The sequence below is a fragment of the Hemibagrus wyckioides genome, linkage group LG17 (assembly GCF_019097595.1).
Source record: "Hemibagrus wyckioides isolate EC202008001 linkage group LG17, SWU_Hwy_1.0, whole genome shotgun sequence".
Lineage (NCBI taxonomy): Eukaryota > Metazoa > Chordata > Actinopteri > Siluriformes > Bagridae > Hemibagrus > Hemibagrus wyckioides.
The window spans coordinates 14,095,988-14,208,787 of record NC_080726.1 but is presented as its reverse complement, the minus strand read 5'-3'; the positions used below and the strand labels follow the sequence as shown (position 1 = coordinate 14,208,787).

Here is a 112,800-nt window from a genome sequence, read left to right as displayed (position 1 = left end):
CAGCGAGAAGAATCAAGACTGTAGCATCCATACAGGACATTCCTTTAATATCCAGCAGAGACCCTAAAGTACGGACCAGCAGTAAATGTATTGTATCGTTTTGTGCTGCTTTTACCTGGACTGAGGTTGATAAAGCTAACTTGATTTAATTGGAGAGGTGCTTAAAGACTAGACATTAAGATAAAAGAGCATAGATAAGTAGGAAATGTATGCTATTGATTTCTGCTGTGGGTGACATCAAGTGGGCATCACCGCCTCTCCAGGGTCCTGGGTTTGATCGTGAGTTTGGGGTACTGTCTGTGCAGAGTTTCACATGTTCTCCGCGTAGGTCTCAGAAAACATGCAGGTAGGCATTTTGGCTTGCTATGTTAGATTGCCCCTTGGTATGAAAGAGTGTGAGTGTATGTCTTCCCATCTAGAGTACTATTCTGCTGCCTTGTGCCTAGTCATCATCAGATCCATCATAACCCTGCTCAGAATAAACGGGTTTACTGAAGTTGAACGATCATTGAATGTTTTCTGCTGCTTTTGCCTGGATTCAAGGTGATAATCTGAGTTTGGGAGTATTTGGAGAAGCATCTATAGCCTACACACTGCTGTGCCATGCCCTCATGCTTTACATAACTTCAGTACACCAAATATCACACTGGCTTGTGTGCTGGTACAGACAACAGCATGGCGGCTTGTATGCCGGTGCTGTAATGGAACAGTGCCTGCGGTCTGCCAAAATCCTCCTGCTGGGATCTTTTTTGCACTTGCCTAACATCAGAGGTGATTTCTGGAGACTCCAGATACCGAATAAAATAGTTAGAAATTTTGGTAGCTGAACAAGATAAAGTTGTATTTGCTTATAAAGCTGTAATAGGAAGATGGCAGGGCTAAAATTCATTACAGAGTCAAGTTATACAATTATAGCATTTTGTAAGCTATTAATGTTCCATTTAACATCTAACAGTTAGCGTTCCTTATCAATTATAAAGGTGAAACCAAGTGTCCAGTGGCAAAGAGCTGGCTCAGGGTCAAAAGCAAATATTTTATTGCAGCATTTCAGTGATAACTCAAGTGCATATAAATGCCAAGTAGTTAATATTTCAAATATACACTCAGTGGACATTTATTCAGGTAAACCTACAACCTACAAACTTACATTTTTTTAAACATACATTTTGTAAGTATTGCACAACAGTTTGTAGGACACATTTATCCTCTACCCCTTTTAGCAGGGAAAAGGAATCAACTGAGCACGTTGTAGAGAGTATTGTAGTGTGTGTGTTTGTGTTTCAAAAATAATCGGTGTATTTGTCCTGCAGCTAAAAGAGCGAAAGAGGAAAATCTAGACACAGTCAAGACTATTTTCTAATTACCTCTCACACAGAGTGTACAGGAGGAGTGGGCAAACTCTCCTCTAGGATTGCTTTGAGCTGATCTGTGGGATTGTTTGTACAAATTGGGAATGTTTTGGGTGTTTAAATTTAATCAAACTCAGTTACTCTCAGTAGACTGCCATACAACTAACACTGCAAATTACCACTAAGAAATACTTACAAAAGCATTAAAACACACATACTGGCATGCCTTAGCAAAGCCTATCACAGGTGACCTAAATGCCATTGACAGAATAGAGCCTAGAGCCGAAAATAACTTTCTCCCTTCTTCTATTTCTTGCTTTCTTTCCCAAACAAGCTCCTGCCATCATTACTGGGCATCTGACTCTACAATGCCACAGAGGATTTAAGAATTGACAGGCATACAGCAGGAGTATAGATCAATCTCTTGCTAGCAGAATGAACATGAATTACAAAGGGGTCTGGTTACTGACCCTCAAGCCACATGATATGACACACTGGGGCACTTTCTGATTTTCACCAACCTGATAGGTTGTAACAGGATTGTATAGTGAGGGTATATTGGAAAAAGACTCACGTGAAAGAACTGGGAGAGTTCTGTTCTTTTTGAGAGTCATGGCCAGGAGCAAAAATATAGCCTACTTTCACTGAGAGCACAGTATGTGAGAGACTACAGGGAGTCCAACTCCCAAGAAGTCACAAGAACAATATTCTAGAAGAAAGATAGACAAAAAGACAGTCTTAACATCAAAAACAAAGACAGAGAAGAACATCTTACTGAGAATAGCTACTGAGTCACTGTCCTCCTTTATGCACTAAAGTGAATATGTCTGAAAAAGCAGACAAAGCAGAGGATACAGTTATTATATCTTCTGATTTTAGAAAGTGGAAAAGGGAATCTGGGGTATGTCTTATGAGTTAGGGATGCATGAGTCTAAATATAAAAATTTGGGTGCAATTCTCTTTTTAGTGACATGATTGGCATGTCTCAAGAGATGATGACTTGGAGAGAATAGCAAAAGCTAAGCTGCACCACAGGCAATTACTTTAAAACTGTACCGGAATCTTGGCTTCCTCTAAAATATAATCAAAATGTGGCAATGATAAAGACTCTACATTATTCATCAGCATTGGTGTAATTATTTTTTAGTGAATTCATTCATTTAACTTAAACTGTTTTCAGCAGCCTATTTTTTCTGAAGCCTTCACACAGTGCTAATAGACCCTGAGTGAACCCTGTTAATCTCTGAGTGTCTATCACAGATTGAAGTACACAGTTTTCAATGGGACAAAAGATTAATGCAGGCTTTTAACACATCACTTTCCAGTACACCATCCAGTCCACTGGATGCATTTTGTACAGAAAAACACAACATTTTCTGAACCATGCCTTCTCTGTTTATTTCAACTGGAAGCCTGATTCCTCCTTATGATGTGTGGAAGAACCTCATAAGGGATGGAACCAACTGCCAGTTACTAAAATGGTAATAAGTGAGACTGAGATCTCAAACATATCGATACCAGTCTGTGTCGCTCAGATCCTGCAGTAGTAGTGTAATTTGTAAATATTTTAAATAAACTGCAATTATAATAAAATTCTGATTGATTATTTAGATAAATTTTCTGAAATTTGTTGTTTATAAGTCTTCCTTCTTCAGCTTGCACTGCTTTTTGTCATGAAATGGTAAACCTTGCTAATGTTGATCTGATTTTAGTCAAGCATTTTGATGTTCATACTTAAAAAATAAATTACAGCTAAAAACAACCAATGCCTAAGGTTTCAATGAAAAAGTCAGGATCATTACTTATTATAAGTCTTGGATTGTTTAAAGCATCAGCTCCAATCCAATGAAGGGTGCTCTGCTGACCTTGTCTTTACCAGCTCACTGCTTTGATACAGGACATGTGTAAGTGAATCTGTAATTCAGAAAAGTGCATTTGATGTAGAGATCTATTAGATCAATGATAAAGAAAAAGGCATGCGTACTGCCTGAACACTGGGGGTATATTCAGAGTAGACTGATTGTACATTCTCTGTGATGCAATGTGCATATCTTATCAAAGCTTAGGCATTTGCAATTCGATACTCCTGGCAGAAAAAAAAAATTATATTGCAAATAGATTGCAAATATTCTTTTAATATGTATCACAAATAAAACATTTGAAAGCATTTGGTTACATCTAAATAGCCTTGAACCATGAACTGACCTTTCCAAGATTTATGCTTCCAAATCAAGTGGATTTCCAAGGAATGGTGAGACCATTGCTTCTGGGAAAGCTGGATTTAGTCAAAAATGAGTGCCACTTTTGTAACAGTCGATTAGTTCAAGAGCTATGAAATGATCCTGCCCCAGAGCAGGTTGGCTTGCAGCATGTTACCATGGTGATGTACCCAAGTAAATATAATCCACAAATAAATCCCAGGTTAGATCAAAGAAGATATATTTGGATTTGAATTAATAATATGTAAAGTAAATACTAAATATGGGACCATCATTGAGAGATTGTACACCTCTGTGTAATTTACAGATGTAAATCCCACCTTCTTTACTAAGGTGACCACTGACATGAAGAATGTGACCGCATACAATGAGAATTATTAATAAATGACCAGTATTTTAGTTACAGAAACCTGACCACATAAACCACAGTGATTTATGGGAGGTTATTGTTAAAATGACAGCACTACGTGGATTAAATTGCTAAGTCATTAACCTAAAGTGCCTGTTGAGCTCAATTGACGAGATCTGTCTTTAATGAGGGAGCTAAACATTTTCCGATTTTCAAGGGATTTGCATATTAATTAAGCTGCTCTATAACACATTCTCACCAGTGCTGATGGTAGCACACTCTGTGATATTATTAAAGATCAATCAGTGCAAACAGAGATGCACCTACACACAGATATACAGTTGTAATTCTGTCCTTGTTGGGTATTTTTACTGACTTTTGATACTGTTTTTTTGTTTTAATCCAAATGCCTTACTGTATCAAGAGGAGTGCTGAGAGTGGTGAAATAATCCTGCCTTTTTTATTTTGCTTAAAAGGAAGCTAAAAATAGCTGAATGTCAGTGTATGCTGAAAGACAACACTTTTATATTAAAAGGACTGCATTGTCAGGTTTCAGTAACATTGGGATGGTTGAATTCTGTGAGTGAAGGTCAGGCAGCCTTAGGTTTATTTTGTTGAGTAGCAAGAATAAAAAGCACAGAAAGCTAATATTTGAGGAGCATAAAGCCTTGGTATCACTGAGGGTATTTTTAGCCCATCTTCCAACATGTCAGGGCTGTACTGCTGCCTGAGCTGTCACTTGACTGATGTGTGTGTGTAGACGGTTTAACACTGGGCTGCTCTTTCTTGCCTCAAACTGAGAACTAAATGAGATCATTACTCGGCAGATCTGCCACAAAGTGTTACAGATAATTACACTAGGAGTTTATCATGCACATTATTATTAGAAGGGAAGGCATATCATCTCAACACAGAACCCACACTGGGGTGAGGAATTGAAATGTAATTACACTAGAAGGATTATGTTGGTGCTACTGTGTCTGATGATGCTTTCCTCTCGGAGAACGGATAAGTGAGGGGAGAAGAGGAGAAAAGTTTTAGGTTTAGAATGTGTGTGTGTGTGTGTGTGTTACAGTACACCATCAGCTTGTCATTATTAGGATATTCATCCTAATAGCCAGCTTTCTCCAGGGCTTGAAAGGAAAAAGATAGGAGCTTGAGCTGTCTGCCTCCTGAGCCTTCACACAGTCACTACGCATCACCTGTCAGTCACACAAACACACATGGGCATCCTACATTCACACTTTCCCAACAGTACATGATTTTAGTTTCATAGTATATGATGTTATATGAAGAAAAATAACAAGTAGCACATTCCCTATAGACTAAAGCAGAAACAGCTTAATATCATATTGCAAAACATATAATGAGTCCACCATTTGTTTGTCTCTGAATATCTGAGAAAAATAAATTAGAGGGGTTTTCAGTTATTCAAAATGATGTGTTTGTTTTTTAGTCATCCAACAAAATCACTAGGCTCAAAAACACATTCACTCCATAAAGAGGCAAGATGCATGTCTGTGGTTTACCTTCTCATACAGCATGTAAGTGTTTATTAATGATATAAATGCTTAATAAGAATCCATCCTGCTTACCAGCTCTGGCACGGCTTGTTGTATTTACAGTTTGACAGGATACTAAATGTTTATGGCATTAAAGTTGACACATGCATTTGCAGATACATCATGGTGTTAAGACCCACTGTGCTACCTTTATTTTTATTTTATTTTATTTTATTACATTGTTAAACTATTGCGGTATTTTTTATTCCCTTGTAAAGCACTCTGTAATTGAATCTAGAAAAGTGCTATATATATAAAGATTTGCTTGCTTGCTTACTTACGGTACTTACCATAATACCCAGAGAACAGATCTTGTGTGTTATCTGTCTGAGCAGAAATGCCACATGCTAGTTGATTCCCAGCAGGAGGCATGAAACAGATAAAGGAGAATACAGGCGGGGGATCCAGTCAATTCACTAGGACAATACAGAGCATAGTCCAGATAACAGTGACTGGAACACACACACATGCACACATCTTATTAATCCCATAATGACTATCTATATCATAGTTTCCCCCTTATAGTGCAGAGTCTTGTGAAATTAAAGGATTCATTCAAATAACCTGCTTTTGTATGTAGCTAATTATTCAGCTTCTTACTCATCTGTATGTGTTGAAGGGATGTTGTGTTACTGAACCCTTTAATCAGTGACTGAGTCAGAAAGAGAACACATTCACTCTCTGGCTCAAGATGCAGTGGTTTAAGGCTTTATTACCACTTTGGATATTGTTAGACCAAGATTACCTTCTACTTATTTCCAATGCAATTGTGGTATCTTGCTGTGTCTGTGGCTGAAAGCTTCCAAATATAAGTCAAGCACTCTGCCCTCCTAAATCATTCCAGGTGCCTTAGCAAAACATAACATACTATTAGGCAAGGCTACATAACAGGTTGAGGCACAGCTTGCGTGTTTGTGTGTGCACTGACCCATTCAACTACCAATATGAGTGGCTTCATATGCCCAGAGTACACCTTTCTTCTGTTCTATTCACTGTTGTTATCTCTGAACAGTGGGAGGGAGTGTGAGTAGGCTTGCTCTACTTTAATCTGTCGAGCCATTCTATGGCTTAAATCTGCAAAACATTTTCCTCACTGTAGATTTTGCTGGGAAAATCTCGCTGCTGTCTGAGCCTGGCCTATTATTCTGCCCTGTGTAATTTCTCATGTTAGTACAGATACTGAAGTCAGCAGCAGAATACAAATGCACTGGAGCATCCTTCAGGTGTGTGCTGATGTATACCCAAGGTCTAATATCCTACACCACCAAATGTGAAAGGAAAAATACAGTGGGGGGAAAAAAACAAAAAAAAAATTTTTTATATGCCTGTCTTTAAACACTGTCTGTGACACATGGTAATGTATGAACAGACAATGAAAGAAGAAGAGAGGCAAGACTGTGGCAGAGAATAGCCAGCTGTAAGGAAGATGACCAGATGTCCTCTATTTTAACTAAGGAGAGAGAAGTGAGAGAAGAGAAAAACAGCTTGTTTGTCTTCATGAAATAACCCAACCTCACTAAACGCACCTCAGAGCTTATTAGAAAAAGCAACACATCAGATACAATATGACATAAAGACACTGTTTACTCATGCATGGTCTGCTTAGAGAAGTATCAGATGTTGAGAAGTTCTGTTTACAGACATAAAGGTACAGATTTCCCACAACACCGTTGAATGCAGTCTGCTTTTACTGTCATGCAAAATTTTCCATTTGAGGGTTAATGAATGCATACACTGGGCTTGACCTCGTACCTTTTACAATTCTTGGTAGCATTGTACAAATCTTGTAAAATGTAGCTGTTTTAATGTGTTTTATTTTGTCTGAACTACAGATTATTGTTACAGATTGTAATCTATGTGAAGCAGAACAAAACAGCTAAAACTGTTATAACAAGAATCATAAATCTGAAAACATCCAGAACACAAGCGAAACTGAGTCACACATGACAACACAACAACAAAAGCTTGACAATGAGATGCTAATAAATTGGATCATATTTAGTGGTTCTAATCAGTGTGACACAAGCAACAGAGATTGAGATATGTGACATTCTGGGACTGATAATGTGTCAAACCGTATCCACAAAGGGCCGGTGTGGGTGCAGGTTTTCATTCCAACTGAGCAGAAGCCACACCTGCTTCTGCTCAGTTGGAATGAAAACCTGCACCCACACCGGCCCTTTGTGGATACGGTTTGACACCCCTGATGTAATGTAATGTAGTTTTGTGCCCTTTGGCTGCTACCATGCCAGTTTAAATGTAGCTACATTTTAATACCATAACCAGTTGAACAGGTCCATAGAAACTTTTACACAGAATTTTGTAATACACTATATGGCCAAAAGTATGTGAACAGCTAACCATCACACTCATATATGGACCTTCTCCAGACTGTTGTCACAAAGATGAAAACACTGTGAACACCTTTGTGATGAACTGGTATACCAACTGAGAAACCAAATCTTCTCACCTGACATCAGTGCCTGAGCTCACTAACATTTATAAGGCAGACATATTGGAAAGCCTTCCCAAAGGAATTGAGACTGTTTCTGAGGTAATCTTGGATCTTGGAATGGGATGTAACAAACACATAAGGGTATGATGGTCAGTTGTCCACATTTGACCATATGGTGTTTCTCAAGAACAAACATTTTGACTTTCATCTATGATAAGAAAGAATTTTATTTCCTTTGATTCTGCCAGTCTTCATTTTTCTGTTTAGATTAATGCTGCTGTAAAAAATGTTGTGAAAAGCATAGTTATCAGAATGGCCATTATAGGCTTTATGTTTGGTTTCAACTTTAAGTAGGTAAAGAGGTTATGATCTATTGTTTTCTGATATCTTTACGTATTTTATTTACACCTTCAACCTTTTGGCTATATACAAAATATTCATTAGAGGAAACCCCCAAAATACATGGTTTTTGTCTATTAAATTGTGCTATAGTTTGCTGACTCAGAGGCAGTTTTCGAATAGCTCAGCCTACGGGTTGTTAACCAATCAATTCCTTCAAAACTATATTGATTGGCAATTTTGCACATGAGCTGCAGGTGCTCCGGGGATCCTGAGGAAGAACAGAGGAGACAGGAAGACAAAAGATGTGAACCGTAATTACATTCAAAATGCAGGTTTTAGAGGAATAGCTACTTTCTCTGTGGCTGCTCAAGTGGAAACAGCATGGAATATGTACAGCAGTCACAGTGTGTGTCTGGCAAAATGAGACTGGCATGCTGGGTTTGGCATCCCCTAACCAAAGAGAGCCTTAATGCATGTTTTTGGAGAACTAGGCCTGTTTGTGAGTGCAGTAAATAAAGAGTAATGAATGTATTAATATAGTTAATGTACAATTCCACACATAATAGTGCATTATAATAAAACACAAAAGAACATTTTTATATGACAATGATCATATATGTAGGTATTATACAATGATCAGTTGATATGCCACATATCCAAGATCCCAGATCACTTGAGGAAAGAGCTCTCCCTGTATTAATGCAAATCCTTGCAACCTCTCACCCTTTTTATTTTATCTCCAAGCCAGAAGCAACTTTAAACTCCATAAAAAGTACCATAGGTAAAGGCTGCTTACTAAAAATGTGGATAAAAAGGAAAGAAAGGAAGTTTATCCAAAGGCATCTTTTAAAAACAGAATAATGCTTAAAAGACACAATTTTTAGTAATTTCTCTTGACACTTCACTGAACAGAGGGATTGGGGGCACAGAGGTTGTAATGAACCCTGCCACTCAAATACACTGCTTCAGAGAATGCTGCAAGGAACTCTCTAAATCTAATCAACCGGGCAACCTGGGTGTTCACAGATGTATGCTGGGAATAGAGAAAGTGGGGACAGCTCAAAAAAGATGTGTTCTACAGATTGTGTTCTACAACTGCCTAGGTCTGTTTCTGGATTTCAAAACTGGAAAACTCCTTCAAATATGAATCAGTATGCTTGAGTATGCTAGTAGGAAGTACTAAAAAGAAGATATTTGTAGATTCTAACTCTTATTTGAAGCAAGGCCATGAACACCAATGAGCGCTACCTTCTCAGTATCAGAAACAAGGGTGATTTCTTTGGAGTGTTCCACTTTAAAGCCAGACTGGTTTGGAACTTGGAGGACTTCTGTGTAGAGCCCAGGCAAGATTTTTTGGAAGACCAAGAGATACTGGCTACTGGATGGCGATACTTGAAGTATCTAGTGTGGACTGTTTCAGGATGCATATAACCATTTCTGTCTTGTGGGCACTTGTTACATGACCAGATGTTGTTTAAGATGGAAGTGATGAAGAAGAAAGAGGTAATGAAAGCAAGACATGCAAAGCAGATTATTTTGTACAAATGTATTTATTTCAATAGATGTATTCCTAAACCTATTCCTAGATGGTAATCCACACGAATACAAATTATTATTTAGATTTTCTAGATGTATAATTAGTGTGTAACACTTCATTTGGGTAGTCTGTTTTAGATCATCTATAGTCTGCCATAAACCATCAACACCTTCAACTCTTAAAAAGATGTATAACTTAGTTGGCTGTTAACATACAGTATACACTATATTTTTATATGCTTAGAATGAGTGCAGTCTTAAATTAAAAATATGCTTATTCATTTATTAATTCATCTTTAGTATTATATACATAAATATGCTTATTTGTAGACTTTGTTTCATAGAGTTACACAAAAGTGCATTGTCATGCAGTTGAGTACACCCAAATGTTCATTAAGCTTGTCTGCATTGCTCATTTATCAGAGCTATTAAGTTTTATTTGTGCTGGCCAGCAAATTCCAGTCATTCACTTATCAATAATGCTAAACAGCCTTAATGATCAATCTTGGCAAACAGATCTGTTAAAATGAGATCTCTGATCTTTTCATCTCAGAATGTCTATTTATATATTTAAAAACTCTGTCAAGAGAATCCACTATATTTCATTATTCAACCACATTTACTTTACTTTTATAAAAGACCAAAAATCTGGCTGATCAAATTTAATAAAAAGTAATTTCTCAGAGAGAATTGTTACATTCATCACTGCAGTGCAGCCTTACACACATAGTATGGACCAATGAAGAAAATAGTTGGACCTTACCGATACAAAAATCCTGCATTTTCCTTAAAGAGGAGTAATTATTGTTCACATTTCTGTGTACCGAGTGAGCAAAAGGATAAACTAACTCTAACAACACACATGTCACTGCTCTTAGACTTATTGGTAACCTGCTTCTAGGATGTTATAACACTCTGGGGAGATTCACTGAACCAAGTGATCTCTATAGAAGTTTTGGTTACTGTGATGGGGAAAGGCTTTTCAATGAGCGAAAAAAAAAAAAGGTCTTGCCAGTTGTATATAAAGGGGGGAAAGCATGCAGTAGGAAGATGTTTGTATTGTGGTGCAGTGGGTCACTTCAAAAAACAATGCTTCAATCTGTGAGTAAAAAAGATATTACTCACTGGAGCAGCATATGTCATTTGTGAGAGGACTAGCATTTTCTTTGCTTGTCTACAGCTGAAAGCAGTTCTGACCTAGTGAGTCAACAAATATGGCTTACAGAGAAAAGTGTATATAGCAGAAGCCCTCTGCTTCCTCTGCTCTGCTTCCTTGCTAGAAGCTGCATTGTTTGGTGAACAAACGCCACTAAAGTGTGTGCGGTCGTAAGAACTTTTTCCCCTCATTCACTTCTCATATTTTTTGGTGTATTTGCTCACTGTGTTCTCTATATTTTTTAAATTTAGATAGCGATTTGGCAGCAAGGTGGCATTGCAAGTTGTGTTGACTCAAAGCTACAGGGTGCCAGATTCATTCCTGATCTCAGGTTATTGTGCAGAGTTTTGCATCTTCCTCCATTCCATTGTCTGCATGATTCATCCAGGTCTATGGTTTCCTTTTAACTCTTATAAGTGGTTGTAGCTGTGACTGGGTGTGTGAATAGTGGCTGGTGATTGGATGGTATGGACTTTAATAAAGTGTTCTTGTGCCATTTAAATAAGCATTATCTTTTATTCTGCCTGCTGCAGTTATCCTCAGAAACACATGAGCCTAAAAATCTGGAACCCAAAAGGTTATGGACACTTGACCATTATGCCCACATGTGGGTCTTCACCAAACTCTTGCCACACAGTTGGAAGCACACAATTATATAAGATCATTTCCCCTCTGTGGAACTAGTCAAGGGGACTGACTATGTTTCAGTATGACAAGTTAAGTCCATGAAGACATGGTTTGCCAAGGTTGGAGTGGCCCTGACCTCAACCCCCTGAATATCTGGGATGAATTGAAAGGCCTTCTTGCCCAACATCAGCACCTGACCTCATTAATGCTCTTGTGGCTGAATGAGCAAATCCCCAGAGCCAAGCTCCATAATCTAGTGGAAAGCCTTTCCAGAAGAGTGGAGGTTATTATAACAGCAAAGAGAGACTAAATCTGTAATAGGATATTCAGAAAACACACTGTAAAAATTGCTGTACATTCACATTGCATTGGTTTATGATAAGAAAATGCCAGAAAAGATAGTGTAATATTTATATGCTTTTGCCAGGGGTGAGTATGGTAAAAAAAAAAAAAATGTGTTGACGTTGGGTTTAACTGTGCATGAAACTAAAAGCATGCACTAGCTAATTATGCGATTTGTAGTGACTCGTGGTCATGATTTTGAATTACAGAGCATGAGGTTGTGTGCTCAAATCCCAGTGCTACCATGGTTGGGTCTTTGAGCAGACCCTTAACCTTGAACCGAGGTGAACCTTGCATCAATCACCTGAGGAAATTTACATTTACTTTTGCATTTAGCAGAGACTTTTATCCAGAGAAACTTACAGAAGTGCTTTGAAGTTTCTATCTATCAATGTACACATCGATAGTGGTTCACTAGGTCACAGATTGCAAATACCATCAGTCTAAAACCCTGCTGGAAGGTAATGTGAAAACAAATGCAAAGACCTGTTGCAAAAGATGCAAAAAAAATAAAGGAAATCTACAGAATTATGTTTTATTTTAATTATAGTTATAAGCATTCATAAACAGTAATATACTGTTAAAATAACAGGTACATATCTGTAAAGATATTATTATGCTTTTTTTGTAAATATTGTTTACAGTTATTTACTGTCAATTTAAAGCACTTTACTGGCAACTATGCCATATGGCTGTAATGGACATATTTTGGGGCATATAGTTTCAAAACAACAGTTCTTCTTCTTCTGCATACACATACTGGCACAGACTATATATAGAAAGCTGCAAGAGGAAAAGCAGGTAGCATTGCCTTTTATAAAATATTGATTAAGGCTACAAGAAAGAAAACTGACACAATCGTTCAGTGTTGCTGGCGCTGGGTCAAAAATGGTTTCCCTCAGAAGCACAAGGTTATGCTACCTAGGATATTAACCCAAGACATGACTTGGTCAGACAAATTACCATTACAAATAACTGAAAAAAATATATATCACAGTCATTTTCTCTAGTGAGAGATATCTGGTGAGTGCTTAAACTGATAGAGTCTGAAATATAAGGGTAGGCTACTTGCCAGGACTGAAAGCAGGGTTTCTAATCTACTGTTATGGATCTTAAGGTACCTGAAAGTGAAAAATAACAAATATGGAATCAAAAGATAGATAAGAAGGGAGCAAGATGATTCTGGAGAGGGCCTAGGAAATAGGTTTGGAAGCAATCCAAGTCACTAAGATCCAGGACTGAGGCTCAAGCTACAATTTGTTTTAGTGATGAATCAATACTTCTATGTACTGTTGTGTTTGTTCCTTTGTCAAAACAGCCTCCTGAAATAGTCAGTGCTGCCAGTCAAAACTCAGTAGTGGGATGTCTGGAAGTCGTGGCTCAATATACTGCTCAATATGCATTTCGTTAAGTTTCTAAATTACAGCCGAAAATGGTTATGCTACAATTTCTTAACTGTTTGTATGAATTTTTGTTTGTATGAAGTCTTGTTTTCACATTTTCCCTCTGTTTGCTACAAATATTAGTATGAGACAAACACATTGGATGAGCAGTCCTAAATATATCAGCATCCTCACTATAAGATGGTTAATATGTTACTCATGCAGCCATGTGCTGGTCCACTAAGGGGTATAAACAAAGACCATTTACTTTGTTTTTCTTGTGCATTAAAATTGAAAAAGAGTGCATTCAATCAGTTACTGGTAAGATGCCTATTAATGCTGTGATACAAACTGAATGTCGTTCTAAGAGCCTAGGATTTCGAAATAAATGGTCATGCTAATCTCATCAGCAGTGTAGGACACCTGTGACAAACATTTTCATTACTTTACAGTTGTCCACAGTTGAGTGAGCAGGTACCAGGGCAATCAGGTCACTGAAGCAGTATCCATCAGATAACTGCAGGAGGCTGTGGAAGACCTAATTGGCTTGGGAAATGACAATCACTGCTGTATCCTGCTAGTACAAAGTAATAGCAAGCAAGGTGAAGTGTTGCTAGTGGAAAGTGGTCCACTCCGTTTGATTCACAGCTCTCATCATAACTGCACTCCTTGTCACACACACATAGACACAAAATCAACAGACAGCCTATAAATCAGAAACTCTGTGTATTGCGAGGAGGTCATTTAAAAATCTTTATAGCTGAGTTATATTAAAATGTAAATGTTCTGAATCTAAATTTAAATGATTTCGATTTAGAACATCTGCATGTTGTGATTGTGCGATAGCACTGAATTTAGACCTTGTACCATCTGTCACAGGGAACAATCCCCATAACTGGCTATTACCTCTTACTAGAGGGATTTGTCAATGATTGTCATTTCCCAAGCCAATCAGGTCTTCCACATCTTCTTGAAGCTATTAAAGCTAGTGTCCTGATGGACAATGATTCACTGACCTGGTTGCTCTAGTACCTGCCCACAACTGTGGACAACTGATTGTTATGTAAAAGAATATTTACTCTTGGATACAGAGGTTAAGATTTGAGTTAGGGTTAATGTGTCACTATTGCATTGTTACACAAGTTGCGTTAATAATTTTGTCAGTAGTAGAGAACAGGAATTGTAAGACAAATGTTTGTGTGTGTGTGTGTGTGTGTGTGAGCAAGTTCATGAGTGCATCAGATGGCAAGAGAGATTTGAATGGTTACCTTGCCTAAATGATGTCTCCTTGAACAGCTGTGCCTGCTTCAAAACCGTCAGTCATGCACATGGAGTTAGCAGTAGTGTCAGGACCAGAGCACCAATACTGTAAATTGTGAACTCTCTAAACACCTTGATATATAGTTTTGTGTAAAAAAAATAAGGCCAGATGTAACCATCTGGTGTCTCTGCTCTAATTAGGTGATGTTGCATGCATGATAAGCCAGCCATGGAGATACAGCTATCCACATTTCTAACAGGAATACAAATGGAAAAATATAAACACTAATGCTAGTAGGGTGAAAGTGGTTCAGAAAATCTATTACATTTTTTCTAGGGCATCTGCGTGACAGTGCATGTCTGATGCCTCTCACTTTCTCTTATGCTTTTTGATTCTTTTACTGTCCTTTTTACTTCTTCTCCAAACACAGATGGTGCCCTGGGTTCCTGTCTAATGCTCCAGGGATTATGCAAACAGGTTGCATGTTGATGTTGCTCGTACCATGGCTCCCTTTGCACTGTTTTACTTTCCTGGAGGAGATGAAATGATAAGATTGGCAGGAGAAGTGGCAGAGGAACTCGCTTGAGATCGATTTCATTAAGATGAAGAGGGAGCTTGAATGACACCTATTCATCCTCTGAATGTGTGCTCTAGATTTCTGAGTTGCTTTCGTTTCAGCTTGAAACCTGCTGTCCTTCACTACTTTTGGAAAGAAACAACTGTAGATAACAGTGACAAGGCTTAACCATAGATAGAACACTGACTGATCTTGATAAATTTGAGTATATTTTGGTATGGCATATTGAGAACACAAGACTAGCTTATTATTGATGTTCTGAATCAAATACATCATGACATCAAAACAGGGATCTCAGTTTCCCCACAAAAGCTTGACAATTGAGAACACTGAGAATTGTGACAGAAATATATGAAGAGAAAATACTGTTAATTAAAATTTTCTCTCTCTCTCTCTCTCTCTCTCTCTGTCTCTGTCTCTCTCTTTCTCACACACACACACACAGAAGATCACTTCTCAATTCCTTTCTCTAATAAACACTTCATTACATGAATAATGCCAAGAGATTTATGTCTCTGTGTTTTCAAAGACAAAACAAAGCTTCAAAGTTTTACACATGCAGTACCCCAGGCTCCCTGCTTGTTTGCCCCATGGGCAATGGTTGCCAGGTCACAACATGGTCCAGTTGAGTCAAAAGGAAATTAAATCCATGACCCACTTTAATGGGCAAAAATCCACTGTTCAAAGGAAGCAGGAGCAAAATGAGCTAAGATTTGTGCAAATGGTCAAATTAAAGATCTAACAGTTAGAAGTTGTTCTTAATGAGGGTTGTTTAAAAAATAATCATTATCCTCGCCTCAGTGGTTGCTCATGGATTCTGATGTAGCATGAAACACTGCTTGATACTGTCTGTCTCAGCATTTAGCTTGGCAGTCATGTTGTGTGTTTGCCTTTAAGCCTAAGCATTAACATTTCTATGTTGCAGCTCCTTGTTTTGTGTTTGAATTTTACCAGCTTTGACCCACACCTGTTATTTTTGAGGTTTTATTCATGGAGTTGCTTGTACTCACTTGTCTGCCTGTGTTTTAAATCCTGTTTTTTCTGGATACTTCCCAATAGAGGCACAATGCACATATCAATAACACTTAACCTTGAAAACACTCAGTCATACAAAAGTATGCTCAGTTGTTCAGTGAGGAACCGTGTGGCAGCGTGAAGCAACAAATGTCACATTCCTGCTTAATTATGCTATTCTTGCCTTAATGACCTGCCTTATGGCACAGACTTTTTTCCTGTAAAAATTGGTTCATGAAAGTGTGGCTTCTTCTCAAACTAATGAATAATAATAGTAATAATAGTAAGACTAAATCTCACCCTGACCACGGGGCACATTCAAACAATTATTTTCTCAAATAATTTTCATTTACTTCCTCATGTGTAACCAGTGGTAATCAAATGTATATAGTACGCATTACTTTACCAAAATGTTCACTCTCCTGGTGAAAATAAATGACCTGATTAACTCAGCATCATCTCATTGAAAACTGTTAAAAACGATGTCCATATAGCAGTAAGATTTATTAACAAGCTACATAGCTTGTATTCCTGTTGACATGCATTTTATTTGAATCTGACTCATAGTGTAATGGATGTAGTGTTGCAGTTGTTGAGTCCAGATAAGCACAGATAAAGGAAAACAGTCATAAGATTGGATAACATTTCCCACTGAGGCAAATATAAATTCACTTTATAATGCTGAGTACACTGGGCTAATAATCAATCCATGCAACAAAGCTATCGCTAAACCCTAAACTTACTTTTAACAGCTTTAAGGACATACTGACCAAATGGTAAAAGCCTGTCTAATCGCTCTTGGGTGGAAGACTTTTAAGATATAAGCCAAGTGAATCAAGACAAAGGGAATGGATCTGTTCGATATGGCCTAGAAAGAGACGATGAATCTGTTAAAGATGGAAGATGATAGCAAGAGAAAAAAGGAGATAGGAAGAGAGACAAAGAGAGAAAAGAAACACAGCTTTAGATTTTATTTTTCCCTAAGAAGGAGGGGGGATGCAGCAGTTTGAGTGCAAGATAGAAAATTGAATAGGCTTAGGTGTTTGTGTGTGTGTGTGTGTGTGAGAGAGAGAGAGAGAGAGAGAGAGAGAGAGAAAATTTCATTGCCCCTACAAAGGGATCTGGGTAAATCCTTCTAAAATTAACGTACACAAACAGAAAGCAAAAATGAGAGATCGCAATTCTCTGTCTAGTGACCCTTATAAGACACTTCTAAACACTGTATATAAGAAATGCAATTATGAATTGAAGAACCTTCAGGTGATGATGAGAGACCCTTCTTTAATATGATACGGGCTATGAGGCTATAATCATAAGGCTGTTTTCCCTGGAGGAGAGGGAAAGTACTGATATTGAAATATGTAAATACAAAAATGTTCGAATTAGAATGATCACTCCTGAACACGCTTGGAATTAGTGTACAGGATCTCAGGGATATGTGTAACATATAAGTTTAACTCATTTTTCCAACACTGTTTTATAAATAAACTAAACACCAGTGACAGCTGATTCTGATGCAGATTAAATACAGGGTTGGATAAAAAAGAACGTTTCATACTGCAACTGTGATTCCTGTGTTCCCATAGTGTCTTTAGTGCATTTGCAGCAGATGATTCACCAGAATAACTTGTGCTTCAAAACCATGTCTGTCAACATGTGCCCATGGAGACAGCATTATATATAAAGGGTACATCTTGCTTTTCACACTGCACCTTTTTGATTCCTTACCTTACTTCTCTTTCACACCTTCCCTAAAGGAACAAAAGAAAGGATGCTAGGAAAAGAAATGAGGACAAGAGGAATTGAGGACAAACATACGTATTTACCAAATGGGATTTGCTCACTGATGCAACAGGTTACTGTGGCATGCTGTTTAGCTGTATTAACTATTTAACAGATCCCATCTGTACAGAACAGTAATTAGGCCTTTACCCTGAATTAACCTTAATGAAAACATAATTACATGTGTATGTTACACTTAAATGTTGCTGTTTTACCCAAACCAGGCTCTTCTCAATACTTCTCATATGGATCATAAATTAAGACATATTTTACCTGGCCTGTGCCAAGTTTTTTTGACAGGCATTTTGTATTTATTTAACATTATTATATTTTGTTCTATATTGCTGTATCATTGCATAGAAATAGATATTTGGAAGAGATAAGATACATTTACAGTATATCATAGGCTTATATCAAATACAACAATAAAAAAAATACTTCTGCATATGGGGCATTTGTGTATCTTTGATCTAAAAGTTTCCTCCTCACTGACTTCTTTCAGTGCATTTTATGAATTAGTGCATCCAAAATGCCATACTGATTTCTGAAGGACAAAAGCTCAAGGAATTAAAAATGAGTCATCCATTAGAGTTTTGGAATGCACCCCATTCCAGAACTACACACTTGAGAAAACTAAGAACAAAAACCACTTACAATGAGCAACCACCATTTATTCATACTTCTCTGTGGCATAAATACAGAGAAGCCCAGTGACTGAATACATAACGGTTCAGATGCCTTCTTAATCCCTGAGAACTGAGAATGATACACAGAATGTTGTACTGTTCTTCTGGTGAGGGGGAAAAAGGTGTCCAGTGGAGGATGCAGCCATGTGCATTGACCTGCATGTTACTTTCACATCACTGCACAGTGAGCAACAGAGATCAGTGCTAAAGCCAACTTGTGAAAATGCCCAGTGAACCACTGATCAGGTATATTTATTGAGTCTGGATTAAGGGTCAGAGCCTGTAGTGTAGACATATGTCTTCAGCTGGGCCATTGTAATGATTTTCTACAGTATGATATTTTATCTGGACTTTTTCTAAGGTAATAGTATCAATCATGAAGAAGTATATAAATGTCATGGAGGTTCATGAGCCCAAATAATTAATACCTACACACTATCTAGTTGGGCAGCATGGTGGCACAGCAAGTAGTGTTGCCACCTCACAGCTCCAGCTCACTGGTAGGAACCTGGTCTTGAGTGATTCTTTGTACAAAGATTCTGTGCTTGAGCTAATGGGTTCCCTCTGTGTTTTCCAGTTTATTCTCCAAGACGTATTCCTTCGAATACCCAGGCCCCCCTTCGTCTTATGTTTTTTCAGGTAACCAGAGTGTAAAGCACTACGCATGGAGTGCACCCCACAAAATGAATCCTAAACACATAACATTATTTAACAGATCAAATCATGGAAACTTACATGCAACAGTTAACATGTCTGTAATCATAAGCAAATCCTTGCTTGCACTTAGTAAAATGTGTGAGTAGTAGATTTCTCTGAAAACCTCAAGAGAAACTGTAGAGCTGTTTTTTACCTCTCATGGAGACTCATTAGAGGATTTCTTAATTACATCTCCATCAGACAAGTAGGCCATGTATTGCTTTTCCACGGGACTCCTGCCAAGCTCCAGGAGGGAATCAATGGTTAGAGTTCAGTGCTGCATGACTGGACAACAGATAATATACACATATCCATGCTATTATATATAATTTATATATATTCACATACAGTATATATGTGAGGACAGCAAATATTTTATGTGTGGCCTAGATTATTAAACATGATAGTGTTTTGATATTTTTTCCCCTCTAGAAGGGCTTAGTGGAGTTGGAAGTGACACTCAAGTGTGAGTCCAGTTTTTTCCCCCACTCTGAGAAATAGGTAATGAACTACACTTCTTATTTAAGGACTTGGGTGGCCTTGCTTGTTTGTAGCTTGGCCATGAGAACTCAAGTCCTGTGTCTCTTGGGTACTTTGTGTGAGCTCTTAGGGTGCTTTGTATTGATTATTGAATTTGCTCTGTTGCTGTGTTCTCCTCCCAGAGCAGGAAGAATAATTTAAGGTATGATGAACTAAAAACAGTTCAATGTCCTGCTTCTCTAAAAATCTTTTACACAGCTTTAAGAGGTTGCTCAGGGACAGTAAACATCAAACTTTAATAAGAGGTGTCTTTAAGCTTTTGATGACAATTCATGGAGACAAGCTGTACTATTTTTATAGTGAGTAGACTCACATATGGCATAAAACAACATGGGTTTTAACTGTATATAAATAACCCAGACATCTGGGTGATAAAATACCATCTGTCTATCCACCTGTTACTGTACCTTTTATCCTATAAAGGGTCACAGAAGCTGGAGTCTATCCCAGGGGACTTGGGGCACCAAGGATGGGGTACCAACCCATCACATATACTTACACACCCATTCAAACTTTATGGACAATATATCCAATTAGCTTACAGTGATAGTCTTGGGACTTGGGGAGGAAACTGGAGTACCCGGAGGAACCCCCCCAAAACAGGGGATAACATGCAAACTTCCCTATGACACTGACTATTTTTATTTTTTTAAAGTCTATCATTAAGACAATCTGTCAATAAGTCTAGAGACACCATCAAATCACACAATAGGATCATCTACAACTGCACACAGCAAGAAATGTTGTGTCACAAATATTAAACCCTTCAAACTATTATGTAGAAAACCTGGTAAGTTATTATTTGCAAATGTACAACAGTATTGGTATGCAGTTATGTGAGAAATGATAACTCCCCAATATAGCTGAATATATGCATATAGCATGAATATTGGATTTTTTAGGGTTTCTGCACATGTATGCTACAAAAACAGAGCAACTTATAGACAAATAGGGCATGGCCATTTTGGGCTTTTTTTGCTACAAATTAAAAAAAATAACCATGCTTATTGAAAGTATTGATGATTTATATATATAGGGTTAGGGTTATATATATATGTGTTTAAGATATGTACATAAGATATATGTATCTTTTAGTACACCGTGCATTTAGTTGTATTTATTTTAAATATTATTTGAAAATATTCTGTAGTTCAAGCAAATTATATAGCAACCATACTAATGACTGATTAAAAAAAATTTAAATAAATAAATAAATATAAAACCTATAATATTATTTGCATCACAGGTGACCCCAAGGTCTACAACCTCAGAGAATCTATTTTGGTGTGGTGTAACCTTGATTAAACATGGCATAGCAGTATAATACAATAAAAATGCAATAATAATAAAGATAATATAATAAAGAAATATAATAAATACAATTACGATATAATAAAGTACAGTGGCAAATGCTAAATCCAGTATGCCATATTAATACTGATATCTGCTGCTCCTGTTGAATTAGCCATCATATATGTAATGAAAAATAAATTATACAGTTAAAATCTGTATGATTAGAAAAAGTGCAGTTAAATATCATAGCAGCAAATGTTCCAGTGAATGTAATTACACTGAAACGGATATTGCCAAAAAGTGAACATTTGCAACTTATTAGAGATGATGAATATGAGAAGGGTCCTTGTTTAGGAGGAAGCAGTGCAGGTGTCAGCTGGTGCTTAATCTTGGTTTCTGCTGTGAAGGAAAACATTGGAATGGAGAATGATTGGGATGGGAGGTGCTGGCGATGATTTTACATGTCCTCTTCTTCACGCTGGATGGTTTAAGGCTGGGGTTTTGGCAGCCAGTGATTTTCTCTACACATAACACGATGTGCTTGAAGTGTGAAGTTGCAGAAGTGAACTAGACAGATATGGAAGATGTGGTGATTGATTCAGTGGTGGCCGTATAGAATAGGATCAACAGCTTCTGTGCTACAGATGCTGCAGGGTCTTCTCTGAGACTGGGTTAAAGTTCCTGCTACATTTGAGATCCTGCTGAATTTCGGTGAGCAGGAATTTTATTGAATATGGAACAATCATTAACATTTTATTACTATTTTATTTGTTTTTATTTCATTTTATTCACAAAAGTTTCAGAGCAAAATGAATTCACTGGAGTCTTATTGTATTGCTGTATAATTATTTATTATAAATTATATATAAATAAATTATAAATTATTTATTGATGCTCACACTGTGATCAAGCAGCATGTTATTCCTTATGGTGTAAAGGAACAGAACGGTCTGATGACCTTATTCTTGAACATTTTACACAGAGGATGAGCTCAATACATTTTGAGAACAGCCCAAATAAAATAAAAATGTGACAGTTTCAGTAGGAAACAATAATAAATTATTTCTAAGGATGTGCGCTTGCCCATGTGTCTAGTCTCACAGATTCTTCTATGAGTAACTGCTACTTCACCACACAGAAAATACGTAAGAGAAACAAGGGCTCTTATTCAATGACTTGGCTAAAAATGATGTTGGCTATCATTTAAACTTTTAAAAGTATTGATACTGCTCATTACCCATGTGTCTGGGAGGTGAAGAGAAATAAGGAGAGTGCTGATCACTGGAATCAAACTTATGCTTCATTCACCAAGATCACTTGTGTATACATGAAATTGAATTCGGTTATTTTCTCAGTGAGCTAGTACATTTTATCAGAATTTTTCAGAGCATGATGCTCACATGGTCCCTATCTTCATGCTCAGAGTACGAGTCAAATCAATTGCAAAGGTATGAAATGGGATGGATAATTGCAGTTTCTTGTCTATCCATCAATAAATAAATCCCTGCATACACGTACTGGATCATATAAGACATGTCTGTGTCTCTAGTTTATTCCAAACATTCAGGCTGGTGGATTACACTAAATTGCCCCTAGGTGTGAATGAGTGTGTAAATGCTCAGCTATATGCTCTAGACAAAAGCAGATTCATACTTTCATTCTAGGCTACCAGTGGGGTACCATGACATATATCACTGTAAATGAGACTCGTTATTACTAAAGGAGTGCAGACGCTATGAACATGTAATTGGTTTTGTCAGCAGGTAATTTCAGAATGTAGCATGCAGTCCTGGAAAATAATGAGTACAGAATGATTACTGCAGGCAGTGGTATGATAAAGAGATCAGGTTTTATTTTTTTAATCCTCTTTTAGTTGGTTGATAAATTTAAACTTCAACACATGTTTAAAAGACTATATTTTGTACATTGTATTATAAAACACAGAGATTCTAATGAAACAAAAAGAAAAAAAGTACACCACATTTAGAAGTGTAAAAGATATCCTTAAAATGTACTCAAGTATTTTTCTGTAAGAATAAAGTTTATTAATGTTTTTGGCATTAGTTTCGAAGATATCAAATGCATTTCAACAAGAAAATATGAAAATGGAGCTTCCAATATTTTCTTTTTCATTTGATTTTCATTGGCAGTTAAGTATTTTTAGATTAGGCACTTTGGTCAAGCAAGGCATATTGTATGTGATGACCCAAATAACATATAACAAATAAATCTACTGTTGATACAGTTTGTAGGAAGGCATCAGAAATAAGAAAAATATGGGAAAAACAATCTCACTCTGTCAAAAATAAATTTATTGCAGCTGTAGTACCCTTTTTAACATATTAACATCATCAAATGGTTAAAAAAAACAATAAGCATTATTATGAAGCAGTAAATCTTCAGTTATTGATGCCAAATTGAGGCTCAAAGGTTGAAATGCTAAACATTTTATAACCAATATTTGTACAAGCAAAAAGAAGCACACAGTAGACAAATCAGTAAATACTGAATCCATGAATGTACCTTCAGCCATTTCATTGCAATGACATGCAAATATCTGATTTTGTAGAAGAGCAGAGTATATAAATGCTATCAGGGGTGTGGACCTTTTTCAAATACCAGATATAGAAACACTTTTCATTAAAAATTCTTACAAACAACCATATATATATATGCGGTTTAGCACATCTCTTATTATTGCAAGCCCTTAACAATGAAGAACCATGAACCAGTTGTGTCTGTAAACTCATCAGTTGCTGAATTTCCTACATGTATTGATCGAGCTGGATTACAAATAGCCCTGGAGCCACAAGGATTGTGGTGTCAGGCAGGACATCCAGTGATTAAACACTTCTGACTGTAGTCTCTGCACTGAGATTCTTGTAAGATCTTCTAGAGCAAGGTAAGTCAGCAAGATAGATAACATTGATTACACCTGCCTGAGATTCATGTGTCTATGCTCAGTGACCCAGATAAAGTAATTACTGACGAATGAAAGAATAAATGAATGATTATTGAGTGGGAACTAATTTAATTAGTTTAACTCTTATTCTCCCTTTACATCAATTTTGGTATTGAAAGATGCTTAGACTGAAATGCTCAAGCTCAATCTCTCACTTTAAACATCAAAGTGAACATCACCAGGTCCTCGAGTTTAAAAATATTCACTAGAGTTATAAATAAGGTTTATTCTATGTGCAAATAAATATAATTAATTCGAACATTTATAGTTTTGTTCTTAAAGGCTAATTTAAAATACCAAAGCCGTCAGAAACAACACTAGTATGAAATCCTTGGTTTAAAAATGCAAAGAGTGAAGATACATGTGCAGACACACATGCACCCATTATGTATAGCAACAGATCAATAAATTGTACAAAACCACATGGCAAAGCAATTATACAGAAATACATATTATACATGATATATATAATATACATAATATTATTTTACTGGAACGAAAAATGACTGCTAATTGTAAAACATACCAACAATGAAGAGTTCTTATTGATCACAGTGCTGTGACACAGAAAAAGGAGATGATCAAAATGATGAAAGTGGCCTCTGCATGCTCCTGATGAGGACGGCGTAAAGACAGTCTCTGCAACTTTATCACAAACGTCCTGGGCACTCAACTGTAACACAGGCTTGGGCCTCCATCATCGGCTCAGCAGCTAGATGGAGATGGAATAAATCGAACAAAAATGATCCAAAATGTTCACCTGTTAGTTTGCCAAAGGTCACAGTGACTTAAATCAGTTCACTAGTTATTGATTGCAGTTAGTCCAAAAGCTGAAGGCTGATGTATTCCACATAGTGAACTGTTTGAAGAACCAAGGCTGCCTTTTCTTCCTATCTGTAAGAAAAAGCTGAAGCAATACTTAAACCCGCTCAGAAATCTCATTTTATTGCAATCTATGTATGCTATGCAAAGAATGAAAGCGGCAAAATGAAACAGACATGGAGTTCACACATTCTTTGTCAGTTCATTGCCTCCTTAATTATGATAATTTGTCATTTAACCAGGCACTAAGAATACTTCACATTTACAAGTTTACTCCACAAGTTTATCTTCTGACGGTAAAGAGTTCCTTGGATATACTGGGCAGTTTACAGTATGAGTCTTTCTGATGACATTTAGAAATGTTGTCTGTTTCAGTGTTGAACTGAGAATCATGTCTAAAGCAATCCTTCAACATCACATATTTCATATATGACTTCAGCCTCTCCTCAAGGAATGTTAAAGGGTCTTTTTTTCCTTACAACCTCAAGGACTCTCTACCAAGAAAAAGATTTGATAGAGAATGCATAGAGCATTACATGACTAGAGTCATTAATGCACACTGCAGTCATGATAAATACAGTAGTGTTAATATTTACATATAAAATATCACCAATGTTTGTAGTATTTTAGACCACCAGGACTAATGTAAAATACAGGTTGTAGGTAGTGCAGTCTGAGGTTGTGGGCAGGGCCCAAGGTGGTATTTTTGTTATAGGGCCCTGGCTGTGGGAATGTGGCTTGTGTGTGGTGTGTGTGCATTCAAAAAAAGGTTACAGAGATTGGAACATGAACTGCAGGAAATGAAGCATTTTTAAAGGGCAAAACTGGAAGAATTGAATTGCCGTGGCTGTCTACTAGGGATTGCAATGATCACACCATGAATGCATCGGTCATAAGATTTCCTGTCTGTAAGTGGTCTGCAGAATGAGGCAGTAAGTGTGCTCTATCTCTGTACTCATGTACACCTGTGCTGTGCCAGATAGATGGGGTTTACACACCATTCAAGAGCAATCTCAGCCAGTGGTACAATAAAAATACAATAAATGGTCGATAAAATTACAGTATTTACCTGGTTTGCACACTGTAATCTGTTTTAATAATAAAATAAAAATGTGAAAAGCTCAGAGCATGAGAGGGAATATACATGAAGTGAAAACCCTATACAGGATTTCTCCAACATTTAATATCACAAAGGATTGTGGACTCCTGTCCATCACAATAAAGAGAGGGTTTTCCCCAAACTATTACTCAGAATATTGGAAACACCCAACTGCCTTTGTATGCTGTAGCATTACAATTTCCCTCACTGGACCTAAGAGGCCCAAACATGTTCTACCATGGCAATGCCCCTATGCATAAAGCAAGGTCTATATTTGTCAAGGTTGGTTTCTAAGAACTCAAATGGCCTGCATGCTGACCTCAGCCCCAGTGAACATCTTGATGAATTGGAGCACTGGCTGTTCCCTAAGCCTCTTCACCTGATGTCAGTTCCTGACCTCACTAATGTTCTTATTATTGAATGGTCAAATCCCCAGAGACATCCTCCAAAATCTAGCCAAAAGTGCTTCCAAAAGAGTGGAGGTTATTATAACAGCAAAGGGGAACTAAATATGGAATGTATATATCCACAAACCTTTCTCCATATAATGTAGGGTTAAACCCCAAAAGGCCATACAATTAAATAAGGGAATACAAATTTTAAAAAAAACTTCACATACAGATAAGATTTCTTGCATGCAAACTAATGTTTTTGTTTATATTTGTTCCTTTCTGCCCCATTCAATATACACACTTCAATTCAATATACTCATTACAGCTTCTTTCTGCTTAACCTAAAGAGCATGCTAGAAAATCTGCTTTAAAAACATTGTTTAAATATTCCCTGGTGTTTTGCATTTTTCTTGGTGAGTGCAGCACCTCAAACTCCACATCATATACAATCTATTGCTATAAATTTAGCTGGTGCATAGTCCTCAAGATCATAGATCTGGACAACCGTCCCATTTGCCTACTCTCAGATATGGACCTGGGAGTGTCTGGGGATAATGTGTGATATGCAGTATAGTATTATGCAACACTGACCTTGGCCTCAAACACTGTGCTCTAACTCAAATTCAAACATGTTTCAAGCAAATAAAAATAATGATAAATTATCAAGTGACTGAGGAATTAAGTCTTAAGACTGTCAGATCTACTTGTCAGGGGTCTTACCTTTTAGTCCGGGACTTGAAGGTGCCGTACAGTCCAAGACCTGCTGCTGATCACTGCCTTGTGGGGAAACCAGATGCAGGTAATTGTGGTCCTTTTTGCATTTGAACATATTCCTAGAATCCCTCTTTTTTTGGTGCTCTGTGTCTGTGGATGGACAGCTTCAAGTGGCTCCTCTTCTGATATGCAGCATCCTGTCTTTTCTCCTGTCATTTTTCCTAACAGAAAATGTGGATATAATATACCGGTTTCTATAAATCTATCATTCCAGCAGGTTCCACATTTACACTGATGATTAAGAGGAAACCTTAGTAACCCTGAAAGAAACATTCCACAGGACAATTTATAGCCTGCACCAGGGCAACAGTGGCAGTTTCAGCACTAATCGCTACCTAAAGCCTTTCAAGCATGTGCTGGCACATTAACAAAAGGGTTCGCTTCAGCCAAGGGCTCTCTGCAAGTGAAGATTTCCTGCATTTTTTTGGCCATCTGATATTAAAGAGGTTTGTTTTTGTTTTTTTTAAACAAGCCAATCAGAACAATAGGCAAAACATATAAAGCAGTGGTTTTCAACCTGTGAACAACAGTGCTCCATGATCCATGGTGGATCTCTCGCAACATTTCATTTCACGGTTCATGAGAAAATACTGTGATTGGATATACTACGCAAACAATATGTTGAGGCAAAAAGAAACTTCTCACAGTCCAATTGAGGCAATTTCAGAAAGCTCAATCTGTTTTCAGTATTAAAAACAGCAGGAAGTATAATTTGTTCTCCCTCCTTGCTGTGCATAATCTTCTTAAGAAGCATCAAGAGATTTGGTAAACATAACTGTGCAAAAAGTACTCAAAATGTTGGCACAGCTGATCTGCAGAGACATTATAAATACATTCTGTTTTTCTTTTTACTTGAGTTTACATTCAATTCATCTGGAACACCCCAGAATCTTTCTCTATGTTTTTCGGCACTATGTGTCCTGTCTTGTGTTGTTTTTGTACTTCCTGTTTCTGTCTTTGCACTGTTTGCACCTGGTTGCACACGTTGCACTTTATGTAGCTAGGACAAACTTTCTGTCCCTAGCTCTGTGTTGTTGTTTCTGTTCTGTAATTATATGTTTTATGTTGTCTATGTTGTTGTAGCACCCGGGTTCTTGAGAAATGTTGTTTCATTTCACTATGTACTGCGTCAGCTACATGTGCTTGAAATGACAATAAAGGCTTCTTGACTTGACTTGAATGTAGATGACTTATTTCTGGAGTATTTTTATCTGCTGGTGGAACTGTTTCTCTTAGCGATACAAAAGAGGTTGAAATTGACATTTATGGGTAGCACATTGAAGGGTGACAGGTGTTGGAGCATCTAATTCACACAAATTGTAAGTAATCTGCCTATACATAATGGAACCACTTTCATACCACTGAAGTTCAATAATAATGTTGACCAGGAACCTGAGTCATCAAAGATAAGAGTGTCTTCACTTGTAAGAGTATGTCTCTTGAGAAGCTGTCAATACATCTTTGAGTACAGCTCATGCTTTAAAAAAACACAACACATGACCTGAGCTGGGAATTGTAGCTACAAAAAAAGTGAAACTGCATTTGACATACAGGCGATGTAATTTGTGAAAAAAGCTGATGATTCCTGAGTTTGACATCTTACTAGGCAGTAAAGCATCTTGATCATATAGCTGTTTCAATGCGATTATATCAGACACAACCAACCTCTATGGTATATGCTGAAGGTTCTACACCATATATCATATGCTAGGCTGGGAAAACAGACATTCCCAGGAACACTGAACAAGCATAAGAAAGATCTAGATTTGCTTAAAGAGCATTTATTGCACAATTGTTTGTTGTGTATTACACATAACGAAGGTTACATACATACTGGGCCTAGAAAATATTTTTACTTGATGCAAACACAGCACAGGAATTAGTAAAAATCCTGTGGAAACAGCTGATGTGCAGATGTATCGTTTTGTCAGAGTGAAAATGAAATGAAATGTCAATTATCAGATGTATTTGTTCACACTTACAATTATGATTTCATTTTAACCAGCACTATAACCCACACCGGCTGCATCAGTGGCACATCAAACCTGACACCCGACTGTAGTGTTGCTCTAAACTTGATTCACATCTCAGTGGTGCCGTTGCATAGCAGATAGCAGAAGTTCAAGCCAGAATAATTCAGAATTCAGTGACTAGTAAAGCCAAAACTCTCCAACATTTATGTTCATTAATATTTGAGTCCAATAACTGACAAGCTAAATAATAAAAATAGGTATCCAGCTTTCAGACTCTATTTCCAATAATTATTTCCTGCCAAATAATATCTATCTCAAAACTCAGAAATGTAAATTTGCCTACTCATACCTGATAACTAAATGCTCGAATTGCCAAAACAGACTGAAGCTGTATTGCTCATTCTCCTGCCAGTAGCACATACAGAAATGCAGCTGTCCAATGTGCACTGACTGAGATCTAACGAGACTGATGTGAAGCTAGACCCAATGCACCCAACGTGAATTCAGGAAGCTTAGGGATAAAGGAGAGGCTGCATGCAGCCACCTGCAATCTCTTGGAACTGTGGAATGACTGATATAACCCATTAAAACATGCTTGAAAATGGTTGATCATGACCCAGATGGGAGGAACCTTTGTCTGTCGTTGTCACGGCTCTGCCCACACTAGAATACACAGAGAGGAAGAGGATTCAGCCCTCATTAAACCTATGACAGGATGATGGATTCAACAAATAGCTACAAAATTTCTAAGGAGCCAGACTCAGCAGCAGTAGCTCAAAATGTTTTAGCAATCCTTTCATAAAATACCTTAAACTCCAACCACTAAAGGCATATTACAGCAATATATCTTGCTGTATTATGACTGACATGTGAAGCCTGCAGAGCAGACAGTGGGAGATCAGGTCATGAACGAGGTCAGTCCACAGGGAGGTCCTTGGAAAGGTAATTGGGTGGAATTGTTTCATATAATGGACAAATTTCACCCCTCCCTTTAGAACTGCAAACAGGAACACAAAGGTTGATGTGTATCAGATAAAATATACGACCAGTTCTTTCATAGTCTAATGGAAAATAATTACAAGAAAGCTTAATTGAGTAAGATGCAAGCCAACCTTTGCCTTTTAACCTTTAAGCAACCCCAACTGTCAATAGACAGACGGATAGATAGATAGATAGATAGATAGATAGATAGATAGATAGATAGATAGATAGATAGATAGATAGATAGATAGATAGATAGATAGATAGATAGATAGAGACAGCAGCTATAGCCATAAGTGCAGTTACACTGAAACAGTAGCTCTAATCTGTCATGCCACTGCTTGTTCTACAGCCTAGCAACAATATTGAGTCCTCACTCAGTGGGATAACAATTGAGAATCTATATTTGTGCCACAGCCACGAGTGTTCAACTGAGGAAATGTTTCTGAGCTTAGAGCTCATATTCTGAACTCTGATCTTATTCTGAATTCTGAGCTTATTTGAGAGGGTTGATGTATTCATTTAGATAAGTAAATATATTAGTTGCAATAAATATATTGGATTAGCTTTGTATTATATCTAAGATGGAGGCAGAGCAAGCTAAGGCAGGGTATTAGGGTGAAGAGAAGGTTATGGCCAGGCATGCATGAAGGGGTAATAGGTTTTAAAGCACAGCTATGGGCTCTATGGCTTGAATACGTATAACATCAGTTAACATTTCACATCAAGGTACAAAGCCATAGTATACAACAGATTAATTATTTCCTGTTAGCAAATTTCTCTCTAAGCAATGCACTGTAGCCAAGTTAAACACATTTCACTGGATTTTAATTATATAGTTCTATGCTATGGTATAAGCTAACAGTAATGAAATAATGCATAATATAAAGGTCAACACATACAGACTGAAACAAATAGCCTAATCAAAAACTAACCCTAACTGCTGCACAATTCTAGCTATAGTCTCTGCTAGATTGCATGCAGTCCTTGCACCCCCACCTTTCTCACATTCATGGTTATCATGCTGTAGAAGAGGAATAGGGCACTAAAGGGCATATCCACATAAAATCCCATCTCAGTCTAGATTTTAAGCACTAATTTATAATAAATAATAAGCAGAGACAATAAGAAAAGAACCTGAGATCCCTTACAGCTCATGAAGCAAAAATAATTTCTTTTAAGTAATTGCTAGATTTGTAGAATAAATGAGCAGTATGTTTGAAGATTACCAGACATCGTATTCAGCACTACTGGACATTTGCATTCAGATTTCTGTTTACAGAATAGGAAGCTCCGTGAGCTCTGACCACAAAATACCTGTTCCTAATAATAGCTCTCCCTGAGTTTCTTTGTGAATACCAATGAGGCTGGAAAGAAGCTCCGCTGTGCAGAGTAAAACAGGAAGGTGTCAGCTCTTTCCCTACAGGCTCTAATGAGCTATAGCTATGCTTGGACAAAAGCCTGTCATGTGTAATGCAGTACAGTCAGTGTAGGGATGAGCATTTTAAAATTACTATTCGATTTATTGAAGCTTCAAACTGCTGCCCACATTCAAACAAACGTGTGTGTGTGTATGTGTGTGTTTATATGCATACTAGGTGATGTCCAGTATAATGAGTTATACCTATTCATTATATCATGTTCCATATATTCTCACATATTTTTACAATACCCTTACACTGGGCTTGGAAAAATAAAAATAAATAAATAGTCTTATAGCTTTCAGGCTATCTAGCAGGTTTTGAGGATGTAGCATAAAGAGCATGCTGCATATGATGAATAAACATGCTCACAAATGTCACGCTTAATGACAACTAAGCTGCTGTATGTACGTTATACTTGCGATTACTAAGAAATCAGAAATACTTAATTTGCTCTTTGAATTTTAAGACTAACAAATAAATAAAAATATAAAGCCATTTCTAATTCAAACTGAGTATGTTTGTGATGTAAGCTAAATATTCAAGAGAAAGGGAAAGGGAACGGGAAGATAAAAAAGAACAATACTGATGACTCCCAAATGGTACATTAAGCACATTTCATGGATCAACCATTGTCTACATATTACCCAATGATTTCACTGGTGTAAAATGTTGCAATAAAAATGGCAACTACAGTGAATTTAACCTTTCCACAGTACATTAGGTTCCTTGTTTTGCAAAATAACCATGAGCTTTACAATTAAGATTCACAGGCATCTAATCATGCAAATTATAAGCAAGACCCATTTCAGGCCACAAGCTGACTGTTATTCTGACTATTCTGACTGTTAGACAGCAATATAACTCCCTATACACCAGAGAAAGGGCTCACCTGGGCATCGTTCTCTCTTCTTGTCCCTCCTTCTCCTTTTTTTCTCTCTGTGGTCAGGGAGTGGTGTTGCCAGGGTGCATGTCCCCCAGCACAAACATGCTATGGCCTATTCCTCCTCCAAACCTGTGGTCTTTATCAGACTCAGGCTGGCTTTGAGAGCGCTCTGTTTTAGGAATCAGTGTCCTGGGTAGTTCAGCCTGCTGCGCAGACATGGCACGTCTGAGGTGTGTGCGCTTAGGAAGAAAGTCTGGTTTTGCTGAAAGGCCAAAAGAGCTATTACGCAGAATCATGCGCATCGATGAGGTCTTCTGGGATCGACCGTGGTGGCCAAGCTGCAGTGAGGAAAGGTGCATGGCATAACCCTCACTGAGAAACTGGACAGGACAGTAGAAACAAAGGGTACAGTGAGGATGAGGAGGGAAAATGTAAATAGTGCAGGGTAATTCAACAAGAATGTATATTTTTGTACATTATAAATGCTATTAGTACTTCTATTATTTCAGACAATTACTACACTTGTTAAACTGAATGAGATCCAGGGGATGAACTTCTAATAATCCATGTTAAAATAATTTTTTACACACAAATAGTAATACTATATAGTATTCCAAATATCCTGATCCATGGAAATTATTGGTTAACATATTCATTCATTTATTAAATGAAATTAAGCTATGCATTTTAATAACAATCATGCCTGTAGTTGCTATGGCAACCTAACCATATTTTCAGGCCAATAAGATGTCATGACCTATTCATGAAATTGTGATATTGTGGTATTGATTTTTTTCCCCTTTAAGGGATACATTTATATCCTAGAAAATATGGTAAACATCTTCAATATGCAAAGCATAAAAGATCTTAGCTCACCTGGCATTGGTTCTGGTATTTCTTGGATGGTCTGCCCACTATATATATCTGGTTGGGGCTGAGACCCAGCATGCTGTAGACAGAGATGTCCTTCATGGAGCCATAGGCCAAACTGATATTAATGTGACACTAACAACAACAAAAAAAGGTAGCCTCAGGCACAGGAAGCATGTAAGTTCTGGTAGAAATGTGAGATGCACTTACTGGCCACTTTATTAGGAACCATACAGGTCAACAGTTTCAGTTAATGGTCACTTCACACACCAGAATGGGAATAAATGTTATCTCAGTGACTTGGTGCATTTGATCATGTTTAAGTATATGCCCATATTCAGTCAGCCTGTGCCCACTGTTCCCTCAGAGTCCAGTTATTCTGTCTTCTGCTACTGTAGCCCCATTGCCTCAAGGTTTGACGTGTTGTGCATTCTGAGATATTTGAGCTGACCTCTCCCATCACTGTTTCCACCCACAAAACTGCAGCACCGTAGTTTTCATTTTTCACATCATTCTGTGCAAACTCTAAAGACTACTGTGTATGAAAATACCAGGAGATCAGCAATTTCTGAAATAATCAAACCAGCCCATCTTATACCCACCTTACCTAATAATCACTTAATTTTTCTGGCTTGCTCAAGCTTGCTGTCTTGGCCGAGATCCTGGCTGATTGGATCTGGGATCACGGATGAAGCAAAAATGTATTTTACTTAACAGCCAAAAACCTGTCTTAAAAATGGCTGAACTCACTACTAATATTACTATATAAACCAGTGGCAAATTATTAACAACTAAGAAACAAAAAACCAACTGCCTTGAGCTATGCATTGAATGGAAACACTAACAGGAAATAATTAGTAATTAATTTCTAGTAATGGCCATTTTTTCAATAAAATCCCATCTCAAATTGGCATGAACAGCAAATCTGTAAACAAATATGGATAACTTTCTTGTACCATAGAAGTACTTTCATTTTTTAAATTGACACACGCTAATATGGCTATATTCATGGACTAAATGTTTGATGTAATTCAACTAATCTGTTAAGAGGTGCCTCTCGGCCAATTCAGTTACTAAGATCAAGAATGTACAGATCAACAAAGATATAAAATAAAGAACAGCAAAGCTTCTTTTGAACATTTGACTGATTTTTGTAGCACAGAAGATGCACTCTACCTCCTGGATAAGATTCCTAAGGAAGATGGTTTTCTGGCGCAGTGGGTCATGCACCAAACCCTCAGAGAAAAAGATCATTCCCTGTGGGAAGTTGTGCTGGGAAAGCCAGGACACCACTCTCTGTTTCTGCATGTCTGGACGCCCAGTGATGTAGATGATCAGATATCCGAGGTCCTGCCAGTGTCTAAATAAAGTACAACATTACTTTAATATTAAAATATACTCATCACATCAATACTGATTTAAAGTTTATTGTATAATCTGAATTTAGTCAGATCAGAAGCTCTACATGCTATCTATTAGCAATATTTGCTAATATATTTCTTCTACCTCATTCCCACATGAATTTTTCACCTGACCACATCCACAGCGCCTGCACGCATTTTAGGGTCACTGCCCATGATGGAGACGCTAGCAGCAAAAGACCCATCAATGCTAAATACTACACACTCCATTCCTTGAGGCAGCACAGACAGGAAAGCTTCTGCACTCGTCTGGTCTCCCCTGTAGGGCACGTTTAAGAGGTAAGAAAGATAAAGTGAGAGAACAAAATGCCATTGATATTTTAGTCTCTAAAAACTAATTTACCACCTATGAATAGTTATTTTGCAGCCACCCTGAAGAATTATTCAAACCACAAGCCTACACAGACAACCTTAAAGGAATGTTCCCAATTTGATGCAACAGTGAGCAAAAGAGCAAAGAACTAAATCATACAAACTGATGTCAAGAATCATATTCAGGGTACTTAGGAAAATAGATATATAATAGGCTTTGACATACCTAACAACCATTTTAATAGGATAAACTCCCACATGGAATTTTTTGCTGTCTGGGATCGTGTAGGACACTCTGCCACTGCTGCTGGTGATTTTGGTGTCAAAGTGCACCCAACGTCCTGAGTGTGGTTCAGTCATCAAATACACATCCACCTGAGGGAGAAAAAGTCGTTAGGGAGATATTAAACTGAAGACACTAAACTATACACAAACATCAAAAGTGATTTCAGGAGTTTGGGCTAATTAACATCGCTCACATACCTTCTCTCCTGTCAGAGTCACCATATCCAGAGGGCCGTACATAAAGCGACCAACCAGAGTCTGCGGTCCTACATCAGATGCAATGACATCATTCACTCTGTGGTTTGCAGTAATGTTCTGTTCAAATAAAAACAGTTTATATGTATTTAAAACTGCAAAATCTGCTACCATAGTGCAGAACAGAATAGATGTTTAAATATGCACCCCAAAAATTTTCACTGACCTAAACCACTGCAGGTCAACATTAATCCCAAATTCTTTGCTGAGGCAGGTAAACTGTTATATTAAAGGAACCACAACACAGACACATGCAGACTATTACCTACTTTGAAGTGTCTTATGTAGATATATACTGTATATCAGAATCAGAATAAGCTTTAGTACTGTGGGTTTCACACGTACAAGGAATTTGTCTTGGTGTATGGGTGCATAACATAAGAATATATAGCAAAATGTAGGAATTTTAAGTAAGGTTAACTGTGTAGAAAAAAAGATATAGATAAATATATACACTGTGTATATTTACAGTATATGGCATATATATATATATATGGTATCTGGCACCAAGATGTTAGCAGCAGATCCTTCAAGTCCTGTAAGTTGTGAGGTGGGGCCCACAGATGCTCGATTGGATTGAGATCTAGGGAATTTGGAGGCCAAGTCAACACCTCAAACTCCATGTTGTGCTCATCAAACCATTCCTGAACCATTTTGTTCTTTGTGGCATGGCGCATTATCCTGGTGAACAACGCTTAGGTAGGTGGTACATGTCAAAGTAACATCCACATGGATGGCAGGACCCAAGGTTTCCTAGCAGAACATTGCCCAAAGCATGACATTGCCTCTGCCGGCTTGCCTTCTTCCCATAGTGTTCCACCACTGTTCCTTCCTTGGACCACGTTTGATAGATACTGACCACTGCAGACCAAGAACACCCCACAAGAGCTGCAGTTTTGGAGATGCCATCACAATTTTGCTTTTGTTAAACCGGCAAATCCTTTTTTCTGCCTCAAAGCCTATTTTTCTTGCTTCTATCACATCAACTTTGAGGACACTTGCTGTGGCAAAGTTGGCAAAGTCGGATCAGGTACGGCGGTGGACCTAGTCTGCTATCTGGATCAGAATGCAGATATTTCTACTTAGGTAAGTTAGAAATAAGTGGAAGCCAAAAAAATAACTAAAAAATAACAAGTAACATGCTAGATGTAAGAAGTGATAGAGGAAAACATATATAGATGAGTAAAATGCCTTACAACTACCCTGACTTTTTCAGGGTATTAACTTAGTTGTGTAATTCGACTGCAAAATAATACTCAAAATATCAAATTTGTATAACATTATCAAGGGTAGATCACAAAACGTATTGTGACAGCGGCGTGACACACAGACTTGTACACTCTAGAATTCAAAATGAAGAGGAAAAAAGAATATTGTGTACCTATTCCAAAAAAGACAACCATGCAGAAAATCAGACAGAGCCAGATGAATCATGTGGGGAGAGAGCCGATGAGCCAGATGAGAGAGAGAGCAGGATTGAATTGTCAGGTGGAGAGTTTGGAGAGTGAGGGACACAGTAGAGCAGGAAAAGACTCTGAAAGTGAGGCTGAAAGTGATTTCGAAGCTGAATGTAAGACAGACATAAAAACTGTGTATGTCCACAAGCTCAGCATCATCAAGTTCGTTGACACAGAATGACGTCTGTGTAGTCCTTTTGCCTGGTGAAATGGTATAAAACTGCTATAATTTTAAAAATGTATTAGCAAGAAGCAGGAAGATTAGATTTGTTAAAGATATATCTTATGTCAGAAATAATTAGCTCAAAACTCAGAACGTTCATGACACTGATTTTATTCTGACCTACTAGATTAAATAATGTATAGATTTTCTTAGAATTAGCCTTTGAGAATTTAATGTAGGAACTCCACTGTACCTGCACTAACTGCATACATGCAAAATATAGCTTAAACAAAGATACCTGAACAAATTAAACCAGATTAATTAGATATTTTTTTAAAACGACAGCAATGAACGGATTCATGTTCTCATTGTTAGCTGCTCTATCAGTCATTAGCCCTCAGTATTCAAGGGGCCTGATTGAGTAGATTTGTTTCTAATGAGGCAGTTAAACATTTTCAGACTTTTGGGGAATTGCATTAATTAAGTCTCTCAATAACTAATGATCAGCAGAGACTGTAAAAACATGCCACATAAATGGTCTACAACGTGCATTTAGAACACACACACACACACAAACACAATACAGTAGTTATCTAGTGATCGTTTTAGCAATCTATTGTTAAGGCATAACAAGAGCATGTGCTATGTATGCAAATACTGTACCCTATGTGTTTACTGTGCATCACTCACCCTTAACTTAACATGTGTACGTCTTCGTAACCATTTCTCTCTGGGACTGGAAGGGGAAAAGCAGGTGGGGTCTAAGCTGTCTGCCTCCTGAGCCTTCACACAGTCACATTGCATCACCTGTCAATCACACCAACACACATTGGCAACCAGTGAGCACACTTCCATGAGTCTGGGAAGGCAAACTCACAGCATCTGCTCTACAGGAAGTTTTTTTTTTTTTTTAATGCAAAGAAATAGTGCCCTATTATTTAAATGTCTCAAACAATAACACAAAAATAACTGTTGTCTTTGTTAACACAACTGGCAAAATCACTCAGCTCAAAAACAAACTCTATCAGTCTGCTCAACAAATAGAGGCTATTCTGTTCATAATCAGGATAATACACTATGTAAAGCTTTGCCTGATTATATGATTTTTTGAGAAGGATCTACTCTGCTTCTCAATTGTGTTTTCACATCGATCTAACCTTTGCATGCTAGAAATTGAGACCTGATTGTGGAATTTGGATTTAATGAAACACAATGTGGTAGATCATAAGTACTTACAGACATAATGCTACACTGTGTGAAGGCTAGAGCTGCTACACAGCAGCAGTAAGAAGCTTTTAAAGTAAAGTACAGGGGTGAGGCAGCTGAAAACCTTAATACTGTAACATAATTGTGAGAAATAATATATTACTTTTGTAGTTGCAGAAAGAAAACTGTATTATTAGCCATTGGTCTTAATAGTCCACCGCTACCTTAAACCTACTTTTGTGACACCTATTTGCAATAAACATTAAAAAGCAACTCTCATTCAGTTGGCCTCTTTGAACCAAAGCAAGCTAATATATATTTTGTGTTTTATATTATATATTATATTTCCTATATAATATGCTAAGTAAAGCTCTTCTGTTTATGTTACCTGTCTGAGCAGAAAGGCCACCACATCAGTAGATTCCCAGTAAGAGCCATGGAACAGTTGTGGCAGAGCCACAGTGGGGAATGCAGTCAATATATCAGGACAATAAAGTGCATAGTCTAGCCGTTTAGTCCCCCACCAGCTACTGGAGACTGAAACACACACACAATAGGTCTACATTATGGTCTTGCCTTGCAGCGAACAATCATACTTAATACACAATTATGCCCAAGAAGCATCTGATTATATGACTAAATAGAAGCCATAAATGTCTCACTAAACCTGTTCTACATAAGGTGAATCAATGTCACATTAAACCTTTCAGCACAATACGCCATCTAAGTGCTGTATAATGGGCTTAAATACACAGATGAAATAATATGACTTAAGCCAGGCATACAGTGAATGCCTAATAAAATCATGTTCTTTGATGGCAGCTCACAATGCACATTTTAATTGCTCAGTCTGCAAAACCTATACACTCGCACTGTCGACATTACATGATGTAAAAACTGTATGAAACGCTGTATCACTCACACTGTATGAAAAACAAACCTTTTAGACAGTTCTGTATATTGACAATTTTGGTTTGGAAAAGACATTTTTATCTCTTAGCTTAGGTGGATCTGTCAGAGTGCGTATAGTAAGCACTGCTTATCCGTGAGAAGCTTTTACTCATGCTCAGTTCGAGGTTAGGAGAATGGCAGTGTGATCTCTCTGTACCTTTCTGCGACATTTGTTATTATTGTTGCCACATGCAGATGTACCAATTTCAGTTCATGACTTTTAACATTTACTTTGAGACACTGCTCATGCTGCAAGCAGCTGACCGAAACATTTAATTCATACTTTTATCTGCAGTAAATGCTTTATGAGTTTCAGGGTGGCAGTGGATTTGGAGCCTGTCCAATAGCACTCACTCACACCTAAGAGCTATTTTACATTTACCAGCATGTGTTTGGGAGATGATACGGACATAGAGAGTCAGCTCGGGATTGAACTCCAGACCCTGGAACAGTGAGAACCCAACACTACCTGCTGGTCAACCATGCTGGTGTAGCTAGCCATATGACAACTCTATCAGAGATAGAGCAGCTCCTGAGTGGTGCAAATGAAAAGCATTCACTTTATGGTTGGAAAATCACATGCTCAATTCGCACTGATGCCATGGCCATCCATGGCCAGTAGCCAAAAGACCAAAGTTGGCCATGATCTCTAGTGACAGTGGTCTATTTAGCAGTGTCTGTGAGATACAGTGGGTTGGCTTCACATTCTCTGATGAAGCATGTGTTAGCCATTACCCATAGGAGAGCTTGCTGAAGGGTGGGAATTGACAGATGGCCATATTGGGGAGAAATTGTGGAAAAATCCAACAATTTTCAACAAAACTTTTAACATGAAAAGATTGTTTGGGCAATTTATTGAGCCCACCCTCTCATATCAAGCAACAGCTGATACAGCTCAAACTCGGCCTGACTGTGAAGATTGATCGTTACTGACCAAATCTGCTTTAAATCTCACAGTGTATGTCTGGCATGATAAAACACAGCAGTTCAGAGTGGGTGTGGGGGAGTTTAGATTGATTAATAGAGTGAGCCTGCCTACACACTCACTGTTGGCGATAGTGAGGCTCAGCTTGTTCTCCCTGCAGCCGGAGGGCTTGCTGTCATCATCCACCTCCTGCTTCATTGCCTTCTCTGCTTCATCCTCACAGGAGGTGAATGCAGCACCGCCTGGAGCAAGGCCTTCATCCAGGAACACATCAGGGTGACTATGGATCTCATCAACTGAAAGGAAGCAAAAAAGTGCACTGTAAGTCAATCTGTAAATTCTTTCCAAGAAACAGTTGTATGGTAGAAAAATGACAGTACACTGAACTGTTAGTGTTAAGTATTGAGTAATGACAATTAGCAATAACTGAAACTGCATTCATAGACAAACTCATGCTCAACCACATTTGTTTTGTATTCGTTATAACTCGTTGTTCTGAGTAATTGTTCTTTACTCTGATTCAGTTAATTAGTTTACTAACACTGTAATAAGCTACAATAACTGTTGGGATTCAGCTACACTCACCAACAAGTAATAATGATTTTTCTGTTGACTTAGGCTTGTTCCACAGCACTATCCCCTTTTGTATAATCATCTACAGTGGCAGTTATTGTTATTGTCAAAACAAACAGGATTTTTTTTTACCAGTACTGTAATCTAGATGTTCACCCTGTATTACTGTCTGAACTCTCTCCACATGAGCTAATTTCTTACATGTAGGCAGGTAACAGATGACTGGGTTAGTTTGTCCTTTATGGTTGCATTTACAGAAGAACATATTCATTAGTTGACTAAACATAACAGTGCCAAGGTATTTTTTAGAGTATTGACAAATAGAGTATTTGTCATTTATCAATGTATACCTCTTCCAGATCAATGTGCTTTAGACCTTGTTGGTTTGGAAATGTCTTCAATCAAACAGGCCCACTTTGAGAATCCTGACAATAGAGGCTTGTTCTTTATGTATCCTTGTTTTTACAGCATTACCTAAACCAAACTGCAGATCAGGACTAAACTTGAGGCTGCACATTCACAATTTCATATTCATGAATATTAATTATATACAGCAGATTGAAGGCTAATTTTGGTATACTGTGACTATATGCTTGTGTGTGCAGTGTGATACACTGAACAATAAGTGATTTTTACTTCATTGTGCTATGCCTTTTTTTATACAGTTGAAACAGATATTTCCCACATTAACAATGACAAAGGGAAAACACGTCCAGTTTGTTATGAAGTTGAAACATTCTCTTGTTCGTTGCAAATTCGGCAAGCTTGGATGGAGACAAATGTTTCCTTAGCAGTGTAATGCCAATATGTAATGAATAAAACGTTTCAATGGATTTATAATTAACAGCCAAGGTTACATACAATGCAGCAAAACCTACAGGCTAAAATGGGCAGGACTATGGCAGGCAAAGCAACAACCAAACACAAGGTCAACAGCAGTATGATAACAAGCTACACAGACACCAATATTTAAGTAGGAACTAATGATGGAAAAACACAGATCAGGTGAGTGACCAGAGAGATATGTGACAGGGTCATTCCAAGAATAATGTAGTCAAGTGATAATTTCAGCATAACCATGACACCAGTATGACAGCCTTTTTCAGGAATTCTGCTTATTTATTTCTTTTTTCATATAAAGTTAATTACTATAATAGTTCACGTTTTCTTTTTAATATTTTGTTTCAGAACTGTAGATACAGTTTAAAGATCACATGTTTATTCACACCACAGTAGTACATTTTAACAATAAGATGGCAGTGGGGCTAACTGTAGAGTGACTTCAGCAGTGTGTTGTTTTTGTTTTTTTAGATTAGTTGTGTTTTGAATCAAGACAGGGATGGCTAAATTAAAAGAAAAATAGCTGCATCCTTTGAGGAAATGTTCACATAATCAGAAATAAAACAATAAAAATAAGATCCTCTTACGACTCACTGAGCCAAATATAACTGCATCATCTTGTTGGATCTGTAAAACTCATATTTTCTAATTCAAGTATTTTTGATCATAGCTATAACTTCTATCTCTATATGCATGTCTTCTCCATATGGTGAAATTGAGCCAAAACATATATGGTCTCATTATATTAAGGCCCTTGATGTAATATAGCAGTAGGCAATGCTCAGTTATTGTGTCAGTCACAGTGATGAAAAATGGCAGAGGTTCACCTTTCTGGTCCTATGCCCTTTCAACAATTGGCTATTTTGCCATTTCTCATTTACCAGCCCAGTGCATTTGTGGACAGCAAGAGCCTGGATGCTTATAAGAAGAGCTGTATGGAGCAGGTGACAAAGGAGAGGGATGGAGGAATTTCCATTATGACAAACCTGAGAGCAGCAGTGGGGAGGTGAGGTTCATATAGCATGAAAGATGGAGGAGATAGACAGCAGATGGCTGCAGGTGGGAATTTTAAACAGGACTAGCTTTATCAGAGCAGTTTGACAAAGGTACCCAGTTCCAGCTCTGTTCCTATCTGTGAACAGCAGCAAGAAGCAGGCAGCACTGGTGAGCCAAACACCATGGCTAAAATCCATGGCTGAATTAAATCAGCAACATAATATATGCAAATAGGAAAAAGACAAGTAGCCCACACACATTTATCAAAATACACACCGTAAGTGGTTTATCTCTGCTTTGCTTAAAACCCTGTCTCTGACACAAGGAAAGAAACAAAGGGAGAGAAAACAGCAAGAAAGGATAAAGATAGTGATAAACACAGAAAGACACAACCGATATTCTTTTCTTAGAACTGGACATAAAATTAAATGAATAAAAAAAAAAACTCCTTCTGTGCCTGAAATAACTCCCACTTGTGGGAAACAATTAGAAAAACAGATGTGTCTGTCTACATGAGACAGATTTTTATGTAGATATGTAGACTTAATAAGGCACAAACAATACAACTATAGGCAATTTTGGAAAATAAGGAAAAACGTAAGTCTTTGATAGTTCCTATGAATAAAGAGGCACAAATAACTTCACACAAATAACCCCAGCCTTGCTGCAATTTTCCTTTAAATCAGCTTACAAATGAAGTCAATAAAACGAAAACCCAGAAAATTATAAACAAGGAAACAGATATTCCTGGATATTAAAGACAATAATCACATTTTAAGACCTGCAGTGTGGGGCTGTGATGAGTATGATAGGACTACTTTCCCATGGGGGCAGCTTCAGAGCTGCTTCATGTGGCTGTAAAACTAAACACCAGAACATATACAAATATTTTTTAAAAGCATTCCTTGTGGTAAACTGAGTGCTGCTTCAATCTCTTCGCTCAGTTTCCATTCTATTTCTCTGAGTCTGTACGTCATTTATCTGTCTTTGGATCATTACTGCTGTGATGCAAGATTACAGTTTTAATTATGCTCAAGTTCCACATGCAGGAGCTATATTAATATTAATGTCAGCTTTCTGACTGTGAGACCTACTGTATCATATAGAAATATTATACTATTATAATGCTACAGTCTGCTTTAACGTTTGGTACGCAATAAACCGATGCATATCACATTATTTTATTTCATCCTCAAGGTCTACAACATTTGTGCTAGATTTCATTGTCAGGCAGCCTAGTTTAAAAAGGGGGCCAATGCCAAAGTAACAGAAACATTAGTTAATAAATGTGTCCCAAAAACTGGACTATAATGTTCTCTTTTCACGGTAGCTTATAGAGAAAATGCAGCTCTGGGGATTGTGGCTAGATTGACAAAAAGAGAGAAAGTGCTAGGAGTACAAGTGCTTGGGTGCTCCTGAGGGAGAACAGAGGAGACAGGAAGACAAAAGCAGTGAACTGCAATTACATTTAAAATGCAGGTCTTGCAGAGATGCAGCTACTTTTTCTATAGCTGTGTAGACAGACAGCGTTTGCACATGTTCACTGTCATTCAGGTGTCTGGAAAGTGTCTATGTTGCATACTGTGTTTTGGCAGTGTCTGTTTTTAGAAGTGTGTTACACAGAAGTGAGATACATTCTGTGCATATGTTTGTAGAATGTGCCTTGTTTCGGGGTGAGCAAAAATGTCAAGATTTTATCTAAATAATATATGCTGTACATAAGACGTATATCATGTTAAAATAAATTCGTGTTTTACACAAGTAAGAACAAACCAAACTTATTTAACTAATCTGGTTAAATGATAATCTCATCCTCACCAATGAGGGTTGAGCGGCCATCACCTAGCGGGTAGCGCTGGTATTGTGGAACAGGGAATGGAGGCAACTGATGAAAGCAAGAATGCAGGAGGGGCTCCAGTCTGGAGGCCGATGGGTCGGAGAGGTAAAACAGGTTGAAGATCTGCGAGCAGGCAGGCTGCAGCTGAGCCACTGCCACAAAGAGGTATATAAAAGTAATAAAAAAAAGTAATAAAGTGAGTCACAGTATAGACACATAGCATGTTCTTAATTAACTTTGTTCTAAAGGTGAGAGGTGGAAACTGATTGGTTAGCCAATGTAATTGAAGGCTTGCCACTGTAACATATTGACAGATCTGCACTCTGCTGGAAGTTAAAATAATTAGCTTGTCTGTCAAGTGTAAGCTAACATAGCATGTAGAGGACAATGTGCAAAGGACAAACAGCTGGGGATTTTCATGCTAAAGTTGTATTTGCTTGTGTGTTCATGCGGTACTTTAGCATGAGACTGACCTTTGACTGAAGGAAGAACGGTGCGTCTCATGGCTAAGACTAGTCCAAGGGGACAGCCGAGCAGGAAACATTCAGACACCTCAAAGTCAAAACGGCCTGGATTCCACCTTGGATTGATTTCTCTTGCTCTTTGGTCTGTTACATCCTGGACCTGTCTACACACACACACACACACACACAAACAAATTCATATATATAGGTTGTATAATATTCCCAGTACAACTCCAGTCAAATGAGCTCCTAAAATGGCTGTGTTAATACAAAATAATTTCCAAGTATTTTCCATACTAGTGTGTATTTATTAAGTACATAATATGTCCTGCATTTAACCACTTAAAATAAACAGCTTGAATGTTGTCACATAAACCATTCCAAGCAGCAGAATGAAGGCAATTCAAATCAATAGCAGTTTTATGTTTTCAGTGATATGTGGTGAAATCTGAATCAGACTGTTTAAAACTGAAACCTGTGATCAAGCAGTTACTGAGAAACTCGGACACAAGCAGCTCACGCTCCACTTTATCAGCAGCTTAATAATTATACAGATAAATGAGCAGTTCTGCATGTATCAGCATTTTTGCTCTTGAATAAGAGTCATGGTTTCATGCTGTAATACAGGTACAATATTTAGAATTTCTCCTTGAATATATAAGGATAGAAAGCTGAGACCAAAACCTTGAGTCAAATTGAATGATTATTTATTTGACAAATATATATATGCTCTAGAATTGTATAAAATTGTATATTAGTTTTAATGAGTTTTAATGACTCTGATACACTAAAACATAACCAATTAACAACCAGTAACAAAAAACATCTGTAAAAAATACCTTTTGTCCCATGGCCCCCACCCAAGGCTATTTCAGATCTGGAGGAAACACTATTCAAATATGTACTACAATACTTTCAACTATGTATTGTATTCTAGTATATAATGCATGTCCTGTTCTTTTCTGTGCGACTGGCAATAAAATGCTGAATCCGGTAACCAGTGTCACACGTCCTACAGCTGAACTGCTCTCAAGGTTTGTGAAAAGATTAGCAGTGTTACTAGACTCAAGAGACTGAGAAGCAAGAGGAACACAGCAGCACTTCTAACAGAAAGGTATTTCCTAGAGAACAAACATTATTGTTTCTGCTATCAGCTTTACACACAACCCTACACACCAAGACTTCACACTCAAGACACCATGCACACATGGGCGGTGGGCACTTTGCCAAGTCCAAGGTTTCAAAGAAGGATGGATAACATGTGCCTTCACTATGCAGCTAATTTTGTCTGCTTAAGCTTATTTCTTGAGTTTCAGGCTGCTGAACATTGGTAGATGGTGCTGCGCTAAGAAGCCTTTCTGCTGTCTGGTGTCAAGCTTCTCAATAACTGGTGGTTTAGTAATAAGGTTGATATGAGCGTGAGCCTCACTGCTAGTCTCTGGTCCAACTTTCTAACACTGGACCAGGAATCCTCCTTGTTCTCCACATTTTGGTGTTTTTCCTGCTCCCAATAGTCCTAAACTAATTTATATTGAGTTAAATTGGGTATGTTAGAAGAAAAACAGGGAACACGATTTGGGCATGTGTTATAGACATTGTGAACTTTATTCAAATTTACAATTTAGTGTATTTCTAGATACTATAGAACCCTGGGACTGAATGTACCAGTTCATTACACCAACACTGGTAGCCAAACTATGTTTTATTTTCACCACGGCTGGCCCAACCTATGACTGAACCCAATCCTCATGACACTTGTATTTATGAAGATTAGCATTATTTTTTATGTATAAAAAGCGCACAGTTATTTAATTCCTGCTGAAATACATGGTTTGTGGATTGGATGAAAAGAAATTGCTTATGCCCTGCAGCAGAGCGTATCCATTCTAACTGAATATAATTTAAATGCTAATATAGTATTGTATTATTGTATGTAATATAATGTCTACAGATGGGAGGTAGTGTTCAGTCACCTCTCTATTGGGTTAAGCAGAGAGAAATGCCACTGTGGTAAAAATGGGCTGAGATACATTTTAATAGGTGCATTGTCAAATCCTACTGCAAAGCTTTTATGTGTTAATAATAGATTTGAGCAGAGTATTTGACCCAGACTGCCCTCCACTGAGGAAGATCATTTTTATGATTTTTATCTATGATACGCCACGCTATATTAAGGATATTCCCCTGTGAGACCTTTGGGGGAATTTCAAAACAACAAAGGAGGAAATTTCCTCTTTTGGCCTCTTATGTGTATATACTGGCAGAGGCTATTTAGAAAAGGCAACAGGAGGCAGATCAGTTGCATTGTATTATAAATGGCTTGGTGAAAAAGCCATTTTCAGCTGATAACCTTAACAGCCTAAACTGAAGTGAAATGCTAGAATGACAATCAAAGATTTGAATACATAAGCAAACATTTGAATAAATGTGAATACATATTCATATATATTCTAGTAGCTCAGTTTTAACAAGGGTGTACCTTTAGAATAAAAAATGTAGCATTATGTAATGTGTGTGTTCCATATTTATACAAAAAATACCTGCTGCGAAATGGATGCTGACTGTCAGAGGAGTCAGTGGCAAAAGAAATGTCATTGTTGCTCTTGCTTAGGCGCTTCTTAGAGCTCAGGCCACTGTTGTCCACTCCCAGAAGTCCAGGGTTATCCTTTTTTAAGGATGGTTAAAAAAGAAAAAGTTTAAAAGAGTCACTATGACAAAAAATGCTAAAAATTTCTGTATTATGTATATAATATGAAGTATTAGAGAGAACTGAAGCACAGTGACTAATAAGCCTGAAGGTGTCAACCAATCTGCATCAATAGCTAGATGAGAGGAAAGTGAGGGGAGTGATTTTAGCTTCAAGTGCTGACCCTTAGGCTCTCCAAACTGTTGTGTCTCCCTCTATGACTTGGGCTGTCATGTTGCGGACTGCTGCTGAAACACAGTGCATCAAAACATAGCACGCCACCCACACAGTCACCCAACAGACACACCTGGAAAACAGTGTACACAAACACACAGAGTCAGAACCTACTAACGGCACATTCATTTCATCCAGGACTCATTGTTCAGTATGACTCTCAATAATGTTCAATAATGTTACAAAACAACTGTCTATGTATGTCACATATCTTCTTAAACCATGAGGAAAGTAATGTTTACAACAGCAGTGATGAGAATCAGGCATTTGTTAGAGTCGGGAGTGCTCTATCTGTGCTTGAACGCAAATAATATATTTAAAAACTCACTCACATCCCTTAATTTAGCTTATATCAACAGACATATATTTTAGAGCCAAAATGCCAGGGACTATCATTCCTTGCCCAAATAAATCAATAAGTTTAAGCCTTATCAGAGATGTGCATAGTTTTTCAAAGATTAGGGGGATTATGTGTATTAATCATGCTGCCTCTCAATGTCCTGGTCCACACACAAGCTGACTCACAAACTGACAAGAGTGTATTATTGGATTTATCATGCCACATTAGGAAGCAGGAGGAGTAGAGAGACACTTCTACTATTGTTTGGAATGACTCATAAGGAATGATTCATGCCCCAGGTATAATACCCTTTATTTCTCTGGTATAAGTTGCTCTTCAAAAGGAAATTCCACCCATTGTTTTGATTGACAGTGCACTTTTTTGAGGAACAGTCAGTCAGTCAACCTGACACATTTAGACATTGGAACCAGGTTTCTCTAAACTTTAGCAGAAAGTGAGATACCTGCATGAGAGGTACAGTCCATGTATACCTCATAAGTAACAACAGGATAACGCAAACCTCAAAAACATCATATGTAACACTTCAATTAAGTGATTTTTTATGTAAAAACCCAATAAATCATGTAATCAACAGCTGGATTAACCTTCAGTGGCAACTTTCCATTGATGAAGGAAACAAAGTCAAATGACTCTTTTTCTGCTCATTCATAATATATGGACTATTCATGGATTCAATAAAAATTATTCAGTGCCAGTGTATTTTGTTTACATTTCAGCAACCTTTTAAATTAATATAGAGTGTGCATTTTCTTCTCCTGTTTTTTTTTTTATGCATAATGCAGAAAACATTAATGCAGTAAATATTAAGGGAACCTTAAAGTAAAGTGTTACCTAAAACTAATGTTCTTAAAATTAGAAATGTAAACCAACAATGTATTTGTGACTTCTGTGGTAGTTTGGATAGCAAACTATACAAAGATAATGTAGAGAAAAAGAATGATAAAACTCACAACCTCTGGTTCCTATAACAATCAGACTAAAGAATCCAAAAGTATGTAACTTATTTTTCATTAAACCACTCTGCATTACTTTTCAAGCTATATACTCCGCTGAAATATCTGTGAAATTCTACTTCAAAGCTCTTCCAATACCAATCTCTTAAAACTGAAACCAAGTTTCTACAAGAAAAAGGGGAGAGCAATCTCAGATAAGAAATTGAAGACTTATTTTAAAGCATCCCAGTTGCTATGCTTTTTGCCCGAAGCTATGAGGTAATAAAAGAACAACCTGTCCAGTGAAGCCTTGTCCATCAGGAGACTTTAAGAAGTCGCGGTAGACCTCATTGGCTCTGGAGATGACCCTTGCCACAGAGTCCTGATAGTGTGGTGATGCAACAGCGAGAAGAGGGAGTGCTGCTAGTGGAAGGTGGTCTACACTGCTCGACACCCAGCTCTTATCGTAGCTATAGGGGTTCAGACTGCAACCGAGACAGAGAAAATAAAGCCATGTTAAAAAAGAAATACTACAAAGCCAATTGGTCCAAATGCAACCCTGAGAAAGTGCTTGAACAGGATCAGCCTAAAAATGTTTAATCTCTTCTCCAGACCTAATCAGGCAAGGAAGTAAACAAAGCACTTCATCAGCAGCAACATCATCTGCAGCCTCTCACTCATCTCTCCTGGACAGACAACTGAAAATACTTTTTCCCCTTAAATCCCTTTTTCCACTCTTCTGATAATACGTAGCCATATTACATATTCATATTTTCTAAGAGGGCATTATGCTTACACAAAATTCTTACCCATTATATAGAAATATATAATATACTGTATATGAAATTGGAATATGCATAGGTTATGACATGTATTGGTCCTGGTCAGTATATATTTCCCCTCCCATATATCCTATATTCTTAAATATACCCCAATTCACCATGGGCTTGAGGTCTGGACTTTGACTTGACTTTTCCAGCACCTTGATTTTTTTTTCTTACTCAATTTTCGATAAGAGACATACTTGTTCACTCTTTTTCTGATTGTGCTACCCTGAACATAAACATGAAAAAGTGCTTCATAGGCCTGTAGGACTGAATTTGCTGGGATATCTTGAAGTCTTTCAATTTGTAAACAATGTTCCTTCTCTCTGCAAAATGGTGAATTTCAAATTGTTTGGAAATTGTTCAGACCAATCACCCTGCAAATATGTGTCTACATGCAAGAAATGAATGTATAAATTAACTGCAAGAATATTACAGGATTGCCTTGCCCCTTGTACATATCAGTCAAGAGATTAGGGTCATGATAATACATTTCAACATGGCAAATGAAATTATGCTCTTATGAAAATTATGCGCTTATGCTCTTATCTACATAAAGGAAGAGATACAAAGAATATGTATAAATGTTGTAAGGTTATAAGGTAACAAAGGGAGTGCTTTTTATGTTTTCATGATTGGCAAAAATATATCCCTATAATATATATATATATATATATATATATATATATATATATCCCAAAAATATATCCCTATAATTCCTGAAAAAATAAAAATTTCACAACAGAAACACTATTGCAGTTAACTGAGCCTGCCATAATTTCACTGTAGGTTTTAAAACTCATGTCTTAGATTTGTCAAAACCACTTATGTTAATGAAATCACCCTTATCTGTATACTTTACAGCCACTGATTTTCGATTTATTCCTTCTCAGGATGAACGTTCAACCATTACTCCTTAAAAAAGTCAGCAAACTCTGTATATACACTTTTCTTCTATTCTGGCCTATCCAGCAATGTCTAGACATTTGTATTGTCTGCTTCAAAACTCATTGCAGCTTTGAAGAAATGTACTTCACCACCATTTTTCTTTTCATTCATCCTTTGAATCTTTGTACATTTGCTCCTGATTCATCTAATCTAAAAAAAAATCACATTTATTATTGAAGTTTTCACAAAATTCGATCAGATAAAAAATGCCTCATCTTTTAAGAGTAAAAACATTAAACTTGCTGGTTCTGTAAATCAATATTTTTTTCTCTTTTGATGTATTACTTGTATTACTGTGTATGTGAGAGGTGTCTTGTCTAATCACTCCCTCATTGTCTCTATCCTTCAGGTTTATTCCCTTCTCTTCTAAACACAGATGGTGCTTTGAGTCCCTGTCTATGCTCCCAGCATGCAGCTCACCCCACAGAGAGCATGACCTGAGCTGTGTGACTCTGTGTCCAAGCTTGCTCCTGTCATGTTCACATAAGGTGTCCTGGCACGACCATGGTCATTACCACAACAAGGCCAGGAAACAGATGAATTATACTACTAATTATTATGGTATTTTACACAATCTACACAAGCAGCACATTGCATAGCACCTCCAAGTAGCTTAGTCGCCGTAGGATTCAATTTATTTGCAGAATTGCAGTATCAGTAATTAATGTATTATGCAATCTTGGTGGTGCTGCTACTCTCGCACCTTGGCACTGTATTACTCAACTGAAATAGATGAGATGTTAACAGGCAGGGGGTTAACATGCAGGGGAATTAGCAATGGACCTCACTTCAGCTTAATTCCATTAATATGAAAATTAAAAAGACAGCTGGAATGGCATCTATTCTTAAAAGCTGTTACCCTTTCACATAGCAGCACATTATGAACTCTCTTCATAATGAATTATGAAGGTTTCCGTACGAAAGACAAAGTACACAAGGCAATACCAGATATCTGGTGTAATAAAGAATGTCCTTCTGTCATTGTTTTTTTTTTCTGAAGGACATCACTATCCAATGGCCATAGCTTTTCAATCTAGAAAAGGTAGCATAACTGGAAAGGAATATCAGAACCATGACAGTAAGTACATGCCTTAATGAGGTAGCCATGCTATCGGGCTTCATTTACTTTCTCTGTCCGTCTCTCTCACTCCCATATACAGATTCTTATGACTCATACCTGGAAAGGTGGATGCGATGCATCTTTTGCTTTTAAAGACAAAAGCTTCAAAGCCCGTCTACAGAAATAAAGTCTGCCAGGTCTCAAAATACTCAAGTGATGAGATGTTCTATCAGTTACACCTTTTCATGATCAAAAACCCACTGAAGTGAACCCACTGTGAAGAGAGAGATGCTAGATAAAGAACATGTAGATCGAGGCCAAGCAGAGCCGAGCCGAGTCGAGCAACATACAAACAGTATAGTGTGGGTTATTTTTTCTTTTAGTTGTGACGAGTGAAATGCTGAAAAGTGATCAGTTAAAAATAAATAATAATAACTGAAACATCCACTCCACCCTCCAAAGTCTGCCTCTTGCATTCTCGCTTCCCTTCATTGTGTTGTATTTATTTTTTGCTGTTTATTGTTAATAAGCCCTGATCCCACTGGAAGGGCTGCCTGTAAATTGATAACAGGTAAACCTGATAATCTTCAAATTATATCCTACTCAGCCTAACAGCCGAACAAATTGCAGCCTTGAAAAATTGTCAATATCTTAGAGCCTCTGAGTCAGAGTGAAATAATGAATGCCAAGATTCTAATCCAAACTGTTCACTTTACACTGTTATTCAAAGTATGATATCAAAACAACGAATAACTGTAGATGTGATCTGTATTGTAAGATGTACAGCAGTAAAAATTATTTCAAAATAAATTTGAGTAAGCAATATACATAGTGAAACTTCCAACTTTTTCCTACACATTGGTTTAGGTTAAGTTCAGGCTCAGAGCTCACAGATTTTAGCACAGCAGTGTGGTAAATTTTGTCAATAAACATGTGAAGAAAAGGTCTGTTTTCACTGAAGGATGGACTTTGATTAACATGAAGGATGATGCCATATCTTGCTCTAAAAAGCTTGTGTTTTTTCACAGCTGAAAATCTGCATACAGAAATGTCTTTGTTTTCAAGACCTTGAAGCTTGTGGCCAGAGAGATATCACATGCTCTGTATGCCATTGATGAAGCATCTGAGTAGAGAGCAGTAATTACTCAAAACAAACAAATAAAGAGAAGAGAAAAAAAAGAAAAACTTTGTAAAGCTTTATCCGTGCTAAATATCTGAGGTTATATGCCCTATGAGTATTTTCGAAGTGGCCTACAAAGACATCCTTTAACATTACCCACATCATAAATCCATTGCCCTCCCACTACACACAGTCCTTCCATTTCAACAGAAATCACAGTCGCCAAACACTACAGTAACCAGAATACATCTTATAATGAAAAAATATGAGAAGGATACTCTAAGGAGAACATTTACTGCTAAAATGGATTCAATGTAAGTCCAAGTGAACATATTTGGGCAGGGTCCCAAACTATTTAAAGTATCGTATTGAACAATATGTTACTACACCAATGGTTTTCATTAGAACTCACTCTTACTATTAATCATGCATTATACAGTTGGGACACAGCTTTAAATTGTTTCTAGATATTTATTGACTTGGCACTTGCAACTAATCCTACAAAAGGTTTAAGAATAGCAATTTTTCAGTAAGACATTACATTCAGATACCTTTAATTATTCTATTTATTCGTGCATTCTAATGCTGTCTATTCTCTTCCCACAAGCATTCTCCAGCAGGCTGATAGATTTCAGAAGAATATTAAATCAGTCTCTCAGAATCCATCTGTCCCCACTGGAGTTGTTTTGGCTTATAATGGCATGCAGATTGACTGTGAGCAAACAGATCCACCTATTCATGCCTTGATTAGTATACAGCACAATGAATTTCATTAAAGTGTGCATGGAGGTGTTGTATAAATGAAGGATTTGACAACTCATTTTAAGAATGAATGTTATTTTGTTATTTTGTGAATATTTGACGCCTGGATGCTGGATGCCAGGCACGCAGAAATCCCATGAGCCCATGAACCTCATATCATTGCATATTTATCCCCCCCCCTCTGTTTAAAGAGCAACTGATGCCAATAAACCAGAAGTCAACCACAAACCCAGTGAGAGAAGAAAACATTTGACACTAGCCTCTGTACCACACAGGCTTTTCACTATTAGCCACTTAAGGTAATAAAAATAAAAAGTGTGCAGAAGTCAACTGCTTAGTTCCTGCACTGACAAATACAATTTCAAGGCTTTGGGAGAATATATTACTGGTGCAATTTCTCTTAATGCATATTATTATTACTTGCCTGCTTTGAGCTGTTTCCTCCTCTGTTTACTTATTATAGACCTTAGAAAACAACAGCAGTCAAGACGGATTATTACAGTTTCTATAATGAGCTCACTAAGCATGTCACAGCACATTTTCCCAGTGTCTCTTTTTACCACACACACACACACAAAAAAAAACAGTGGGTAAAATATTACTCAGAAATTCTCCACCTATTGCAGAATTGTCTTTGCTGTGTTAAAATGAGCTAATAGAAAGAAAAAGACATCGCTGTTAATGTTTAAATTTACATTCTACCGGCGACACAGGATAAAAAGATTGCAGTGCTTTACTTTAACATACTCTTTATTATGCTATTATGCAATAATATACATATCTCTCCAGATAGAGTGCGCAGTAACATAGACTTAAAATAAGGATTTAAAGAGCCTAGAAAATTACCTTTCTTAATCCTGCTGCAAAGCTGCACATAAATCCCTTCTTGGTCCTCAAATGCAGTTCTCTCAAATCACTCAATAATCTTCATTTGCATGTAATAAACCTGCTCTTCTAGCAACAAATTTCTTAGGAAAGAATTGAATATATATGTAAGTTGAAGCAACTGAACTGGGGAAGTGGTGACTCAGTGGTTAGTGCTCCAGAGTGCTATTCAGAAGGTTGTGAGTTTGAATCATGGTAACACCAAGCTGCCACTGCTGGGGCTTTGAGCAAGGCCATTAAACTTCAACTGCACAGCTCCATTGCACAGTCACTTTGGATAAAAGTATCTGCCAAGTGAATAAATGTAAATTTATCTACATGGTTTTATGACACTAAATAATGAATCAGCAAATTGCAACTGAAACAGCACCAGGAGAAAAATGACTGATTTCAAAGACGTTTGCTTAGTTTATTATACTGAGTGCCTGCTTTATTAATGATTAGTGAGGAGTTATTTATATATATATATATATATATATATATATATATATATATATCTATATATGTCATTTAAAACTGTGTTTCACATACACTTTTTCAAATGCTTTAAGATTATAAGATAGAGCACCTTTTCAGTTAGAATAAGGGATTTTATAACAATAAACAGGTGACAGCAAAATGGCAGAATATAAAAGAAAGTTACATGCCATCATGTATCAAATGTTTGTATTTTTATTTATTGATATATAAAATATAATGGCAATTTGTGTCTAAGACTAAAGTGTCATAGCCAAAATCTCTATAAGGAGCCTAACTAAGACCTGTCCATATACAGTAAAGAGAGTTGTCAATGTACCTACTTATTTGAGCTTAACATATTATGCTATAATTCTCTAATGTGAAAGCTTACTTTATGACTCCACATCAATCTCAGTGACTCACTTGGAAACCAGGGAAAAGGCCTCTGTACATACAGCAGGACAGGGCACCAGCTTGATAAGTATCTGGTGTGTGGCAGCTTCAAAGTGCGCCTGTGCCACTTTCTCCAGCACTGAGGAAAGAGTGGCCACATCTGTAGCCTTTGCCTGCAGGTCACCACTGGCCGGGTCCAGAATGTTCCCCCCATGCACCACCAATATTAGCACCTGAGTCTGGAAGAAAAAACAGGCAAGCTTAAATTAAGGTGTTAAAGACCAAGCTTCAGAGGTGTAAACTGTCAGATTGAACTGAATGATCTTACCCTACTGTCCTCTCGGCCTGCTATGCCACTCTGTGGGATACACCAAGGCTTACCATTATGGTACAGGCTCTCTGAATGACAAGCCAAACAGAAAAACAGACAGAAAACAAGAGTCCACAACAAGAGAAATTAGAAAGGACTCTCCATACAGACTATACAGGCAATAAATAAATACATAAAAGCTACAGTTATTATCCACCCATTCACTACTTATCCCACTGGGTCACAGGGAACATGGAACCTATCCCAGGAGCCTCAGGCACAGGGCAGGTTAAACCCTGGACAGGAGTCCGGAGAAAACTCCAAAGGCTTATGGAGAGCATGCAAACTTTACACACATGGTGGGAATCAAACCCTGAGCACTAGAAGTGTGAAGCAATCATTATAACCATCAAGCCATATTATTAATATTAGTAGTAGTAGTAGTATGTAGCACCATTCTCAAAGACACTTTACAAAGTAAAGAAACAGTAAGCAATAATACATAACAGATAAATATTCATCACATACAAACATCTTAAGCAACAACAAAATGAAAATGAGAGCAGTCACATAAAGGTCCACAGCAAAGTCAGAAATCAGAAAGAGCTACTGGATAAAAGAAGAGAAACTTCATAGTTACTGATGAGAGACTTCTAACACTGAGAACAGAGCTGGGTTTTGAGAGAGGAGACTTCAAGGAGGCTTGAAGGAGGAAGTGAATTCCAGCTTCAGTCAACCATGAAAGTCTAAATCTGGGGATCACAGGTGCAGTGGAACTAGAGGATGTTAGAACCAGAATTTAGTATTGAATATGATAGGGGATGGGTAACCTAAAGAGTGTAACCTACAGAGACTAAGCAAGCATTTTGGATATATAAAAGTCTGGCATGCAGTATGGTAAGAATAGGATAGGTTGTAGTGTGGAGGTAAAAGAATGCAGTCTTGGTGAGAGAACTGATAGGGAATTCAAAGATAAGTAATGTATCAAATGGTTCCAAGCAGACAGTCTAACAATATCCTATCAATGTCAGTTAATACACAGATATAAATGTTACGATATTAAAGGTTTGGCACTAATTAGAAGAATTTAAGGTAATAGTTTGTTGAGATGTATGCAGGCTGATAAAACAGTGGTAATAAGAATGTGTTAGACGTAGTGATGTTACAGGCTGTGTGTCATCCTCATAACAGAGAAAACGAAGGTGACTGTGAATAATGTGGCCATAAAGTACAGAGCCCTGAGCGACACCTCAAGTAACAGAAACTGGTGAGGATTTATGTTTGTTGATGGTAATAAAATGGCAAAATGTGGTACACCAGAAGAGGGCTAAACCTTTGATGCCAGCAGCTGAGAGATGTGCTGGCATGTGTTAAATACAACATTCAAATCAGAAGGCAGAAGAATATTAAGGGTCATTGAATCCTCAGGCAGGAGAAGGTCAATAACAACTCCAATGAAGGCAGTGTCTGTGCTATCAGAATTCAGATTGGAATGGCTCATACAAATTGTGAGAGACTAGATGAGCTTGGTGTATTGTTTAGCATTTCAGGATTGGGGTGACAGGAGCTATTTTTAGATCTGCTGCCACAATAGCAGAGGCTAGGGTACTATTAATAAGGTGAGAAATAGGGGCAGTAATATTTCTCACCTTATTAATAGTACCCTAGCCTCTGCACCTTTTCTGAGGAGTGGTGTAAGGTGTAACTGATAAGATTTAATGTTTATTGCTTATTTTCTACTTAATTCTCATCATAAAATCCCCAACCAAGTGGTGCTGCACTGTTAAATAATTATATTGCATTATGCTATTTTGTTTTATTTTGTTTTATCATTTCAAAAAAGACAACACAAAGGACATATTATTATTATTACTGTCGTCTACCAAACTCTCAGTTCTCCCATCAGTAGTAAAATCTCAGCATTGCAGAAACCCAGTAAAAAAATGAGAGAGTGAGAGTACAAGCTGTTTTTTCCATTTATTCTGCTTTCAAGATGCTGCCAGTGAAAGACAGTACACATGACCCCCTCCTTCTGTGTCTGTAGTTTCACTCATTCTAACACTGCTTGATTCCTCACGTTCCCACTTTTTCAAGCGGATGTACATTTAAGGTGTTACTACAGCTCTGCCAACAAGTCTTCCTTCACTTCCTGACTGCTAGAGATATTCCTTTACAACACCAAACCTGGACACCATTCTCAAACCAAAAGGTACATACTGAAATGGAAGTGAGAGAGACGTGAAAAGAATGTTTAAGGTTGCTTAGCAAGATACGTCACAGCGAGCAGCCCATATGCAGAGTTTCAAATAAAAACTTAAAAAATAACCTTCATTCATGGCTGTGAAAGTCAGGCAAAAAGTGCTGTACAGACAAAACACAGAGCTGCTCCTGCAGACTAGCAATCAGAGCAGGCCGCTGTGTTGGAATGTTTAAAATTCTGCTACGTGCATATTCATGTGAATGAGCATTCATTATGAGTCATTCTGCAATTCATACACCTGCAGCACTGCTTCGAATTGTAATTACATACCATACCTTATTTAGAAACAGCACAAAATCTCTTGGGCAAACAAACAGAAAATAGACATTAATCCATCTCTGCCATCAGTTAAACAAAACAGTGCAACACTAGGCTGCAAGTGTTATACTGTGGATGTCATGACAACCCAAGGCTGACTGATAATATGAAAGCCAGACGGAGATTGTGGGTGCCCTTTAAATAGGACAAGCTTTTCTTTCCAAATCGACGGCTCTCTGAGGAGTGATTGTGCTGAATGAAAGCCTCAAGCTCAAATAAGCAGCCTTGCCTGCTGTGGAGGGTCTCGGTTGCAGGCGGCCCAGCTGCACTCTACCATTCATGACCCTAGGAGTGGAGCTGTTTAGTTCTTAGCACTCCATACAATAAGCAAATGTCAGTCAGCCCAATATAGAAGCACTTAAGACTGTCAAATGCCAGATGTCAAGCTGCTATTCCATTCTTAACATACTGCATCTGTATGTGTGTGTGTATACAACCTAAGTCTGGGTGATTTCAAATGATATCTAAATCCTGTGTTCTGATCACCTGCTGAATGCTTACTATCCATTGTACAAGTATTGGCATATCATCCCACAAGAACCACTAAAATATGACTTCTACATGTAACAAGCTACCAGACAGTGTCTCAAATCCTACTTTTCACTTCCAGCACCCACAAATGAGAGATCAAGAGAAATAAGGGAAAGAGGTACAGGTATACTTACAGTAAAGGGGCTTGCACTGAATAAGGCAATTAACATAGCTATGTGAAAATTCTCTAGGGTTCAAAGTGGACTCACGAAAATAAGGCTAATAATGGCACTCGTTCATAATTAGCAGTGAGGTGAGGAAAAGCTGTGATGTGTCTTGTGCCATGTGGATTTTACCAGCTATTTATTTCCTTCAGAACAGATACAGTATGTAAGATTCTCTCAGAGAGAACTGGAACTCATGTTTATGTCAATTAAACTGAATTAACAATGAAAAAATACAAACATTTATACGTCATTCAGAAGCATTAATTAGTTCAGGTCAATATCACCTCAAGTGTGAAAGATAAGCACCATCATCCAGCAAAAATGCCTAGCATGTCCATGCTGACTTCCTTATTACACTCAACTGAAAAATCTCCATACTATTACATCCTTTATTAATGTGAAATATGGAGTCAATAGTGCACTCGGGCCACAAGTACATACAGTAACACAGCTGCATGGTTTGGCTTGTTATGATGTCTCAGTAATTAACAATTTCACAAATAGTATATCTGTACAATCTGATGGCTATTGCACCAGTATGTCCTTTAAAATACACAATAAAATGCATCATTCATGCATTCTTTTTGTTTTGGTAAATTCCTTATAACAGTTACCTCAAAATGTGTTAGAGAACATCCTGAAAATGTGACAGAAAATGTTTTGAAATGAGTTTTACAAAGTCTGCATAAAGAAAGCATCATCATATACACCAACCAGGAATCACATTATGACCATCTGACAAATATTGTGTTGGTCCCCCTTTTGCTACTAAAACAGCCCTGACCCAGCACACACTGTGTATTCTGACAGCTTTCTATCAGAACCAGCATTAACTTCTGCAGTATTTTGAGCAACAGTAGGTCATCTGTTGGATCGGACCACATGGGCCAGCCTTCGCTACCTATGGGCATCAGGGAGCCTTGGCTGCCTATGACCCTGTCACCAGTTCACCACTGTTCCACTTTTGACAGATACTGACCACTGCAGACCGGGAACACCCCTGAAGTGCTGCAGTTTTGGAGATGCTCTGCTCTAGTCGTCAAGCCATCACAATTTGGCCCTTGTCAAACTCTCTCAAATCCTTACGCTTGCCCATTTTTCCTGCTTCTAACACATCAACTTTGTGGTTAAAATGTTGACTTGCTGCCTAATATATCCCACCCACCAACAGGTGCCATGATGAAGAGATAATCAGTGTTATTCACTTCACCTCTCAGTGCTTATAATGTTATGCCTGATCAATGTATATCGTGTCCAATATCAGTTAACCAATATTAATTCTCGTTTATAGAACAAGATAATGGCAATATTATTGTATAACAGCAAAATCACACTCACAATTGTGCGGTTATACTGAATATAAGCGCAGCTGTGATGTTTCCTACACTGAATCACGGCTGTGGTGATAATCAGTATAAACACACTGTTGCTCATGCATTAATTAAAAGCTTAATTTTTTAACCATGTGCTTGTACTTTATTTAAACATATTGTTTGTTCAAATGTAACACATCTATGCACTAAGGTGGAATTTTAGGAATATCTTTTCTTTTTCTGAAGCAACTCTAATACAACCATGTTGCACAACCACAGAAACACAGGATTAGAAAAACAAAAATGAAAAGAAGCAGCTACAGATACAGATACAGGTACAGGTACAGGTACAGGTACAGACAGATCCCCAAAAATGCCAGAGGCATGAGAAATATTTGTGTATACTACAGAGAGAAAGAGTGAGAGTGGGAAAGGTAGAGCCAGAGAGAAAAGAGGGGGATGAGTGATTGATGCAGATCTTTGGGTGTGTGTGCTATGAGCAGACATGCCTTAACAGTCTGGCTGCAGGGTTGATGACTTCAGGTCTGGGATCATCTGGTTGCCAGCACTGCGTCACCGACACAGCTTTTGTTTGTGTTAACAACACCTTCACACTCTCATTATCTATAAACGCGGCTGCTTACACTGTTCCACACAACAGAAAACTGTGCAAATACACTTGTTTCTACTTACTCTATCCACATCCCCAAACAAGGCTTATCATGTTTCCTTCATTCAAACACATAAAAGATTTTGTTTAGGTTCTGTTTATCTAAGTCCATTTGCTTTCCATTACATCACAATGCACTCAGGAGTGGAAAAATGTCCTAATACTGCTTAAAAGCTTCTTTCTGCACAAATATATAAATAACCAAATACAATAAGATACAGAGTTGTAAAAAAAAAAAAAAAAAAAAAAAAGCTTCTCCCACTTGTCTGTCTGAGTCGCTCTATTTTTGTCTCCTTTCCATTGGAGGCATTATGCATTAAAATGGTGAAAGAGGCAAAAGAAATTAGAAAAATGCAATTAAATGAGAATTAGTATGTCAAGGAGATCACGTCTGCTGCTTATGAAAAAAGAGACTTGATGGGAGATGGTGTCGGTGAGAATACAAATGAGCTGTGTGTGTGTGTATGTGTGTGTGTGTGTGTGTTAAACCAACAGGGCCAAAAGCCAGTCAGTTACAGCCCTCAGATTATGGCCAGAGCAGATAAAATCTGTGATAATGTCTGGAAACAGAGGGAGGGCCAACCGCATTCTAAAAAGCCTTCTAGACTAATTAGTTTTCTAATGTAGAGCATTACTTCCCAACCTGTGTCTAATCAAGCTCTGGATCGCTCTACATCTTTTTCTCTATGTGATACTAACTAGGCAGTTAACATTTGGAAAAGTTAAAAATGATGGTAATAAGAAAATGTCAGCTAAATTTAATCCAGGTTGCACACCATCTTAAACAGAAGAATGCACTAAAACAACAATTTGCATTTCTAAGCACAATTCTTCATTCCCTCTGGTCACAAAACTAAAAAAAATTATTGAAGGAAAACCTAAATAGCTTTAACACTTTAATAGGGATTACTGAGAAGCGAGAAAATGGCTGTGCCCTTGTTAGCGTTTTTTTACACCTCAGTTCTTTACACTGTCAAAGTACTAACAGAAATCAGCAAACACACATTCATGCGGAATGTGGGAATCTGATCAGTGCAGTTTCCAGTTTCCAGTTTAGCTTGAATGGAAGCTCTAATTTTGCTCCCATAAGCAATCCTGAAATTCACACATACATCATTGCTCATGCTAAACATAATCTACCTGTTCAATCTAAATGATTAGCTAACAGTATGAACTGAAAAACTGTCAGTAAAACAACCATGTAGTCATGTATTTCTATGTGTTTTAATGCACTTGATTCTCTTCTCTTTGTGTTATTTGTTTCAAGGAAAATATCCTTTAAATTTTACTCTTGGTGTAAACAGTATTTCAGACTTGCATCATCAACCAGTCTTTCCAGGCTTGTATTTACACGTTTCATGCCCTAACTAAATGAAATGGGACTTGAAGAAACTGATTTGTGTTAAGAATCTCTAGTGTCTAAGACTGAGCAGAATCTGAAGCAGTAGCTTAGTTATTGCTCTGTCACATGTGATTAAGCCTGATCACCAAAACCACACACCCAGCCCAACAGATTCTGCTGTGCATGGAATGCAGTGTCGTTATTTCACAATAACTCTTGTTTTCTGCTGAAATGAATTACAGTATTGAACCATGTAATTCAAAACTATTCCACTATTTATTATATAGAATTAAGTAAGTAAGATATAATAACAAGTATACCGTATGTATATAATTGGAGAATTGGATCAACAAGGGGATCTGGTGTAAAACCTAAACATTAATCAAATATGCAGATCAGATGATCTGCTGTGACGACCCCGAACAGGAAGCAGCTGAAGGACAACAACAACAACAACAACACCAAGCATAATATATGTGTACATATGCGTTTTCCTGCACATTTTCTATCACAGTCAGTGTTTATTGTGAAGAATTAATGGACATCTGGTCAATATTGCTGTTAAACCATTAACCAAAAATAAAACTAGCATTAATTTTATTTAAATCTAGCTAGTTTTTGAAATGTCGAACTAAATCAAATCTCTACTTTGCATCACATGACCCTCACTGATTATAACAGCATGACTCAATGTGTTTTATTCCTTGTAAATTGTATTACTGCTTGATTGGTTAGTGTACTCTCCATCAAACCCCCAATGTTTATTAAGACCTTTATTATTTTTACTACACTGAATATCATCTGACCTGAGAACTAACCTGTTTTGTATATGCAAAAACATCAAAGGTAATTACAAGTGGTTATAGGCATTTTGGAGTGGTAGCAGTAATATTTTCACATATTACACCATCACATAATTGAGTATTTCCACACAACATTTCGTTGTAGTTTCATTAGGTAAATAATGTTCACTAAATAATTTTTAGGTGATGTTTTCAAATAATAAAATGTCAGGGACTGTCACACACCCCAGGTCTGGAGCCATTTCGTCACTCTGTCTCATCCTCCATTTTGACCCCCTCTATGCTTTTGACAAGTAAACAGATGAGGATAAACAGAAGCACTAAAACTAGCACCCTTAAGAAGTTGCCATCCTTGTGTGCTAAAAGAAAAGAGCTTTTAAGAAGTAAACCGAATGCTGGAAAGTATTAAGCTGCCTGGCAAAGAATGGATCAATATAACATAGGGGAAGATTATAGGCCTGTGAAAAGATGATCAAAGAAGGGAGAGAGAGAGAGAGAGAGAGAGAGAGAGAGAGAGAGAGAGAGAGATATCTGTGGTGTGACATGTACCTAAAGGAAAGAAAAATGAGGGAAAAAGAATAAATAAACCCTATAAACCATTCAACAGAGGGAAGCCAGAGCTAGAGCTTTTTTATTATCACACAAAAGGATAAAAGCAAGGCTTTCTATAATAGGCAAAAAAAAGGAAGGGAGATGGGTTTTCTCTTTTTAATGTGCACTATGAGGCAGGATGCCAAAGCCTACTAATGCCCATGAACAGAATACAATGCAAAGGATATCATCAGCATGCAGTTAGCTAAAAGCCTCACTTGTGCAATTATAGATGACACTGTCTAGAAGCCATGATCAACCTCTTATACATCATGACAACATTCTTATAATAGTTAAGAATTTGTTTGCATTTCGAAGGGGCCGAATTCCACCAACAAAATTCTGAAAATAGATAAATACAGGACTGTCATCTCTGGAAGAGGAACACAGTAGCAGATATGTCAGAAATTGACTGTATATAAAAAAAAACTAAAAAAAAAAAAAACATGACTTATGATGCCAAACAATGATCCCATTTAGACTGGAAAATTACAATAATCTGCTAAATGTGACATTTTTCCCTATGCAGTGTTTCTGGCTGTAATTTTGGATTTTAATAAATGATACAATTGCAAACAGCCATGAATTTATGAATAACTAGTGCTTAAGAACAAGCAGCAACATTTCTAATGTAGAACTGTGAAATAAACAGACAAAAAAAACAATAAGATACATCAGGACAGACACAAAAAAACAACTTAAGGATTGCTTAAAGCTATAGCTACAACTTAAGGATTGCTTAAAGCTATAATATAGTATAATATAGTTTAGTGTTCGGGAGTAAGCAGGTAGTGACTAAATGCTTTTAAAAGTAAGATTATTTTCAGTGCAGTAAAATGATAAAAGTCTCAATAAACTTTGGGTAGTACACTGACCAAACAAGCGGTAATGTAACATGTAATGAATAAAACACAACAGAACATGCTGTTATAAAAACTAATCAACAACAGGTGGATCTGATGCAAAGCAGAGTTAGTCTCACCACCCAAAGGTGGATCCTTTTCTTACGAGAGTACACCCGAAGTGTTTTATTCCGCTTACACCATAATAATTTGCCAACACGCAAATACGTTTATCATTTTATTCATCTTTAGTTATGTGTAATGTTGTGGAACATCACAGTTCCTGTTATCATTTAAATTATAGCAGTTACAAGCAACCATACCTTCACCAGCTCTTGTTATTTTCTCTCCCTTGTTACTCATGTTACTCATCATGTAAGTCATGTTACTCGTCATGCCGTTACAGCTTTATCTCTGGTCATTACAATGCGCTGACACATGTCCTCACAGAAAGCTTCAACATATCAACACCACATCAAGACTGTGTCTCATATTCCGTGCTGACCAACCTGCTCCCCGGGCCCCGGGGTCACATTTGTGGAAAAAAAATGTTTTGATTTATCTTATTATTCTTATGATAAGCGTTCAAGCAAACACAATGTTGCTGTTCACACTCTGAACACATGCAGAGACTGTGATTAGACTGTCTGCTTCTTCATAGCATCTGCTATGTGCAAGGGGATGGACTGTCATCTGCCTAACACAACCTTACACTTGGTGATCCAAACCAACACCCACATAATGATGAACTGCCCTATTTCCCACACTAAAGCCAGGACACTGACATTAATGAACGGGGAAGACATTCAACGGTGCCCTTTAATCCTACAGAAATCACAAAATACCTTTCAGAGTAAATTTGATTATACTAATTTATGATGGTTTATAGTGGTATAAAAGACCTAATGTTCAGTCAGGCTCTGAGCCACAGTAGCTGCCACTTAATCAATAGGAAAAATCATGCTTATAAATTTGAATGCTGCTATATAGCATAATATCGTGTTAATGAATTAGTAATGACAGCAGAACAAATGCCTGCAGTAAGAGTGTAAATGGCGGAAGCAATCTGCCTGTAGGAGCAAGTCATAATGGATCTAAATCATGTGCCTGAGCTGATAATTAATTGCAAACAAGGTTAGGCAAACTCCATCAAAAGTTCTTTCATTACTCATGTAGGGTGTGCGTCGATAAAATAAATCGACCATAAACATTTGTCAAGATGTCAGTAAAGGCTTTGGAACAGTAATGTTTTTGTAATAAACAGGCAGAGAATCAGTATCAGTAGTGTAAGTTGCAATGCTCCAGGAATTTGTGTAACTCCTGTTCATATCTTTATTATTCCTGGAAAAAAAGACAGTGTGTAACTTCCTCACTAATTATTACTATATTAGCACATTGACCTCACATTTAACTCCATGCAGCATTACTGAGTCAATGGGTAACATGTAGTTATACACACACACACACACACACACATAACTGAATGGAATAGTGAGGGCAGTCAGAATTGGTTACACAACAGATAATATTTTAAGATAATTAAGATTATAATACAGTACCATGCATAAATGTTCACTCCTCTTGAATTTGTTCATTTTTTATAGTTTTGTCAAAGCATACTTGCTCAAGAAAATTTGTAAAAAATATCAGAATAGAGGTACGTCCAAGAAGACCTGCAGCTGTAATTGCAGTGTTTCTACCAAAGTATTGACCCAGACAGGTGAACACAAATATCTGCTTTTTTGTTCAACATTTGTGTCACAAAGTTAAAGATGTTATGTTATTATGTCTATTTCAATTAGAAATTGTAACAGCTTGAAATGTGAAAATGTTCGTAAATATTTTTTCTCTAATTCTTAAGATCGTTCCCTTGCATTAAGTGATCTGTGCAACTTGGAGATGTCCCTAGCAACCTCAATAAAGGCTGTAAGCACTTGCCACATGGCTATTGAAGAATCAATCTTTTTTTTGCAATAGACCACATGGAAGGCATTTGACACTTGCACTAAGCTATACAAATGTCATTACATATACACGGTATATTACATGATACCACAGTGGTGCAGCACCGCTACAAATCTACAAGGGCCCCAGTTCTGAGTATGTTTTACTACCTGTCTGAGTTTGCATGGCCTTCCAATATTCATGTGACTTTCCTCCCATCTCCTACAAACATGCCTGTGGGTGGACTGGTGACTTGATAGGTAAATTGCCTTTAGTTGTGAATGAGTATATGAATTTGTGTATACATTTTCCCCTTAGACTGGCATCCCTTTCAAGGTGTTCTCTGGACCAGAGACTTTGACCAGAAACAGCTACTGAAGATGAATGACTTGAATGTCTATTATAGCAACAAAAAAAAACAGCCACCTTTATTTCATAAATATTTCCTACCAATAGCTATCATATCCTCCAAACTGGAGATGTAATCAGGACAGGAATACACAATATTATGTATCTCCCAAAACATAATATTGTCAATCTCCCTGTTCTGTTAAGACATACATTCATCTCGGTTATCAATACAACCCTAAAACACAGACACTGACTCAGATTAGACAGCGGTGCAACACAACAAGAGCAAAGTGTAACCATCTTTCAAATAGTCCCATCATTGAAACAGAGCCAGCAAACTGACTATGTGTCAGAACAGAAAAGAATGCACACAGAGAAAGACAGGCTTAATTCTGGACACCAGTGGAATAAAAGTGACACTAACCTCGGGCATCAAAAAACTCATCATCTGAGCTGTCCATGGACTCTTGGGCGATATGGTCAGTCTGAAAGGTAGAAGCTATGTACTTAGTTGAAGTTTCTGCAGAGAGAGATGTCAAAGAAACAGTCAGTAAAATGAATAATTCCTCTGTGTTTACCAAATCAGATATGGCATAATAACAATAATGTAGATTAAAGTTGCTTTTAGATACATGCTATTTTTACTATATGGTCCTCAGGAACTCACACAGCTACAGTATTGTGGTTAAAAATAGCATCTCTCTGACTATTAGGCTATATACATACACCAAACATCCCTGATAATCTAGCAAACTAGCAATCTTTATAATTAAAAAAGTAAAATTCGCAATCCTGATAAATACAAATGTTAAACAAAAGCCAAAACACAATTTCCCATTTTCTGGCCATTTCATACACAATGTATATAGCTGTATTTCCAATTCCTGCAAAGACCACAAACATGTTTTGAGTGGTAGAAGCATAGTAAAAACTTGTGGACCTTGTATGATATAATTATAATTTAATTTGTGTATAAAGCAAATTTAACAGCTTCCCATACAAATTATATTATTCTCCAAATTAATAAGTCACAGATGTGTGTGTCCAATATGCTATACATGGATATAATTATTCATTTCATAAGTAACCTTATAAACCACAGTTTATAAGGAATTTATAAGAAAATCAGACAAATATTTCTCAAAGTATTCATAAGAGTTAGATTTTCAATCGATTATATACTGTAAAATGTCATGAAACATTTTTTAACACAACAGAAATTCTTGATTGAATAAAGAAACAATCACATTAAATTCCTACAAATTGATCTGTAAAAGTCTGTCTCCTGGGAGTTTTACAGCATTACAGTAAAATATAGAAAGATAGAATATAAGATAGAAATGTAACGAAAAAAGATTGTTTGTTTCGTTGTGCATCAAATGTATGCAGATTTAATTACACAGTGCCTCATTTGCATAAATACATGTAATTTTTGGTGAGTGGTGGAGGGAGGGGAGTTGTGTATCTTGCCTTAAGTGGTTCACAATCAGTTTAGTACTGGATGCCACGACGATTCTCTGGAACGCATTGGTGATTAGTGTTCTACACTGAAGATCTCTAATAATCTCCAGTCAAAGACAGATGCTTCAAACAAAAAGTACAGCTACAGTAGTTTTTAAAAATATGAGCCTTATGTTTTTTCCCAGCATTGTGTTTGAATGTTACACACAGCAGTAGGATCAGGAGCAGTTTTTAAAAATCTGAGCCTTATGTTTTTTCCCAGCCTTGTGTTTGAACGTTACACACAGCAGTAGGATCAGTGAGAACTCAGTGAACTGAGAGAACAGTCCACATAAAAATCATAGGTCAGTTTCAGTTAGAAAACATCTTTTCTGACCCATACTGATGTGCACTCACCCACATGTCCACATCCTTTTATGCAAGGCTGATACCTTACTGCATTTGTACAAAAGCATGACTGACAGAGAAGCAGCCCTGATTCAGAGATTCATAGAATCATATGATTAACCATGTAAATGAAAAGCAGGAACCTTGCCCCATCCTCCTTTATTCCTGTCTGCTACATTTTAAAAGATACCATGGTGCAATGTTAAATGCCACATTTGCTACACGTTTGTTATATTACCCGTGTACTACATTAGTTTGAGGAAAGGCACAAGAGGAAATAAGGAAAGCACTGATAACAAAATGGAATGGCTACTTGCGGTTTATACATTTATAGATAAAGCATTGTACAAATTCAGCATATCAGTTAAGAGTAACTATGTGCATTAGTAGCCACGACAGAACTCATGAGCTGTTCTTAAAAATCATTACATCACACTTAATACTAAATTCAATAACAGAAACACGTCCTATCAGTTTATTTTGCCTGTCAACTTTCATACCCTGTTAATTCAACACCTCAGTCATGCATGGTCATAGCTATAAATTGGCCTCCCTACACATTAATAGTAATAGTAGCAGCAGTAGTAGTAGTTAACAGTGTCATATTGTGTGATTTGATATGCTGGTTTGAATAACACAACTCCTACTACAACATCGAGAGGTAATTTTAATCTCTGGGAAATGTCCAACAGTGAGGACTGTCAGTGCTGTGCAGTAACAAGCAAATTTAGAGAAGCACAGAAGCAAACTATTCTCTGCTCCTGACCACAACGAACATGCAGGTGAGCAAACATTTCAAACAATATTCATTATTTGGAGGAATAATATTGGATTTCTTCAGTTTGTTTATAGCTAATGATACTGAATTGTACGTACTCAGACCATGCACAGACAAAGCTAGCCACATTATGTCATTTTATACAGCTGTCAATTAGTATTTTGAACCACAATAGATTGCCAACCCAATAATGTTTTTGGGTCTGCCATGGGCATCTCACTGTAAAAGGTCTGGCTTCACACCTTCAGTCATTAAATACGTGAAGTCACTATGAATAAAAATTTCTGTGGTGTTCTGTTTTGACTACAGTGTGCCAAGCATCCTTCATGGCAGTGTAATGCAACACATGCAATTCCCACTCTGAACAGCCAAACAGGAGCAGTTCCAAATTCAGAATATTGCCAGATGACATGGCAAGTGTGTATCTCGCCATCTATCCGGCCCGTGCGCGCATAAATGTGTAGCAGTGGACAGCTGGCATTTGTTGCTGCAGTTCTGGAAGATAACCGATCACAAGATAACCGGTACAAGTAAGATTTGCGCCGTCATAAATAGAAAGAGACGGTTAAACAAAAGAAGAATAGTGTATGGAAAAACACACAGCCCTGGAAAGCTTTGGCTGCATGACTTTAATTTGTGCTCTTAAACACCTCACCTAAGATTAAGATCTTTTCTTTTTTCTTTTTTCTTTTTTTTCAAAAGTTCATTTATTTGGCATGGGGTAAAAGTACTAACAGGTCCGTATATGCATGCTAGTCGTTGTGCGTTTTGTGCAAACTAATTAATACCTTAAGACAAAGGACTTAAATAAATAAATGTGAACATGTTTTTCTTTTGCCTTGACCGCGCGCGCATTCCGCCAGTAACACATTCACTCACAGTCGCTCTTTCTGTCAACCTTTAGAAATGACAACACTGAGCCTTTCTTCTAGAAAACAGACTGTCACTCACCTTTGCCTTTCGAGTGATTAGCCATTCCGCGAGGGTGTGTGTGTGTGTGTGTGTTTTCCCCTGTCAGTTAGTTTGGACGCGCGCACCTCTCAGTGCAGCGGGGACGCAGCTTCAAGATGTCCAGCGTGTTGCTGTCTGTAGGGAGCAAGAGTCATGAAGGGTTAACCCGTGGTTTCTGTTGAATCGCACACACACACACTGACACAAACAGGTTATAGCAGGCCTACGTGTTCAGACTTCACACAGACCCTCCCAGTGTGTGTACAGCGCCTGATGTTTGCTTCAGCAAGTGTTTCGTCCTGCTAATTTCCGTTCAGTGTAACGCCTCTATAATTAACACTGTGCCATATCAAAACGTAGTCCTCTCACTGTGACATCACTTTGATATAATTCACCCACATGGGTGAAATCTGGGGACTAGTGATGGAAAAGTTAAGTTCGACTTATTTCAGTGTATGAAACCCACATGATTCCAGCTGCAGAAATGTTTCAGATTTCACTATTCATGTAAAAACAAACAAAAACGTTCATACGAAATGAGGACATCAAATGTCCAAAATATTTTAGCTTACTTTTCAGTGTGAGCCCTTGAAAGCTTTACAAACCTGCGTTCACACGGTGTGATTAAACTGGTTACACTGGTAGGATTAAATAGGCTTAGATTCCTGTTTGCCACACTGCCAGATAGAAATTGCAATGAACTGTATTACTAACAGGTATGACTGACTGAAACCATTATAAACATACAATATGAAGTCTACTGGAACTTTCCCTGTGGGTGAAACATGAGTTAACATTAATTCTATAGGAATAGAGGGGTAGGGCATAGATAGAAATTCATCTAAGGAAGTCATAGCTTTAACTAATACAAAGCAGTCATTGGACCGGAGTGTGAGTTAGACATGTTCTAAGATGGTTCAGGTTTTCATGTGCAGACCAAGCTTAGGTTATTTAAAAAAGTTAAAAAGATTTTCACCTCAACATCCACTGACAGAAAAGCAGTCAGATTCACCTATCGTGACTTGTATGACAGACAGTCCATATAATCAAAACCTAATAATAAACAGATGAAAACTTGTTGATGTTTAAAGTTTATATAGAAGGAGTCACCAGTGTCAGCACTTTGTAACAGACACAAGTAAAACTGTTCCTTTAAGATTTCTGCCACAGGAAGGTCTTCAGGACAGAGGACTTCATGTTTTATAGTGGGCTCAGTGAAATAATAAGTTGCAGTGTAATTTGTTTTAATAGTAGTATGTTTTGTGCCAACGGCTTAAGGGCACCCAGATTCAATGTTTTTTGATAGGTGTTTTATTTTTTTCAGCTAATTGCTGCATTGCCATATTTAGTCTTGACTCTCTCTAGTCAAATGAATAAAAGTCATAATGGGTGCTTATAGTAGTTTCTTAAGACTGCAGGCTCTTTACTTATTTAGACTTATTCAAATCAGTCTAGTATGTTCATCATGAATAACTGCAATACTGAAAAGTTCTCAGCTGATTGTGGTCCAATCTATCAATGAAATATAGGCAGAGAACTATTATATTGGGTTCATTATGGACAATTATTAGGCCAAGCTGAACTGATTTGAATGCAATTGCATGTAATGTTTGCAGCAACATCTACCAAAAAATCGTATAATTCTACACTATCATTAAATCATATTACAACATGACAGCTCTCGAGCAATCAATGTATCAAATAACAAATCTAATTTAATGAAATATTTATACTGTGTATTAAATAAAACCATGAATATAAAATCAGTGCTGTTGTGCAGAAGTTACTTTCCCCATTAATTTCAATTTGTGGCTCCAGTGCTTATAATGAATATTACATAACCATTTTTTATAGACAGTCCCAGACAATACATAAGCAAATTTGCACTTATGACTGTCCATAAGACATCTAAAAAAAGTGATAATGCCCATGCCTAAAATTTGTTCAACATTGGGCAAAACAATTAGATACTTAATTGTATGACATTGTGATATATTTGTAATCATTCAGCAACATCATACATGCTTTATTATTTGAACACCAAAAAGAACCTGTGCTCATATACAAAGCCTCATGGTGCATCAGCAATCAGATTCATTCCGTACACAAGTACCTCTAAATGAATACTGCTAGAAGCAAAGATATGAGGGTCAGCTTTCCTCTTGCAATCTGAGTAAACAGGCCACACTACATTAGCACACTTCTTCAGAGACTGAGATGGTTAGGATCAAAAAAGAAAGTCCAAAAAAAAAAAAAACCCAATTCTTGATGCGATCACTGTAGTTTCTTATAAAATAGCTACCAAGAAAGATATCCTATTCGATTATACTGCCATGTTGCAGTGTAAGGATACTTTTTTATTTCTTTCTTTCTTGTTTTCATCTGATTGTTTGTTTAATTCATTTAAAAAGGAGTATGGTGTGTGGGACTTGAATTTGAAATGTTTAATCAATTGTCCTGCAATAAAAATAAACTTTATAATAGACAAGACTTCATAACACAAACAAAAGGCGATTCCATTTCACTCTGGTAAAAATGGTTTATTTCATTTATAAATGAGGCATTATTTTGTGTGTAAATAAATATAATGTATTTAAACCTTGAAAGAAGTCATTTGGAATAACTTTGTTGCCCGAATAGCACAAGCAAGGAAGACTCTGTATGAAACATTCTTTTATAAAGAACATTATATATTTACACACATATTCAATACAATAATGGCTAATTTTTTACATTACTTTTCACCCATGACAAGCCTGTTGCCCATCAGCCACCCTGTCTAAAACACATGTAATAATTTAACATACTACTATTATTTAATACGTAATTACAGTGTTAAGTAATAGTAAAATTAAATTAAATAAAATTACATGACAGTAAAACATCTAGGGTCAGTGGGAACAGGCACAGAGGACAAAAACAGGAATCTCTCAAGTATAGTGTATAAACATCTAAAAATCAGAAAATAATAATACATTTAAAAAAATATAATAAAAACACAGGCCCAGTGTCCTGGAGCCTGGCCACCAACCCATATGTATAATAAAATGCAAAGATCTCATCTAAGTTATATATGGAAGAGGCAATTTATGATAATGATTTAATAAAAAAAAAAATAAGAAATGGGGCAGGCTACTGGGAGGGGCAAACAAGATTCACATTTATTACCTCCATGCTAAAACCCTGTGTGTGTTCCTGAGATCAACTGCCTAAAGCACTAAAAAAAGCACCCATAAATAAAAGGTTTACTGGTTCTATTGGTCTCATTGCTGTGACACAGATGGAGAAGGAGTCTGAACTGGTTGGAGAAATTCAGAGGTGAAGATGGCTTCTGCATACTCTTCACAAACATCCTGGAACTCTTCTGCCACGTCAGCCAAGGCCTCCATCATCAGCTCCTCAGCCAAACTGAGAGAGAACAGACAGAACAAAATAAACACTACTGTAGGTCTCTCCTATGTTTACGTTAGACTTCAGTTTGTTCAGGTATTTTATTCCAAGTCAGGACTTTTTGTTCACCAGTCAATATTATCATTTAATCCAAACGCTGAAACCTGCTGTGTTCCTTTCAGCTGACAGTCTTGAGACTTGAAATCTTTTTCTTTTCTTTTTCTTTTTTGTAACTTCGAGACAAACCCATACACAAACTAGAGATTCTCACGTCACTGCATTCCATGTGTGCAGTGCATAGAAGCAGAACAGAACTGTCATAAGACATTCAGTGTGCATGCAAGTCTCTTTAATCCCAGAGTGCATTGGGAGCCTGAGAAATCCTGTGCCCTGATGCAATAGTACTTTTTTTTCACATGAATAAATAAACAACTAAGAATCATTTTAAATCTTAGAAAAACCTTACATTTTGACTCCATGTGGATACCTTTTTTGACATTGTTTTTAATAAAAACTGATTTTTTTCTCTCCTTCTTTAAATGAATTTCCAGTACTGTGAATGGTGAATCATCCTCCCTTGAGAGGTTTAAGACTAGATGACTACTACATTCATTATTCTTTGCTGCAGGGAGCTGGATACTAGTCAGAGTAGTGGAAAAAACTATGAGATAGATGGCTAAATTTACTTTCTTAATTTAAGACTAGATTAAGCTTAATCTACAGTAAACTGCACAATGTCAAAGACAGTGCAAAGTAAAGTCATTCTGATTTAATGGAAATCATCACTCTTGTGGATATGTGTAATGCCACAGTGCAGACGGGCCGGTGTGGGATTAAGAAAACAGCAGGTCTGTGTTGCAATGTCCGCCTGCATTGTGGCACAGTGAATTCCATCATAACTAATGTTGTGTGATAGGGTGCATTCTGTGCTGCGGCTTGTATGTCTCTATCCAATCCTACTTAGCTATATTCAGAGGCTGATCCATACTAGCTTTCAGATGCCACTAAGGCGAGTAGGAAAAACTTCCCAGATGTTGCTGCAGACACGGCAGCCTTTAATGAAAGAAGGCTACTCTTTGAGATGCTGTATAATGGCTCCGCTGATCAGTTTCTGTACTGCACACTCCCAGAATTAACATTAATATTTTAGATAAGCTGCCAGGACATCCACAAAAGAGCATTTTAAATGCTTGAAAAAAAGCTTAAATAGCAGAATATGTATTATGACATGAATATTACTTTGTGTAGACTACTTTTTCTATTTACTAGTAAATAATAATATCTTCAACTACAGTGCAGTGTACTCTAAGCAATACTCTAAGCACATCTGTGTTCATGTTATTCATGCACTGACTCACTCATGGAGTGAGTGTTAAATTGAGAGTGTTACAATCAAGGGCTCTCTGCTGATCTTACGCATTGCACCAACTTTAAAAATTCTGTTTACAATGCTAATGATGTAGTGGGTGTGCTCGATCATAAACCGCAAGAGCCTGAATACAGTGGGGTTAGCATTAATAAATAAAATGCCACAATGTTTCAGGCTCTTTTTTGGCCTCCAGGCTGTAAATATAGTTTTATTGGTTGTGGGACTGGGAAAACAACAGCACAAGCAAAGTGTAATCTGTGGTTCCGCTTCGGCCACCAACATATATATATATGTGTGTGTGTGTGTGTGTGTATATATATATATATATACACTATATTGCCAAAAGTATTCGCTCACCTGCCTTGACTCGCATATGAACTTATGTGACATCCCATTCCTAATCCATAGGGTTCAATATGACGTCGGTCCACCCTTTGCAGCTATAACAGCTTCAACTCTTCTGGGAAGGCTGTCCACAAGGTTTAGGAGTGTGTTTATGGGAATTTTTGACCATTCTTCCAGAAGCGCATTTGTGAGGTCACACACTGATGTTGGACGAGAAGGCCTGGCTCTCAGTCTCCGCTCCAATTCATCCCAAAGGTCTTCTATTGGGTTGAGGTCAGGACTCTGTGCAGGCCAGTTAAGTTCATCCACACCAGACTCTGTCATCCATGTCTTTATGGACCTTGCTTTGTGCACTGGTGCACAGTCATGTTGGAAGAGGAAGGGGCCAGCTCCAAACTGTTCCCACAAAGTTGGGAGCATGGAATTGTCCAAAATGTCTTGGTATGCTGAAGCATTCAGAGTTCCTTTCACTGGAACTAAGGGGCCAAGCCCAGCTCCTGAAAAACAACCCCACACCATAATCCCCCCTCCACCAAACTTTACACTTGGCACAATGCAGTCAGACAAGTACCGTTCTCCTGGCAACCGCCAAACCCAGACTCGTCCATCAGATTGCCAGATGGAGAAGCGCGATTCGTCACTCCAGAGAACGCGTCTCCACTGCTCTAGAGTCCAGTGGCGGCGTGCTTTACACCACTGCATCCGACGCTTTGCATTGCACTTGGTGATGTATGGCTTTGATGCAGCTGCTCGGCCATGGAAACCCATTCCATGAAGCTCTCTGCACACTGTTCTTGAGCTAATCTGAAGGCCACATGAAGTTTGGAGGTCTGTAGCGATTGACTCTGCAGAAAGTTGGCGACCTCTTCGCACTATGCGCCTCAGCATCCGCTGACCCCGCTCCGTCAGTTTACGTGGCCTACCACTTCGTGGCTGAGTTGCTGTCGTTCCCAAACACTTCCACGTTCTTATAATACAGCTGACAGTTGACTGTGGAATATTTAGGAGCGAGGAAATTCCACGACTGGATTTGTTGCACAGGTGGCATCCTATCACAGTTCCACGCTGGAATTCACTGAGCTCCTGAGAGCGACCCATTCTTTCACAAATGTTTGTAAAAACAGTCTGCATGCCTAGGTGCTTGATTTTATACACCTGTGGCCATGGAAGTGATTGGAACACCTGATTCTGATTATTTGGATGGGTGAGCGAATACTTTTGGCAATATATATATATATATATATATGAACTCAATACACTGCTCTCTCTCTCTTTTATAGAGAGAGAGAGAGATGGTTTTTATTTATGGTTTTTATGTATCAAGGTCTTACCTTTCTGCTACAGCCCAGGGGTTAAAACTTCCCACTGCTGCATGGGACACCAGGCGCAGGTAGGAATCATACTCCTTCCTGTATTGCTGGATGTTCTTCTGAATGCTGCAGGGGACATTCAGCCGAACCCCTCCTATCTTTTGTGCTTGCTCTGTGGGTGGACAGCTGGGAACAGTATCAGGTGGTACCTCATCCAGCATGGAGCTTTCTGACCCTACACTGGAGAGATGCGCACACAAGATACTGGTTACGCTACACATTTCATAGTTTTGAATAAACCTGATCATGGTTTGTTGTTAATCAAACATTAAACGGAACCAAGACACATGCATAAATGATATTAAGACAAATTTCATACGATCATGTTCATATGACAGTTGCTATAAGTTTAAGCAGAGAGAACTGTTGAAAGTCTTTATCATTACGGTCACATGAAGTGAGATACATGTTAGGGCACTTCCAGGCAAGGCTGGGTTATAGATCCCACTGTGCCCAAATCAGTCATATTGAAGCTGGAGCACTTTAACTTAGAACCTTCACTGGTGATTTAAGTTTTAATAGCCAGCACTAATAGTTACCTGAAGCTATTTCAGCTTGCACTGTGGGAAAAAGGCACATAAGCAAGCAACTGAAAATTTCACACAAATGACAAAATTAAATCCCCTCCGTTAATAGTTTTATTTGAGCAGAAGCTGAAAAAGATATTGAATGGGAATATGATTCATTTGGCAGTCTTAAGCAGGCTTAGCATTGCTATATCAGACAGAGGTGAGTTCTTGCAAGAAAAATGGTATGGATGTGACTTTGGCAGTGCAGTCGATGACCAGATAGTGCTCTGAACTGAATTTAATGTAGCCAACAGAAGGAGCAGAGGGCAATGAATATATGATCTGAGATCAGGAAAATAGTCTGAACACACAAAATATAGGGCACAACAGAAACCATTTCAGATTTTACTAGCCACTGGGTTTAAAGATGATGATGTAGTGAGAGTATGCATTTAAAAAAAATAAAATAATGAAGTGACTGAAATATTCTTCTTTAGTTATGGCCAGGAGCACGTGTATAACCTAATGTCACTGAGTGCACAATGCTTGGGACACTGACCTTAGAACTGGAGAATTATACTTGAAATAGGGCAAAGAAGAGAACAGTGCCTGAAAATCTCACACAAAGATAATGCAGTGCTGCAGGCTCTTCATTGTTCTGCTCAGGTGAGTTTCTGCCACTTTGTATATACAGATAATTAAATAATTCAGTCAATTTGTTTCTCTCTTGAGTCAATCCACTCCACTTCTCAACATGCACCATGATGACGCTCATTCAGAGAGCACTCTAAATATGTACAGTTTGCTTCAAGAGGATAACAAGTCTTTCATCACCTACTAAAAAAATTCATACATGGAAAAAAAGCTATATATGAGCTGAGTAGGATTCAGGTGTCCCTGCTGGATTTGGTTGCCTCTCTGTGCCAAGATACTATGCAAGCTAAGCCTGGACAAACAGGTAGGGCTAAAAATATTTTAGTCACTTTATTGGTCTAATGTATTCATCACAGAATCGATCTGATTATTACGTCTGGCTGGAATTGCTCCTCCACAGGCACAAAATCTTTGAAGTAGGAGTCTAGTGTAATGTCTGCCAAAGTTTTACAGTCTTAAACAGACTGCATACCAAACTCCCTATAATGGCAATTTATTGTGCTACAAAACAGTGGGCACAAAGTTGGAAGCAAAGAATTGTATGAAATGTCTATGCATGCTGGAGAATTACTGTAATTACCCTTTACTGGAACTTAGAGGTCCAACACTGTTCCAGCATGACAATGCCCCTGTGCACAAACTTTAGTCAATGATGGCATGGTTTCAATATGGCTGGAGTGGAAAAACTCCAGTGGCTTGCACAGATCTCAACCCCACTGAATATCTTTGGAAAGCTGACTGTGGCCCAGGACGTCTCGCTCAATATCAGCGCCTGACCTCACTGATGTTTTGTGGCTGAATAGGCAAATCCCCACAGCCACACTCCAAAATCAAGCTGAAAGCCTTCCTGAATTATAACAGCAAAGGGAACTACACATGGGCATGATTTAGAAGGATATGGAAGAATTACATGCATACATTATATGGGCATGATGGTCAGGTATCTACATAATGTTGCCCATATAATGTATGCATGTAATTGTTCCACATCCTTCTAAATGGTTTCTGTTCACATAAACAGCAGCTAGAGCCATTATCTACACCTACATATTTACTTTGTATAGCAATCCTGCATATACCAAAAGCATGATCATCATGGAAGATATCATTCCTACTGTAAAGGAAATGTTTCCTAATGCAATAAATGTAATCAGTCAAAATACCTTTATATTGATTAGGAGTGAAAGAAACAAAGCACCATATCCCACATATAAGCAGAGCCAATGGTTTTCTTTTATGCCACCTGTCTACTGTTTGCTGTTCTACTTATAATATAGCAGAGAACAAATAACATGCATATAAATCCAGATTTCTGTATTTCTGCTGGGTGAATGATTGCTAGGAGAGTACTTATGCCTCAAAGTGCACAATTACAGTAGTGCTTTGTTCTGCAGGTATTCTAATCAATTTCACTAGGGCTGCCATTGCTTTTTTTTCCTGGCCTAGCAACAGTGCAAAGGAATAAAGGATCCTTGCTTAGTGGGAAGACAAGTGAAAATCAATATTTGTGTTATGGCCATCAGGAAAGATTTTGAGATCAGGCTAAAATTTATTTGACAGTCTGAATGTTATCTATTTCAATGAGTATAAATTTTAAATACACTACATAGACAGTATATCTTGTTTAAAATTCCTTCCATACAAACAAATAAGGAACTAGAAAAAATGGTCTAAACAGTTGGTTTAGCTCCACAGTGTGTGAAAGGAAATCACTGCAAAGGGTGGTGAAAACCGCCCAACAAATCATCGGCACCCAACTACCTGCCATTGAGTCTCTTTACCACAGAAGATGTTGGTGCAGAGCACACAACATCATCAAGGACTCCTCCCACCCTAGTCACAAACTGTTCAACCTCCTTGCATCCAGGAAGAGATACAGGAACATCCGCACCAGAACCAGGAGGTTCAGAGATATTTTTTTTCCCCACAACCATAAATCTACTGAACTCTACACCACACGGCTAGGATATTCATGTCTCTCTAACAGTTCACCACCTGTGACCATATTGCAGTTCTGCTCCACATTTTGCTACATCTCTTCCGCCCAATAATATAATTATAAATGCACATAATTGTTAATTTATAGATTACCCTAGTTATCCATCCATTTGTGTTTATATCTGTATATATACAGTATATGTATACTATCTGTATATACACTGTATAATATCTCTGTTACTATCTATCTATCTATCTATCTATCTATCTATCTATCTATCTATCTATCTATCTATCTATCTAGTTGCCTGTCACACTGTCATTGTTGTAGATGTTTTCTGAAATACACTGACTGGATTATTGATGCCTATTGGGACCAGGGCCAGGATCTACATACAGAAAAGCACAAGAGAAGCTATCACATCCACCAGGATGTCTAGATGAGTAAGAGGGCTCTTACATCTATTTTACTACAGCAGTGCATGGCAGTAGAAAACTGGGTTTAAAAGTTCTCCTGGAATCTGGAACCTCTGTTTTTATTGTGAAGATGCTGCATTAAGCAGAAAACACTTAAGCTTAAAAAAAATTAGACACTATTGAGAACTATATAAACTGCTGACCATTGAGAGCTACATAAACTGCTGACTCTGTGAGGCACAAAGTTGGCGCTAAAGTTTTTAGTATGCTTTGACTGCTTTAGGGAAAGGAGCATTTTCCATCTTATACATACTGTTTCATCTTCACTAAATCTTGCTAAAATGTCCATCTAACATAGTGTCCTTTATTTTCCCTTATTCTGTGTTGTTTTAAGGTCCAAATTATCTGACGCATCACCAGGTGCAACCAGAACCCTGGCAGAGGCACAAGTCAGTATCAAGCTTCTTTCATTTTGGCTGAAATACAGAAAGCTGACTGGGCACATGCATTGGTTAAACTTTATAGTGCATAAACAGAACCTGCTGACACACTATTTCTTTGCCTTACTGATTACTGCAAATTACTCAAGGGATTTTGCTTGTTAGCTTTCTAATACATTAGGCTGGTCTAATACATTATGTGTATGAAGGGTTTAATGGCGCATTATGTCATTAACTCGAGGACACCATAATCATTTAATCATTGATTTCTCCTTTGAATAAATTATCCTTCATTCAAACCTTCTACAGACAGATGGGCATGGAAAAAAACCCCTCAATGTTAAAACACCTATAACAGCTACAACTAATTAATCAAATGGAAAGAAAGAGAGCATGTTTGCCAACGTGAGCCATCAGAGTCCTTATGGTATGTCAGGATTCACAGATGCTCACAGTTACTTACCCTGTCTCCACTGGTTTCTGTAAGACAATGTCTCCTGTAGCAGAGTGTCTCTGAGCAGGTTTAGTCAGTCTTATGGGTTGTGGAGATGCAGGCCTGGAGCGATTATGTTTTCTCTGGGTTCCTATAAGAGCAACAGTTGCGTCAACATTGGTGCCACCTGCTGGACAATACTATCAAATCAAATTGAAAATAGAAAGCCTCCCTGTAAAACTGCAAGCATATACAGTTTATAACAGGGGTCCTCAACCACCGGGCCACAGACCAGTACCAGGCCGTGGATCATTTGGTACTGGGCCACAAAGAAACAATAAACTTTATATATATATATATAAAATTATATGTATTTTATTTCAAAATATTGCCACTTCCAACCGCACCACACTCCCGCATTTGACTCAGTCGTGGGTTTTCTATACATCAGTAAGCCCACAAGCTACAAATGTCACCCTCACAACCTCCCACCCCCCCGGGCCGTGTTAAAATGGTCCGGTATCAAGCCGGTCCATTATACAAAACAAAGGTTGGGGACCTCTGATCTACAGTACTTTGGTGGCCATGTACACATCTACATACAAAGAATTTATTTTTCTCTATATCTGGTGCTTGCATAACGAGGATGTAATATGTTATAAAAATAGTATCAAATGTTTAAAATGTGTAATACTCAGATCTCACAAATATGTTATATCCATGTATTCTGGCTAGGATATTTTGCAGAAAGTGCAAGGAATCCTTGTGGATTCAGTATAATGGAGCCTGTATTTCACATGATACTACAGGAAATATGCATAATGTTTGTCAAATATGGAGAGAGATGCAAGATATGCAAATGTCAAGTCAAGTAACATGAGGTGTGCAAAAAAAAAACCTTATTGTTCAAGAGCTAATAAGTGTCAAAGAAAGTATAACATGGACATCCTGCTGTAGGAAAAGACATTGTGAGAAACCTTCTAAGGAATAAAACTGAAATGAATTAGACAAGACTCCTTTTTGTACCTGTAGATCTGTGATTTTCTGGCTGGAGAAGCTCTAAAACACCTAACACTCATTCTAATCATTCATCTTTCATTTTTACCTGTGTCCATGTCCCAGAGAAGAGGGTCAGAGTAAGAAATCATAGCAAAACGCCGCCGTACTTCCTCCTCGTCTTTCTAAACAAGGATGCAAATGGCAGCACAACATATACATTCAGACAGGTATGTCAGCACTTTGATCAATACAGAGCGCCTAGCTTTGGGTTACTCTTATGATAAGATCAACTAGTTATCAAATAGTTCAGTTAAAGCATCAATGTTGCTTATACCACACATTTAATTAGTTTCATTTGTGATGTATGAAAAAAATGTATTGATAAAATGGCACTCCATCTGAACAGTACAATAAATACATTCAAATATTAAGGTATAAATAAAAATATGTTAGAGAGGAGCAAGTTCAGAGGGCTGACCTCTATCTCCTCCATGCGCAGAAGCATATTGTCCAGCAAAGGGTCCAGCAGTAGTGTGTCATTCTCCCCACCCACCTTTTGCCCAGCACCAACTATGTCCTCCACATCTGTACCTACTGCAGTCTGAGTACACACATACACATACTATGACATCAGTGCAAAGATTTTCACTCACAGAGCAAAATAAGAAAAAAATAATGGTTCATGTCTGTCCATTTCCTCCTCCTGATATTTACTAATCAACTAATTAAATACAAAATGTGTAATTATATCAAATCTACATACAAGTCATTCGTATTTAATGTCACTGTTAGTTGCGACACAAATGGAACTTCAGAGACCCCTACTGGTTTAGTCTCATGTACTTTTTAGGCCCTCATTTAGGCTTGCCTGTTGATTAAACTGGCTCTGTCATAGAGTCTTCTAAATCTAAACCTCACTGTTAAATAAATCTCTGAATGCCTTTGTCTTTATGTCAGTCCTCACAATGTTCTAGCCTAAACCCAGACGGGGGTTTTATTTAAAAACTGACGTCTGACTTAAACTGACGTCTAAAGCATTATAAACACTGTCTTTAATTAAAGTGTTAGCAAACGGTTTGATGCTGAAATTCATTTGATAAACAACTGCTTTTGGTTCATTTTCATACAACCTTACAGGATTTCTTCATGTTAAAGGCAGTGGAGGTCTGATTTATTATTACAGTAGTCCATGCTTCAGATAACAACTTGGAAATTTTTCTACGTCACACAGCATGGTGATTTCTGTTTGCCATTATAACCATGTGTTTATTTATCAAAGTAAGTGATTTAACTTTATGTGTAGATGACGTATTACATTCAGAGACAAATAGGACAAAAGAAAAATTATGTAAACTTATGAATGTAAATGGAAACATTAAAGATAATGAGGTATTGAATAGCAATTTTAAGGACAATGTTTGTAGTGTAGAGGGAGAGCGTGAGAGAGAAGTTCTACACCTTATCAGCAGCCTGCTCCGAAATCTGCTGTGTACGGAATGAACTGATTTTGTCCCAACTCCCACCAAGCTGCTAGAGAGAATATCAAATCATACATCACAACAAGAAACCACATACATCGTAGATTGATTAGGATTCTAATAAATAAAAATCCTAACAAACTTAAAGCCTGAATCATAATGATGTAAGCATCCTTTATTTTGGGTTTGGCCATATACCTGTCCCATTTTACATAAACAGGACAGTCTGACACTGTACACAAGCAGTCCAGCAGCGAGTCTGTTATGTTAGTAACAGTTATGTCTGTTAGTGATTTAATTTGTGCCACAAGAGTCCAAAATGCTGATAATAGTACTTCACAATGATTTTTTCAATAGCTACCTGCACAGAGTCCAGCAGAGGCTGATGTCTTTTTCTAGTTTCTTGCTTTGCTCTCTCAGTCCACAGTGTAGGAGTGCCCGCTTCTTCCCTAATACACAAACACACTAAAGTAGGTAAAGCACAAGCTCTCCTTCACACACAGACAAACACTCCCACATGCCCTAGACAAGTGGCCACTGTAATGCCCCTGTACCTGAGGGAGTGAAAATCCCCCATTTCCTCTTGACTGAGTGGATTCAGTTCTCTCTGTCTATTTTCTGTTACTGTAGCCAGCCAGGCTTGCCTGCAGTAAACATAGACACAAATACAATCACACATTATTTATTTATGATCACAAAACATGAAATACAACACAACTACTCTCCAATACAAATGTAACTTGTGACTTTACCAAATATTATCTACATAAGCTGCCATTATCTAACTGCTTATGGACTAAAATAATATCAGGCAATGATCATTTAGATTAGGAAAAGCTGTTAAAGGAAAATTAATTGCAGCAGACATCTACAAGTAATTTATGATAATGACTCGTTTGTAATTAGATGCAAATTCTTAGCCCGTGGCTTCCAACTACACTATGAAATACATTAAGAATTTAAATTACTTAAACAAATATAATCTATGCTTCCCACAGGAATAGTCAAGGTCAATTATTTTTCTTATCCTCTGCACAGTGAAAACCGCAACTGTTCAATTAATAACAGAATTAAAAGAACAGATCATTTTTACAGTGGAAAACAGATAGGTGGTGTTAGCTTCGTTAAAACCAAATGCGCAACAACAGCTCGCAAAATCATAGCGCAACTTTTTGTAATAATGGTAAACAGAGGTGTCAAATGGTTAAAAGAGGTCACAGAGACCTCATAATGCTCAGAAATTTAAAGAATGTGCCTAATATAACAGTTAAAAGTGTAAAAAGAAAAGAGCAATAGAATGCATAGGAAACCACTTACTCACTATAGTCTACACACTTGTAGCTGAAGTTTCTGTACAAGTTCCTGCAAATATAAAGCTATGATGCATGTAGACTGAAACAATATCTGACCTGAGGGCCTGGTTTTGAGCATCTCTGATGTTTTCTGTGCTGGTCTTTCCCTGGTTTTGGCTTTTCGCTTGCACTTCTGTGGGATGTGTGGAGTTCTTTACTGGGGAGAAGAGACATCTTGGCTCTGGTCTGCTGGACACAGCTCTGCTAAAACAAATACAGATTTTCTTGATGCTTTCTGAAAAGAAAATCTGAATAAAAATCAAAAATAGCAAATAACTAACAAAAGTAATATTTGTACTACTATATATACTAAATGCTGGACTGTTCTGTCTTCTAAAATTTTCTGATGAGAGCAGAGGGACAAGCAGGCACAAAATGTAAAACATCGAAGATTTATTGGATATTCATAATCTTCAGAGGTCAGTGATGTTTCGTAACGAGTTAATCCTGTAATTATGTCTGTAGTACAATAAATACAAATAAAATAATTGACACGTACTACACCTAAATCTATTTGAAGTGAATAAAATATATAAACCTAAAATGGAGATAATTAACTTGAAAATGAATGAATGACTTCTATTCAATGTAAAAAACAAAAACAAAAAAAAACACTGTGTGTGTGAGTAATGAGATTTTTCTAAGTTGCACTTCACTTTAAGATTGGACCATGATAGGCGCTTATTATTTATGATGCAATAACATATTTAATCCTAACACAGATTTCCCTGTTTCTCAAATGAATCTGGTAAAATTTTTAATTCAACAGGTTTTCTCATGTGAAATACAAGGTTTTAGGTGACAATAAATGTAAATTCATTTGAGAAGTTCAACCCTGAAAAGTTCAAATTATTCTACAGAGACGGTGAAGTGGAGAAAGGACATGAAGTTCATGAGTGAAGTGTGTGTGTGTAAGTGTTAAGGTTGTGTTCGTGACTGACCGCTGTTTCACAGGAGAATGTGGAGATGTAGGGATCCAGGGCACTGACACCTCCCTCTGTGGTAGCTGGCTTTCTCTAAGCTTAGATGAAACAGTGGGTTGCTGGAAACCAGCATCACGAACATGAACAGGCTGTAGGAATTAAGAGATTAGTCTTTGTCTAAAGCACTTCAAGCTAAATCAAATGTTCTCAATCCAGTACATTTTCTTTTAATACAAATACAATGATCTCATGAATATCCCAAATATGACCATGAACTGTTTCATTATAACCTATAGCATGTTAAGTTATTCTATTTATCTATTCTATATTATTAATTTTCTTTGTGACCAGAGTGTTAAAGATGTGAAAGATCAAGTGTTAAAGATGTGAAAATTCACTGGACCGTGTTTTGTGATGACGAGCTCCAGTCTCACCTTGCACTTATCTCGATGGGCGGAACCACTAGATGATTTAGGGACATCCATTTCTGGCCTGCTCTGCCTCTCTCCCTCTCTCAGTTCCTGCATATGCACCAGGTTCTGGATGCCAGCCTTCAGAACCTCCTTGCGCTCTTGATCCAAGATCTGTCCTACTTTCAAAGGCCGGCCTGCTGCTCTACTGTCTGAAAAATCAGAACCAATACAACAACAGTCCATTACAATTTCTATAGTGTTCACTGTTTTTTTTTACTGTACAGTATTTGTTACTTAATAGAGTGTTAACAGAGTGTCGCATGATAAAATAGTGGTTGTTATCAAAATTTAAAAATCATCACATGCCCAGTTGAAAGTCTGAAAGCAATTTAAGACACAGCTCAAAAGAGGAGCCATGATTTATTAAAGATCTGCATGTACAAAAAAACATGACAGCTATATGACAGTTATATACAAATACTGTAAACAATGTTAATGAGAAAGCTTACTGAAATTATGCATTAGAAACAGATTTCCCTGATACCCTGTTAGTTTACATTTACATTGTATTTTGAACAGCTCCTGGGCATGCCTGATGCCCTTTATCACCATTATACTCACTTTATAAAGACTTATTTTCAACCTTGAGGAAGTTACTAAGATTTACTTTTCTTGAGTAATATGATTTATTATTGTCGTTGTTGTTGTTGTTGTTTAAAGAGATGACACCTTACTCTTTTTTGGAGCTGATGATTTCTTTGGTCGTCGAGTGGCTTTGGCAGTCTGGGCCTGAGGAAAACGATTAAGGGACTTGCTGCGTCCACTGACCCTGGATGTCCTCTCTCTTATAGGAGAGATACTCCTCATGCGTGACTCCTGCTCCTGATGACTATCCTGCTTACTCAGTGCCAAATCCAGCATCTTAGTGGAAATTGCAAGAAATGCGTTTCACACTGCTCCCTTCAATGCAATCAGATCTAAAATATCAATCAGACATCCCAAAGGTGAATTTAGGGGAAAGAAATCACGATACATAAAGTCTGTCATTACTTCTAACTTCTGCAGGATGTCCAGTGTCGTCTCTGGGACAGCTGAGCCCTGGCCAACCTCCACCTTGGCAGAGCAGAGTGAGAGCTGGCGTATGAGCTGACCCAGCTCTTTACACTGGACAGGTACTCTGCTCTCAGCAGGGTCTGACAGCTGCTGAATGAACGCCTGCATTGCTCGGACTGCCCCTCGATGAGCCGCTGCCAGTCTGTTCACTGCAATGCACTAAAAACCATAACAATAAAGCAAGTCAGTCCCAGAAGAGGCCATTCTTACAACATAAAACATCTTCAATGCCACAGACCTCTTACCTTATTGGAAGTCCTTACACTCTGAGAACGCAGCTTGTCTAAATCTTCCTGAATTTCCTTCACCTAGATATATATAAAAATCATTAATATTATTGTATACTAGTCTATAGAGCCAGTCCAAAATTTTGAGAGCCCAAAAGCTTATTCTGTTTACAGTTTAATCACTAATAGTGCTTAGAGAAAAACAAAATTGCCATTTAAGGACTTAACTGACTAAATTAGTACATTATTAAGTCCATGTGCACACAAACTAATAATAAAAGTGTTAAATGTGTTGTAATGTCGGCTTAAACAGAAATAATTGCAGTAAAAGTATAAATCAAAATACAAAAAAAGTATAAATCAAGATAATATATAATCTATAGTACACTGTGGCTAGTAAATAAATTATTTTTTAAATTGTAATTAAATTACAATTATTATTTACTAGAATGTTCGGAGTGATGAAACTAAATAAAATTTATTCAAAAAAGATTTAGTTGAAAAATCGGTTTTAATCCTAGTAGGAGTGAAAATGTGCCTACTGCACCTGTATAAACTCACCTACAGCAAATCTCTCTCAGAAACATTACCGTATTGTAACAATGCAAAACCAGAAGAGGAAAACATATGAAATCTGCTGCACTGAGGATATACTGACCTGCTGCTGTAATACGTAGATAATCCGTGCAGAGCGAGCAGCCTGCTCCTGCTGGCGGATCTCAATCCTGCGCTTCTCATCTGGCTCTAAACTCTCCACTATTCGTCCTGCAGAGCACAGCACGCTCACATTGTCTGCATTTATCCATACAGACACTGCGTAATACATAACAGTATTATTATAAACTTTACCCTTATTCACAAGCTGCTCTATTCTTTGGACGTAAGTCTCCAATTCCTTCTGTAGTTTGCGAATCTCTCTGCTAAGTTGTGGCTCACTGCTGATGGCTTTTAATCCAGGGTCTCTAGTTGGTGGAGACTGTCCTTGTTCAGCCTTTGAGTTTGGAAAAAGCTTCTGAGGAGTGTATACAAGCACCTGTGGGCTTGATTTTGTCTTTAGACTTCCTGTCCTCTGTCTACCTTCAGGGGAAAGCCCATTCTAGATTTGGATAAGAGTCACCAAGCATGGATTAATGTACTGGATTATATGACTGTGATATGTTGACATCAAAAATGAATTCACATTTAACATAAAGGTTACTGGTACCTGCTGACGGTCAGTTTTATTCTTATCTGGACTTGGAGACCTTGGTATTGTCTTGTGTGACAGACTATTTATGGATTCCTGTCGTTTTCGCCGCAAGTCTTTTTTAGCTAGTCTCACTGCAGCCTGTAGTTGATCCTCAGAGAGGACAGAAAGGCGTAAAGAGCTACTACAGCTCGCACCAGTGTCCTGATGCTCCCGCTGAGCCATAAGTTTCTCAATCACAATAGGACCTGGAGGACTTACTCGAGTTGCTCGGTTCAGGGCATTGGTTGGCAAGGCAAGATTAAACAAAAGCTGTGAGAAAGAGGACAGAAAGTGGAAGAGATATTCTTATTATGCAGCAATCCTTTTTAAAGTGAAGGAATGAGATTCACTTGATTATTTAGAGTCATCTCAAAGTGTATACACAGTTTAACTTTATTGTGTAGAAATCTGTTGCTATGCATAGTTTGTCCTCCTTGCTCTCCTCCACCACCACTCTTGAGCAGATTTTCTATTTGGATGGTGGAGTATTTTCGTATGGTATTATTGTATGGTGATAGCTTTGTTTCCTCATGGATGGGCTGAGGACAATCCACCAATCAAAAATATCTAGACAATAGCAGTCCTCAGGGAGTAAAATGACACCTATTAAGAGGACAAACACAAACTGTTTATCAGCTGTGTGTATAATTAGGTGAAGTGATGTGAAGTCAAGTGAGTCTACTTCAAGTGTACATTCAAATAAAATGTCATTTCTTCACACCCATTGTACAACACCGAACCACAGCAGCACGGTACACATAAGCTGCAAACTCACAACAGTGTGAGACTGACAAGTGCAAAATATACAGTGTAAACCTAGGACAATAAATACACAAGACAGTGGAGGCTAATTAGATACAGCGTTCATTCATTTTCAGCAACCACTTTATTCAGGGTCTCAGTGGATTCTCAGTCAATCTGAGATAATGAAAACCATTATCAATTTCCTTCCACTTCTGAATTATGTGCCTCTTCGTGTTGGTATATCACATAAAATCCCAATAAAACACGTTTACGTTTGTGATTGTAAGGTGACAAAACATGGAAAAGTTCAAGGGGTATGAATACTTTTGCAAGGCACTGCACATGCATACTTCTGGGTTGAGTGAGGAGATCAGAGACTACTGACGAAATCCAAGCAGACACTGAGAAAAGATGTGATGAATGTAGCACTCATAAAGTAACCCACACTCATGATCAAACTGGGAACTCTGGAGCTGTGAGATGGCTACACTATTTATTTAAACCAGTGCAAACAAATGTTTGTAATCCTTAGACACTATCCTACAACACAGCTGGGTAGAAAAACAGAGTAGTATATGATCAGTAGTTTAAAAAAAGTGAGTCACAGTAGCACAATAGTGTATACATTAACCATGTCAGTGTCACTACCCAAATAATGTGTGATGGAGAGCTGTGGGTATAATACACCAATCAGGCATAACATTATGACCACCTCCCAGCCCTGAACCGTCAAGGCATGGACTCCACTAGATCCCTGAAGGTGTGCTGTGGTATCTGGCACCAATATGTTAGCAGCAGATCCTTTAAGTCCTGCAACTTACAGGACTTAAAGGATACTTTTGATAGATACTGACCACTGCAGACCGGGAACACCCCACAAGAGCTGCAGTTTTGGAGATGATCCAGTCGTCTAGCCATCACGATTTTTCCTTTTGTCAAACTTGCTCAAATCCTTACGCTTGCCCATTTTTCCTGCTTCTAACACATCAACTTTGAAGACCAAATGTTCAGATGCTGCCTAATATATCCCACCCACTAACAGGTGCCATGATGAGGAGATAATCAGCTGTCAGTGCTCATAATGTTATGCTTGATCGGTGTATATGTGTGTCCTGTTTCACAGATAACTTACTTCATACTCTGTATTTAAACAGCATTATGAGCTCACTTCCGCTTTACCTGGGTTTGAGGTCCAGGGATCCGATCTAAACTGTCCTTTTTAACCCATGTTCCATTCTCCATGTAGTTATTTATGCCCCCAGCTGCTCTCACTGGGGATCTCCTCTGATACTCTGTGCTCATCGAGCCGGAAGTCAGAAACTTTCAGTTGTCAAAAACACGCCTAACTAGCCAGCTAACAACAGAAGACTAGCCAGCAAACTACACCATTAAATCGAGAATTCCTGACAATTATAAAATCTAATAATAATAAATATGATATGACCTTATTCTCCTAATTGACTGATCTCTGTGAGCAGTAATTAATTAGCTGGATAACACAAATAAATGTAGACAAAGCTTTAGTTTAAAACGCCGCCATGACAACAACATTCTTCTTCATGGATTGTGTATCAGGTTACTGTTAAAGTGCGATACTGCCACCTAGCGCTTATGGCCTGAGGTATTTAATACAGTGCCTTTCAAGAACTTAATGCAAGTACTGGAGTCAGCAGTTTATAAATATCTACATCCCTGACATAGGGATTAATTATAAACCAAACATTATTATATCCATTATAGCTTAGTCTCTAGCATGCTTGCCTCACCCCTCCACAGTATTTTCAAGACCCAGTTTTCCTAGTCTACCCATTGAGTACACTGGTTTTCTCCCACAGTTCAAAGATATGCATTGTAAACTGAATTGTGTGTGTGTGTGTGTGTATGTGGTTGTGCACAATGATGGACCCCACCCAGGGTGTTCCCTGCCTTGTGCCACAGGTCCCCTGGAACAGAATCCAAGTTTCCTGCAACCCTGTGTATGATCTAATGTCACTTTTACAATCCACTTCATAGATCATTATGGTCTTGTTTCCACTTATTTGATGTTGTCCTTTTATCGTATTTATTTTCAGTCTGTTTTAATGAGGTGTGTGTGGGTGTGTTTTATCAAAATTGGGTATCAGCATAGATTCAATCCACTTCAGCTAGAACTGATTTTAAAGCTAACTTAACACTGAACTTGTAGCCAGAACTCCACAAATTTAGTCTTATTTTTTCTAGACTCTAGCTCAGTGTTTAATCAAAGGGTCTGAAGCCTGTTTCCACTTGAACAGAATCAATCACATTGCCAGCAGAGAAGTAAAAGCTACGCAGTTTATACCACTTTTTGAAAGTGAGCTCTTTCCACTGACAATATCAAAGATAGCTGCTAGAGGGTTTGGACTTACATTTTACTAAAGATCTTAGAGTCTAAATCTCTAAGACTCAAAAGTCAGCGACCAGAAAACACACAGTCTTGGGATGAACTTGTTAGAGATGCTTGATAAGGAATTTATTCACAGTGAAGTTTTTACAAGTGTCCAAGAAATTAAACCACCCAAATAGTCTATTAAACAGGTTAACTATTCTCTGAACAATTTTATGGTATGAAGAATTTCACCAGTGCTACAGATCTGTCAAGTGAAATAAAGACAGGTTTCATATTTGTAATTTACTATGATCCTTGTGTTATTCACTACTGAGATTCAATTTTACTGCGTAATAATCCAAGTAATCTCAATTTATTTAGCATGTAGTAGGGCCTCTAGATGTTCAGAAACTATCCAGTATGCAGCCATCACTATTGCTATGAAAAATAGACATGAGAGTTTCATGGATTTTATACAATTATTTTTATTGCTGTATCCTAACAGTGGATTTTCACACAAAAAAGCTGGTCTGAGTTTTTTTTTTCCCAGCTGGAGTATTCTCCTCCACACCTACCCAGCTATGTGTCTTTCTGAAAAGTGTCCCACAGACAAGGAAGGAAGAAACATGGACAATGTGCACATGAAGAAATATGTCCTGGCATCTTGCAGAGCAGTTGAATTATTGACTGAGTGAATAGGCACAGTGTGTGTACAGAGATTTTCCTGCTGTCTCCTGGGCCAAGCGGTCCACCGCCACCTTAAAACCCAAAGCGACAGATGCACTGAAAATAAGAGGCTGTGTGACAAAAGAGGACAAAGCTGTCAGTGAGTATCTGGTAAAGGCAGAGGTGACCTCCTCAAAGTGTCAGTTAAACATAAGAGCAACAGTACACCTGTGGTATGCAATTCTCTAACACAGTGCAGAAGTGGAAGCTTTTCTGAGGCTCTTTCCAAATGATGAATACACACTTTCACTGAGCAACAACAGCAAACATTTTTATTCAATGCATATAGAGCTGGAAAATCTATGCATACCATCAAGTTTATGTTAAAGTCTATATATATATATATATATATATATATATATATATATATATATATATATATATATATATATATATATATACATTGACCACATCAATTGTTTTAACATCAACTTAAAGTATACCATTTTAATTATGTTCACATAATCAGTCAAATTGCTTATGTTAAACCTCTGTGTCAACCTATATATCTAATATATAAACTAATGCACATGCACATACATTACATTGGATAATAGATGTAAAAATTGATATATTAGTCAGCAGGATAAATATAGTTTCTTGCAGAAAACCTTTAAGACTGCATTAAGGCATCAGCTGCAATAAACATTTCCAGCACTTTACATCATTTGTATTCCAAAGTAATTCTACTGTTAAATGCTGAAAATGTCCTTCACCACACCAACATTTTCATGATGTGTTTATAAAAGCATCTTAAACCATTTCCTGAAATATGACTGATTATAAGCAGTTAATGGAGAGAGGATTTCACTCATATTATTAATTTAATCAATGTTTAGAGATCCACTCCAGAGTGACTAGAATAATCTTTAAAGTCAGCCATGGTATTTATATATTTATCCATCCATCTTCTGTACTGTTTATTCTACACGGTGTCACAGGAAGCCTGGAGTCTATCCGAGGAAACTTCAGGCACAAGACTGGGGACACCCTGGACGGGGTTCCAACCCTCTACAGGGCACCAGTGCAAACATACTAAGAAGAAATTAGAGATCAGCCTATAACACATGCATTTGAAGTGAGGAAGAAAACCAGAGAAAACCCCAGAAGCACAGGGAAATCATGCAAACACCACACACATAGAATAGAGGAAAGAATTAAACCCAACACAACAGATGTGCGAGGAAAATGTGCTAACTACAAAGCCACATATATATATATATGTGGCTTTGTAGTTAGCACATTTTCCTCGCACGTATATATATACACTATATTGCCAAAAGTATTCGCTCACCTGCCTTGACTCGCATAGGAACTTAAGTGACATCCCATTCCTAATCCATAGGGTTCAATATGACGTCGGTCCACCCTTTGCAGCTATAACAGTTTCAACTCTTCTGGGAAGGCTGTCCACAAGGTTTAGGAGTGTGTTTATGGGAATTTTTGACCATTCTTCCAGAAGCACATTTGTGAGGTCACACACTGATGTTGGACTGGCCTGGCTCTCAGTCTCCGCTCTAATTCATCCCAAAGGTGTTCTATCGGGTTGAGGTCAGGACTCTGTGCAGGCCAGTCAAGTTCATCCACACCAGACTCTGTCATCCATGTCTTTATGGACCTTGCTTTGTGCACTGGTGCACAGTCATGTTGGAAGAGGAAGGGGCCAGCTCCAAACTGTTCCCACAAAGTTGGGAGCATGGAATTGTCCAAAATGTCTTGGTATGCTGAAGCATTCAGAGTTCCTTTCACTGGAACTAAGGGGCCAAGCCCAGCTCCTGAAAAACAACCCCACACCATAATCCCCCCTCCACCAAACTTTACACTTGGCACAATGCAGTCAGACAAGTACCGTTCTCCTGGCAACCGCCAAACCCAGACTCGTCCATCAGATTGCCAGATGGAGAAGTGCGATTCGTCACTCCAGAGAATGCGTCTCCACTGCTCTAGAGTCCAGTGGCGGTGTGCTTTACACCACTGCATCCGACGCTTTGCATTGCACTTGGTGATGTATGGCTTGGATGCAGCTGCTCGGCCATGGAAACCCATTCCATGAAAATCTCTGCGCACTGTTCTTGACCTAATCTGAAGGCCACATGAAGTTTGGAGGTCTGTAGCGATTGACTCTGCAGAAAGTTGGCGACCTCTTCGCACTATGTGCCTCAGCATCCGCTGACCCCGCTCCGTCAGTTTACGTGGCCTACCACTTCGTGGCTGAGTTGCTGTCGTTCCCAAACACTTCCACGTTCTTATAATACAGCTGACAGTTGACTGTGGAACATTTAGGAGCGAGGAAATTTCACGACTGGATTTGTTGCACAGGTGGCATCCTATCACAGTTCCACGCTGGAATTCACTGAGCTCCTGAGAGCAACCCATTCTTTCACAAATGTTTGTAAAAACAGTCTGCATGCCTAGGTGCTTGATTTTATACACCTGTGGTCATGGAAGTGATTGGAACACCTGATCTGATTATTTGGATGGGTGAGCGAATACTTTTGGCAATATAGTGTATATATATATATATATTCTACAGTATAAAGCTAGAATGAACTCAGGCAATACAGGAAGTGTGAAAAAAAGTTTTTCTTTAATTTCTTTGTCAAGATCATATATGTGAAGTAGTGACCAAATACCATGTGACCAATAAAACATGAATAAACATGAATAAGTAATGACATCATGAGAGGGCAAGTATCAGAGCATAGAAAAATGCATATAAGAATACTCTTACACTAATTATTACACTAATCTTACACATTTTCTATTTCCATTTTGTCCCATATTACCAAGCACACAGCAGAAATATATATTGGAGGTGATGTAGGCTATGAACGTGTTGAACTGTGGTATACTTACTTATGGGAATTAAATGTAGTAAATATTGTATATGCACCTGGTGCAAGGGGTAACACTGCTGCCTCACAGCTCCAGTGTCCTTGGCTCGAACCTGAGTTTGGGTGTGAAAGCATGTGTGCATGTGTGTGAAGGCTCCAGATCCACTGTGATCCTGAGCAGGATCAAGATGCTACTGATGAGTAATGTATGAATAAAATAATTAAAATGTAAACTAGTTGATAAAACGATTATTTTATTCATTACAGGCTTGAGTGGCAGCAGTGCGTAAGACAGCCAGAGGGAAGACAAAAAGGGCATGGTATGGAAAAAGAACAGTGAGACACCAGGTGTAGGAGTGAAAATAGAAGTAAATTAAATAAGAAGAGAAATGTCACAACCTCAGAATGAATGTACACACTCAAAATGACACTCCTGTAGCCAAAACAGTTCAAATATTTTTTCCAGGAACAAAAAATAATTCCCTGTTTGTCAGCATTTATGCGCACATCATTACTTGTTACATGCTCAAAACCATATCATTATGGATCATTATCAGTGTCGTGATTATTTATACATTGAGCTTATTACAATTATATTGGCTAAGTGTTGTTTTTATGATAAACATCACAAAGTCCACTGCAATGATTACTTACAATACATGAATTTGTAATTCTTACTAGAGCTGTGCAAGGATGCAGACTCAAGACAAACGAACCAGTAAATAAATAAGTGCATAGATTGTATCATATATATTGGTTACATAAACTTATTGCCAAGTTGTACAATAAGAACAACAGATCTTGCAAATATAATCACGCAGAAAAGTTTGCAGTGATTTTCAGTGAAAGTTCAAACGTCCGAGAGACTGAATGCCAGAAAATGGCAGTCTCATGAATGCAGTGAAAGAAGTTTCATGCGTGATCACTTCTTCTTCCTCGCCGTTGTTATTAACCAGCAGGTGTTTGGTTTCCTCCATAGTCCAGTCTGTTATTAAGCTTTCCCGCGTCAGTGGAGTTGGACGCCTCCGGAGTCCAGAAGAAAACGTAATAAATCGCCAAAAAGAAGGCAGCGATTGAAACGCAGAGAAAGTAAGCGATGCCCATTGCAACCTTAACCCAAACCCTGGTGCTTGTCTTGGCCTGATTTATCCAGGGATCAGCCGGATAACTCGGTCTCCTGGATGCGTTCCCGCTTAGCCTTCCTCCTGCGCCTTTTTTGCCTCCCCTCATTGTGGGATAAAAGATAAAATCCTTTTCCAGAAATGAAATGAGATCTAAGAAGAGTTCAGCCGGGACAACCTGCTCATAAGTCTCCGTACTCGGTATGGGACAGCTCAGCTCAGCTCAGCTCCAGCTCTCTCTACAGCATCACTCAAGTGCGCGTCCTCGCAGCACAAAACACGCGCACTGCCTCCCGTTTGTGGGCGGGGTTTGGGGTGGGGTTTGTGGTTCCTACTCCGGCTGTAGGATTCAGAAAGGATTTATGGTTTTAAAGAGAAACTCAAACTTTCAACACATTAAATAGTGTCATGATGAAATGTTTGTGTTTGCTGGAGCAATTCTGGGGCTCATTTGTTAGTTGATGATGTGTATTTGTTATTGCTCTGAGAAGTTAGGAGCCACAAGCTGACAATGTTTCCTCACAAAGAAAAATGTCAATCACAATCATAAGCTATAGATCTCTGTTTCTACATTTAAAAACAATAAAAAGGGTAACTGGGAATTTATATTTATGACTTTTGATCTCACATTTTTGAGTTTACATCTCATAATTCCAACTTTTTTCCCCAGAAATGCGAGCTTAAATCTTTTCCTCATTGTTACAAGTTTACATCTCGCAATTTGGACATTTGCGAGTTGTCACACAATTTTGACTTGATTTCTCACAATGACGAATTTACATCTCGCAATTTTGACATTTGATCTTACATTTGCGAGTTATCACACAATTTTGACTTGATTCCTTGCAATGACGAATTTACATCCCACAAGTTTGACTTTATTCTAAAATTGAAACATCCACTTGACACAGTACCCGAGATGTGACTTCAGGTAACAAGCATCAGTTTTGTCTTGTCTTGAATAGCTGGTGATTGTTGTTCTTCTAGAGAATGATCGACACTTTGTCTGTGCAGTCTTTGTACCTTACAGGCTGAAAATAATCCTCTGTAATGTTTTCCATGAGCATACATGTCTACCATCTGAACTAAGAAATTCAGAGACCATTAACGTACAGCAGGACATTTAAGGCAAAGATATACATTTATTTAAAAAGAAAATTCAATGTAAATAACACAATGCATTATTTACATGAAAAATAAAAAGGCATAAGCATTAATTCATAATCTTCCTTAAAATAACTGATTGAAATATAATAGTGTTTCACTGTGGGAAGTATCCTACAAACACCATCATATTACCAACGTGTGCACTGCTGAAACACCAACAGAGGCAAATCTAGATCTAATTATAAAGTAAACATGAGCAGACTGATGCAATACAATCACAATTTTCATGAATTTTCCAGCCCCATGTGCATGTGTGTGTTTAAAGATGAGGGTTCTCAATGCAAACAGTGAAAGATGATGCACAAAGCACTGGAATGTACACTTTTTTTAAAAAAACTAACTACAATCCATATACTTCCACTAAATTTACTAAATGGTAGAAACCTGTGCTACTAAAACAACCTCACTGAGCCAAACTGCCTGCTTTCACATCATGAAAAACTCCTAGCCCCAAAAAAAGGAGAGCATAAAAGCAAAAATAATAATAGATAAAACCAAAAAAAGAAAAATCCAACCAAGATTAGTTTTAATGAGGTACACATTCTTCGTTGCCTCAAATCATTTCATTATTTATCCCACAGACTCAAATCCATCTACAAAACACCTTCTAAGAAGTATCTTTGGTCAGAATACATACATGTGGGTATAAATTATAAATGACAGTTTATGTAGCACCTTATTTTCCAGGCAAATAACAAAAACAAAAAAAAAAAAAAAAAATCCAGCCTTTTATAAATCACTTTGATAGTCCTAATGCCCGTTTCCATTTTGTTTGCATAGGTATCATACACAAACTAAAGCATGCATTTGATTGACTAACCCTTGAGGACCTACAGCAGCATGAAGCGAAAGTAGAATTGCCTGAAAACTATTTCTGAGAGCAAATGTCTCTTGTGACTAGGATAAGATGTTACCAAATGTCATATAAAACAAACGGTTAAAGTTCTTACGGTACGTTTATTTTTTTGCCTTGCATATAATGCTTTTCATTTACTTTACAGTGTCATACAAATGGTTTGCAGAGCCCCGTAGATTTCCGTCCTAGATTCTGAAACACACAAAGCAGTAGAATAGTCTGCGTGCTGAGAGAACACAAAACCACACAATGAGTTGTTATGGAGGTGGGGAGAAGTCATCCTCCATATTTTCAGGCAGTGGATATCCATTACACCCGATGTCTTCTTCGCACCTCTTCTTACCTTTTTTTCCCCCTCTCTTGCAAGATCACTAGTGATGCACTTACTGCAGTTACTCTTTAGCCTGGAGACAGAAAACAAGAGCACAGCACTGGCATCATCATAGTGCTTTAACAAGCTCAAAAACCCCCACTTCACAGCTAAATAGGTATTTTTATTATAACAATAAATCAAATGGCTACTTATATATATATATATATATATATATATATATATATATATATATATATATATATATATATATATATATATAAAGATCTGATGTACTACATTATTAAATTTTGGGGAAAGGGTGCTCAGAAACCCTTAAATGTTATATACAGGACCCTTTAACAGGCTCCAAACCCTCAATTATCCCAATGCAGCCTTATAGCACCTTTTAAGATGCATGTTTAATGAGTTTTTAGGAACACGTTCTATTTTACAGCAGAGTTTTATGTTTTAAACATTTAACAATTCATTCTCCATACAAACCTCTAGAGGCATATCTGCTCGAAGTACAATAAATTATTTAACACATTTATTCCTTCACCTCAAGTGACTTGATAGCCAGTAATTCGAAGGATAAAGAACACTGCAACACTATGACTCCATAATTAGTGCATTAAGTGGCTCCATCATATAAAATGCATCAAAGACAATCAATGAGTTATTCCGTCTTTTCAAGGTTTCCATTACCACCCATCATCCTGAGAATCCAACATCTCAGTTTCCACAGAAAGGCTTTTTAGCAATAATTAGAGGTTTACTGCAATTTCCTGCCCTCTTAAACAGGCTTAATGTGTGTCAGTAATTGGATCTTGGGGAAATATAAGAATGTATTACACTGATCATTATGTTGATACAATGCCAATAGCCTTCTTGCCTATTGTTAGATGACAAGGAGAAACAGAACTGATTCAGTTCTTTTTGTCTTTTGCAGATGAAACTGTGTCAGTGAACACAAAGCCTTGAGTATAAAAAAAAAAAAAGAATGATCATGATATCCTTACCTTAATGCCATCCTGAACAGAAACAAATTAAATGGCAGTGTATTCAGCATTGTGTTATTCAGGTCGTTTCAGGACACGTTAGAAACTGCCATGACGTACATTTACTTATATAGACTTTTATAGATCAAGGATTTTGTATTTGGTTAATCTATCAAGAGTCTTGTGAGAACTTGGGTTAATCAAAGTTTGGGGGCGAATCAATCTTACCTAAAATCATTCTATAGGAGAAAATCAATTAAAAGGAAAACAGAAACTGTTACAGGTATAATGAGTAGCATAACATTTATTCTGTTTTTTTTCTAGCTCTACAAATTCAAAACTGCTAGACGTATAAATATCCTTCGAAATGTAGTCTAAACCTGCCTTAATAAAAATAAGCAAATAAAAAAAAACCACCCCATCTTATAGATTTATTTCATGTGCTAGTGCCTTGATAGCATTTTATATGTAGGCACAAATGCTGCTTTTGTTGCATATACATTTAAAAATGTACAAATTTTCTAACATTTTGTCTGTAACGTTTGTGTGCTAAAAGGGCATCTGGACTTTAATCCACTGATGTAAACAAAGATTAAACAACTGGAAAACAGATTTAGCTCCATCCATTCAACATACAACTACTGGTGGATGTCTGCAATGAAATGTAATTGTCTAACTACATGCTGCCTGACAACTAAGTGGCTCTGGTGCAGCAACCAATTCAGCCATCGTTTATTCTATCAAATGTTAATGACACCATACAATCAAATGAGATGCAGCAGGATGGGAGTTACAAGATCAGCTGTAATTGGCATCTTTCAAATGACCAGACATCACAGATCATTCGTTTAAGCAGATGAAGAAACGTAATTTGAAAAAGGAAAAAAAAGAAAAAAGAAAAAAAAAAGCAAGCAGATGTGCTCAAGCAGACGTGCATGACGTATCCATATGCAATAAAACAGAAAACAAAAAGCAGTGCAATGGACAAAATGAGGTCCAGGAAGCAGTGAATAGAGATGTTAGTGCTGCTCTTGAGGAGACTGACAGCCAGTGTGAAGCAAGAACACGGAGTCCCACAGTAGAAGAGGACTGTCACAGCCAGAGGAGCAGAAGGGAGACATTCACATTTGTCATTAGAGAGACAAATATAGCAGCAGATGCCATCTCACAGGACAGATGGACAGAGGGATAGACAGAGAGGTGAGTGAAGGGACAGGTTGTGACAGAACGGGCCAAAAAGCGAGTGAGACAGGGCAGGGTGTTGGCGCATGCTCAGATGTCAGCTTAAGTAAGGGAGTTCTTGCAGAAAACCACTGTTTCAAAGTCTGTAATAAGAACGGCACCTGAGCATGGCTGATCCGTGGACTCAGCTGGAGCTGCGCTTTCACTTCTAGATTCATTCAAATCCAGCCCCAAAGTCTCTTCAGTCTCTTCACTCTCGTCTGATGGAATAAGTTACACTGGCTTAGTAAAAAATAAATCATACGACTTTCTGGTGCTCACTGAGATCAATTTAAAAATCTGTTTTTGTATTTACCCTTCTGTGTAGTTGTATCTTCTGCAGGCTCTGTGGGATTATTGCTGCTAGACGTGGAATCAGCCTGTTGTGATGATGCTGAATCTTCAAGGTGTACAGGAGCAGCTGAATCTGCTTCTGAAAGCAAAATGATTTGAATGTAATATATACACATGATTTTCATTTTTAACTACCCCATGACAGTGTTGTGGGGATTCACATTAAAAGGTTAATAGGATTAAGCTTTAAAGAATATTAAGTAGAAACAAAACAAAAAATGAAATTAAAAAAAAATGACAACCCTAAATATGTACATAGTTCTCCTCCTAACATCTCCTAACCATGTCTTGAAGAATAGTTGCCTTTTCACTTGTCAGTTTCACAAAAACAAATATCATTAGACACGAGAAAAGGCACATCAGCCTGCCTAAACTTTTAGCCTATGAAGATTCTTAGGAATATGCAATGTACCAGAATCATGATTGGTCCATAAAAGTCTGTGAGGCAGTAGCACTGGCCTGTTATGTATCTGTACTAACTCAAACGTTTTAATGAGATTTTTCGTTAAGAATGTGACAATTACTCCACTGATGACTGGAGTTCAGTAAAGTCAAGAACATGTACAGTACAGGGACTGTGATTATGACTATTCTGTTCTGCTAAAACACAAACTGCAGTAGCCTGTTCCTACCAGGCGGGGTGTCATGCTGTTTGTCAGACTGCAGGGGTTGATTCGTGGCAGCATCGCTGTGATTCTCCTCCTCTCGGCTCTTGTTCTGAGCAGGACTGCTTTCATTACTGCTGGGCCTCAAGGGACTCTCACCCAAGCTGCTTTTAGGGGAGAGCATCTCCATCTCCTCTCCCCAGTCCGTTACAGGCTGGTGGCCTTCCAGAGGGGAAAAGGGGCTGACAGGCTTTGTGCCCTCTGGAGTAGCGAGAGACTCTTGTGGGGACGAAGGGATGTGCACTTTGGGTCTGGGTGTTCTCTGAGGCTTAGGACTGGGAGTAGATGCAGCAGGGGAACTAGGGCTCTTCTCTATAGGTTTAGACTCTTTGGAAGAAACTTCTTTATCCTTTAACACTTCCACCTCCTCATCTTCAACTTCATCTCCATCACTGGCATCCTCCCACTCATCATCTTCATCTTCAGCAACTGATTTCTCTACAGCAACAGCAGTCTGCTTGTACAGAAAAATGCACAGTCATTAATTTAACTCTCCATCATCACTTACATCTTGCAGGAACGGAGTAAGGAAACAAAACTCACTTTTTCTATTGGAGCTTTGGGCTTATCCTCTTCCTTTGTCTTCTCCTTTTCCTGTTCCTCCTTTTTCCCCTTTTCTTCCTCTTTTTCTGCTTCCCACCGGTTATCATGCATACTTGAAAATAAATTGAAAATGAGAAAAGAAACAGGAATTTTACAAATACATTTAGTCCAATAGCCAAAAGAATGCTTTAAAATATAGATTAGGGAATGGAAAATGTCCAATAAAAGCACACAGAAAGTGATTTATAAACACAATCAGCAGATTAATATCTCAAGTTGTATTTGATTAATAGTCTTTTATTTGATTAAAAGGTCACATTTCAGTCTTTTTGGCCATTATCTGTATTTGGTTGAATTCCAAAAAGAATTTAAACATGTGGTACACTACCATTATTTCAGTGCCTATGTGTTGCACTTGTATAGTTAGGGGGAAGTTGTATACTGCATACTCAGGTATTCAGATTTAGCCAGCTCTAGACACTATGATACCTGCTCATAAAATAGCAAGACAAAGACAGAAAGAAACTTTAAAAATCACTTGCAATACTTCTGAAGCTTCCTGTGCTGTACTGTCCAGTAAAAAGTTGATCCTAGCAAGTTAGTGCTGTTTTTCCCCCCAAAATGGCAGTGGTCAGACTCTTAGTTCTTATGTACAGTGTGCAACAGAAATAATGTAGTGTCAGTATTTACTACTTGCACTGGACCACCTGCTGGAAACCCATTATAAATGTCACAGTAGTGGTTGGGAATGTCTCCTATTTGGCTGCAAATTATATCTGAAGCCACACTGGCCTGTTGTGGATAAAGCCAGACTCTTGGTATACTGTATGTACCACTGATGTAATGCCTTTGTCATGGGACACTTACATTCTTTCCCCAACCAAAGAAGGAATTACAATTAAGAGTGATTGACTGCTCTCATCAGTGAAGAGAGAAATGCTTCTACCTGTAACTCTTTCCTTGAGCTCGTCCCTTCCCTCTTCCTCTGCCTCCACGGCCTGCTTCTCTGGGTTTGCCCTGCCCTAAGAAATCTCCAAAAGTGGGTGCCTTGGGAGGTTTTCTGTTATCGTCTGCAAAAAAAATTGAAAGTTAAATAAATATCTGATGGAAGAGATAATGTAGTCAGATCTTGAAAGCAAACACACAGCAAAGAAGCAGAGAAGAGCACAGACTAGCTCACAGTAACAGATGGTCCCTCCAGTCATCATGATAATTTTTCCCCCACATTGATCAATCTTCAATGTCAGTGAAGATTAATAAGGAGGAAAAAAAACATGCAAAAGTGGCCTTGACTTGACATGGGGCTAATAAGTGACATGATATAGCAGGGTAATTAGCAAAACAGTGCATATGGCAAAGGATGCAAGCTGCCTTATGGATTAACAGTCATTTAAAAAGCTTAGCTATTGCCAAAAATCTTATATGATAATAAACAGGGGAAATTATTGTGAGTGGGGTAAAAGAGACACACGCCATACACAGACATGTCCCATGCCACAAGCTGACCTGTAGCCCCACTGCGTTGTTGTGTACGGGCATTACGCCCCCTATCTGCTGAGAGAACACATCACAGTACATCACCAAACAGCTACAAGGATGAGGGGAAGAGGATTGTCCAAGTGATTCAAAATACGGAACATCTTCAAGTGGCTTCCTTTTTCTTTGCACTTGAAATGTTCGCAGAGTGGGTGTCAGTGTGTGTGTGTGTGTGCGCATATGAAAGAAAGTGTGAGACTTGCCTCTCCTGCTGCCCGGTTCTGGCATGCCCTCTCCAGCCACAGCTGGGTCCTCTATGAACCTGTGAAGGCAATGCAGGGTCACTCATTTTGCCAATCTCTCCTTGTCAACATGCAAGCAATGTACTTCATGTTCAATCAACACTCCCTTATATAAAAAGCTCTCTCTATTACTCTTATTCCCAAATGCCTAATTAATAATCATGTGTGTTCAAGGAATTGTAAAAATGAATGAAATGAAATAACCCTATAATTAAAACAACTGCCATGAACAGCTGGATATGTTAGACTCTTACATTGTGTCTGTTTTCTGGGCATCCCACTCTCGTCTCCACTGACCAGTGGCGTTACGATGACGAGCCAACCTCTCTTCATCTATCTGAGCACGCTCCTTTTTCCAGCGCAGATACTCAGCCCGTTCTCTGCCTGTCATCGACAAAGTCATATCCACTGAGCCTTTTCCTCCAGGCCTCCGATTCTGTCAGAAAGATACAGAGAATGTGAGAAAGATACAAGGCAAAAAATAGAGACAGTTATTAATTTAATGTTACAAGGAATCTCAGATTACAACATCTATCAATCTGCGATGAAAATACAACAGCCATCCTAACCGTCCATTCTTTCTCTGAATCAGCTCCAGTCTTAACATTTTCAAAATCCAGTCCACCCCAGTTGCGGACATGTCTGCGGCTTCCCTCTTTGCGATCCACCTCAGGTATTGGTCCACTGCGCCGTGGATCATCCAGAAAGTTCCTGATGGGGTTCTTTTCACCATCAGCCTTAATGAACAGGTGCAAATGTTGAATAACAATGCATGTCAATTTTTCATCAACAAGCAGAGTAAGAGATATAAAGGCTTTGAGCTACGCACCCTTTGACCTCTCTCATACTCTGCAATCTTCTCCATCTCCTCATTCATCTTCTCAATGTTCTGCCTTCTTTTCTCTTCCCACTCCTGAGCAAAAGCAAGTTTTATAGCTGACATTTTATGATAACAGTGATTTTATATGATAGCTGATTTTATGATAACAGTGTATTGTTTTATTAATGGTTTAAAATAGGCCACACAGTGTTTGAAAAACAGTTAGTTTGCATGTTTATTGATTTTTAATTTCACGGTGAGCAGGAATAAAAAATACTACATATACAAATTACAAAACTATGTTATGTGAAGATAAATAAGGTATCTAAATTAGTTATTAAAGCTTAATTCTGTTAAACATCTCTAAATAAAACCGTTGTCTGATATTCAAAGTCACTGCAGCTCAGTAAGATATATTTCATAGTCAAAGGTATTTGACAGGGAAGACATAATACCTATCAATGACAATGAGTACCTAATGCCCATTCACCTATCCATAGAAACCTATGTGCAAACGATCCAGTCGGCACCTTGTGAACACAACTTGGTTGTGTCGAGACAAGTAGTTAGAAGAGTTTGTAATAAAATATTCACCTTTGATTTTCTATCTGACCCTGAGCCACTCTGCTGCATGATTCCTCCTCTTCCTCCTCCTCCTCCTCCTCCTCCTCCTCCTCCTCTTCCTCCCCGTCGTCCTCCTCGGGAGCGTTCAATGTGTGAAGGGCCCTCTCCTCCTCCTCCTTCCCCTTCACGCGGTTCTCTCCTCTCAGGGCGGTGACCACCTCCACGCTGCCCACCTCTGCTCAGCCGCCCAGATCCCGTCCTATGTTGGGGCCGGCTCGAGAACCCGTCTTCTGTTTCACGATCAGCATGTTGTGATGCTAACTGCCTATCATTCACCATTCGACTTTCCTGGAAATGTCAGGAAAGATCAGAATCAGATTTTCATCTTATAATTCATTTATAAATACATGCCATATGCAAGCTCATCTGCTCTTATGCGCAAATTTACTCTGTTCCACTCTTGCCTCGTACAAAGATATTGTATTTACTGGAAATGTTGGTAGTCCTGACTGAATGTCTAAACAACCTTGAAACATTTGTCAAGATGAACATTTATAGCTCCAGGACCAACAAGAGGCAGATGTAGCTGCTAAAATCAAGTCTCAAAATATGGAATCAAGTTAAGAATTTAACTAATCTTGTCATCTGAATACTTCTCATACTGCATGACTCAAGTTATCCATGCTCACTCTGCATGACAAACTCCATCAAATTTTAAACACTGACTTTGCATACCAATGAGGCTTGCACCAATAATTTTGAATTACTAGTATTCATTAACAGGAAAGAAACACGGATTTTCTTGTAAAATCATTGAAGGATATTCTGTTTTCTAATATGCATCATAATCCAGAAAATTATGTCTCAGTTTAATCTACTGGGGTCTCTTTTCTTTTTATATTAATAGTGAGATTGTAACTCATTCCTAAAATCCCACCAAAATTTGAAAACAGCTCCAAATGTATGATTTCTTAAATATACTATATCTGGCATCTCCTCCCCTTCTGTTTATTAAATTATTGGTTTCCTGTTGCTTTCACTGACACAATCTTACTGTTCAACTACATTCTACTTCTTATGTTAAATAATATTTCTTTAGAAAACACTCACTCTTAGCTGCCTTATGCATCCTTGCAGAGATTTGACAGATTTAGCATTAAAGGCAAGCTCCTGCTTGTGCAATTCCACATCTACATTCATTAAGTTCCATCATATGTCACAGTCCATTCAGTGAGACATCTGACCTTCACAGTCCACAGTGGGAGGTCTAATCACCACTGCACAGGCCATCTGTGTCCCAGAGTAACTCTACAGGCATTGATTAAAATGCACTACAATCTTTCTCACCAGACCCCAGGTGGGAAATTAAAACCTTCAAGAGCTGTGAGGAAAAGGTGCAGCGATAATGGTCAGTGGTCCAGAAGCATCAAGTCTCCTTTGTATTTACTTTACACTTATTCTGCTGTAGGATGGTGAACTTTAAGTGGATTTTTAAACGCTTAAATCACATATTAGATCTCAAAGAACAAAATATTCAAGTTGAAAATCCTTACTTATATACATTGTGCAATTTGGTGATAACTAAATGATGTGGCAATGGTCAATGGAAATCAAAAATCATCATCCCACTGAGAACTAGATTCAAAGTGATACCAAAAATCAGAATACTGAAACTGAAATTACAGACTGATCCAACGTGCATCAATTTCATCACAACTCATAATACAAGTCAGTAGTGTGTATGGCCCCCACGTGCCTGTATGCATTCCCAACAATGTCTGGGCATACTCCTGATGAAATGACAGAAGTGTTGGTGTCCTGGATCATTGAGCTACTGGACAGTCTGTGGTGCTACTCAGCGGGTTCAGATGCTCCGATACATAATGGCCCAGTGGTTCTGAAATGGATTCAGGTGTGGGGAACAAGAAGGAATTGCTAAGATTGACTAGCCCTCGTCATCCAGGAACTACCTACACATTCTGGCCACTTGAGGCCAGGCATTGTCATGTACCAGGAGGAACCCACAGCTCACTGCACCAGCGCAAGGTCCATCAATGGCTCTGACAATGGATTTCATCCTGGTACCCAACAGCAGTAAGGGTCCCTTTGACTAGCACTCCAAGGATATTCCTCCTCACATCATCACAGACTCAGTGCCAAACCTGTCATACTGGGTGATGTTGAAGGCATGTTCCCTACGGCATCTTCAGACTCATCTGTCAAATGTGCTCAGTGTGATCCTGCTCATCCGTGAATGACCTGCCAATTCTGCCAAATGCCAACCAAGCCGCACAGTGCTGGATTGTGAGTAAAGGTCCAACTAGAGGATGTCGGGTCCTCATGCCACCCTCATGGAGTTTCTGACAGTTTGGCAAGGTACATGCACACCACTAGCCTGCTGGAGGTCATTTTGTTGGGCTCTGGAAGTGCTCCCCCTGTTCCTCCTCACACAAAGGAGCAGATACCAGATTTAAAAAAAAAAAAAACCCATGCCAAGGAATACTAGAACACAAGCCTAACCATTGTACTGGATTTTTTTTATACACTACAAGTTTCATCAAGTTGGCAAACCCAACTTCAACACACATCATGATCACTTGCACTGATCTGACAAATTGACAGCAATGGTCTTACCCCGCTGGGTTTAGACAGGTCCACTGTCACAGTGAGGTTCTCCTTTTCAATCTTCCGCCGGTCTGAATCAGGCTCGTGAGCGCGGGGTTTGCGGTGTGTTGTCACAGCTATGCCTTCCTGCTCAGCCTTCTTTTTGTCCTCTTCTATTTCCTGAAATGAACAAGTGCACAGGTGAAAATCACTAAGAGTCTTAATGTAAAAATATTCCATAAAAACAGACACTTTAGGGAAATCAAGAGTATTTTCCTTTTACTTTACTACATGACTCTACCATATAAAAACTCCAGGTTGTTGTTCTTATTCTTTTTTTTTTGTGAGGCAGTTGTTTTGCATCTAATAAATAGCAGCTAATACAAAAAAGAAAAATCCCCCAGTATCAGCTAACAAGAATTACTGGCATGCTTGGTAAAGATGAGTTTTTAAAAAAATGCATTTGTGGTTAATTTCCCATTGAGAATGACTCCAAAGGAGAAGGAAAAACTCCATATGGAAATGGCTATTACAGAAATAACTACACACCTGAGCATTCGGTGTTTGGGGACACTTTAAAAACTAACTAACAATTAGAGCTGTAATGAACCTGCATGGAAGAGGAAAGAGAGGCAAACATTTCTCCAAAGGTCATAAGCATATGAGGTTCTAAATCTACAATTAGATGCCAGCTCTATTTGGTAGGCATGCCAACAGAAAGCATGTTCTTTCATGTAACCACAAAATGTTTGCTCCTGGAGTTTGTTAGATGTTGCTGAAACTCAAGGTGGTTTTGACGTGAAAAAAATTCTGGGTATCATGGGCTCAACAAATTACAGAAGTAAGCTTCAGACATGCTCTACCCAGTGCAGAACAATGGATATATACTGATAGGTGCTAGAGAAGGATTCCTTTCTCCAATCGCATTACAGCAGAAATAAAAGAGCTGGTATGTCAACAAGAGATGTTGCAAGAGTGAAAGTAAAAGTACTGGTTGCAATTAAAGGTTACATTTCTCTCATTCTCAGTGCTACATTAAGCTAATTAAACACAAAGCCATTTTCTTAAGCTTTTTTGTACCAATCATTCTGGAGCTGACAGATATTCTAAATGACATGGCATGTTTTTTCTCTTAAATGTTACAACCCACAAAACTATATGCCTGTCAGACACATGAAATGTAATGAATGCCAGTATAAGATCTAATACCTGATGTCTTTTCATTAAAGCCTCATTTTTCTTCCGCAAAGCTTCAATACGCCGGTCCAGCTCTGCATCTTTCTCCTCCTTCGTCTTCAGATCCACCACAGCAGACTAACACAAAGAGTTTTATTTACAAACATGTTCAATAGTTCACGTCGTACAATCTTTAATACGATTTCTCTAATGTCTTTAGAGTTGGCTTCTTAGTCTCTGATTTTGGGTGAAAATATCCACAGCAATACAGACTGAGCTACTGCCAAACATTTGTAGCTGCCAGACTGCCAAACGTTTACTGCCAAACATTTTGGGACACTGCCAAACGTTTTGGGACACCCCTCCAAATCATTGAATTCAGGTGTTGTTTTTCAGGGGTTGTTCTTGGCCCCTTAGTTCCAGTGAAAGGAACTCTTAATGCTTCAGCATACCAAGACATTTTGGACAATTTCATGCTACCAGCTTTGTGGGAACCATTTGGGGATGACCCCTTCCTGTTCCAACATGACTGCACACCAGTGTACAGGCCATCCCCAAACAGCTCCCACAAAAGTTGGGAGCATGAAATTGTCCAAAATGCCTTGGGCTTTTTTGCCACTATAGTGTAGATAAGACACTAGGGGAAGCAATGGCATGGAAAGACTTGTCTGAAGCATATTTTTCAAGCAGTAACACAAGAAGTTAAGTCCATATTAACATCAAGTGTAAAAACTGATGGTTTGCATAAAATGTTACTTTCACTTTGTGGTATATCAAATGTCTTTATAACAAATTCCTGGGAATAAAAGTTAAGAAATAGATCAGAAGACATTTTAGCCTGTTTCTACATATCTTTGTACAAAAAGTACAAAAACGTAAATGTGTGTTGTTGTTGTTTTACTCAATCACTCGGCTATCACTATGGTTGCTTTACTTAAGTATGTTTGAAACTTACCATGGCTGGAAGCCTGTCTTCACACAAACACACTGCAAGGTTTATAAACTTTCAGAGATGTAAATAATCGACCAAACTAGAGGAAACACACACACACACCATAAAATTCAGAGTATCTGAAAACAAAAAGTAGACATACTATGTTACAGGACAGCTGCATTTCAACCCAATACTCCAAGTAAGTGAAAATCTACTAAAGCATTAAAACCAGAGGAGTAAATAAACGAGAAAAAGGCCTATAGTAGAGAATCGTTGCTTTTCCTTTACACAAAACCTCCAAAAACTAAACTGCTGAAGTTAATAATCTGATAGTCTGAATAGATATACGCCACAAAATAAGAATCAGGCATGTTAAAGTGATCGTGTTGGTAAACAAAACTAAATACAGAGGCGCTTTAACCCTTTCCTAACCCAGAGACACCGAACAGCGGACTGACACCAGGGTTAGCATAACGGCTAATTAGCAAAGCTGCGAGAGGTAGCCAACGGAGCAACTAACAATAAAGTGAACTCAAACTTGAATACTTTATATTACATAATATTGTGCTATTTCTCCCGAAAGATAATAAAATGCCGCCAAACCGTGAACGCCAGTATGTCGTGCTTCTACGGCCAGAGAAACTGTCAAAAGTGTCCCAGGATTACTTCCGGTATGAGCTGCATTTACTTCCTGACAACGAACCAAACCTTCTGTAGGGCAACTGGATATATCAAAATAAAAGCTCATTTGCGCGGGCTTTTCAATCGATACCCAACCCTATTTTTTTTTAACATGACTACTGTATACTGTATATTTTAACCATTCTGTTGTGTGAGTGCTGGTGACAATATGTTAGTTTAACAATATTTTTTTATTGATTTTTAAACAGAGACATAGCATACAAGCTAGTGTGCGTTTCAAGGCACACTTGTATTATCTGGATCTATAAACCCCTTACACACACAGCCAGCCTTACATGTCTAAGAGAGGCTAGACACCATGCATATTTAAAAAAGGTAAAAAAAAAATGAATGAATGAATGAATAAATAAATAAATAAATAAATAAATGGAGCTGGAAGTCTGTTTTTTGTGTGCAAAGAAAGAAAAAAGAAATAAAAACGATTTTAAAAAATCCATATACAGGTAAAACCCAACCAATCAAATAAAGGGGGGGGGTTAAACTATAAATTTATATGAAAATAAGTGAAGGAAGGGCCCCCACATCTGTTGAAATTCCAAGTCTGAATTACGGATTGAGTAATGAATCTTTCCAGGAACAAAGAGGACATAATATCCCTGAGCCACTGTGCATGGGTGGATGAGGTGGCATCCTTCCACTTAAATAAAAGAGAACGCCTGGCCAGGAGGGATGCAAAGGACAATAATAAAGTTTAGCTGGTTTTAGAGGCTTATCATCTTCTCCAGTAAAGGCGAAAAAGAGCAACCTGGGGGTCTGGTTCATGACTGCAATTCAATATGTGAGACAGGGTTTGAAAGACATCCCCCAGAATTTTTCAAAATTAGGGCATGTCTAATACCTTATGAATGAGAGATGCCTGAAGTGATTTTATATCAAACGTGGTAAAATCCTGACAGTGTGCATATCTATAAATTTTAAATAGAATTAAGGTTTTCATTACATATCAAACAACCTATAGAATAAAAGTAAAGAATTAAATACATGCATGCAAATACAATTTGTTTATTTATCTTCACTGA

The 112,800-nt window shown here is 37.9% G+C and overlaps 3 protein-coding genes across 17 annotated transcripts; all 3 read right to left on the bottom strand.

Annotated features, from left to right (window-relative positions):
- Positions 1 to 23,076: 23,076 nt before the first annotated feature.
- On the bottom strand, positions 23,077 to 70,979 carry LOC131367985 (membrane-associated phosphatidylinositol transfer protein 3-like). Of its 6 annotated transcripts, XR_009206991.1 has the most exons (20): positions 70,717 to 70,975; positions 67,564 to 67,659; positions 56,026 to 56,096; positions 55,728 to 55,936; positions 49,542 to 49,731; positions 47,904 to 48,026; positions 47,574 to 47,698; positions 45,043 to 45,197; positions 44,551 to 44,721; positions 40,446 to 40,619; positions 38,836 to 38,984; positions 37,932 to 38,048; positions 35,565 to 35,681; positions 35,308 to 35,456; positions 34,879 to 35,028; positions 34,525 to 34,708; positions 33,355 to 33,483; positions 32,485 to 32,858; positions 27,164 to 27,378; positions 23,077 to 24,842 (listed from the first exon to the last, which is right to left on the bottom strand). XR_009206991.1 is itself a non-coding variant. In XM_058413717.1 (18 exons), exons 1-18 carry the CDS (start codon positions 70,739 to 70,741, stop codon positions 32,538 to 32,540), a joined length of 2,655 nt encoding a protein of 884 aa, XP_058269700.1. In that variant the 5' UTR covers positions 70,742 to 70,976; the 3' UTR covers positions 32,484 to 32,537. The 6 variants fall into 6 exon arrangements, 4 of the variants coding, with proteins under 4 accessions (XP_058269700.1, XP_058269703.1, XP_058269702.1 ...); XR_009206992.1 differs by lacking the exons at positions 23,077 to 24,842; positions 27,164 to 27,378 and adding an exon at positions 27,388 to 29,853 and having other exon boundaries at positions 70,717 to 70,976; XM_058413717.1 differs by lacking the exons at positions 23,077 to 24,842; positions 27,164 to 27,378 and having other exon boundaries at positions 32,484 to 32,858; positions 70,717 to 70,976.
- A 2,267-nt stretch (positions 70,980 to 73,246) lies between these two features.
- On the bottom strand, positions 73,247 to 91,622 carry kiaa0753 (KIAA0753 ortholog). 5 transcript variants are annotated; one of them, XM_058414520.1, is made up of 18 exons: positions 91,238 to 91,622; positions 89,291 to 89,584; positions 88,936 to 89,182; positions 88,745 to 88,851; positions 88,105 to 88,167; positions 87,797 to 88,018; positions 87,481 to 87,667; positions 86,768 to 86,955; positions 86,352 to 86,482; positions 85,468 to 85,614; positions 84,613 to 84,702; positions 84,420 to 84,507; positions 84,039 to 84,110; positions 83,059 to 83,181; positions 82,687 to 82,762; positions 81,612 to 81,732; positions 77,152 to 77,370; positions 73,247 to 74,124 (listed from the first exon to the last, which is right to left on the bottom strand). In XM_058414520.1, exons 1-18 carry the CDS (start codon positions 91,358 to 91,360, stop codon positions 73,980 to 73,982), a joined length of 2,643 nt encoding a protein of 880 aa, XP_058270503.1. In that variant the 5' UTR covers positions 91,361 to 91,622; the 3' UTR covers positions 73,247 to 73,979. The 5 variants fall into 5 exon arrangements, with proteins under 5 accessions (XP_058270503.1, XP_058270505.1, XP_058270504.1 ...); XM_058414522.1 differs by having other exon boundaries at positions 84,039 to 84,107; XM_058414521.1 differs by having other exon boundaries at positions 85,468 to 85,611.
- Positions 91,623 to 95,798: 4,176 nt separating this feature from the next.
- ccdc9 (coiled-coil domain containing 9) lies at positions 95,799 to 111,787 on the bottom strand. Of its 6 annotated transcripts, XR_009206998.1 has the most exons (17): positions 111,683 to 111,780; positions 111,101 to 111,176; positions 110,179 to 110,283; positions 109,000 to 109,149; positions 106,396 to 106,713; positions 105,811 to 105,894; positions 105,551 to 105,718; positions 105,236 to 105,417; positions 104,943 to 105,001; positions 104,710 to 104,757; positions 104,150 to 104,273; positions 103,204 to 103,315; positions 102,628 to 103,117; positions 101,958 to 102,074; positions 101,764 to 101,862; positions 99,453 to 99,513; positions 98,022 to 99,301 (listed from the first exon to the last, which is right to left on the bottom strand). XR_009206998.1 is itself a non-coding variant. In XM_058413807.1 (16 exons), the coding sequence occupies exons 2-16, from the start codon at positions 111,101 to 111,103 to the stop codon at positions 99,509 to 99,511; spliced, it is 2,061 nt and encodes a 686-aa protein (XP_058269790.1). In that variant the 5' UTR covers positions 111,104 to 111,176; positions 111,683 to 111,787; the 3' UTR covers positions 95,799 to 99,508. The 6 variants fall into 6 exon arrangements, 5 of the variants coding, with proteins under 5 accessions (XP_058269790.1, XP_058269787.1, XP_058269786.1 ...); XM_058413807.1 differs by having other exon boundaries at positions 95,799 to 99,513; positions 101,958 to 102,071; positions 111,683 to 111,787; XM_058413804.1 differs by having other exon boundaries at positions 98,028 to 99,513; positions 111,636 to 111,713.
- Positions 111,788 to 112,800: the final 1,013 nt, after the last annotated feature.

Excerpts from the sequence above, each read along its gene's own strand:
- LOC131367985 (XM_058413717.1), bottom strand. The coding sequence starts at position 70,741 with ATGGCTAATCACTCGAAAGGCAAAG. Across the intron at positions 55,937-56,025 it reads CAGGCCGAGAGGACAGTAGG|ACTCAGGTGCTAATATTGGT; the intron begins GTAAGATCATTC and ends TTTTTCTTCCAG. Across the intron at positions 48,027-49,541 it reads GACAAGGCTTCACTGGACAG|GTGTGTCTGTTGGGTGACTG; the intron begins GTTGTTCTTTTA and ends ACTGTTTTCCAG.
- kiaa0753 (XM_058414520.1), bottom strand. The coding sequence starts at position 91,360 with ATGAGCACAGAGTATCAGAGGAGATCCCCAGTGAGAGCAGCTGGGGGC. Across the intron at positions 83,182-84,038 it reads CGGAGCAGGCTGCTGATAAG|ACTGCAGTAGGTACAGATGT; the intron begins GTGTAGAACTTC and ends GTGTGTACTCAG. Across the intron at positions 74,125-77,151 it reads CCCTGGGCTGTAGCAGAAAG|TTTGGCTGAGGAGCTGATGA; the intron begins GTAAGACCTTGA and ends GTTCTCTCTCAG.
- ccdc9 (XM_058413803.1), bottom strand. Across the intron at positions 104,758-104,942 it reads AGAACCGGGCAGCAGGAGAG|CAGATAGGGGGCGTAATGCC; the intron begins GCAAGTCTCACA and ends GTGTTCTCTCAG. Across the intron at positions 102,075-102,627 it reads ACAGCATGACACCCCGCCTG|AAGCAGATTCAGCTGCTCCT; the intron begins GTAGGAACAGGC and ends TTTTGCTTTCAG.